At 45.1% G+C, this 138,915-nt stretch overlaps 1 protein-coding gene across 1 annotated transcript; it reads right to left on the reverse strand.

Annotated features, from left to right (window-relative positions):
* Positions 1–9,317: 9,317 nt before the first annotated feature.
* Positions 9,318–89,672, reverse strand: CAPN13 (calpain 13). The gene is made up of 23 exons (XM_047747148.1): positions 89,497–89,672; positions 70,105–70,337; positions 59,922–60,000; positions 59,277–59,392; positions 54,333–54,469; positions 50,331–50,502; positions 49,389–49,463; positions 44,593–44,678; positions 40,878–40,952; positions 39,548–39,693; positions 37,731–37,870; positions 33,976–33,987; positions 31,600–31,799; positions 30,537–30,573; positions 30,116–30,172; positions 26,795–26,852; positions 26,632–26,690; positions 25,046–25,114; positions 23,370–23,445; positions 21,346–21,474; positions 20,292–20,347; positions 19,673–19,730; positions 9,318–9,761 (listed from the first exon to the last, which is right to left on the reverse strand). The coding sequence occupies exons 2-22, from the start codon at positions 70,300–70,302 to the stop codon at positions 19,704–19,706; spliced, it is 2,004 nt and encodes a 667-aa protein (XP_047603104.1). The 5' UTR covers positions 70,303–70,337; positions 89,497–89,672; the 3' UTR covers positions 9,318–9,761; positions 19,673–19,703.
* Positions 89,673–138,915: the final 49,243 nt, after the last annotated feature.

Raw genomic sequence — 138,915 nt, forward strand, 5'->3', positions numbered from 1 at the left:
CCCAGCCAGGCATAAGGACCAGAGATGGAGGTGCAGAGGGTCTGGCACACGGCAGGTGCTCCGAAGCAGGTGGTCCTATTCCCGAGCCCGAGGGGATTACCTCTGGCCTGAAACACCTCCCATCTAGACAAAGGGGCCAAGGGGGGCCTGGAGCCCAGCCTTCACTCATCCAGCTGACGAACGAATCCGCTCTATCTGGGTTACAGCGTTGACAACTGCGTCACCCAGGCCACAGATCCAGGCTCCCTATTTGATTTTCATTTCAGAAACCAGCTATCAATAGTGACCTCTTCCCGGGGTGTGGGGGCTGCAAGGAGCTTGTTGGCACGAAGGCCCCCTCCCCCATTAGAGGCCGGGCGGCTCCTCCTTGCCCGGTCTCGCCAGGCAGAGGCGGCGCTCCTCTCTCAGACCGCATCCGACCTCCGGGGAGTTTGTTGGAGGTAGAGCCCAGCGTCCCCCAGTCTATTAAATTGGAAAGTGCAGAGGTAGGTCTGGGAGGCTCCACCCTCACCAGCCCTCCCCGTGTCTCTAGTCTGGGGTTCTCTGCTTTGGAGCGTCCACTGGGCACCTGCCTCGCTAGGGAGACAGTCCAAGAAGCAATGGCTGTGGTGTGAGCTCATGGAGGAGGAGAACAGGACCTTACGGTCCGTTATCCCTTACAGGAAGAGGCCCTGTTTGTGTGGGAGAAACACAGACTCCAGAGACCCCCCCCCACACACACCCTCCCCCCACACATCAGGTTAAACCCCAGCTCCCACCCGAGGCTAGCGGCTTAGCCTCCTCAGATAACTCCTAGCTCTTAGTGCCTTCTCAACATTAAAATAGGAGAGCTAATATCTATTTCAAGGAACTATGCTTGAGAGTCTATGAAATTCCCGAGGGCCTGGCACAGAGCAGGTGCTGAACTCCTTATCTTGGCCCTGCTTGGTAACTGGATTCTGTAAAGGTGTCTCCTTGGTCACCTGGTGCAATGCCAGGCGTGGCCAGAAGAGGGTGGTAGAGGGACACTGCAAGACATACGGAGCAAGAGCTCCCCCTACTGACCCCTCTCCCTCCAGGGTGACTGCAGGTGGCATCTGGGCTCCCAGACCCAGGAGGGGCTTAGAGTCTTGCTCAAAACTCTCCATGGAACTTTCCTGGCACCCAGCAGGGGGCCCCCTGCGCTCCACATAGCCCCGGCTAGTGCCCCAGTGAACTTCTCCACCACCCATTGGGCTGCACTCTCTCCAACGTGGTCTGAATCTCATCCAACTGCTACGTTCCTTCTTTGGGTACTGTCCCTGTGCCCTGGAGGGGCACCTGTCTTCCTTAGAGTCCTCTGTGGTCCCTGTTAGTAGTGGTTAACTACTAGCTACTAATTCTCTGTATTAAGTTGTCTCTGTTCAAACAGCTGGTGTGATTCTTGTCTCCTGACGGGATCCTGACTAGTCCAGTGGTAGGTGTTGTACACTGACGTTCACCAACTCTCCATCTCCAACAAAGCGTTTTCACGGGACAAGGGAAAATTACCACACACCACCAGAAGCCGTGACATCCCAAGAAATTGCATCACCCACGTGAACAAAAGACATCCTTCTTCTAAGGACGGCAGAGTGTTACCACGTTATACTTCCTGGGGATGGCATGGGGGAAGCTACGAGGAGTAAAGGGTCAGCATCGTCTAGCATTCTTTTGCAGTTTGCATATCAGAAGAAAAACCAAAGTCTTCCTTGGAAATCATGCATCACTTGAAGATTATACTTTGAGAGAAACGAATAAACCAAGGACCAAAAGTGGATGATAAGGGCCATGACTCAGGAGGCAGGGAACCTATCTCTTCCAGGACCAAAATGTTGTGGGACTCAGGAAAGACCCAACGAGCTCAGTGTCGTTGTCCTCAGCCATGCCCCTATGGGATGACCTGTGGGGTGTGTCTGCACACAACCTGCTTCCCACTCTTTGTGGTTTGTGGACTCAGTGTAGGAAGGAAGGTGTTAAAAAGAACCCATTTGTATCATTCTTTGGGGACACATGACCCCTACGGACCCCACCAATAGGGCCAGATTTTGGCACCCAAAGTGGGCAAAGCCAGCTGAACTCCCCCAGCAGAAAGTTAGCTCAACAAAGCTTCCCTTCTGGCTGGTTCTGTTACTTTCCCCCACCTCGGCAGCTGGCCGTCAGGAAGGTGCTGTCCTCAGCACGGAGCTTCTGCAGGCTGGTTGTGCCATCCTGTCTCGTGGCTGGGTGGAGGTGGGTGTGTGGCAGGACTGGGCATGACCACATGGGTGGAGCCCCCCGGTTCCAGTGGTGAACTCTGGGCTGTGCCCTCCCAATGGGGATGTCCTGCCCTTTGCGGGGGAGCCTGGGATCCCTGCCTAGAAGCCATAAACCATGGGGTCTCAGGATCTCAGAGGACGAGGCACTTGGAAGAAGGACGTAAAGGCCAAACTCCTGACTGAAGTCAGATGGAGAGACAGTTCCAGAACACTGCTCTACTCACGCTGGGAGTCACTACTGCCCATTTAGAGGTGGGGAGTAGAGGACTTGGCATGTGCAGAACGCAGGCCAGGGCTGTGATTCCTGGAGATGGCCACTAGGTGTCACCATCCCACCGCCCTCCCCTGGGGCGATAGGAAAGCCAATGGCCAATGCAGGGTGAGTGAAGGGGCTTTGGAATGTCCACGCTCACAAAGTTGTCAGAGGAGCAGCGACTCTCAGGCCGACGGAGGAGAGCACTGTTGGGTTTGTTTCTCCAGAGAGTGGATCTCAGGAAGAGCTGCTACTGCCGGGGCCTTTCTCCTGGTTACGTGCTGCCCTTGAATGATGATGGCGGATTGGAATCCTTAGGACCCGGCTCCTTGAGTCTGTGGTGTGGAAGGGACCTTAGAGACCTCCAGCTTCAGCCCCTTCATTTTAGAGAAGGGGGCCCAGAAAGAGAAGGCTGTTCCTTGAAGCACACACATGCACACACACACACACACACACGCACACACACACACAGCTGGCTGGAGGCCGAACAGATAGTCTTACACTCTGGAGTCCTTGTCCAGGGCTCTGTCCCCTCTGCCACGCTCCCTGTCTCTACATAGGCTCACTCTCTTTAGCATTTGCTGAGCACTTACTAGATGCTGTTTTCTCTTTCTTCCATCCACCCTTCCTTCCTCTTTCCCTCCTTCCTTTTCTTTCTTTTTCTCTCTCTCTCTCTTTCTTTCTTTCTCCCTTCTTGTGGCTGAACAGAATTGGATACCCTTAAAGAGGTAAGATGACCTGACATGTCAGTGACAAAACCAGGGTGTCCCAGCAGGGGTTCTGTTTCCTTCCCCTTGGTCCAGACTGTTTGCCAACATCATCTACTCCTGATGCAAAACAGGCCTAAAGGAGACCGGGATTCAGACAACGATGGAGCCGGACGGATGATGGGACAATGCCACAGAGGTGGCAGCTCACTCAGGTGAGGCCTGCTCCAGCCGGGCTGGCTGGTGGGAAAGAAAGAGCCTTTGGAAGGTGGATGCTTCTGCACTGCAGCACCCCTGTGACGGCCAGGGGGCAGTGTTTCATCACCTCCTGGGCGGTCAGAGCCTCTTTTCCCAGTACGGAAGAAAGGGAAGAAAGTAAGTCTTTTAGGGGAATAGAGAGGGGTGTTTACAGCAAAAGTCTAAGTGTGGAAAGGAGAAAGATATATCGTCTGGGCATGAAATGATCTCTCGAAGGCAGTGATTTCATCGTTCTGCCTGTCTCTGCTCTCAGCAGCGGCTGTGTACTTGACACCGATCTAAAGCTGGAGAATTACGTCTCCGGGTCCAGCCCCCTTCCCACTGGCTCTTCTATGTGGTCCAGAATTGTTCACAACCTGAGGCACTCTCTGGGGGCATTTGAAAGGATGGCATGGAACCTTGTTTGAGATGTCCCAGCCTGTGGGGCGTCAGGCCAGTCCCCCTGCCTCTCCTGTGAGCTTCTCCAGGCTGCAAAGTCCGGCCCAAGGACCCACCTGCCTCTGTCTTCTCAGATACATCCCTTGGCTGCTCGGCTGCCGCCCAGGGCTGCTGTGCCGTTATGGCCCGTCCCGCTGGGAAATGAAGCACTTCTGGCTTGGCTGGGGGATGGTTAATCAACAGCCTTGTCAGAGTGATGGATTCTTCTAGGATTATTGCTTAATTAGCTTGTTTGGAGGCAAAAATAACCCGGGACATCAGTTCTCTGGGAGTGGGGAGGAACGGGAGGAGGCAGCCGGGAGCGGGCAGGAAGGACTCCAGGAGGTGCCCGGGGTGCAGAGTGTGGCGGGGGTGGGTATGCAGGTGGGGCTTTGAAGCTGGGATTTATGAGGAGTCTTAGGGCTACCGCGGTGGCTGGGGCCAAGAGCACGCACCATTCCGTAGAGTCACAAAAGCGGTGACATCTGAGATGTTTCCCAAGGACTACAGGCATCGTTCGAGGAGCTTTCAATAAAAGCAGATTCCCAGGCCTAGCCCCAGACTTCCTGGATCAGAATCTCTGACGCTTTAAAAAAAAAAGTCAGGGGCGCCTGGGTGGCTCAGTGGGTTAAGCCGCTGCCTTCGGCTCAGGTCATGATCTCAGGGTCCTGGGATCGAGTTCCGCATCGGGCTCTCTGCTTGGCAGGGAGCCTGCTTCCCTTCCTCTCTCTCTGCCTGCCTCTCTACCTACTTGTGATCTCTGTCTGTCAAATAAATAAATAAAATCTTTAAAAAAAAAAAAAGTCATTCCAGGTGAGGCGTCTGGGTGGCACAGTCGGTTAAGTGTCCGGTTAAGTGATCTCGGGGTCGTGGGATCAAGCCCTGCGTCGGGCTCTGTGCTCAGGGTAGAGTCTGCTTGAGATCCTTCCTCTCCCCCTGCCCCTACCCTTGTTTGCACTCTCTCTCTCCCTCTCTCTCAGATAAATCTTTTTGGGACGCTTGGGTGACTCACTCAGTTAAGCATCTGCCTTCTATTCAGGTCACGATCTCAGGGTCCTGGGATGGAGCCCCGTGTCCTCTTCCTCTGCCTGCTACTCCCCTTACTTGTGCTCTCTCTCTCTGTCAAATAAATAAATAAAATATATTTTTTTAAATAATCTTTTTAAAAAAAGTTACTCCAGGTGATTTTTTATGCACACTAAAGTTTGAGAGTTAACAGGCCTAACCCTGATCCGTGTGGGGCAAGTCCTTTCCGCCAGCAGTGGGCTTCCAACGATTGGGCTCCATCGCCAACACACCAGTCCACACCCATGGACCCCAGTGGTCGTCCTTCTGTTCTGATCTCCTGAATTAGGTCTTGTCCTCTGCGTCTCCCATCTTATCCCTCTGTCTCTGTTGCTCCCGGCCAAGCCCCGTCAGCCCCACTCCTGGTATCTTCCTTCTCTGGGCTCTCCATATCCATTTCTTTTCTCCTTCCATTTCTCTCTTCTGTTGGCACCTGGCCCTCCTTACACCCACTTCTGTATCCTCTCCTGTCTGGAAGGGGCTGGAAGGGGCTGAGAGTTCCCGAGACACTTTCAGTCCCCCCAATGAGTTGCACTTATGTGACATTGGGAAGGCAGAGGAGGGGCTGAAGCCTTATTCCTCTGCATCCGGTAGGGCAGGCAGGTACGCAGGCTTCGGGAATTGTGAGCACCGTAGGGCTGCGGTTCCCTGCAGTGTCTGGCTAGGGGAGGGGCAGCAGCCCCTCGTGGTGCCCTGAAAGTTCGTGATAAACCTGGCAGTCACTGGCCACCTTCTCTGGCCTTTGCTTCTCCTGGTCCCTGTGTTAAATCCTGTTAAAACAGAACAGAGTGGTTCCTGTTTTCCTGCCTGACGCCGCCTGTTACGCTCTGTTCTTCCCATGTAACCTCCGTATTCCAGGCCCCCCTTTCTTATTCCTTCTCCTCTGCCCAACCGGCTGTTCTATGGAATGGAAAGTTTAAAATGCTTAGTTCTAGTGAAGTTATATTATCTCCATTCTTTTTTTTTTTTAAGATTTTATTTATTCATGAGAAACCGAGAGAGAGGGAGGAGGGAGAAACAGGCCCCCTGCTTGCCAGATGCTGGGATCATGCCTCGAGCCGAAGGCAGATGCTTAACCCACTGAGTCACCCAGGCGCCCCTATTATCTCCATTCTTTTTTTTTTTTTTAATTTTATTTTTTATAAACATATATTTTTATCCCCAGGGGTACAGGTCTGTGAATTGCCAGGTTTACACACTTCACAGCACTCACCTTAGCACATACCCTCCCCAATGTCCATAACCCCACCCCCCTCCCAGCCCCCCTCCCCCCACCAACCCTCAGTTTGTTTTGTGAGATTAAGAGTCACTTATGGTTTGTCTCCCTCCCAATCCCATCTTGTTTCATTTACTCTTCTCCTACCCCCTTAACCCCCCATGTTGCATCTTCTCTCCCTCATATCAGGGAGATTATATGATAGTTGTTTTTCTCCGATTGACTTATTTCGCTCATTTCCTTACACCACACATGAAAATAGACTCAAAATGGATGAAGGACCTCAATGTGAGAAAGGAATCCATCAAAATCCTTGAGGAGAACACAGGCAGCAACCTCTTCGACCTCAGTTGCAGCAACATCTTCCTAGGAACATCGCCAAAGGAAAGGGAAGCAAGGGCAAAAATGAACTATTGGGATTTTATCAAGATTAAAAGCTTTTGCACAGCAAAGGAAAGAGTTAACAAAACCAAAAGACAACTGACAGAATGGGAGAAGATATTTGCAAATGACATATCAGATAAAGGGCTAGTGTCCAAAACCTATAAAGAACTTAACAAACTCAACACCCAAAGAACAAATAATCCAATCAAGAAATGGGCAGAAGACATGAACAGACATTTCTGCAAAGAAGACATCCAGATGGCCAACAGACACATGAAAAAGTGCTCCATATCACTTGGCATCAGGGAAATACAAATCAAAACCACAATGAGAATCACCTCACACCAGTCAGAATGGCTAAAATTAACAAGTCAGGAAATGACAGATGCTGGCGAGGATGCGGAGAAAGGGGAACCCTCTTACACTGTTGGTGGGAATGCAAGCTGGTGCAACCACTCTGGAAAACAGCATGGAGGTTCCTCAAAATGTTGAAAATAGAACTACCCTATGACCCAGCAATTGCACTGCTGGGTATTTACCCTAAAGATACAAACGTAGTGATCCGAAGGGGCACGTGCACCCGAATGTTTATAGCAGCAATGTCTACAATAGCCAAACTATGGAAAGAACCTAGATGTCCATCAACAGACGAATGGATAAAGAATATGTGGTATATATACACACAATGGAATACTATGCAGCCATCAAAAGAAATGAAATCTTGCCATTTGCGATGACGTAGATGGAACTAGAGGGTATCATGCTTAGCAAAATCTCCATTCTTAATATTGAACATAGGTGAGTTGACCATTCAAGGTCAAGAACTCCCCACTGAACTGAGCTGCCTCTATGTGAGCTTCTCCAAGGATTCTATCGGAGGAGCTCAGGGCCCTTGAGGGAGCAAAGGGGAAGGAGCAGGCTGGTGAGGAGGGAGATCATGGGCCTGACGAGTCCCCTGGGAGTTCCCACCGTAAATCCTGCCTCTGTTCCCCTGGGGCCTGGAGGTGGCAAGAAGCAAGTCGGCAAAGGGCCCGTTTCTGCTCTAGATGGAAGCAAGGCTGACATCGCCCCCACGCGGGTGTGTGTGTGTGTGCGTGTGTGCATGCACATGTTCATGCACCCCGTGTCAGAGCTTCCCCCTCACCAGGCTGAGCCCCAGTGCCAAGGAGCAGGCCTGTGCTCTCCCACAGCCCAGGCCCCACAGCCACGGAGTGCAGGGACGAGGGTTCAAGTCTAGCATCTGCCACCTGTAATGGGGTGGCTACCTCTTCTTGGGGCTTCGAGGGTCTCAGTTTTGGAATGGCGAGGACAGCCTGGCCACCCTGTGTCCCCTGAGGAGTGGCTGCAGCTGTGCAGGCCCTGGGAGTTGGAGGCCATCCCACTGGCTCCGTGATGGCTCCCGCCCCTCCCTGTCCCTCCGTCTCGTACCAGCTGAGCTCTGTGCCCACTGCCACATTTCCAGAATGTCTTCAGCCCTCTTTTGGGGGGGTCTTTCTTGACCTTGGCTGAAGGATCTGGGGAGCCCTGAGAAGGTGCAGCCTGGGGACAAGCTAACTGGTCAGCTCTGTGCCAGCGTTAAGGATCCAGACCCTTCCCCTCTACTGGGGAGATGGGGACAAAGCTCCCTCTCCCCACAGCTCTGTGCAGACCCCCAGGGCCATGCAAGCCCTCTAGCCCTGGTGTGGCCACAAGAGTCAGCTTTCCAATTAATCAATTGAGTAAATTCTCCCCTTCTATCCTGTTAGTTTAAAGAGAAAACTAAAGACTGGTTCTTGAGCTGAACCCCGTGAGGGAGGAAACAGCTCTGCGTCCTGGGGACACCGCTCTGGTGGTGTCTGGTGCTGAGGGGGCATGGTCGCCCCTGGGCTGCTGGCCGCCAAGCCTCCGTCTGCAATTTCCTTCCATAAGAAGTCCAGGGTGACTCACAGTTGGGGCAGGAAAGCACGCAGGTCTGTTGGGTTTTCCACCTGGACGTCCCAGTGAAGTCCTGCCAGAGGGGGCTCATTCATTCCTTTGGGCACCAGTTCCCCCCACCCCACTTTTTTTTTTTTTTTAACAGAGTCGTGTTTATCTGTTGGCACCAGGGTTTTGCATGCAGAAAATCTTACGTGAGGGACCAGGCTGACTGCCCAGGACTCGAGTCCTCAGGCATTAGCTCTGTCTGCTTCCTAAGTCCATGCTGAGCACCATGGCTGGCCATCCTGGGTCACTAAGCAGAGGGCCTGGAGGCCAAATGACCTGGCCCAAGCTTTGCCATGTTTCTGTCCCTGTTGGAGTCACTGAACTGATCATAAACCCTTTGCAGCAGTCCCCTGGGACACAGTTTAGTGGGCTGCCTTTATTCTTTGTGCCAGGATGTGTCCACTTTCCAAATGCTGACCTCGACCCTGAGCGTGGGAGTCTGCAATGGCATACCCCTGCCCAATCCTGTCCACCTTCTGATGGGGTCTTCTCAGAAAGTCTCCACTCTCCTGTCCCCCTGACACACGTATATTTTTAAGGATCCCCCCACTGGGGAACGGTTCTGGAATGCGTTCTCAAACCACAGAGTCTCCTGAGTGGGGTCTGGCTTGGTTACTCACTGGGAACTCTTCTACGCTGGAGGGGGCCATGCTCTTCTGGAGAGACCTTTATGGATAAAGAGGGAGGGAGATGCCTGCCTTGCTGGCTGGATTTCTCCTTCCCCAAACTTTTTTTTTTTTTTTTTTTTAAATTCAGAATTATGATCCTACTTGTCACAGAGTCCAAGACCTTTATGGGAACTGGGTTTTATTTTGCCATTTGGCTGTGAAACAGTCAGGATACAGACAGGGAGAAGTAGGATTACTTGGCGGCATCCAACAGACGGCTCCCCGATCACCCCCAGCACCCTGTGGGTGGGCAGACGGCCTCATTCTGGCTTTTCCTAGAAATGAATTGGACTGGAGGGAGGGGGTCATGAGGAAGCTTCTCCCCTTCTTTCCCACCGTCAAACATCTCCTGCTTCATCTTCCAGGGCATCCCAGGCTGGTGTCCTGAAGTGGTCAGAGGACCTGCTCTGAGACTTCAGGCTGACTACAGCCTGACTCGGCTGAGGACCGGGCCCAGGTTCCTCGAAGACAGCCTTGACTACGTTTCAAGGGCAGGTTTCAATGTATCACACGCATGGGAGTTCACCACCTGTTGCAAGGAGAGCCAGATTCTTGAGAGATCACTGGGAGCTGGTCCTAGAGAAAGGCACAGATGTTCAAATGCAGAAGGCCAGGGGAGAGTAAAGAAGCTTTTCCCTTCTTGGAGTGACCACAGAGGCCTGGACCTATTCCCATAGATGCTGTCTGGGACCAGCAGATAACAGACGGAGCACAGGGACCTCGTGCTGGTGAAGGTGGACCTGTTCCAACATACCCAAGGCCACCCAGTGGACAGGAATATCTCCACCGCCTTCTCCAAAATTCCTTGGAGGCATCTATGCACTTACTCCGCCCTTAGTTCAAGATGGCAGCCCCCTGAGCACCTGAGTGCCTGTGGCAGAGTGGTGGGTAAGTTTGGGAGATCTTCTTCTGACCCCCTGAGCAGGCTGGAAGGACTGAGACCAGGAGAAGCTGGAATGACAACAGCTCTAGTCTCTGTTCCAGCAGAGGGCTGGTCTGCTGGCTGTGGATTCCTATTGAAGAATGGCTTTTCTCAAGTGCACATCTCTTGGACTAAAGCAATGTTCTTGTATGGACATTTTTTCTACAACTATAATCACTCAACTTTCCCGGCCACGTGAGAAAGACTTGATTCTTCTTCTCTATCCCCTTCTCTTTTCTTGGGTCTTAAACGCCTGTCTCAGTCTATTTACTAGTTTTGCTTATTTATTTTCATAAAAGTCCAGCCTCCTATATATAATTTTAAAACTCCAGTAGTATAACAAGACAGGAAGAAAAAACAGCAGTCACCTGTCCCATTTGTGCCCTAAATTCTGCTCTCCAGACTCTTTTTTTTGATGCGTACCTCCATATTTCTAAGGATAGGCCTGCAGGTTTCTCCCCAGACTTGTCAATGTCAAATGCCTGACTACTTATACTGGAAGGTTGGGCTGGTGTGCTCCTAACCTATTCCATACCTACACTTCTCCCCTCCTTTCTCCAATATATTTATGTCATTTCTTCTGGTTAAATCAATATTCAATTCTTATTTTATTACAATTACATATGTACTCTTCACTGCTGAGTGAAAAAATACTCTAGGATCACTTATCCATTTTTCTTCTATAAGTCTTTGTTCTTCTAGGAGTTAATAATTATCTCATTTAAAAAATCTGCTTATGGGGCACGGTGGCTCAGTGGGTTAAGCCTCTGACTTTGGCTCAGGTCATGATCTCAAGGTCCTGGGACTGGGCCCTGCATTGGGCTCTCTGCTCAGCAGGGAGTCTGCTTCCTCCTCTCTCTCTCTGCCTGCCTCTCTGCCTACTTGTGATCTCTCTCTCTCTGTCAAATAAATAAATAAAATCTTACAAAAAAATCTGCTTAGTCTATGTCATTATCCTAATAATTCTTCCAAAACTCTCCAGCAAAATTTTAAAAATCCTTCTGAGCACATTTTACCCATGATGAAGCAATCAGATAAACTACTGGGCCCATTTTCCCCAAAGACCTCTCTTCCTGCTCCCGTTGGTCTTCCTTTCTCTTTTTACGGGGCTTCCCTAGCTAGTGAAGGGTCCAGTGCTAGATCTTGTTTCCTGGATATCAACCCTTCCTCCTTCTTGGTTTATGCCCTTGGAGTATCCAAGTCATTTTTTCTAGCTGGATACCATTCTCTTCCAAAGCCAGATCTGGAAGGCTGGACACCCTCGGTTCTACAGTAATCACCACGTGTATGTTGGCCAAAGCAGGTAGGGAGTTTCACCTCTCTAGAGGCAAACCCAGAATCCTAACTCTCAAAAAGGATGTCTCTGGTCTGCAGGATGGGGGAGGTAATTTACTTGGATAGGAGAAAACTGTTATCGGTAGATCAGAAAGATCAGGACCACTGCTACTCATACGTCACCTTCATGCAGAGTGGGAGAATGTGGCCCATTCCTCAAGATAGTTCACATCCATATTAGGGGCAAATTGCTATAAATAATAACTTTGTTAGAGTAAGGCACTTTATTACAACACTGACAGTAGATCAACGTGAATGTAGATGACATTAGCTAGAAAAACTCTCAGCAGAGTGTGACTTACAGTACATTAAACCTCAAGACTTGGGGCGCCTGGGTGGCTCAGTGGGTTAAGCCTCTGCTTTTGGCTCAGGTCATGATCCCAGGGTCCTGGGATCGAGCCCTGCATTGGGCTCTCTGCTCAGTGGGGAGCCTGCTTCCTCCTCTCTCTCTGCCTGCCTCTCTGTCTACTTGTGATCTCTGTCTGTCAAATAAATAAATAAATAAATAATATCTTTAAAGAAAAAAAAGGAAAAAGCCTTCTAGACTTGAAATCAATTAAGATCAACATAGCCTTAATTCTCCAAGCACAATATACCAATTCATTGAGCATTAGCATTTTTTGAAGTATGAACTTGATATTTAAAACAATTTTAATATAAACATGGCCAGCAATATGACAATGGGGGTGCATGCTTCCTTCAAAATGAATAGGTACAATGGGAGGGGAGAAAGAGGAGTTCTCTGGTTGCATACTTCTATATCCTACTTCACTAAGTGAGAGCAGAACAGATGGGTTGAAGATGAGAGAGAGAGGAACAGAAGTGTTCTACAAATGGGAGTACATGCCAACTTGCCTGGTGGATCCAAGCTGACTGATGAGGGGGCTTTAGCAACCCCAAACTCTGGGGAGAAGCTCACTTAGCTCATCTGACAAGGCCTTCACTTGTTCCAGTGACAGCTTCATTGCCCAGAGGGCCAGATGAACAAGGAGAGGGAATTTCCCTCTGGGTTGGATATTGGCCAATAGTGAGAGTCTCTTTGCTAACGTGGGAGTGATGGAAATCCTGGAAGAATGTAGCTTTGACTTTGTAGTAGCAAAATAAGGGAATGTTGGGTGGCATTGAAATGTGCCCTGGGGGATGCCTGGGTGGCTCAGTTGGTCAATCATCTGCCTTCAGCTCAGGTCATGATCCCAGGGTCCTGGGATCAAGCTCTGCATTGGGCTCCCCTGCTCAGCCACAAGTCTGCTTCTCCCTCTCCCTCCACCTCCCACCCCTGCGTGCTCTCTTTCTCTTGCTTTCTTATTCTCCCTCTCTCAAATAAATAAATAAAATCGTAGAAAAAAAAAAAAAAGGGAAAAAGAAGTGTGCCCTGGACTCAAGAAAGCAGATTTCAAAAGGGTGAGAGGATCAACAGGTCAAACAATAAGCCTTTTATAAAAAAAAAAAAATAGGTCATGATGTACTAGAGATTTTAACAAGATAATGTTAATTATCTGCTTTCCAGTAATCCTGATGGGCAAGAAACTGCATACATAGTCGATAGCAGGAAGAACCGGGTTGAAGACAACATTTATAAAAATTAGGACAAGAACAAACAAAGGAAGACACAAACCGGGAAGGGCAATTTCTCTCAGTCATTTGGAAAACTGTTATTGAGTGGTTCCTCTATGCAAGGCTTTTTGCTACATGCTAAGGAGATAGTAACCAAAGACATACCTAAGCTTACAGTCCAGCAGGGAATATAGACATCAAGCAGGTAATTAAAAGTGTGTTGAATCAGCAAACTACAAATAGAGGGGAACTTCCTCAGCTTGACAAATAATATCTATGAAAATCCCACAGCTAACATCATACTTATTGGTAAAAGACCGTTTTCTCCCAAGATCGGGAACACCAAGCAGACAGGGGTATCTGCTTCCTTCACCTTTAGTCGGCATTGTCCTAGAAGTTCTAGCCAAGAAAAGGAGATAAGAAAAATAAAAAAGGCATCCAGATTGGAATGGAAGAAATAAAACTACTTGCAGTTCCACAGATGACATGACTTTGTACTTATAAAATCCTAAGGAACCCCCCAAAACCATTAGAACTAATGAATGAGTTCAGCATGGTGGCAGAATGTGCGATCCATGTATGAAAATCAGTTTTCTTTCTATACATTAGCAATGAAAAATCTAAAAATAAAATTATTTATAGTAACATCAAAAATACGATACGTAGGAATAAATTTAACAAAGAAAGTACAGGACTTCTACATTGAAAACAATAAAACATTGCTGAAAGAAATTAAAGAAGATCTAAAACAATGGAGAGAAATCTCATGTTCATGGATCAAAAAGCTTTAGATTGTGAAGTTGGCAATATTCCCCAAATGGATCTACAGATTTACGTAATTTCTATCAAAATCCCAGCTACCCTTTTTTTCCCCTGCAGAATTTGTAAACCTGTCCTAAAATTCATGTGTAAATGCAGGGAACCCAGAATTACCAAAGCAGTCTTTTTTTTTTAAGATTTATTTATTTATTTATTTGACAGAGAGAGAGAGAGAGAGATCACAAGTAGGTAGAGAAGCAGGCAGAGAGAGGGGGGGAAGCAGGCTCCCTGCTGAGCAGAGAGCCTGATGTGGGGCTCGATCCCAGGACCCTGAGATCATGACCTGAGCTAAAGTCAGAGGCTTAACCCACTGAGCCACCCCAAAGCCGTCTTGAAAAAGAAGACCACTCTGGAAGACTCATACTTTCTGATTTCAAGACTTACTACAAAACTTTATTAATCAGCACAGTGTGGTACTGAAACAAGGACAGACATATAGATCACTGGAACAGAATGGAAAATTCAGAAATAAATCCTTACATCATGCTAAATGAACTTTTGAAAAGGGTGGTAAGACAATAAAATGGGGCAAAGATTAGCCTTTTCAACAAGTGGTGCTGGGATAACTGGATATATACTTTCAAAAGAATGAAGCTGGACTCCTATGTCACACCACATACAAAAATTCCCTCAGAAAGGATCGAAGACCTAAGTGGAAAAGCTAAAGTATAAAACTCTTAGGAGAAAACCACAAGAGAATTATTCATGATCTTGGATGAGGCAATGATTTCTTGTATATAACACTAAAAGTATAAGTGACACAAGAAAAAATAGGTAAATTGGGCTTCAACAAAATTAAAAATTTGTGTTCTATAAATGATATAAGCAAGAAACTTAACAAACAACCTGTAGAATGGAAGAAAATGTTTGCAAATCACATAGGTGAAAAGGAACTTATAACTACAATGAATATTATATACATATATATATATATATTTACAAATATATAAAGAACTCTTTTTTTTTTAAGATTTTATTTATTTATTTGACAGAGAGATCACAAGTAGATGGAGAGGCAGGCAGAGAGAGAGAGAGAGAGAGAGAGAGGGAAGCAGGCTCCCCGCCAAGCAGAGAGCCCAATGCGGGACTCGATCCCAGGACCCTGAGATCATGACCTGAGCCGAAGGCAGCGGCTTAACCCACTGAGCCACCCAGGCGCCCCTATATAAAGAACTCTTACAAGTAGGTAACAAAAAAGTTAAATGAACCAATTTAAAAATATAAAAAGTTAAATAAACCAATTTAAAAATGAACAAAGAACCAGAATAGACATTTCTCCAAAGAAGATAAACAAATGGCCAGTAAGGACTGAAAAGATGTTCACCATCATGAGCAGGGAACTGCAAACCAAACCACAATGAGGTATCAACTTCACACTCTCTAGGATGGCTCTAATAAAAATGTCAGACAATAGTAAGTGTTGACAAGGTTGTGGACAAGTTGGAACTCTCATTCACTGCTGGTGGAAATGCAAAATGGTGCAGGGGCTCTGGAAAACAGTCCCTGAGAATGTTAACATAGAGTTACCAAACGACCCAACAATTCCACTCTTAGGTACACACACAAGTGAAATGAAAACACACATCCATGCAAAAGCCTGTATGCAAACATTCATTGCAGAATTATCCCCAAAAGGCAGGAAGCAGGAACAACCTAAATGAGTGTCCATCAATGGATGAACAGATGAATAAAAGATGGTACATTTACAAAATGAAATGTCATTTGGCACTAAAAAGAAATGAAGTCTTGATTCATACTACCACAGATGAAAGAAACTGGTTACAAAAGACTGAATATTGCATGAGTCCAATTATGTAACCTGTCCGGAATCGGCTGATTTATGGATTCAGAAAGTCGATTAGTGGCTTCCCAGGACTAGAGGGATGGGGCTAACATAGGAAGTGACTACTATTGGGCATGGGTTTCTTTGTGTGGTGACAAAAAATGTCCTAAATTATATTGTGGTGATGGTTGCACAAGCTGTGTGACAATACTGAAAACCACTGAACTCTGTATCTCAAATGGGTAACTCATTATGATGGGTGAATTACATTTCATAAGACCTTAAGAAAATGTAAGGAGTGGGCAACAATAACAATAAAGAATTCTGAATGTTATGATCCGGCCAGTGTGACAGTGAGTAAGTAATATGAGAACCCAATGAGGTTAAGACACAAAGGATCAGGACTTAAGTAACTAACCCCAGGACTGAGCAGACAGTAGGGGCAAAGACCCAAGGTTGGGGAAAGAATGAAACATTGGAGGGAATAAAGGAAATGCTGGTGTGGTGGGAATAGAGGACAGGAAGGAGGAGAGATACGAGGTATGGTTAGGTAAGTGGGCAGTAGGCAGATGGTACATGCCATATTCATGACTTTAGACTTTTCCCAAATAGCAACAGGAAGACATTGAAGGGTTTTAACCTAGGGAGGGCAATGATTGGATGTGAATTTTATTTTATTTTATTTTATTTATTTATTTGACAGATAGAGATCACAAGTAGGCAGAGAGGCAGGCAGAGAGAGAGGAGGAAGCAGGCTCCCCACTGAGCAGAGAGCCCGATGCGGGGCTCGATCCCAGGACTCTGGGATCATGACCTGAGCCAAAGGCAGAGGCTTTAACCCACTGAGTCACCCAGGCACCCCGGATGTGAATTTTAAAAAAGTGTGCTTAGACTGCAGGAAATTGACTTGAGTCAAGTGGGTGGATATAGGAAAATCAGATAGGGAGCCAGTGCAAAGTCAGGGAGAGAGACGGTGTCTGAAAAATCTAAATTGAAGTAGTTTGAAGGGAATGTGGGAGGTGAGGATGTGGAGACAATGAGCTCTTTTATGAAGTTTGGCTGTAAAGGGAGAAGATGGCGTTGTGGCTGGAAGGGAATAGGAGATGGAAGAAATTTAAGAGATAAGCATGTTTCAGTGGGAATTGGATGACACCAGGAATGAGAGAGAGAGAGAGAGAGAGAGAGAGAGAGATTGATTTAATATTGAACACAGAGGAGAGAATTCATTCTATTGGGTCCTTGTGAAGGGGGGAGGTAATGAGATCCAGAACATCCTCAGAGACATATGCCCTCTAGCATAACAGGAGGAAGGTGGGAGATGGTTATAGATGAAAGAGAGTTTGTAGATTTGGAGGCAGAACTTCTTCACCCTCCTGTCTCCAGTTCTGCACAGCAACCCATCTGCCAAGAGTGACTAGATCTACTTTAAGAGTATGATGTCAGAGGACCATGATTAATGAGGAAGACAAGGGAACACTCTTAAGGATGATGATAGACATTAGTGAAAGAGACTGAAGCACACATAACCATACATCTTATATTATACTTTCTTCTTACATAATGTTCAGAACAGGAAGTACAGAAAGATTGGTTAAGAGGGACTTGGGACCCCGTGTAGGTGGAAGGATAATGAGAAAAAGTCCAGTTATTTCAAAAGTTCAAACTTTAGGTCCTGCATGTTGAATTAGCTCGAAGATACAATTGAAGAATCATTCCTGACATTAGAAATCATGCAGATTAGAATAGGAGTTAGGCAGACCGAAAATGGGAAATATTCACATGCCCTATTTTTAGAAAGAAATGAAAGGGGAATTCATGAAAATACAGGTAAGTCTAAGTAACTCTGATCTCTGCCGGGTATGTTAACTTGTGTTCATTAAGAAGCATCAAGGAAATATTTATGCTAAAATATTTCTTTATGGAGAGATTGTCTCTTGATTTCAAGGTACAGAGTTGGGAGATTAAAGAAATGCTGTTTATAAAAATTATAGGGTCCCCAAATATGTTGATCACAGGACAGCTGCCTAGGAGAACTATGTATTTCAAAGGGACATTGGCATATAGACATGGTCACCAGTAGGTTTCAGATGAGAATCATCAGGAATAAGTAAAAAGAGAGGCCTCAGTGAGGCAGCAGAGCTATCTGCAAGGATGTGAAGGTATGGCTTGTCCAGTCTTTTTTCTGCAGTGGTCCAGAGTAGAGCTTGATGCATGGGTGGAAAGTTTGAGGGAAGTAGATTGTTGCCTCTTGATAAAATAATACCTAACACCCAGAAATGTCCAACCATGAGGAGCACAAAATATTGAGCATCCCAGTCCTGGACGATTCCAGCAGACTGTTGGGGCTTCTGCTACAGTAGCATGGGGTATGGGCTATGTATCTCTGGGGTCTATTCCCTGAAAATAAGCATGTAGAAGAAATGCAACATGGGCATTAACTTTTCAGCACACTCACGCTAGATTTACAGATGCTGACGGCTACAGATGTGTGCACAGCTGCAGAGTGAGGCAAGGGAGAGCCGAGGCTGGACCCAGCTCTCCTCTCCCCAGGCTCTGGTCATTTCTGTTGTTCCACACATTAGCCTTTCCTGTGATGAGTGATTGCCTTTCCTCTTTGGAATTTCAAATAAAAAATTCTAGAATGAAACTGGCCTACTCTTTTACACCATATACAAAAATCAACTACAAAAGGATTCAAGACTTGAATGTAAGACCTGAAACCATAAAACTCTTAGAAGAAAACTTTAGGGGTAAGCTCCTTGACATGGATCGTGGCTTGACATGGATAGTGGCAATGATTTTTGGATTTGACACCAAAAGCAAAAGTGACAAAAGAAAAATAATCAACTAAAACTGATAGGCATTTTTTCCGAAGAATGCACACAAATGGCTCACAGGTATATGAAAAGGTGCGGAACATCATTAGTCATCAGGGAAGTACAAATCCAAGCCACAATGAGATACCACCTCACACCTGTTAGAATGGCCATTTTAGAAAAGACAAGAGATAGCATGTGTTGGTGAGGAGGTGAAGAAAAGGGACCCTTTGTGCACTGTTGGTGGGAATGTAAATTGGTGCAGCCACTCTGGAAAGTAATATGGAGTTTCCTCAAAATATTAACAGTAGAACTATCATATGATCCAGAAACTACTTCTGGGTATTTATTGAAAGAAACAAAAGCACTGACTCAAAAAGATATGTGCATCCCATGTTCATTACTTACAACAGCCAAGGCAAGGAAAGAACCTAAGTGTCCATCAGTAAACGGATGGATAATGAGAATGTATTTTATATATGAAGGAATATTACTAAGCCATAGAAAAGGACATCCTTGCCATTTGTGACAACATGGAGGGCCCCTGAGGGCATTATGTAAAGTGAAGTAAATCAGAGAAAGAAAAATACTGTATGATCTTACTTATATGTGGGATCTAAAAACAAAACAAAACTCAGAGATACAGAGAACAGATTGATGGTTGCTGGGAGTGGAGTGTGGGGTGGTAGGCCAAATGGGGGAAGATGGTCCAAAGGTACAAACTTCCAGTTATAAGATAATTAAGTCCTGGGGATAGAATAGACTGCACTATGGCTATAGTTAACAATACTGGATTGTATGTGTATTTGAAAGTTACTGAGAGAGTAAATTACAAAAGTTCTCATCACAAAGGGAAAAAATGTGTCACTGTGTGTGATGGATGTTTCCAAGGCCTTTTGTGGTAATCATCCCATCATTATATTGTACACCTAAAATGAATATATTATTAAATGTCAATCATAGATTAATTAAAAAAATAAATGAATTAATAAATAAGAGTTCAAAATCCCTCACTCATGACTTTCAGGCCACACTCTTTCATCAGTGTCCCCTGGTCATTCCACCCATGGTTTGGATGAAGCCTGCACCATTGGCCTTGAAATTCAGGGGCTCTGGGCAGTTGAGCCTTGGCTTGCACAGATAAGGGCTCTGTAATCTCTAGGCAGGCCCCTCCCAAGGCAAGAGTCTTGTGTGCAGTTCCTAGAGGAGACAAGGAGTTGTGCTAGAAGGAAACGATTCTAGAGCTGCCATGTCTTACCTAGACTCTGGGGTCTTCTCTACTCCTCGCTTCAGTTGTACATGACCAGGTTCATCCACTGAGAAATAAACATCATCATTTTGACATAGCTTAAAACTTGTTTGCTTAATACAGAGCAGGGCAAATGGTACCCCCTTCCTTGAAAGACCTCAGTCTAGTCTCATCAAAACTTTCCAGCTAATTCCAACCCAGCAGGGGGTCTGAAGCCCTCATCGCAACCTATCTTTTGCTACTCCCCGAGGAGCTAGGCAGTGAGAGGGATAGCTGAGGTTGACCAGCTGGCTAGGCCAGGAGGCTCTCTTTAAAGCTCACGGGGAGTAAGTTTAATGCACAGTGAGCTAGCAGGTGTTTCTCAGTTCCCTCTTGGATTTATGACGCCCACATAATCCTCTGCTTTATTAAGCTATTGGAAAAAAATAAAATCTGTCTGCCAAGATCCTAAAGCAGCCTTGGCAGCCCGTAATATATAAAGGTAGTAATTGGAGGCAGCCAGGCCAGCAGCTTGGCTGGCCTTTGACAGACCAGCCAATATCCTCAGGGAGAAAAATGTCCCCTGGAATCAGGAGAAGAGAGGTGGCCTGGGACTGTGCCCCGAGTCTGGGAAGGGAAGGCACCTCACCTCCATTTCTGTCAGGTACAGTCCTTTCCCATCCTTGGAGAGGTTCTGGAAAGTCTCTAAAGAGGAGGAGAGGAATCAGGATAGGTCAAGGGAGATAAAAGCAAATATGGCGACTCTATGTAAAGCACTTTCTCTCTCTCCTTCCTTGTCTCTTCCCAGCCAACTCCACCCCTGAGGGACAGCTCTCTGTGACCGCTCCAGCCCACACACGCCTCTCCCTCTTCTCATGCCCTTGCACTCTTCACCCTTCCACACATGGCTGAGGGGATGTGTGGGCCTGTCTTATAAAGTATTCTATGGGCACCCTTTGGAGAACCTCCCTTGTCCAACAGAGAATTCTCTGGAGGTTTATGCCTCACCCTTCTCTCTTATGCTCCCAGGGCTCTGGTCTCTCAGTCTTCCTTAACTGCCTGGCTCAGAGCTGTGGGATTTACAGTGGTGCGCCATGCCAGTGATGGGATAAAGATCAGGATGAGGCCAGATGCCACTTCTACCCCAAACACAACTCTTGAGCTATATTATGGCTTGGGGTTTCACATAGGATTTTCTTGAAAAATAAAGGGCGGGGTGGCTCTAAGAAGTGTCCAAATATCTGACCTACATAGTACAATTTCTGGAGCTTTGGGGAAGCCCCCCCCCCCCAATCTATCACTTGTACGTTAATCCCTTCAGCAGAGACCGCATTCATTGCAAGACTATAGTGTAGGTTTAAGCTATAAACAACATGGAGAGGGGACACAGTGAATTAAATGAACCTTGTTCCTGAAATAGGCACTAAATAGGGTGGTGAGGAAATGAGAGCCTGGGATAGGGGACTATCCTGGACAGAAAGAGTACAGAAGGGACGCAGGGGACGCAGACGGGGTCTACCATTACGCAGGCTAATGTTGGCTCTGCGTCATGGAGCAAGGGCTCCTCATGCAAGACTCCAGCCCATGCAAGACTCTGTTACGGAGGCCTGGCCTAGGCCTGGGGCAAGAGTGCATTCCTGATCCTCTACAATGTTTCTTGGTCACTATGATGGTCTCCAGGATGTCGCCCAGGTGACACTTACTTGCCATGGCTTCCAGCCGCAACAGGAGGCAGACCAGGCTAGGAAAGCTGACCCTGCCACTGTTGTCACCATACCGGAGGGTCATGAGGTCCAGCAGCTCGTTGCTGACGGAGATCCCTGCAAGGAAGCCTGGACCGCGGGGTGGGTTAGTGAGTGGGAGGAGGCTGGAGCAGGTCCCGTCCTCTCACATGCAAAGTCTAAGAAGCCACCCGGGGTGGTGACCTTCCACCACTGTTTCCTATTCTGTCTGGCTCAGAGGCCAGTTCACTTCAGTTCGTGTTTTTGCTAATTCTCCAGTTGCCCCCTTCTTGGCTGCTGGGCCCTGGTGACATTATTCTGGAGTTTGGCCAGAGACCAATTCCAGAGACTCAAAGCAGGAGTTTGCTCCCAGCCCTGCCTCCATCAGGCCTCTCTCTTGATCGGTGACCTTGTGAAACCACCTTGTTCCCTGACCCCATGACTGCCTGTGGGTCTCAGGTGTGAACACTCCTAGTGTGAGCAAATGTGGTCCCTAGAAGTGGGAGATTCCGTCCTAAGTTGGTGGAGCAGGAAAGAGGCTGGTCCTTTGGGAGGAGACCACAGTCAGAAGGTGGCCACAGGTGGGCAAGACACAGGCACCTTGCTCTTTTTGGGCCTGGTTGTCTTGTATGTCTAATTATGAGCTCCGGGAGGCACCAACCCCATAGCAGACAGCAGCAAACTGGCAAACGGCTGTGCCTATAAGCTTTTGGGGGGCAGGAGAACCTTGCAAGCCAAACCATCCATCAATGGGGTGAGCCTGGCGGCCCGTTCTCCAGCATTAATAAAATAGGAATTCAAATGCCATTAGACCTTTTGCTCCCCAGCTCGCCATATGCAGAAATCACCCTCTTTTCTTACGGTACCTCCACTGCCCCATTCAGTTATCTGCTTGGTCCCTGAAGATGTTTTAGTTGGATCCCAGCCATTTCTATCTGTCTGCCTTTTCTTATTCTGGTGTCACCAGTGTGGTCTCTTATAAAATTTCATTTTTTTCTGTAGCTATCCAGGCGTTCTCTAAGTGCGGTCCCCAGACGAAGAGCTTCGGCCCTACGTAGAAACCTCTTAGAACTACAGATTCTTGAGCTCTACCCAAGCCCTCCTGGATCAGAAGTTTTGGATGAGGGATGAGGTGTTTTCACAAGCTGTGCTTGAACAAACTTCCAGGGAATTCCAGTGCCCACTCAAGTTTGAGAACCACTGCTCTCAGGCAGGAAGAATTAAGGGGAGGACAGGTGCTAAGGACAGGTGCTAAGGACAGATGCTTCTCCCTGCTCTCCAGGCTAGGGCCCCAAGGGAGGGAGAGCATTTACCTGGGGGAAACTGAGCTTACATTTTCTCAAGGAAGGCGGCAATTTTCTGACTTAACCTTTTTGTGATCCATTTCCCCCACTGGGACAGGGCAGATCACGACTCCTGATCACAGGGCAGTGGAGACAATCAAGTGAGAAGACAGGAGTGCAAGTTCTCCCTGAACCCCGAAGCTCTTAGGCAGCCTATGGTGTATCCTTGTCATCATCCGAGGATTGAAAGCTCGGACTGAAAGCTCTGGCCTTCTTGAAGCAGACAGATTTCACTTAACTCCAACCTCTGGGAGGAAGTGCATCTACCTGCTTATAGGGCTTTAACCCCGACAGCCCAGAGGTTGAGATGGAAGAGTCTCGAAGGCCAGCTCGAGCTCTGGAAGGGGTCAATTATGTGGGGTCATCAATTATGTGGGGTCATTTTAGCACAGTTAGAGCTGTTTGGAGACAAAATGCAATTGGGAAAATTGACCGGCACATGAGAACTCAGGTTGGGGAGGATAAAGGTTGAGTCGTGAGCCCGGAGGCCCGCAGAGGCTGGTGTAAGCCAAGGGAGGCCACAGGAACTCTGTTCTCTCCTGACCCTCAGCCCCCCTGCAGCAGTCTTGCATATGGCATGCAAGGGGTGTGCTCTCTCTCTCACACACACTCCGCCATCACCACAGCCCCAATCATGACAGCTCTGAGGGGCCCCTGATTTACCTGCATCCCTTACAGCCTTCCACAAATCCGAACTCAGGAAAACTCCGGAGTGATTCTGGATGTTCTGGAAAACTCTCTGATTCAAGAAAGGAAGTAAGAAGTCCAAATGAGTGCTCTCACCCACCTTAAAGAGGACATCCTGGGGAGAGATCCTGGAAATCCCTTTCCCATCCCCGGAGACTGTTTCAATAAACTTTGAGGGGACCCAGCTCAAAGCAGCTCATCTAAGGACCAGGGGAGGTAGTAGTGGGTGCTGCCTGGTAAGGCCGACCACACTGGCTGCCCTCTCTGGAGCTGTGGGGCTGTGGGCCTCTCTCCCAACCCCCTTTCTGTCCTTCCCCATCCCCCAGACTGGGCTCCTGACACGTGGCCGCTTGCTGTGTCTGGGAGGTGTAGAACTCTCTCAAGACTTTGTATATGGTGGTGGTTAAAAGCACAGAATTTGCAACCAAAACGGTGGGTTTAAATAAGCATTGACTATCAGCTGTGCAACCGTGGGCAAGTGACTTCGTGCACCCTGGACTTTCCGACCTCTCCCTGCTTCTCACCCAAGCCCTGATCGGCCCTGCCCTTCCGGGGCGAGAAACAGAAGCTCGGGCAGGTGACTTGTGGGGAGGAAGCGTGCAGCTGCCCCACGACTGCACTCGGGCTCCCTGTCTGGGTCTCTGCTCAGCCACCCCACAGGAGCTGTTTCAAGGCAAAATACCCCCAGCAGGAGTGCGACCCAGGCCCGTGGAGGCAGCGATTACTGTGAAATAGCAGCCCAAGATTGTTTTCTGGCCTGATTTGGCTTTTGGTGAGTATATGGAAAGACCTCAATTGGGAATCACTCACTCATTAGTAATTCATTAGTTTGGTCATTCGTTGGACATTTTTGAGTGCCTGCTGTGTACGAGGCACTAAGAAAGGCACTGGGGGAAGCAGAGGAACACGAGGGTGTCCCTGTTCTGCAGTCTAATGCGGGGGGGACATATCAGCCATTATAGAGCCCTGTGTGTCCCCCAAGTCAGGGACTAGGGGATAATTCCTGAAATGCCCCACAAGAACACCTTATTATTGTGGGTTCAGGGGGATGTAACCGGGCTTGGGGGCAGGTGAGCCTCCCCATGAAGAGATTCCTGAGGCTGGACAGTCAAGGGGGTCGGTCCTGGCCAGACTCTGAGCCTCCCAGTTGGGGTGGAAGGAGTGAGTGGAAGGAGTCCAAGGGCGCCTCCTGGACCCCAAGGCAGGGTCCCAACTCCAGGGACAGCTCTGATGAGCTTAGACCTTGTCCTGAGAACAATAGGGAAGCCACACTGAAGCCACAGGCCACATGTGTGATCTTATTGTGTCTGGCCGGTGGACAGGAAGGGAATGAGACGAACGGGTGCACTGGGAGAATGTCTCGGGGACAGGGAGCTGGGAGCAGGGGACTGGGGGAGGGAATTTTGGTGGGCAGTCTTAGCTGCCACCCATGGTGACCCTCTCTCCTTCCACCTCCTAGAGCACCCTTCACCCTGCCACTTGCTCAGGCATCGCCTCGTGTCTTCTAGTGAGGCGTGCAGTCTCCCCGAACAAAATGCGAGGCCTCCTGAGGGCAGGGCTGGGTAGCTCTTCTTTCGCACCCCCCAACCCTCTGCAGGTCGGGCACCCCGTACATATTTGCCAAACGGGACACAAAGAGAACATGCCGGTACCTGGCAGTGGATGAGCCGGCCCCACAGCCTTGCAAACTCCTCTTGCTCAAGCCGCCCGTTCACTTTCAGCTGGTGGGGAGTTAAGAGTGGACGTGCATATCGTGAGTGCACAGCGGTGAGCAGGGCCCCGCCCACGGCACCAGGAGACGTCCTGCCATCAGCTAGTAGCACCGTCAGGTCAGCCATCAGCCCGCTGTCACCTGGGTGTGGCCCCACCCCAGCGGGCCCTCACTGTGTCTGCACGGGCCCGGCTTAGCTTCATTTTGCAGAGGACAAATTGGAAGAAGAAAGAAGCCCTGAGAAAAGGAGGCCAGCATCACATGCACCAAGGGAAGGGAGACCCTGGAACACAGCCTGCACTGGCTGGAGGGGGCCCCAGGCAGGGGGGAATGTGGAGGAGCATATGGGGGTCCCTGCAACCCCTGAAGCAGCACGAGGGTGCAGATGAGTGGCGGGAACCCGTTAGAGCCAGCCCTGGTCACCCGTTAGCAGGGGGATGGGTTTATACGGAGCTAATGCCAGGAAAAGCATCTCTCTCTAAGTTGCTGGGGGGGAGCAGTGGGTGGGCAGAGGGTGAGCAGAGCAGACCTGTCTGCTTTGCAGGGCTCTGGCAGACACCATGGCCCCCAGGGTGAGCTGCCCTGGGCTGTGCAGGGCCGCAGGGCCCTTCTGCTTCATTTGTGGGGGAGAGGCAGTGTCTCCAGGTGACTCCAAACCAGGGCCAGCAGACACAGGGCTTGATTTAGGATTTCAGCAAGAAGGCTCTTATTCAACAACCGCAGCCCCCCATTCCCGATCGGGTCTTGTTAAGAGTGAAGGAGCCGGGATCCGACTCACTCCAGGGAGGCCGAGTAGGCCCACTGAGGGGAAGGTCCCCGGGTGCAGCTGGGAGCCAGGCTCTTGGGGGCAGCCAGGGGACAAATAGCTCCTGGGAGGCGGCCATCGGGACCCGAGTCAGGAGCCCTGGGTTTAATCCCCAGCCCAGTTCCTGGTGCCCAAGGACAGCTGTGACTGTAGCCATGGCACGGCAGCACTAACGGGGTACTGTGTAGACCAAGGCGTTTTCTCCAAGTTCTGGGGCTTGTTCTCTTTACTGAACTGAGGCTCATTGAACAAGGGATTTTAGGAAGACTCCCTCAGGGTAAGGGGAGGAGTGGAAGGAAATCGGCCCCCAATGGTGCTGCTGGGAAGCCCTGCGGAATGAGGTTAGAACACAGATTGGGAGGCTGTAAACTCTTCAAAACCAGGCACAACTTCGGGCAGGCTGTGGGATTACTAAACAGGCTGCGTAGGCTCTCCAAACTCCTCTCTCTCTCCCCATGTGATGGATCTAGTCTTGGTATGCCACGACGCTTGATAAGTGCTAACCATTGACATTGTTGCTGTGGTTGTTTGGGAGAGGCAGTGAGTTAGCATAGAATCGGCAGGAACCCAGGCTCTTCTGCCAGCCAAGCCCTTAGAACTGAAGAAGAGAAAACACTGCAAAGCGAAAAGCATTCCTAACGTCCTAATGAGACCCTCCAGGGCAGCCCAAAGAGCAGACGGACGGACCCTTAGAGCAGGGGAGGGGGCACAACAAAGGATACATCCATCAGAGCCACGATGCTCCGGCACTCATCTAGAGAGAACGTATGCCCTGGAGTTCCTGGGGAACAGGAAGGATGGAAATGTTGGGGGCGGGGGTGACACTGGACTGGTTCAGCAGTGGGAGGAGGGTGGGGACAGTGGGCTTGTGGGGTCTGACCTTACCTGTCAGGAGCTCCTGGTTGAGAAGGCTCTGAAGCTGGGCGGCATCCAGGTTCAGTCCCTGATCCAAACGAGAGAGGAAGACCGGAACCCCCTCAGTGCCCAGGAGCTGAGCGGCACACCTGCCTTATGCTAGAGAAGCGCTCAGACCTCCAAGCCCTCGATTCCCACTCCGTGCCCATCAAGCCTGCCATGAAGCCTTTCCCAGTTGCTCTGGGTCATGAATGTCTGCAGTGCTCATTGCTCCTGACATTTGATACCACCTGTGGGTCGCCTCGCCTTTCTCTCTTCCTTCATTATTGGACTGAAAGCAGCAGTTGCCTCCTCCCCACCACACCTGGCACTTGGGAACCCCTCAGGACAAGGGTTGTTGAAGGAATTCATTCATCCCCGCAGGCGTGTTTTCCCGTCTGCTTCCAGGAAGGGATGGAGAGAAAATAGTACTCAGTGTGTGAGTGTGAGCAAGGCATGTGCGTACGTGCGTGCGCAGAGGAGATGAAAGTGCCAGCAATCTCAGGGCAGAGGAGCTGCTCTGAGAACATTACTTCTCATGAGCCTTCCTAGCCACTAGGCAAAGAGGAAGACAAGGGTCTCCTTGGATTAGAAACAGGAAGTAGGGGCGCCTGGGTGGCTCAGTGGGTTAAAGCCTCTGCCTTCGGCTCAGGTCATGATCCCAGGGTTCTGGGATCGAGCCCCGCATCAGGCTTTCTGCTCGGTAAGGAGCCTGCTTCCTTCTCTCTCTCTGCCTACCTGCCTCTCTGCCTCCTTATGATCTCTGTCTGTCAAATAAATAAATAAAATCTTTAAAAAAAAAAAAAAAGAAAGAAAGAAACAGGAAGCAATGGAGGCTGAGGGGAGAGAAACTTTTCCCAGCCTGATCTTCTGAAGTGGTGAACTGCATTCAGTTTTCTCCTAGGGACACTGAGCAGTCTGGTGGGGAAGCACCTTCCACGAAGATCCCACAGAGAAGCCGAGCTGTGCAGCGCGCAGCCATTTCTCCCACACAGGCTGGTGAGAGCTGAAGGGGCGATGTGCCATCTGCACTCCAGGAGGGCTCCCCGTGGGAGAAGGAGCCAGAGTGAGGTCCCTCAGCAGGTGGCTTAGCAGAACGGGGCTGGGTCAGGTGGAAGAAGGGGTCGTGTTGGTTCTTCTGAGAACACACATTGCAGAGACCCACAGACACGCTGTCCCCAGGGTTGGCCTCACCACCTCACTGAAAGCAAAAGCAGTCCCTCAGCCTGTCCTCTGGGAAGGACCCCTTTGAACGTCCCTGAGAAGAACATGTGGCCAGTGTTTGAAATCCGCCCTCAGGTCATCCCTCTAACATCCCACTGGCTGGGTTATGTCAGGAAAGCCAGCATTGTGTGTCCACTATTGACAGAGTTTTTTCCTCAAAAGAATCATGGCACCCAACCTGCAGAGCAGTTGGCAAGAAACTCTAACTTATGTGGAGTCACCTCCTAGAATACAAGTAGCTTTGGGACATAGACCATGTCTCCTTCCTTCTACATGTCTCTCCATCCTAGGACACTCCCTGACTTGGACCAAAATGTCTGAGGAGATGAGAATAGGAATGGAGATGAAGACTGCCTTAAGCAACTACCCAAAGAATTGCACATCTCTCTCCACCATGTTAACATAAGATCCCTGAGGACTGACGCTTTGTGTTCCCAAAGCTTAGCATGGAACTGGGAACATCTAGGTATTTGGTACGTTTGCCATTTGGAAAAATGGATAGGCAGACATGACTCAGCTCAGAGGCTGAACATGTCCTTCCTTTCTCCCAGGCAAACCCTGGGTTATAGGACCATCACTGCTGTCATGGCTGATGAAGGTAACTGACGGCAGTGGTAGCACCTCATTGCATTCCCTTAAGGCTAAACAGATACAAGAGATCGGGAGACAGGACTGAGTGGGTGCATACACCAGCATTTGCTTTCAACTTTCCTTTGAGGATACCACCCCTGAGGGTAGTTCACAGATTGTGTGGAACGATGCCAGCTGGGCCCTGTTCAAGGGTGCTCAGCCAGGGGGTGAAAAGGGGGTGCGGTCCAGTCTATTCCAATTCTGAGCTGTGCACCTTGGCGCAAAGCTGCCTGTGTCTTTTATTTTAATTCCTACAAAGGCCCCAACTGGGCTACCAGTTACCCTCTACGAGGAGACATTTGGTAGTTGTTTGGAAAAACCCTGATTAGAGGGAATCTGGACCATTTGTCATATGACAAATTATATTATTTATTTCAGATGTGCAGGTGCCTAAAACATGCCAAGGACTTTGCCATCTGCCCCTGAAGGAAGCCTGGTCTCAGGTATCCTAATTAGGTCCTGCTGATTGCCTTGGGCAGTAAACTTAGTTTGGACATCTGCTCTGGGGAAGCTAATCTGTCTTAATTCAACACAGATTGACTGAGCACCTTCTCTGGGCCAAGGACAATGACAGATATTGGGGACAAGGAATGCATATGATGCCATCCCACCTTTGGGAGCTCACAGACTGGAGATGATCATCTGGGCAGACCTTGTCTTGCATCAAGTGAAGTGTCTTCTGAATCAGCCCAGATGTGGACCTGAATCCTGGGCCCATACTGATGTCAAGGAGGTCCATATTGAGCAGTTCCTTGAAACATATTCCCCTCACAACAGGCACATTCTTCATTTCTCCTTGTTTTTCCCTCTGGGCTCAGGCGTCCTGAATGATTCCCTTTTAAGCTGACTCCTAGTTACCCCATTAGCCCTCTGAATGACTGGCATCCTTCCTGTCCTTGGCCTCTGCCTGGCACAAGGCTGGCAACATACACATGGCCACATCTATCTATCACTTTGCTCTTCCCAAACCAACATGACTATTAATGGCAAAAGGCCCATCGTGCAGAGCCCTTGGCAGCCACTTTTATCCTGGCACGTCAAGGAGTTCTTTATAACAGTTTATTAAACCATTAAGAAAATCCTCCGTGCACATAGGTGGCTTGGCAGGAAAAACACCGTTGGTGCTTTCTGGAGCTGGCTAGCTCCTGGGAGGAATGTTGCCAAGGAAGGTGGCAGAGCAGAAGGAAAGATTTCAGGGGGTATTGACAATTACTTGTTTAAAGATTTCAAAATACCACCACCCCCGGCATGAGCCCCACCCTCACCAAGGTCTGCTTTCCAGCCTGGATGTCACCCAGCTAGGGTGCCACTTCTCTCCAGTGTTTGGAAGCCAGATCAGTTCTGGAGACATGCAGGGAGAGAGGCTGATAAAATGACCCACCAAGTCACTTTTCTTCTCTGTATCCTGATAAAGGCCTGGGGTCCCTCCATCACTCGTCCCCGTGCTAGGTACTGTACCTGTTGAGCGTATTTGTGGAAGATGCTTTCCTGGGAGCTATTTTTCAGAAGACTCCCCTGGATCAAAGGAAAAATAGTCAATATCAAATTTATGGGGAAAGAAGCTATCTGTCTGGTGCAACGAAGGCATGAGAACCATTCCCTACACCTGGATCTGAGACAGACGCTTCCTCCAGCAATCAGATAAAACTTGTAGGGGAATGAGAACACCTAAACTTGTGGAAAGAAGATGACTGTGGAAAGAAGTTTCCAGCTTGACCTTGGAGGCTCGGTCTTTTCTACTCTGCCCTGCCCCTTGGAGCCTCATTAGCTCATTATGGTGTCTCTATTTTCATCGGTCAGTGAGGTAAGAAGGAGACAGAAGTTCTTGGGGATAGGATGCAGCCAATGAAGCCTTCCAGCCAAACCTTCACATACCCACCTTTAGTGCCGTAAGGTTGAAATTATTGTCCAGGTTCCTAGAAAAGCAGGGAACAGTGGGACAAGGATGAATGACTCACTATTTAAAGGAAGACTGCAGTGGAGGACAACCTAGGGTGGCATTGGACATTTACACCAAGGATCTGAGAGAAGGGCCCTCAGCACAGAGGGATGTGAAGGGGGCAGCCATGACAGCAGATAGCTCATCACCATCACCATGTGTCCAGTCTTTTGACCGGCCATCATCGGGTCTACAAACCGTTTAGCAAACGGTTCTTTGCACAACGGGATACACACGGACAGTGACCCCCACTGCCGAGACGGCAGATAAGCTTGGTCTTATGTTCCAACTTTGGTGGAGCAGTGGCTACCTGGCAGACTGAACTGAGGCACCGTCCCAGCTCAGTTGAAAAGATGGCTGTGACTACAGCAATGTCTGCCTCATGCCCAACAGGGGCTAAGGTGCCCAGCAGGATGTGTACTTGCTGACCCCAGTCTTGACCATTGACTTAGCACTAAAGACTCTCCACCACTGGACTCTGTCTTTCAGGCCCATATTTCACTGTCTCCTGGATGCACCCCACCCCCGCTCTGGTCACATTTCAGACAACCGCCATGACGGCCACGGACAACCTTCCTGTGCATGTGGCTAATGTTGCCTATACTTCAACAGGTCCTGGGATCACCCCCGTTCCTGCTTCTGCTCATGCTTTTTTTCTTCTACCTGCACTACCTTTTTCTTTAAACATCAGACTACGTTTTCTATCAAGGACTAGCTCAAATGCCATTGTCTCCAAGAGGTGTTCCTCAATTCCTCTTGCCTGAGGCGGGTCCCTCTCCTCTGTCCTTCCATGTAACTCTGCACTTTGGCCGAGCAATGGCCCCATCCTGTTCATGGTCTCCTTATTGGGTCAGATTCTCTCGCCACCCTTCGTGGTGAGCTTCTTGCAAACAAGGCCCATGCCATGTCTCCTGCTGACACAGTACCTGCTTCCCAAGATGATGCCATGGGTTTTTATAAAATTAAGAGAAATCAAACATTTAGAAGCCCAGAGTTTCTGTACCTGTCACCATCTGGCATTTTCAGGAAGATTCGGAGCAAAAAGTCAACGGCTTCACTGTGGGCAGAAGTGACCGCCACGTAGGTCCCAGGGCTCAGACTGTAGCGCTTAGTGAGGCTGCCCCTGGTTTTGGAAACTATGCCCTCGATAGCATTTCTGAATTTAGAAAAGAAGGTGGGTGGCAACTTCTGGTAGTGCTGGAACTGGAGGAAAACATGAAGATGGTTAGAAAGCCCCATGGGTTTTATGGACCCAGACCCCAAGAGATACCCACCACCTTCCAGACCTCTCTCCATTCACCAAAACTGCATTACAGGCCTTGAAAAGGGAGACACTGCTTACCTGGATTTTCAGAATGCCACAAAATTCAGGCTAGTATTTAATATAGATGGTAACACCACAATGAATGCAGAAAAAAATACGGTACATGGTTTTATCTCATTAAATCCCACAGAATCCTGGGCTTGGGGGTTTCTCTTTCTGCTTATAAAGACTTCCGTGGAAACCAAGGAAATTGTCCCAAAACTGAATTACTTCTGGAGCCCCTGACGTCCCTTCTCTCCTGAACCTTCTACAGGACCCTTTGGACTGTGTAGCTCTGCAGAGCTGGACTCCTTCATTCTCTCCATTTTGTCTTCCCAGCAGAGCCCTGGAATTCCTTCTCGTTGGAAAATAATAGGCTCTGATCATTTTCCTTTTCTTTCAATATTTTCTTAGAGACAAAACAATAAATATAATGCAGTTCCCATTACCAGATGTCACATACATATTACATAATAAAAACCCCTTACTAAATAAATTTTCCCCAATACAATGGAGCACGGGGATTCCATTTAGAGTGGTTACGCAGCGTGAAATGATTATTTGTGAGCTCTGCCTTGGGGAGCAACAGGGAGAAAGGGGGAGTTTCTTTTCAGGGGGTGGGAGCAGGACTGGTCTACAAGAAGAGACAGGAGACCCGTCACTGTCCCACGTAGGCAGCAAGGGCTGGGTGCAGCCTCCAAGGTGATTTTGCTGATGCTAACAGTGACCCCAGCAGGTTTGGAGTCTGAGTTGTATGAGCCCTTCTGGCAAAAGCAGTGATGGGAATGATTCTTCTCCAGAAAGCCAGCACTGTCCTGTGGCTCTGGGTATGTGTGTGTGTAAGCACATGCATGTGCACGTGGGGAGGTACTATGTACAGAAGAGTGTGGGCCTCCTACAACCCAGAATTCCCCTGCTTCTCTGCTCTCCTGCCCTCCTCTCTCCATTGGACTTCCGTAGCCTTGTGCGGGCTCCCTATCCCCCAGAGCAGGCTTGCTCAGGGGCAGGCAAAAGTGTGAGTATGTGACACGATGGGAGGCTCTTGGTCTAGTGCACAGAGACCCAGCATCCAATTACTGCAGGCCTATTTGCACACCGACTTGACCCTGTAGTTCTAGGGATGGGGCTTGTGCCTTTTCCTGGGTCAAATTCCCACTCCTCCCTCTAGCTCTGGAGATTTGTTCCTTGCACCTGGGTGCCTCCCTCAAAGCTCTTCCAGAAGTTCTACTCCCATGACCCGGGTGCTGGAAATAAAGATCAGATCCTGAACCCAGCTCTGTGGCAGGGCCACTGGTGTCAGTGGCTGCCTTGCTACCCAGTTTCTTCCTGGGCTTCTGAATTCCTGCTTAGAGAACCCCTGTCCTGGCCTCTGTCTTCCTGTTGGGGCACCCCTGGAAAGGCCTAAAGGAGCTTCCCTGGACCAGAAGCATGCTATGGGTACCACCTGTTGGCTGCGGCTACATCCTTGGTCCCCAGGCACACACACTTCACCTGGCAGCCATAGCCCTGCAGAGCCTACATCCACTTAACTGGTCTGTGTGCCTGGAACTACATCTGTCCTTCATCCTAACTCTTAAATCGCCCTGTACCAATGTCGAGAATACCAGCTCAGGAGAGGTGGCAATTTGGTTGGAAGAGAAGCTAGCTATGGCCTGCAGGTACATTTGCAGAGGACTCCCCCTGTTTGTGGTGGATTCGGGGGCTCACCAAGAATAGGAGGCTAACGTCCCCCCCAAGATGCCATTAACTCTGTTTCTTAAAGAGGAAACAACTGCCTGCATCCGTCTTATCTATCAGAGGCCAAATTCTCGAGGATGGTTTCTTGGTTGCAGCCCCTCTTAGATCTCAAACCAAAGAACAGCTCGAGGGGTCAAACTTTTTGACCAGGACAGCAAAAATATGTTCCGCATGGTTGATCTGTTTGGAGATTCTAAGTCTGTATCGGTTACAGACAGACCAAGACTAAATTTGCAGCCACGGAATAGCAAGAAATGTGCTGAAGATACTGGTGTTGGAAGGGGTGTGGCGGTTTACCAACACACAGGAACACAGGCTCGAGAAGGCGCTGAGTCATACCTGGGGGTCGACCTGCAGGGGAGAAAAAGAAAGGCAGGTTCAGGAGCCTAAACCAAAACACAAAGGTAAGCGGATTCCAGCAGCCCGGCTCCGGGCCCTGCATTCCTTCTTCCTACCATCAGCCTGTTCCCTGCACACCCCACGGAATGGGAGCATTACTCATTCCCTGTGCAGAGATGTGAAGACCTAACCTGTTGTAGGCTGTAGGGAGCTCGAGGGGGAAGGAAATGGAGGGGAAGAGTCTCCCTTTGTCGGCTCAGTCACGTGTGGCTACTCTTTATAGCAACAGTGATAAAATCAAGGGAAGAGTGAGATGTCGATAGGGTGGGGGTAAGACAGACACAAGATCAGATGTCAGTTTCCCAGCATCAGGAGCGCCAATGCGAGGAAACTTCTTTTATTCCACCATGGCCCCTGTAAAACATGGTGGGAATTTGTTCTAGGCCTCCTGGAGTTTGTAGGGAATGTACGTGTGTGTCTGAGTAGGGAAATACCTACATTCTGTCTTTCCATGTGGCAGAAGGAAATACTGAGATGCAGGCCCATTTTTAAGCCACCCTGCCACGCGTAAGGTGCTTCCCTGTAACCCTGAAAGCAGACCCTGGGACCCCGTTTTAGGGTTGTGGAAACATTCCCAGCAGCGTAATGAGCGGAGGTGGGAAGAAAGCAAGCTGCTTTGCTTCCGTGGTGACTAAGACCCACCGCCCAATGCTGTCATCCACTGTTGGTGTGGGTTTCGGTTCATTTCCCCTAATGATCCTACCCCCCAGCCCCCCACAACCATGTGCACAGACCACTTGATCTGCCCAGGCAGACTTCTCTGGAGACTAAGAGTGAGCCAGAAGGGAGGTGGAAAGTTCCAGCCTTGGAAGGGGGAGGTTTGGGGTGAAGATGAAATGGCTTGTCTACCCTTGCCTTTTTTCCCCACCTATTGGTACACCACCCGTGTTGGTTATGATGAAAGGAGAATGGTGCTGCCATAGGAGTTGGGAGTCATGGGACCACGCCAGGACCAGAGCGCTGTACGTAGCAATCATACAAGCAGCACGTACCCACAAACACCAGCAGAGCCCTGCAGACTTCTGCAGGCGAGTCTGGTGGCTGGCATGCACAGAGCGTGTTTCTCAGCTAAACTGTGAACGAAACCCAAGTGTCTCTTGAGTTGCTATGGTCTGGACAGTTCTTTTGTGTTTAACTCAATCAGGATCCTGAAAGCTCCCCTGGGACCTCCAGGGAGCCTGAGGAGACCACAGGTCTGAGTGCCTTTTTAGCAAAGAGCACAGCTGAGAAATGCATCTCAGGCTGAATGCATCAAGTACAAATGGGCTTGGCAGCATTTAAAAATAGGTAGGATTACAATTGCGCCAGGTTCCTGAACTCTAAAGATTTCAGGAAAATCAGGTAACATAAGCCTGTTGTGATGCCCAGCTCTGGGGCACCAGACTCATAGATGGCAATGGGACCAGCATCCCTAGTTGTGCACTGAGGCAGTCATCTTTCCCTCTCTGGGCTTCTGTCTCTCATCAGAAGAGGGCAGTGGTCCTCATCAGGAGAGAGCAGCAGGACTACCCTCTCCTGCTACTCTCTCATCATGAGAGAGAGAACTATTCAGTCTTGGCTGGGTAGACCAGATGGCTCAATTCCTCCCCTTCCCCTTTCTTTTGTTCTTCTCAGAAGAGACTCTGAGAATGAGAGTCCTCTCAGAATGCACCTGAATCACTTGGGATTCTTGGCTGGAAGCAAAGGAAACCAACCAGGATGGGATGAGCAAAAGTCATTTATGAGAAGTCTAGAGAATGCAGCTGGGAAAGTGGGTGGGAAGCAGGGTGGACAGCTATGCCCAGGATCTCCCTGCATGGATGCTGCTGGGCCCCAAGATTTGCTGTGGATAATCCTTTGGCTGGTCCCACCTCAAGAGTCCAAACCCAGAATGACCAAGATTCTGGGGATGGGGGAAGTGGGCATGAGAGGAGCACCTAATTGGACAAGCCTGGCTCGCATATCTACCCCTTTGCAATCCAGGGTCTGGGGAGAGAAACTATTTGTCCTCTTTGGTTGCTGTGGTGGGAAATGAGGCCCTGCCTTCCACCACCTTCCACCAAGCCTTCCACCAAGTGGAAGAGTGTTCAGGTGCCTGGTGGTGAGGACAATGACAACCGTCCACTGCTGCATCTTTCAATGTTCTTTGGTGGCCTCAGCAGGTTTTAGACACCTCAGAAGTACTGTGCCAAACCCGAACCATTTCTTTCCCATTCATTTCACGAAACTGGGAAGTGGGAACATGGTTAGAACAGAACCCAAAGAGCTCTCCTCCTTCGAGAGCTGGAATCATTGTTTTCCTTCAAGCTGTGAGCATCATGAGGAAAGCAAGCGTCTGAGCCCCGCTGAGAGGCCAGAACCTGGGACCAGGAGTTACGGTATCAAGTACTTTCCTATCACCTCCTCGCTGTATCTTGGGCGGGTTGCTTACGCTCTCTCAGCTTTGACTTCCACATCTATAAAAATGATTTTTGAGGCAATGAATGTGAACACACGTCAAACTCTGAAACACGGTATCACTGTGAAGCCTTCTCACTGGCGTGAACTACAGCCAGGACTCAAGACTGCTCCAGCGTGAGCAGAGCACCCAGGAGCCCTGCCCGGCACACATGGGCTGACCTGGGGTTCTGACTGTTGCTTTCAGCTCAGTGAACAGGAATGGAGATTATCCCCAGAGATGCTAAATTCAGAGCCCCAGCCACAGAGGTGATGGCTATGTTTGACTGGAGGCTTGGGGGCAGCTGGTGCCCAATCCCCAGCTCTGCCATTAACTGAGACCTTGTTCCTCTACTTGCTAAGCCTCAGTTCCTTCAGTCCCACCATAAAGACAGGGAAACCCAGCATTTGATGGTTGTGGGATCTTAGTTACCTTACTCCAGAGAGGGTGCGGACTGTATGATTTAAGAACCATTCACTTTATCTTTGGGATGCATTAAATTAGCTGGTAAAGGAGGTAGGAGCAGAGGTATCAGATTCTCTTTTGCAACACTTTTAAGTAATATTTTATAAAACGAACTCCCTGATGACCTCCTCACAGGGTGTGTGTGAAGACTTGTGGGTGGAAGGATGGTCCCCCAAGAACTGTGAAGCTTGTTGGAAGTGGCATGGGGGGAGGGGAGGCCAGGCGGGGAGGAAAAACCTGACCTTGGATGAATGGCCAAGCAGATGCTTGCAAGCCAACCACCAAGCAATGACTGGATTCTGGATTTTGGTTTAAATACAAGAGAAAAACATGCCTCTGGTTTTAGGGCCAAGATTCGTTTTTTTTTGCTTAAACTCCTCCCAAAGTTTAGTCAATGACTGTCAAACTTTCCTGCACATAAACAGCACCCAGGGAACTTGTTACAAGGTGGATTTTCAGACTCTGTTCAGATTCAGAAGGTTTGGGATGGTCCCAGGAATCTGCATTGTTACAACAGCTGGTCTTGGACCGGACTACTTTTTGGCTGACAAGCGTCTGAGCCTGCAGCATACCAGGAAATGCTAAGTGACACTGGAAGGAGGCGTGTCCCACTGTAAGCCTGGTCAAGACTGATCTCCTGTTAGGCCCAGGTTTTCCTGTAATTTTAGAGTTGAATCAGGCGAATTCTAGGGCCCTTTGGGTTTGATCTCTGAGGTAGTTCAGTGAAATCTCCCAGACTGGTCAGCTGCTCTCTCTGTCCAAGGAATGCACAACTGTCTGAAAGGTAAGCACTGTCTGGAGCAGGCCGCCTTACCTTGAACACATTGAGGCTTAGTGGAAATTTGTCTTTTGCCTTTAAATTTTTCAAGATGACGTTGATGGACATGATGGCATTGTTGCTTTCCATGCCTTCTGGCACAGAGAAGATGTACTGTGTGTCCCTCGGAAGTCCTTCTGCATGAGAAAGAGCTGTCACTGGAGCTCAGTTTGGCTTCTTTAAGACTCCTAGACCAGGGCCATGCTGATTCAGAAAGCTCTTGTGGCTTGTGTTAGGAAATCTGGATTTGGAGCCCTAAGGCTTTGGGTCCCAGTCCCCACAGTTACCAGTTGTTGCACAAGCTTCTTCATTTTGTGAGCCTCTGTCTCCTCCTCTTAACAGCAAGGAGGGGAAGTATGTTCCCCACTTGGTGAAAATATTTCCTTAACTGTAAAGTTGAGGGCTATTTTTGTCATAAGTGGAATGTCAGAATTCTCAGGTATGTATGAGCTTGTGCATTGGTGATAACCACCAGATCCCCGAAATGCTAATCCCCAAGCACCAATGGAGACAGAAACAAAGAGGCAGAGGGATGGCCACTCACAGTACTCTACTACCCAGGTGTGCTCATCAGAGCCAGAGCAAGAGACAGAAGTAAGGTGACTAATTAAGGTAGATTCAAATACATGGAAGAATGAAGACAAGTCAAGATAGAGAGGAATGAATGCACATCAGCAGGGTCACAGGTTGGGAAGCTCTGAGAGGGGAATGGGGAAGCACAGAGGCTCCTCCTTGTGAAGGCTGAACAAGATGATGCATTCAAGGGTACCTAGCAGTGCCCAGTGGGTATTTGCTTGCTGGCTCCCTTCCCTCTTTTCCATGCAAAGGATATCTAAGAATAGCCCCAGTGTATCATTTTGCGTAGTTCATTGATATGTGCTATATCCAGGGAAGGGAACTTTGGCCCCAAAGTTAGTTGAAGCTCTAGAAGGTCAGTCAGTTGCCCAAGTGTGACTGGGAAGTTCCTTAGAGTCCATCCATGGCCTCCTGGTGCCAAGGTTCTCTAACCAGCAGGGTGAAGATCCTGGAGTTGAAAAGAGGGGCACCTGGGGGTCATTCAAGCTAGCCATTCTCAACAGGCAGGTGCCAAGGAGAGGGAATGGTCATGTCTAGGTGCAAACACATGCATACTCTCTCTCTCTCTCTCTCTCTCACACACACACACACACACACACACACACACAAACTTGTTTGCATAGCTTCCCCTCTCAAGGATGTGTAAGAATACTCAGGTTCACGTTCACGGGAGCTAGTTCATTCATCTGTGTGGCAAATGGGGAGCAGGAGGTGCGGGGAGAACATGTGACCCTCCCAAGGTCACACTCAATAAAATTCATCTCAGGGGAACCCAAGTCCAGGCTCTGAGGTGCCCACCTCTGGGATCTCAGGGTGTGGTGGCAGGATACACCCACCAACATGGGGCAGGAACATTCTCTTATGTCTGGATGGTGCTTTATGGGGCAAAGTGATGGTTTAACACAAGTCCTGACTTTTGTCTAGTGTTCTTTCCATAGCTCCCCAGTCCTGTGTAATTACTGAAGAGCAGTGAGCCTGTCCTCCTCCTGGGAGGCAGGTGTAGGCGAGTAGGATGGTGGGAGGGCATGACAGGGAAGGGGAGGCCCACGTGAGATTCTCCCACCCAGCCCACCAGCAACTGTTTCCCTTGGACAACAACTACTGTCCCTTTAGACTGGAAGATTTCTCTCAAATTCAGGCTGATGGTCTAGAACCAAAGGCCACTGAGACTTGAAGCCAGGGCAGGGCTAGGGCTGACTGCTTCCATCTGTCAGAAGAATTGCCAACATCATAACTACCTGCGGTATTACCTGGAGTTTCACTGTTCTTGAACATCATCTGGGACCATCTTCCATGAGGCACGTTTCCTTGGTTTAGACTGACTGGAAATTGGTTACATATATGCAGGCAGGAGAAGTTGTCTCGGAAATCTTGACATGACATCCTGTTATAAGCAGATTATAAACATCATTTTACTGGTTTCGTCCCTGGGGTGGGGGGTGCCCTTCTCTCCAGTCCACCTTTGTCTGTCAGTTCCAGTATTCGTAGACTTACCCCATCTTACCCAAAGACCAGAGCCTCAGCCTGCCTCACTCACTGTCAAGGATACTTCTCCCTCCTGTGGTCGGGAGGACAGGACTGAATAAAATTCCGAGTTCTGCAAGTCCCTCTCATGGCTGTGAAGGATGGCTGCTGTCTCTCTCTGCTCTGCGTCCCATGTGGTGCCAGGAAAACTACTGTTTCCTCTGACCCTCCACCAAATTCATTGTTGAGATCCTTATCAGAATAAAATGGTCTCAACATCTAAAATCCCACCATGTATTGGCACCCAGTGCTCATCCCGTTATCCGCAACTGACAAATTGTTGGGCAGTACACCTGAAACTAGTGATGTGCTTTATTAGCTAATTGAATTTAAATTTTAAAAAAGGGCAAAAAAATAGGAAAAAAATAACCCCCCCTTCTACTGTGATCAAAGTAGAGATATTGGCAATATTTTTCCTTTCTAATTTACATTTGTCTCTCTGCTTCTTGATTCTGTAGACCCAGTCTCCTTTTCACACATGCTAAATCCATTTGAATATGTTACTAAGTAAACAATGTAACCTCTCAGGGAAATGTCCTTATTATCTTTTAAGATGTGAGCACATGGCTGAGAATGTGTTTTTTAAAAAATCTGGTCCTCCATAGCTGCTGGGCGAGGACACGGATGTCTCACCCAGAGCTCTAGAGTCAGGGCTGGGAGATTAAGACCGAATAGCTCTTTTAGAAGACTGTGGAGCTCCAGGGGGACATTGTGGGTCCTAACACACAGATGTGATAATCAGGCATCCTGGTTTCAGGGAAACTATTGATTTCAAATCTTGGGGGCCAATATTCCCTTTACCATTCACATTTCCTGGAAGTTCCAATATTTCAGAAATGAAATCCCTTTCACACAGAGAGAAAGCACACAAATAATTTCCCATCCAATGCTTGTGTGTCTTGGTGGAAAAAAAGAAATAGTCTCCTTCTACCTAGGTCTCTGCAAAGCTAATCCCTACTCCCACCAAGGTTTAGGAAAAGGGGTAGGGATTGAGGGTGTGGGCAATAGGTAAAGCTTTAAAATATAGTCTTAAAAGAAAAATACCAAAACTCGCCATCTTCCTTATTCTCATACAGCTGTCTTCTTTGTTGGTCCGGGATTTTCTGCCATTCCAGAGACCTGAGCGTGGAGACACAGAACACAGGGTTGAGAGCTCCCGAAGGACTGCATCTCTGCAAAACGTGCCCCAGCAGGAGACTTGTCCTCCACGAGTTCTCGGGGTGCGGGTGGAGGGTGTCATTCTACCTAGTGACAGAATCTGTCATTGTCTGTATGCTGGTGGCTTCCAAATGGTCTCCAGCCAGATTCTCTTTCCTAAGCATTAGATGGATACATGCTATGGGCCAAGCCACGTCTCCACCAGAGCGCATAGTGACCTGGAAACCAGCCTATCCCAAACTGCCCTCTGCCTTCTCCCAGTGCCGGAGTGGGACTGCGAGAAGCCACTCCTCCCTTCAACCCACCACAGGCAAGCAACCGCCAAGTCGTGGTGATTTACAATTCCACCTCTAAAACCCCTCTCAAAGCCATCGGCTTACTTCCAACCCTCCGGCTACTCTCCCGGTTCACAAACCCTCATCCCCTTTTTGGACTTCCCACTAGTCTCCCACTATGCAGTCCTGCCCATTTCCCTATCTGCTCTCCACATGGCCATCCAAATGATCTTTCTAGAACAGAAATCAGTTTCTGACATCTCCCTGCTTAAAACACATCAGGGGTTCCCTTGTCCTCTCAGGATGAAGTTCAAGCTCCCGAAACAGAACCTTGGCCTCTGCCTCCCTCTCCAGCTTTCCCCGAGGAACTCCCCACTTCCCCACACATCCCACACTGAAATTCTGCACTCAGAACACGAACGTCTTCATCTCCTTGGAAATACCTGTCCTGGTCTGCCCTGGCCTTCGCGGTGAGGCTCCCTCTGCCTGGGATGTTCTTCCTCCGTTCAGCCCTGTAACCTGAGGATGTCACTCAGCTTTCCTCCTAAAAGCCATCTCTGTTGCAAACCCTGCTCGTCCCCCCATGGTACTCCCAAACCACCTTGAGAGTCCTTGCCCTTCCTTAGAACGCACATGGCAGCCATACCACTCCTGCCTCAGAAACACTTGGAACCCCGTGTTTCTGGTGCTTCTTTATTTCTCGCCATCCCTCCCCGGACTCTGAGCTTCATGAGCTCAATGACGCGCTCTCACCATTACGTCATCACAGGAGTGAACCCACTGCCTTAACACTCAGACATGCAATAGTTCTCAGCATGCCTAATGAATAAAGTTGCCCAGTTCACTAGGGTAATGTATTCCAGAAGCTAGTCCTAGGGTGTGTGGTAGAGGAGGAGGCCCTCACAGGCAGAAGCGAGCAGCTGTCCCTTCTTCAACCTGCTCCCCATAGCAGAGACAGGCTCATAAGCAACAGCCCCCAGAGGTACAATGTGTCACTGATCTCTCTCTAGAAGTGGCTTGTGTCTTTCTTGGAGGACCTGGGTCAGCTCTGTGCGGGGAGAGCAAGGAAGGCACCACCACCCACGCTTTGGGCTGTAGGCTGAGCCAGTCAGATGTGTTATTGTAAAATGGCAATTTTATAATTAAGTGATAATTACATTTTCTGCAGTGTGTAAGGGAAAATAAATGTAGTGTAAATCAATATGCCATTGATTCATGCAAGTTTGCCTTTAAGTGTGTGCGTCTGAAATTTCAATTTGGCTGAGATTAGACCATCCAGCTATCTCCATCCCTCTCCATTCCTTGGAAAGCAGGGAGATGGTGATCATCTGATCACCTGTTACTTTCTAATGGCTCTGCTTCTGGGGCGACCTGGTGAACCCAAGCACAGCCAGGTATGTGACCCTCAGAGCTAGCATGGCCTGGCCCACCTCCCCATTCCCTGCTCTGCATGGGTCTCGCCCTCTTGAAGGGCCTTCAGAAATCCCAAGCTCATGGGGTAGAAACCCAACTTCCCAAGCTGCCGTTGGGGTCTCTGGTCCCAGCTCCCAGCACTTCTCTCCTGGGTTCCTCTGTTGGCCCTGAACATACCGTAAGCCTTCCTGGCTCAGTGCAGTGGTCTGTACATCCCTGCCCACCTGGTGATACTTTTCTTTTTCCTGCTTGAACTCAAGTTCGACTCTACCTGTGAAGCTTGCCCTGAACATGTCAGCCCATGGGAAACTTTTCCCTAATGCCTGGTGCCCTGCTGCCTTCACCAGTCACGAGATATTTAACACAGGAGGCGAGGTTGAATCTGTTGCCTCATCTCCCACCCCAGGCAAACGTGTCATTGACATTCGCCCTTCCAGCCTCCAACCCCAGCAGCCAGCCCTGAGTCAGGGATTCTGTTAATCACATCGCCCCCTGGGCCATATTGGCAGCTAGGGGTGGTGACTGAGAAAGAGAACTGGCAAAGGCCAGAAGTTGCTAAGATTTACTTTGGAAGAGGCAAAGGAAGGAAGGAGGCATAGAGGCAAGATAAAAGGAGAAGGGGGAACAGTGAGTGAAAATGCAACACTGTTCATGGTTCATGGTGTTGTAATTTCATTCCCCTTCTGGGGAGGAGGTTCAGCTGCTCTGTTCTCCATGGTGCATCTGAGGTCCCACCAGGTTCATTCTATGAATTCATGTTGCTTGCCCCCCCTCTTCTGCCTGCTCCCCCTTTCTACCCCCAGCTTCAATGTATGTTCATGTTCCATTTGACGAGTGTCCACGTTGAGCAGGCACACGCCAGCTGTTGGGGCTCAAAGACGATCAGAGTGGGCCCTGCCATAGCCTGACTTGTGGCATCAGGTCAGCTTCTGGGCAGCCTGAAAGTAGGGCAGGGTCACTGGCCAACTCTGCATTTGTCTTCTAGAACTTGCTTCTCCCTGTATTGACTTTCACTGCTGTTGGGTGTCGCTCACCTGTCTGTTTGAATGCTCGGCATTTTTTTTCAAGTCTTATTCTCTTTCCACCATTGCCTCTACCTGCCCTGCTGGCTGCCTGAGGAGCAGGTAACCTGTCCCCAGCTGGCCCTCTAGGGATAGCCATCTCATCCTTAGCAAAGGATGGGGACCAAGGATCAGTTTTCTTGGCAGCTGGGAAATGTTAGCCTGGCTCCAGGGAACCACTGACCACACAGCTGTGTCCCCACTAGCCAGCTGGGGCAGAGCACAGCCGTGTGGCACATGGCCAAGGGGCCTCTGACACTCACTCAGCTCCGTTCACTCCTCCTATGCAAGCAAGGTGTGAGTCCAGACACTGGTTATACATCAGAGTCCAGATTAGTAGGGAAGACGGACAACCCAGGTGGCCAGAACTTTGCCTCAGTTCCCCAACTCCCCCGAGAATGAAGTCTTTTCCTGATGGTGTCATCAGATAAAAATCCCATGGGATCCCTTATGGGATGAGGCTCCTTCTCTCCATCTCTCTCTGCCAAGTAGGACTTAACATATGACCTACTCCTTCCTCAACCCTTTAAAAAAACAAGTAATTCTGGGTACGTAGGTTCACAGGGGTTAAACTGTAACCTTCTGGGGGCTAGACACCAGGTCTCATCATCTGTACGTATCCCACAGCACCCCTAACACAGTATACTTAGTGCAGGGAGCCCACAGTAGGGGTCTAATAGATGCCTGTGCGAATGGCATCATGGGAATGGGAGGAGGACTGACAGCCACACATAGGTATGAAATGGACAGTGAGATCCGCAGCAGGTGAGACAGAGACCGCCCTCCTGGGGCAGGGGCTCTTGGCACACCAGGCCCTTGGGAAGGCTGGAGAGAGGTTTTCGGAAGCCATACTTATCACTCCAGCGTCCTCTCCATTCAGTGTGGCCCCAGGGGTTCCACAGGCGGATAAGATCTTCCCAGCTCCTCCAGGTCTGAATCTGCAAAGAACAGAAAAAGAATCTGTCAACGCTCTCCAGCAAAAGTCAGCAGAAAAAGGGGATATGAATACAGCTGCTTTTTACCTCCAAGGACTAATTTAACTTCTGACCTCATTTGGCTGCAGCCAGAAAAAAAATTGAAAGGGAAAAAAAAAATCAATGTCTCTGTGCTGCCTGCACGGAGTTGGAATGAAGGAGGAGAAAACGGCCCCTCCTTCTGCTCAGCACCTCGAAGGGCAGACACAGCTTCATCATTCCGGACAAGACCTCCTGGAACGTGGGTGGGCTGAGATGTAATAGCAGATATATAGCACAGGACGTTGCTGCGGGCTGCAGAGGGGAGATCTTGATGGGTCCCCAACCTCCTGCAGGCTTTGTTTCCTGCCCCCCTCCCCCACCAGCATCTCTGTTCCACAGATGCAGCTGCTCTCCTGCCCACTGGGAGCTGTGCCGGGGTCTCCCACCTCGTGGTCCTGAGCGAGGATACGGAGGAGGCTGATTCAAGACAGCCGACGTTAGCCCTTCCACACCTGCACCCTGGCACTGCCCCAGGCCTCCTGTCACCCTGCCACTATTGGCAGGCAGGCACCTTGATGACCTGAAGTTTCCTTCCTTCCCCAGGCACCATCAGCATCAGTCCCCCAATATGGAGGCTGGCTCCTTCAGACCATAGAGGCCAAAGTCCAGGACCGTTGCTAAGTTACAACAAAATGAACTCAACCCTTTGAACCCACATTCCCAGATCCAGGAGCCCTCAGCCTGGTGAGAGGAATTAAAGCATGGTTGTGTATTGTAGCTGGACGCTGATGGTTGCTGAGGTCATCCGTGGAGGCCGAGTCCTTATAGGGGCCAGGGAAGGGGCCCACTTGCTCCGTGGTTCCAGGCCAGAGGCAGCAGAGACAGCCCCGAGGGCAGTCTCACCACATGGAGGAGAACCCCACATATGGAGGTGGGGCTCGGAGCCCAGTGTCGCTGGAGCACCTTCTGTCCTTCAAACTGCCAGTGGATGTTTATAGAACCCTTGTCTTGCACAGGAGGAAACTGAGCACCAGAGAGGTTAAGCAACCTTCCCGAGGCCACAGTGTAAGTGGCAGAAGAAGAGGTCTCATCCCGTGCCGGGCTCTGAATTTGGAGATGGGAGCAGATAAAGGTTACAGCGGCTCCAGGGCCCGGACCACTCTCGGGTGTGGCCACAACCCTGACTTCTGCATCTGACCCCTGTGCCGTGTTGTCACCAGTAGGGCAATACCATGTAGGAACAACTCGGTCAGACAGGCCAAGAGAATTTGGTTTGGATAAGGTTCTCTTCCATCCACTTCCATCTGGCTGGCCCTATAGGGAAGGTGCTTTGGCTCTTAAAGCTGCATGGGATTGGGGGGGGCTCCTGGCACAGACCTGGGTTCCCCACCCCCAGGCACTCCAGGTCTCGCGCCCAGTGTATTTATTAACTGTCAGTGCCTGGTGGAGCCCACGGAGCAGGGATGTGAGAAATGGTTGCCCAGTGGCCCAAAAAGCTTAATGAGGCACCCTCAGTGCCCACCATAGTCGGGGCTGAGATGGGCATAGGGGAGAAGAACGGCCAGCAAGTGAAGGAGCTGAAAACAGGGCTCAATGAGGCATGCAGATAAACACTCACCCCCTTGCCCAGGGGAGTCACCGCCCGCGCTAGGTGCATAATAAAATATGCCAATTTCATTTATCTTCCTGTCTGTGTCCTGCCCAGAGGAGGATGAGCAGATTAAGAAACACACTGCATTTATGGGCTGGTTTAATCTTAGCACTTGAGGTCAGTTGTGACCTCCTCGTTTTGGAGGAGAAATCTTCAACCAAGTCGAGTTCCTGGGCCTTGGCAGAGAGGTTCAGGGGTCACACTCAAGGCCAAGGTCATGACTACTTCTGAGAACTCACTCTTGCTTCACCTCTCCTGGCCACTCACTGTACCCCTGGCCCTGGCCATGCTCTCAGAAAGGGTCCCCCCCCAGGGAAGAGTTGATGCAGGTTATCTAGTTCAGGATGATTATTTCCTCCGATGTATTCCCTTAAACACTAGTCCCGCAGGTTGTGAACGATTAGTCCTAGGAGAAGTGGTTTCAGGGCTCATGGCAGATTAAAACCAAGGGCTGTCTCATTATAGAAAGGGCCTTTCCCAGGAAGGGCGGAGACATCACACTGGTGCCACAGCTCCTTTGTTCCAGCACAGATCACACATCGATCACAGCTCTTTCCCCAAATCTGGAAGCAGTGCCAGAGTCTCATCGACACCGTCATCCGAGCAGCAGTGTCAATGGATCAAGGCTGACACACAAGGAAACCAATCTGTCATTCCTAGCCTGGACTTTGCACATCTGGGATGGGAGTCGTGGGAAGCGGCGTGTCCCCGTGTGGCCTGGTGCGATGATGACACTGGCTGCCCCCATGGAGAATTCTGAGACGGGCTTGGGAGCATTTGGAGGAGGAGAATCTGGGGCCACTGTGACTGGGGTCTTCCCTGCTTAATCAGGGTGATCTCTTCCTTGCTCGCGGGAAATGTGTTCTGAGCGCCTCCCATCCATTCTGTGATGGACGCAGAGGTTCAGTGACGTCATCTTCATAGGCCAGAGGGACACGTTTACCCACTCACGCAAGCGCACTCATCCATAATCTCATGAGCATTGATTAGGTGCCTACTGTCTCCCAGGTACTGTGCAGAGGAAAGCATTTTGTGATGCATTTCCTTAAGGAGAAAAACAGGAGACAGAAGATAGTGTCTGTATTTTGTGGAATACTTACCAAGACACAAAACGACAGAGCAAGTGGCCTGGGGTCACTGGACAGGAGACAGACTGATACAGAGAGAAGGAAGGCAAAGATGAGAACCCATGCCAGAAACAGTGCCCAATGCTCAGCGTTCTATGGTCATAAACACCTGTGGAAAGCGTACCCTGGAGCTTGGGATGGCCTCTCAGGGCCTCAAGGACATGATTAGGCCTAAAGAGTGGTGGGAAATAGAGACAGGGAACCTGTGTGGGATATTGTCTCAAGGCCAGAAAGCACAGTTACCACACAGGTGGTGTCCCAGCCCAGTGTTTTTTTGTTTTGTTTTGTTTTGTTTTTTTTTTTTTTTTAGCTTTAATTTTTATTTTTTCAGCATAACAGTATTCATTATTTTTGCACCACACCCAGTGCTCCATGCAATCTGTGCCCTCCACAATACCCACCACCTGGTGCCCCCAACCTCCCACCCCCGACCCCTTCAAAATTCCCAGATCGTTTTTCAGAGTCCATAGTCTCTCATGGTTCACCTCCCCTTCCAATTTCCCTCAACTCCCCTCTCCTCTCCATCTCCCCTTGTCCTCCATGCTATTTGTTATGCTCCACAAATAAGTGAAACCATATGATAATTGACTCTCTCTGCTTGACTTATTTCACTCAGCATAATCTCTTCCAGTCCCGTCCATGTTGCTACAAAACTTGGGTATTCATCCTTTCTTTCTTTCTTTTTTTTTTTTTTTACAGCTTTATAAACATATATTTTTATCCCCAGGGGTACAGGTCTGCGAATCGCCAGGTTTACACACTTCACAACACTCACCATAGCACATACCCTCCCCAATATCCATAACCCCACCCCCTCTCCCAACCCCCTCCCCCATCAACCCTCAGTTTGTTTTGTGAGATTAAGAGTCACTTATGGTTTGTCTCCCTCCCAATCCCATCTTGTTTCATTTACTCTTCTCCTACCCCCTCAACCCCCCATGTTGCATCTCCTCTCCCTCATATCAGGGAGATCATATGATAGTTGTCTTTCTCCGATTGACTTATTTCGCTAAGCATGATACCCTCTAGTTCCATCCACGTCGTCGCAAATGGCAAGATTTCATTTCTTTTGATCCAGCCCAGTGTTTTTAAGTAGCTGTGTTGACCCTGACCTTCCCCTCTCAGGCTTCAGCTTCTCGCTTAGGAAAGGAGGAGGCTGGACCTCAGTCATGTTTTCAGGACCAAATGATACTGCACACAGTAATCACATACGCTTTTGTCTACCCCAGGTCCATGTCTGCATCAAGGGGGTACATAGTCCTCCAACAGCTGTCCTCCCCCGTTCCATGGGAATAAAGTCTAGACAGGATGTTTCCCAGACTCCCTTGGGCCTCCGTGTGGCACGTGACTAAGTTCGGAGCAACGGGTTCTGAGAGGACACGGTGTATGTGTTTTCTGATGGGTGCCTTCTATATGAATATATAAGCATCCCCTCGCTTCTTTTCCTTTCCCTGGATGGAAGATGGCCGTCCTCGGAGCAGCTGCCCTGGGCTCACAGGGAGAACCCATGTTGCCAATGGTGGAGTCACCTATCAGGTATCAGCTCTGGGTTTACCTGCTTCCTTGAGATAGGAATGAACTTTATCTTATTTAAGCCCCTGTTTTTTGGAGGGCCTCTGAGGTAGCAGTTTAGCTGGTAGATAAACCCTTCCAGGGCTTGCCCTAGTCGTCTGGGTGGTTCTTTCTTCTTTCTTTCTGGGCTAACCCCACAGTCTAGCGGGACAGTCAGCCCATCTGTGATCAGCGCAAGGACCGCAAGAGCTCTGATGGGTCCCTGGGGGAGGAAGATGCTGGGCACCAGAATTTCTGGATGAATGGAAGGAATGAGGCCGGGTGGAGGCTTGTTGAGGACATGGGATGCTGACTCCTGTTTTAAGGAATAAGAAAGCCAGACACTCCCCACAGGCGACTTACCCGCTCGGCTCCAGTCACGGTGTACGCGTGCTGACTCACCAGGCCATTCTTCAGGCTCCTGGCCACACCTGTCGGCTTCAGAGGAGGAAAGGAGACCAAGCATTACACATTCACAGCTTCCTCAGAGGAACAGAGAAGCACAGTTCAATCAGCAGCTAAACTGTGGCACTGGAAAGGCATAGGCTCCTGGAAGTCTTTCCTACAGGGACTGAGTTTGCAGGCTGTTGGGTGGTTGAGGCCCCAGGAGTGTCATACCTCTGGAGACTACCCCGTTTCTGACAGAACCCCAGAGTCCCAGGCCAACGTGGACTGCTTCCTCCTCCAGTCCCTCGTCAATGACAGGCGGCACAAAACACATCGGCTGGGTGTCTTGTAGGAGCCCGGAACACCCAGCACCCCTACACTGTGAGCAACTAAAGTACATGCTAGTTTTTAGGGGGTGTTTCAGATAGGGGGGCATGACCCAAAGCCCACATGTTTAGAGAGCACAGGAAATATTCTCATGGATAGGGAGATGGCTGTCTCAGAATAGACTCCAAAATAATTTGGAGGGTCGTCCTAGCTTTTCAGGACAGGACATACTGACCTTGAGATGCCGCCCTTGGAGCCAGTGAGAATCAAAGGGCTGCCCAGTCCCTCCGGACCCCATTATGCCTGGTCACACGGCTGTGCTAGGCAAAGGCTGCAGGGTCAGGCCATAAGCGTTTGAACCCAGCTCAGCCACTTACTGGCTGTGTGAGGCTGAGAGTTTTCCTCAGCCTCTCTGAGCCCATCTCCTCTTCTGTAAGTGAATTCTGCAGCCCGTGTCTCAGAGGGAGGGCTGCTGTGAGGATGACATCAGGCACAGTGCCAGCGCCCCATGGCGCCCGCTTGGCCATGCCCCTTACTAGCTGAACTGGCTGGTGGTTAGATACTCCTGGGTGAGGAGTCGAGTCTGCTCACCTCGGCCAGGGTGGCGCAGGTAATCAGGGAGCCTGCCTTGGCTGCTGTCTTCACCATCGTCACCAGGTCAGAAGGAAAGGTCAGGTCGATGTTAGTGACCACTCCTCCCGTGAGGTCCACCAGGGCATCAGGAAGGAAGCCGTAGTGCAGGTTGGCATAGGACCCATGGAACCTAGAAGAGAGAAGTCACGTCAGCCCCTCTAAGGCCTTTGGTGAGATGCTCCAGGAAGGGAGCTTGCACACCTGACCGCTGCGTATCGCCCAGTGAAGGATCGCCCAGTCTAGCCCCGGACCATGGCCACCTGCCATCTATTTGCCTGGATGAAGGTTCTGCCGCTGTCCCTCCCCTGGTCTCCTGGGGCTGGGCTCTGCCTTTGGCTCGGGTCATGATCCCAGGGTCTTGGGATCGAGCCCCACATTGGGCTCTCTGCTCAGCAGGGAGACTGCTTCCTCCTCTCTCTCTCTCTCTCTGCCTGATTCTCTGCCTACTTGTGATCTCTGTCAAATAAAAAATAAATAAAAATCTTTAGGGTGCCTGGGTGGCTCAGTGGGTTAGGCCGCTGCCTTCGGCTCGGGTCATGATCTCAGGGTCCTGGGATCGAGTCCTGCGTCGGGCTCTCTGCTCAGCGGGGAGCCTGCTTCTCTCTCTCTCTCTGCCTGCCTCTCTGTCTACTTGTGATCTCTCTCTATAAAATAAATGAATAAAATCTTAAAAAAAAAAAAACTGGTTCTAAATCTTATCTTCCTGTCTTTCCCTCTCCCTGACCCAGTGTTACGCCCTGACTGACTCTTATCTCTGGGGTATTTACTTAGTCAAAGACAAAGCCTGCTTTTGATAATGGTCATGCCCAATTGGGTCTGAACATCTGACTCCTGATTTCCCACAGGTTATTCTGGCTCTGGTCCTAGAGTAGGAGTGGCATTGCTGAGGGTCCTGGAAGTTCACAAAGACTGGGGTTCTGGAACCCATTCTGGAGCCCACCAGCATGACCTCCCCAACTGTAAGAGCCCCTTCTTGTTGAGGCACTCAGGGGCCCTCCCTAGATTTCAAGAGGGCGGCCCTGGAGCCATTCCATAAAAGAGCCAGGACCTGGCTCGGCAACTTCAGGCCCACTGCTTCAGTGTCTGGGGGCCCCGTCTGAGGTCTTGGATTCACAGCACCCACAGTTGCCACAGAGAGACCCAATGCATGGGGAAAGCCAGCAGCCTCTCTCTTGCCATCTCTCCACGATGCCCACAAACCTGTTTCAGCAGCAGCTGGGTTTTTGACAAGGAGCTATCTCTCTGCTTCACAAACATGAGCTCACAAATCCTGCTGATGCTTCAGGAACATGGCAACTATTCTTAGCCCCCTTTGCTGACAGGAAACAGAAAGGGAAGGAAAGATAGAGACAACTGTGTTCACCACACCTGTCACTATACCTTGTCACCTGGGCCCAGGAATTTGGAGAGTGCCTTGTTCTCATCTCTGGGCTGCAGCCTCATTTGGGGGAAGTATCTATCTGCCCAGCTATGCGAGGAAAGAGGGAAGAATTCAGACATCTACCTCAGAATCCGAAAGGACGCTAAAAAGCTGGGATTCTTAATTGCCCAGATTCTATGCAGGGTGATACGCAACCTGACAGATGTTGTCCTGCGATTTCCTATGTTACAACCTCTGGAGGGGGTGTGTGTGAAAACCTGCCGATGTAGATCTGATAGACTCAACCAATGCATTTCCAGACTTCCCAGTTGCCAGGAGAGTTGAAAGTTTGGGATGTGTGTGTTCATTGGCCTACATTCGTGGGTGGGGAGGATGGTCATCTCCATGGGGATGGATGGGTTCTCCATGTTTGTGCCTGCCTCTGAGTTCCAAAGAAGCAAAAACACAAATCTTTTAACATAAAACTGACAGCATTAAAGGATGATGGTCAAACCTGGGATAAGGAGAACAGTTCTCATCCCAGCTTGGTCTCAAACACCATGTGACCTTGGGTTGCTCTGCATATCAGTTTCTTTATCTTTCAAAGGAGGAGGCAGGAGGACTTGAGGCTGACAGAGCCCCCTTCCAGCCCTGAGAGCTCTCATTCCATTGCACTCACTCCTTCATTCTATGGTTCCCTTCTTCGGATAGAGGGGAAAGCTTTTAAACAGCTTACTAGTTTGAAACATTTTATCCTCCACTAGATTTCTTTAGGCGGTGGAATGTGGATTCCGGGTCCAGTTTCCCATTTTCTTTTCAAGCTGAATGATGGCTTTAGGTCGACTGTTAACAAAATGGGGTCAAAGTCATCATTTCATTCCACGAGGTTTCTAATTCTCCAAGTGAACTGGCACGCTCCCCTTTTCACAGAAGGAAAAAAAAAAATGAAGCCCTGAAGTAGTGAGAGCTGAATCCACACTGGAAAGAAATGGCAGTGTTTGGGTAAGTAGCTTAGAAGCATATTAACCTCCCCGAACATATGGATCGGTTCAACAACCTTGGCGGTTAGCTAGGGTTCCTTCTCAAATGCTAATGAAGAGCTCTTCTTGACACTGGAAATGAGCAATAGCTTTAGTTTTCTACAAATAGGCTCAACAGACAGAATGCAAAAAAAAAAAAAAAAAAAGAGCTCTCGAGATACATGGCTGTTCAGATCATGACCTTTAGAAAGACAGGTCTTTGGGGTTTTTAACATCCTTCGGGCCCAGAACTGGACCCAGCAGGGTCTTCAGTCTTACTAAGTAATGTCCCTGGGCAAATCACTGAAAACCAGAGCAGATTCAGGCTAGCGATTACCATCACATGACTACTGAAAGTCTTGGCTTCCCATCCTGTAAAATTTGGTTGGTGATGATGATCTTTAGACAACCTGATTTGGTGATACTCCACTAATTCATTTTCTCCTGAAAGGGATGGTCCCTTTGTCTCTTAGCATTGATTTCTAGCTCTGATGTGTCCCGCACAGTTCTCTGTGACATTGACCATTTCCACTTAACACATACTCTTGCTCATACCTACTTAAGCCAGTCTCAGAATCTTTGTCCCCGTGCCAAGCACAATGCCTGGCCTGTGGTTAAATGCTCAGTACACATCTTCTGAATACATGTAACTCAAAGAGTCTAAAAAAAACATATGAATTGGGGTGAACTTGAGCCTGTTAACACTAGAAGGTAGTCCTTGCATCATGACACTTGGACCATAGAATAACCAGTGACACCTGCACTGCCTACCCCACCCCCCAGCACAGATACCATCTCATAGTAGTCATACCGGGCCCCCAACTGCCCGACCTCACTTTGAGCTGTCTTGCCCCTAGGTCTTTGTTTGAATCAATACCATGGTTGGGAAGAACTCTCCAACACATCCCCTTTCTTCTTACTGAAATTCTATCCAAACTTCAAGGCCTCACTCAATGCCCCGTCCTCTATACAACCTCAGCCTGACTCTCTGTGAATCAGAAAGTCAAGAATGTTTTCTCTCTCTGTCCTTCCCTCAGACTTTGACCATCGGCGATGCTATTATATTTTTTTTTTAAGATTTTATTTATTTATTTGACAGAGAGAGATTACAAGTAGACAGAGAGGCAGGCAGAGAGAGAGGGAAGCAGGCTCCCTGCTGAGCAGAGAGCCCGATGCGGGACTCGATCCCAGGACCCTGAGATCATGACCTGAGCCGAAGGCAGTGGCTTAACCCACTGAGCCACCCAGGCGCCCCGATGCTATTATATTTTACCTGGGCTCTTATCCCAGCCCTTGCAATAACAGTATTATTAGTACAGACCTCTGTTCAGTCCTGCCCTGCCCACCCCTTGTTATGTGTCTCTGGGTTCCTCCCTTGGCCCCAACACAGCCTTGCAGGCAGTGATTTTTTTATGGGGGATGCCCAGCCTGGTGGCAATGGCTCTGATGCTCCCAGGGCATCACATGCATGCAGAGCTGTCAAAAATCCTAGGGTGAGCTGCTATGCAGCATCCATCAGGGCCAGCAGTGGGCAGGCAAGGCAGCGCTGAGGCCCTGGTCAGAGGGGTGGGCTACCCTTACTTGGCATAAGCTTTCTCCAGCAGGCAGGGCCAGAACTCTTGGTTGTTGCTACAAGGACGCACAAAGAGGTACTCCTTTTTCAGGACAGGCAGGCGATCATCAACCACCACTTCCACCCACTGGCCACACTGCCAGAACTGGAAGAGAGATGAAATATATGCCTTAGTGGAACCGGGGCAGAAGGGAGCGTCTGGACCCCCAACCCACGCCAAATAATAACCACTGTCATGACATGACCTCATCAGTGTCACAACAAACTCTATCCAAAACAAAATCCTGGGCCAGGTCAGTGGGCAGGGGCCAGGCATGTCAACTGCATTGGACAGATGAGTCACAGATCAAGTGAGTCAAGGAAAATACAGGCTGCGTGGAGAGAGACTTGGGTTTTAGTTAGGCTTTGCTGCTAACTCTGGCCTCACTTTGGCAAATCCTCTAGGAGCTTCAGACACTTGAAGCTTGGGCACAAAATGGCAATAGACGGAACAGATGCTGAATAATGAGGAGACTGGTAGATACAGAGTGTTATCACAGGGGAGAGGAGAGCCTATTGGGAGCCAAAGCCTCGAAGGAGGAGGCAGGACTGAAACAGGTGGCAAGGAGGTAGGAAAGGCATCCTAGATGGCAGGGACAGTGTGGGCAAAGGCCTGAAGGCTGGATGATGAGGACTGCTCAGGAGGACTGAGCAGTGACAGGCTCGCTCTGGCCCTCTTCAGCTCATGTGAAGCTGGCCCTACCATCAGAGCAGCAGAAATGAGACTGAGTGGCACGGCTACCGCTAAGAGTGCAAATGAACCAGATGTTCCTCTCCAAAACAGACCGCTTTAATCTTCAGTGTTCAACTCTTAATGGTTCACCGGGGGACATCACCAAATGAGGAAAATTCCTAACAAAGCCAGCCAGTCTTTTGGAGTTTCTTCATTGGTCTCCCGTGTGCCGGGTAAGCAGCTGGTCTTCTAGCTTCAGGCCTGAGCCTTGATGAAGGCAAGTCTCTGACAGGTGGGCTCAGAGTAAAGCTAGGTGGATGTGATCTCTCATCTGTTTGGCAGTGACGGGAAGCCATCCACATGGCCTTTTCCACAGCTGGATATCCCAGATGCTGGGCCACTGTATCCAGCTGAGGATGCACTTTCCAAGTAGAGTTGGAGACAGAGACAGAGATGTCAGTGGAGACAAAGCAAAGATGTTTTTGTGGTCATTAATGAGCTCAGTATGCTGCAGCTGGTTCTGGCACAGCTGTGATTTGGGTCCCTAATGCAGTCAATTGTGTAGAGAGGTGAGGTTAAGAGCCAACAGGGGTGTTACAAGGAGGGAGACCAGGAAACATGTTTGAGATGCCAAGGAAAACTAGAAGTGGGGTACTGGAAAAACAGTGTGATCTGGATGGCAATTTGTAGGAGACAGTGGCCAGTCACTGGAACTGTGCTTGAGTCCTGGTTTTCCCTTTAGTTATCTGAACAACAGATATTGCGTAAGACACTGAATTCTCTGAGTCTCAGTTTCTCTGTGTTCTCAGTTTCTCATCTGTCAAATGGTGATAAAGAACCTCCTCATAGGGCCGTGACTGGGGTCAGATGAGATGGTGAACATGAGATCCAGCTTTGAACGGAGAAACTATTTTTCCATAGCTTCTTTGTTCAGCACCTAGGATAGTGCCTGGTGCAGAGCAGACTATCAGGAATGAGTGAGTTCTGACTTGAATGAGCTCCTCTGGTTGGTTTTCAATGAGAAGTCCCCTCCATCCCAGTATTCCCACATGAGTAATGCTGACCAAACTTGCTATCCTTATACAAAGGGAGCACCAGATAAGATCTTGTTCCCAGGGGCACCTGGGTGGCTCAGTGGGTTAAAGCCTCTGCCTTCGGCTCAGGTCATGATCTCAGGGTCCTGGGATCGAGCCCCTCATCGGGCTCTCTGCTCAGTGGAGAGCCTGCTTTCTCCTCTCTCTCTCTCTCTCTCTCTCTCTCTGCCTGCATGTGATCTCTGTCTGTCAAATAAATAAATAAAATCTTTAAAAAAAAAAAAAAAGATCTTGTTCCCAGAATGGGTCGAGAATGAGGCCACCGATGTGCATTCCTGGTTCACCCCATTAGGTGAGGAGGGCTGGCATATGAATAGTGTCTGGACCCTCAAAGAGGCATGCTGGTGCCATTTTGTCAGCACCCACATGTCTGAGGGACGCCAGAAGTGTTTTGGGCAAAGCAGCCATGCTGCCTGGGCATTGGATTCTTTTTTTTTTTTTAAGTTAATTTAATTTTAATTTTTATTTTTATCTTTTGGGGGGGCATTGGATTCTTTCCAGAGTGTAGAGCCCAAGCTCAGAGTGATGAGAACGGATGTATAGAAGTCAACACCTCAGCTTTTTCTGGAGAACTGTGGAAATTTCTTACCATTCAGAAGGGCAGAGAGAGTTCTGTCTGGGCCTCAGTTTCTCCTAACCATGTGTTACTACCAATACTTGCAGGCTGAAGTAAGCTCAGATAGTAAACCTTGTATCTTCTAGCTTACTTCTTGTTCAGTTCCTTGGACCACCAGGATCAGCATCCCCCGGGAACTTGTTAGGAGCTCTAGTAAGCAAATAGTTGAACTTCAGGAAGAGAGATCAAAATAAAGGAGGACACCCAGAGATAATGAAGGGATGTTTAGTTGAGCAGGAAAAGGAGGTAGGTCTTCAGAATGAGAGGGCTCACTGAATTCCAGACAAGATTAATTTAAAAAAGGCAGGTATGGAGACAAATTCCAGAGAAATTTCTGAACACCAAGGAGACAGAGTACCTCTCCTAAACTCACAGTTTGAAAAAGCATGTTGCAAACAAAGCCAAGAGCGTAGATTAGCACTGGATTTTTCTTTTGCAACATTGGAAGTAGGAGACAAAGGAATAGTTTACAGATATTTGAGGAAAGGGAATGGGATCCAAGAATCCCAAACCCAACTGGCATATTATTCATAAGTAAGAGCAAACAAACAAAAAAAAAGTGACTGGAAGAAATCATTCAAGGAACTACTTACTTAACGAGGATGAAATTAGAACAAAAATCTTAAGAGGGAATGAAGGGTGAAAGCAACGATGGTGGGCAGTGAGGTTTAAATATGCTTTGTATAAGAAACATGGTGACAGTGAAACTGAGGACGAACAATGATGTAACAGGAAAACATAAATGACAGGAAGCTGAAGTAGCAATGCGGATATCAGATAAAAAGGAATTCAAAGCCCAATACATTAAATACAAAAAAGAGGGATAGCGTGTGAACTTTATTCCAACCACAAGATATTAAGAACATAAACCTTTAAGCATCACAGAATAGAACAGGAAAAGTTTAAAGCCTAAACATCCAAAAACATAAGAGGAACCCTCCAAGGTATAGCTTTGGGGAAGAACTTCAATTCACCTCTTTTAGGACTTGATTAAATCAAGCAGACAAAAAAAAATAAGCCAAGATAAAAAAAAAAAAGTTAATTGCAGAAACAACAGTCTGCAAATTGGAAAGCTTGAGTCCACATGTAAAACTTTTGCCCACCAGATATTCTCATATGTCCATGAAGCATTTGCAAAAACTGTTGTAGAATTGACATAAATAAAACCTTAATAAATCCCCCAAATGTTTTATGAATATATTCTGATCATAATTTAAATAATCTAAAACTCTACAACCAAAACTTAACCAAAACCAAAAGTATATTATCTTACAATTAATACAGGTAGTTCCAGATGATTTAACTATTGTCTGTTTTACTTTGAAAGAATAGATAAGCAATGATTAACAACCAATTGTTCAAATTATTTCAGATCAAGGTATGTAAAAGTCAATGGACACAGTGTAAAAAGCCAACATAACTCCAACATAGTCAAAATAACTAGAAAACAATTCTATATATGATATTGATGCAAAAATTCTAATAAAAATTTTATCAAATTGAATCCCACAGTGCATCAAAAAAAATGGCACAGCAGGAGAGTACATCACTAAAATCAGGAGAACATAGGACTTTGCTCTTGTCATTCTTATTTAAGATTGTGACCCTTTAATTAATACAACAGAGCAAAAAGAGTTCTAGAAATATTAAAAATAGAGACAATTATCTTTACTTGCAGAGAATATCAGTTAATTAAAAAAACACACACAAAAAATGAAACTAATCAAGAAACTTGGTAAGGTGGTTAGATATAATTTAATATATAATAAGGAGTAGCTTTCCTCTTGTCAGCAACATCTAGTTAGAAATGAAGGGGGAAAATCTCATTCATACTAGTTACAAAATTGTAAAATATTTGGGTATATATTTAATGAGAAGGCTGTCACACCAATATGGAAACATAACTATAACATTTTATTCAAGGGCTTAAAAACATTTTATTGAGATTCTGAATAGATAGAAAGATAGACCACATTTCTGGGAAGGAATAATTAAAATAATAAAAATGTGATGCTTCCAAATTAATACATAAATTTAATGCTGCTCCACTCTGCATCACAGTGGCATCTCTTTTTAATTAGACACAATGATTTTAATATTCTCATGGAAAAATAAATGTGCAAGAATTACCAAGATATTTTTGAGGAAAGAATAATGAAGGAAAACTTATTCTACCAGATGTTGCATCTGATTCTAAAGCTCCTGTAATCCAAATAGCAAAATATGGCACAGGGACCAACAGAGACAAAGGCTCAATGATGTACAGGGTTCTTGATTAATGATTTTTTTTTTTTGCTAATTGTTTCTGCCATTTCTTTTTATTTACATGAAAACATTTATTTTTCCTCTCATGCTTCCTATGTGCTGCCAGATGTTGAGCTCAAGTCCTTTAATAGAGAGAGACAAGTAATTAACACATAGGTGACTCTTCCATCTTAAGCTAGCAGACCACAAGGGTGTTTAAGATGCTCGCCTCCCTGTGCTTTCAGAGAACCCATCCACGCAAGGAGTGTCCCAGCAGTGCACATACCCGGAAACGGAAGATCCCTGCATACTGGTGTGAAAAGCTTTGGTCCATCAGGATCTTCTGCAGATGCTGCTGGTTCAGAGTCAAGGAGCCCAGCGCTGCCAGGAACCAGCAATCTCCTGCAAGGGAATGTAAGCCATGAGAGTTCTACTGAACACATCTCGAAGCCCCACCCCACACATTTCACAGGTCTCCATATGCCTCCTTCTGAATAATGCTTTTTTTTTTTTTTTTTCCCTATCCGAGTGGTCAGAACTGGGGAAGGTCTCACTAGGGCCAGTTCCAAACAAGATAGAGAAGGAGCTGGTGGTGATGGGGGTTAGTGGTGTGGGGATGATGGGGGTTGGCATGGCTGGAATGAAGGTAAAGGGGGTTCGAGGGATGGTAATGACGATGATGAGGGAAGTGAAGAGAGACTCAGCCAGGCTTCTGCAGGGCTGGTGGGCCAACCTGCCTCTGATTCTCATTTTGCCAGAGATGCCCAGAGCTGAAGTTCTAGGAAATGTTGTTGCCAGAGTGAACAGTCCATCCACAGCAGCACCAAGGATGATGATCTTGCCTCCTCAGAAGCTGGGGTAGAACTCTGGGGTCTGGGTGGGCACCACGCTTTGTCTTTCCCTACCTGGAGAAAAGATGCTGAGTCCTTACCAGCTTCTCCTTGTTGGATGTCAAATCTGCTTGCACCTTCCAGGATGAAGTAAGGCTCTGATTTCCCGTTTAATATATCCTTAGGCAAGAGGGAGAAAAGCCATGAGCATCATTCATTCCTCTGTGTCTCCAGGTGGTACCTAAGACATCACTCACTTTGTCTTTGAGGGGTAGAGGTTAATTCTTAAATAGGTGCCTAAAATCTGAGTTAGGAAAGTTCCCCTCATTCTTCTGGTTTGATTGCTATCAGGAAGGCAGGTGTCAAAGGGGTGGCGTATGTAACTGACTAGACAGGCAAGACATGCATAAGCAAAATGCATGAGGAGATGAACGTAAATAAGGACTCGGGGTCCTTACATCAAATAGCCCTCCCGGTTCCAACAAGCAGTGTTTTAGTAACAGGTTATAAATAGCCCCCCCCCAAAGAGATATATTTATTACAGGACACTTTTATAAGCATAATAAAGCTTTCCTTGTGGAATGCCCCCTCTCGGAAGTCAGTATAGGCTTTCTGGGATCCAGGTGCTCTACAGGATAGATACAAGACGTGTTACTCATACCCTCGCCTACTCTCTGGCGAACTCAGAGACTGATTCTGGAAGAGCCCGGATCCCTTGTCTTGGATGCTGTTACACCACGCCTGGTCGTGTCCTGAATTCTGACACTCGGAGCCCCTGGCAGCCATAGAAAGGGGTTTGCCAGAGGGATCTGCAGGGCTACCATGTCTGGGGAGAATCTGCGGGAACTCTCAGCAGACACAAGGACTGTGAGAGCTCCTGAAGGGGCTCGCTTGGGCCCAGGGTCCCCAGGCACTCCCCAGCTTTCCCCTACTGGAAGTCTGCAGGATTACCTTCAGCGCCCTCTCTGTGCCTGGGGCTCTTCTTGCATTTCCACTGCATAAATTTGTATTTGCATACTCTGGTAATTGTTCCTGTATCATTTCTTCTCACATTGACAAATAAGTCCCCAGAGAACAGGGCCACAAAGTGGAAATGGATTTATTTCCTCAACAGCCATGAATGTGCAGAGCCCTGTGCCTTGAGACACCTGCCAGCCCTTTTTAAACTGCCGGTTTCCTGGTGGGGACGCCAAAAGGCAAACAAAGGTGTGCGTGTCTGGAAACTCCTCAGCCCAGCTTGCCCCACCCTAAACATGCTCCCACTGCCTTCTGTACAAAGAGCTGGCTTCTTGGGGGAGCCAGGAGAGACGCACGCATGCCCAGACCCTCCCCAGGTGGAGATGCCTAGGTGCTCACCAGGTACCTACATCTGGGCTCCAAGCCCTCCTCCGAAGAATACCCATGCCTGGGCAGACGCGGGGACTCCCCCAAGTAGTGAGCGGGGCACACTACTGCAAGGCCAGAGAGGGAGCAACTTGTCCAGTTTCAAACAATTTGGGGCACTTCTACTAGCTGTCCCCACCCTTTCTCCTGCAAAAAGGAAGTGAAGGTCTCTCTGGGGTTTGCTGTCAGGGAGCAGATGCTTAAGGTTCTCCACTGGTGGGAATTAGAGAGAGCAGAGGCCACTGGGCTTGGGACTGGGAGCAAAGACAGCTTTGCTCAGCTTTCCTGACCTGCCCACAGTCCCTTCTCTCCTCTGCTATTTGCTCCTGGTTTCCCGGCAGCGACTGCAGAGGGGGAATGGGTGTGCTGAGAGGCATTCACACAGACCTGGTGTGGCATCCTGCCGCTCATTCTCCCTGAGTGACCTTGAACAACTCCCTTGACTTTGCTGAGACTCAGTTTCCTCATGTGCAAAATGGAGACGTGAGGGGTAAAGCGATCGAGGCACTGGTTGCCTTGCTGGGGTCCAGGGGCTTTATACACCCACCGTCTCCCATTAGCCTTGCAAAGCAGGAGTCTTTCTATTTTACAAATGAGGAAGGATGTGAATACTTAGCAGAACATCAGACAAGGTACACGGTCAATAAATATTGATTCCCTTCTTCTGTAATATTTGCAAAATTAAAAAGGCCATACTCAGAGGCAAACCCAGAGCCGCAAATGCATTCATTATTAAACGTGATAGAATAAAAACATGAATTAAACAGTCAATTCATAGATGTTAGAAAGATGAAAAGGGACTCAAATATAGGCAGAAAAAAATGATAAAAGAGACAATTAGCAAATTCTAATATAGAAAAACAGCAAGATTAAGAAAGCAAATAACTCATTCCATTTGGGGGAGAAGGTTTACATAGACTCCACCTTTGGCAAAGATGGTAAAGAAACCCTACTAAAATTAGAAATACAAATGAGGTTTTAGCAATATAAAAGCATGATGTAAAATTCTATATGAATGAATTTAAAAATAATGATGATTTTCTGACTAAAAGGAACACGATCAAAAATGAGTCAAGTTCGTAAATAAACTGAAAAAATAATCAATAATCTTGTGATGATATTTCCAGATGATAAAGAATATACCCCTAACAGCTCTGTAAAGGCTTCTAAAGGTGCATGATTTCCTACAGAATTCTCTCAAACTCTCAGGGAATAGACAATTCCTATGTCACTTAAATCTTCAATATAAGAAAGAAGGCAAAAAGGAAGTAATTGCCACCATTTATTTTAAGAAGCCAGCATAGCCCGAGACAGCGAAAGCACAACACACCTACACACACACACTACTGATTTAGGATACCAGGATGGTTTCATATCAGGATATATATATATATATATATATATATATATATATATTTTTTTTTTTTTTTTTTTAAGATTTTATTTATTTATTTGACAGAGAGAGATCACAAGTAGATGGAGAGGCAGGCAGAGAGAGAGAGAGGAGGAAGCAGGCTCCCCGCTGAGCAGAGAGCCCGACGCGGGCCTCGATCCCAGGACCCTGAGATCATGACCTGAGCCGAAGGCAGCGGCTTAACCCACTGAGCCACCCAGGTGCCCTCAGGATATATATTAAAATAAAGTAGCATTTACACGGGCTAAAGGAGAAATAATTTATATCCTTCTAAGAAATGCACAACTTTCTCTGACTCAGTAAAATGATAAAAAGTTAAATTAAAAAAGTGTAACTAATCAGGGGCAAAAAGACCTCCTAATGCTGTGAAAATGAAGTGGCAATTATTGCAAATCAATATTCAATAGCAAGTCTAGGGGCAAACCCTGGAATCGTCTGCATCAAAGTTGGGCACAAGATCTTCATTTGTGTCTCTTGTCCTCTGAGGGAACTGTTTCTTCCCCAGCCTGGGCTTTAGAGGGGTGTTGGGTGATCTAACAAGAGCTCAGTGTGCAAAATGGAGACTCGAGGTGGCTCAGTGGGTTGAGCATCTGACTTTGGCTCAGGTCGTGATCTCGGGAGCTTGTATGGAGCCCCTCATCAGGCTCCCTGCTCAGTGAGGGGTCTATTTGTCTCTCTCCCTCTGCCCTGTCCCCTGCTCATGCTCTCTTTTTCTCTCTCAAATGAATACAACCTTTTTTTTTTTTTTTTTTTTTTTTAAAGAGAAGTAAGGGGGCACGTGGGTGGCTCAGTTAGTTAAGTGTCTGCCTTTGGCTCAGGTTATGATCTCAGGATCCTGTGATTGAGCCCCACATCGAGCTCCCTGCTCAGTGGGAAGCCTGCTTCTCCCTCTCCCTCTCCCCCTGCTTATATTCCCTCTCTTGCTCACTCTCTCTCTCTATCAAATAAATAACTAAAATCCTAAAAAAAAAATAAAAAGAAAAGTAGGGGGGCACCTTGGTGGCTCAGTGGGTTAAGCCTCTGCCTTCAGCTCAGGTCATGGTCTCAGGGTCCTGGGATCGAGCCCTGCATTGGGCTTTCTGCTCAGTGGGGAGCCTGTTTCCTCCTTTCTCTCTCTGCCTGCCTCTCTGCCTACTTGTGATCTCTCTTTCTCTGTCAAATAAATAAATAAAATCTTAAAAAAAGAGAAGTAGAAAGAGATGGAAATTATACCCAGAAGCATTTTCATCTCTGGGCTGACTTGCTGAGAGAATAGGTAAAGATGAAAGGATAGAGATGTGAGAGAGATGTATATATCTCACAATATTACTCAGCCATCAAAAAGAATGAAATCCTGCCATCTGCAGAAACAGGGATGGAGCTGGAGAATATTATGCTAAGCAAAATAAGTCAGAGGGAAAAAAGGGGAGGAAAAAAAAAGAGAGAGAGAGAGAGAAAGGCGAACCAAGAAACAGACTCTTAACTATCGAGAACAAACGGATAGTCACCGGGGGAGGGGATGGAGCGATGGGTGAAGCAGGTAATGGTGATGCAGGAGGGCACCTGCTGTGAGGACCGCCACAGGATGTGGTCTAGAAGTGTTGAGTCATTAAATCGTACACCCAAAGCTAATATCACATCAGGTTAACTAGCTGGAATTTAAATTCAAACCTAAAAAAATAGAGAGAGAGATGGCCGTGCTCTGTGGGTGTCACCAGGGGGGACGAACACACCAGGGCAGTGAAGTGTGACAAGATCGGCAAGAAGCAGTGTCCACCCTGAGCGTGACTCAGTCTCCTGGGACCTTCACAGACAGGCGGACTGCTGGGTGCTGCCTCCCACAGCCAGGATTCAGTGGGTCGGCGGGGGTTGGGTTCAGGTCGTATACAGCAACACCAAGGACTCAGAGGCCCCACCAAGGGCGGGGGACAGGTTCAGGGAAGCTGAGCACTTTGTTCCAGAAGCCACAGGAATGGGCTGTGAAGCAGGCAATGGGGCTCCACAGTGCCTAGCTCTTCCTCACCAGCAGACAGGGCTTCTCCCTGTCAGGGTTTTCCAATTCTGTGAGATGGGCTCTTTGGGGGCTCTGAGACATCACTTGTATGGAAAGCAGTCACGATGGTTACTTTTATGACCTGACTGGATCATGGGGTACCCAGATACTCAGCTAAACATAGTTTCTAAGTGTGTCTGTGTTTCCAGATGAGATTAGCATTTATTTGAATCAGAATTAAGGAAAGCAGGTTGTGATCCCCAGTGCCCATGAGCACCGCCCAATTCGCTGAGGACCCCAATAAAATGAAAGGGAGAGGAAGGGAGCATTTGCCCCTTCTCTGCCTGACTGCAAGATGGGACATTAGTCTTCTCCTGCTCTTGGACTGGGAATGACACCATCAGCCCCCAGTCAGACTAAACTATACCTCTGGCTTGACTGGCTCTCCAGGTTGCGCAAGGCAGACCTGTGGGAATTCTCAGCCCCCATAACCACGTGGGTCAGTTCCTCACAGTAAAAACATCTATGGGCTAAGTCTAGGTATTTCTTATATAGTAGATGGATACACACACACACACACACACACACACGCACAAATCTTATTATTACTATTTCCTTTGGAGAACCTTGATTAATACAGAAGCCACCAGAAACAGTCATACAAGTAATCTTAGCAACTTCTGCATTGAGAAGTTCTTTCTCAAGGCAAACTTTTTGGGGCAGTCTGTGTTATATCAGGTATATCAGAAGCACATGTAAGGCAAGAATGCCTAGAATCTTAGAAAATACTCTCTTAGGTGGTACCAGACCAGGCAGTCTCCTGTGATCGCTTCTGGACATGTCTTTTCCAACACAACCTCCTTTGGTATACTTTGGAGCGATTCTTACATTCATCAGAGGCTGCTAATGCATGGTCCCAGAGGGTGTGCTGCCTTCTGGATGAGGGAACACCAGGTTTATCATCTTGGCATTCAGAAACAGGCTAAATGTGTCTTTCAGAGGGTGGCCAGAATTCAGGCTGGGCAGTATTACTCCCTTTCTACTTTTGCTAGAGAGTTTTGTTTTATTGGTGTCAAAGTTCTTTGGCTCAATGACATTTGGTTCGGGCATGATCACTTTGTCACTTTTGGTTACCTGCTGCCTTTGTAACTACACTCATATGCCCATTTTGTTAATCTCTTCCTTTTCTGAAGAACTCATTTTGGTCCCAAGGTCAATCATTTCTAGTGAATGATCCTTTTAGAAACTCCACTCTGGCTACTTAAAAGATGAAAAGTTGTTACCTGGGTAGGCGATACTTCATTCTGGGGTGGCCATGAGCCAGAATCCACAATGGGGTTGGGTTTGGAGCTCTTAGCACCCATCAGAGAATGTGTTTTGGGCCCATAGATCCTTCTTCAGTTGAGAAGTGAAATGTTTGTCATAAAAGAATGGGGGCAAAAATGAAACTGCAGCCTCTCAGTCTGATATGTGTTGGTGACTCTGCTGTGAAGATCTTTATCTATAATTCTGTGCTGTCCAATATGGTAGCCACAAGTCATATGTGACTACTTTAAATTCAATTTAATCTTCAATCCCTTAGTTACACTAGCCACATTCTAAGTAGCCAATAGCTACATATAACTAGTGGTTACTGTATTGAATGGCATCGAAAGATTCCGCCATCATGGAAGTTCTACTGGACAGTGATCATCTATTGAATAAGGATAATAATATTAGCTACCTTACACTACTATGACAGTAATTAAATGAAATGTCATATGTAAGGTGCTTAGATCAATACTTAATGCATGTGTATACTTGATAAATGGGATTTGTTATTATTTATGAAATTAAAATTCTAAAAGGAAGTCACTCTAACGTCAACTTTCATTCAGGGAAATTAACAAATAGATACCCCATGTACAAGTCTAATTCTCAGCATTGTCTCTTGCTGACACGGGGGGTTACAGGCAGTGCTGAGGCTGATGAGGAGTTGGGTCTTATCAGTGCCATTGGCTCAGCGCAGGGTCACAGGCTGTTCCAGAACCTGATCGCCTGCCAGTGGAGACAGTGTGAGGGGTGGGTTGGAAATTTCTTAAAGAGAAGCTGAATGAAGCAGGATATGAAGGAACTTCTATTTCAAAATTCCAGCAGCAAAATGGATTAGGTTGACTCTTGGAGGGAGGGAAGGATGGAAGGAAGGACAGAGTCAGAGACAGAGAGAAAAAGAGAGGGAGAGAACATTATGGGACATCAAACAACTTTTTTTGTACAAGGCATAAAAAACTGAGTCTAGTTTTATGCCCCTGACTGTTGGGCTATTAGTGAATCTACCAAGCCCAAGTGAGTACTCAATTTCAATGATATCCATGATGGCTTAACAATTGCCTAGCGGATGGAAGGTCCCCATTGTCTGGAAAAGCGAAGGATGTGAAGATGGCCTCAGAAGCCTTGGTACCATCTCAGTCATTACATTGTTGAACTTGAAGGAGTGCCAGGCAGACCTCTGGACAGTGACTGGGCAAACTCTAGATTGGGAGGCAACCTTCTGAAAGTAGTGAGAGTTAGCAGAACACGAGAAGAAAGTCATTCTCCACACTCCCTGCCAGGCTCCCCTAGGCTCTCAAATGGTTTCATCTGACCTACATTTCTCCCCTTAAAGTGTTTGTTGAAACTATTTGAGGGCTGAAGCTGACTGTAGTGTGAAAACCCAAGAGAGCCAAAAGGACAGTTCCCGAGGCTGCTTCCCTATGCCATCCTTCCCAAATTATTTGTAGTAACAATAGCTAGTGTTTGTTAAGTGTTTACAATGTGCTAGACACTCTTCTGAGTATTGTCTTCATTCCTTAAAATAATCATGTGAGGTGCACATACAACATTTCATTTTTACCCACATTCTTTTTCACCTAAAAAATGGAAAGTAGGACATGACATGGACATTGATTCTTGGTTACCAGACAAGCGAGGAGTCTACTGATGCACAAAATATTTGTGGCACACAGGAGCCCAGAACATAACATGAGCTTATGATGAGACCTGATGGAAAACAGGAGAGTGTGGTGATAGAAGGACAAGTCTTGGAGACAGAGCCCAGGGTTCAAATCCCAGCTATACCACTTTGGGCACGTCACTTAAGTCTGTTTCTATTTCACATCCATAAAATGGGGTTAATAATTGTACCTCCTTATAACATCACTGTGAGGGTTCAATGAGTCAAGTCCCCTAAAGCCAGGCCTACCATATAGTCAGCAGTGTGTAAGTACTGGCTTTTACAACTAGGATTGAGCCACACTGGCCATGGCTCTTCTTCCAAGGCTCCTTCCAGGAACAACTATAAGTTTTGGCAGTTGAGGATGTCACCATCTTGAAAGGGTGAGTTCACTGGCCTTCTCGTCTATCATCCTACTTGTTAAACAAGTCAACCTACGGATTCTCAATTGCACATATGGAGCTTGAAACCCACGTCAAGGACCTGTAGATAGAGTCATTCCTTCATCCATTCACACACTTATTCATTCATGCAGATCCTAACAGAGTCCTATTGGGCACACAATCCCCTGTGAAGAAAAGTGCACCATGTGGAATGAAGAATTTTTTTTTAAAAGATTTTATGTATTTATTTGACAGACAGAGATCACAAGTAGGCAGAGAGACAGGCAGAGAGAGAGAGAGAGGAGGAAGCAGGCTCCCTGCCGAGCAAAAAGCCCGATGTGGGGCTCGATCCCAGAACTCTGGGATCATGACCTGAGCTGAAGGCAGAGGCTTTAACCCACTGAGCCACCCAGGTGCCCCTGGAATGAAGAATCTTAATTTAAATCCCAGGTCCTTCCCTCACTAACTGCCATCTTATGCAAGTTGCATCACCTGTCTAAATCTGTGTTCTTCTTAATGTAACGGAGAAAGAACAAAAGATAAAAAGCAAGAGAAGACACATGGAAAACTCAGGGAAATAGAAATGTAAATGTTGTGATGAGGGACAGGAAGGCATTTGTCTCAGCTTTCAGCTGAGAAGAAGAATGGAAGTAAGACATAGCTGCCTCTGTATGCCCCTGTTTCAGGTCCCTGGCAGGATTCTCAGGAAGTCAACTCACTTACGTTTGCCTCAATTTCTCCTTGCCCCCAAAATACAAAATTTGAGATGCTGCTAGAATCAGATAATAAGAAACTCCCAACTCTTCCTCTGAAACCCTTCCATTTCAACATAGAAATGTTATAAATTCTTTAACACTATAAATATGATCTCACATCTATTACTCAGCACCTTGGGGGAAAAAAAAAAACACTTTCTAAAAGAATCTCAGCTCCTAAAAATAACAAAGGGAAAAAATATAACCCTTCCAAACTTTAAATAGAGTTCTCTGTTCAGCTCTCTGTAGGAGGGGAAGGCCAGAAGAAGAGAATTGTTGCTGGGAACTTCATGCCTCTTCTGGTGAGATAGATCCTGGAAGCCTGATGTACCACCATTTAATGCTGAGCCCTACCTGATCCCCACATACCCTCCCCTCCCCGAAACTCAAATCTGTCTCAGGTTAGGGCAAGACTTGACAACTCCAGAGTTCAATGTCTTATTGTATGTCATCAGAAAATGCCCTTTCTGTATAACCTAACCTGGGTTTACTGAAAGTAGAGTGCTTGGAATTTAATCAGTGCTTTGTAGCACTTGCTGATATTGTAATTATTAGCTTACTGGACATTATATTATTTTCTCTTGTTCTACATTCTACTGGCTGCTTTTGGAAGCAAGAACAGCAGAGTTGGGCATTAAGGCCCCCAGAGTGGTCCTCACCTGGGTCCTTTGCATCAACAGTAGCCCCTGATGAGATTATAAGAATGTTAAGTGGGTTGAGAAATTTTTCTTGGGGATTCATGCCCTGAAATGAATATTGTTTAGAAAAACCCAGAGGGCTCATCTTACTACAGAGCTGAGTTAGCAGCCATCTGCTGGACTAGGGGAAGAGGGGGTTTTGAATGTTGCCCTGAAATATCTCCCTAATTGTATAGCTGATATCTGAAATCTTTTATAAGTGATCAAGCCTTTGCAAGATTGAAAATACAAATTTAAATGAGAGAGGTGAGGCAATTATTTAAATTTATCCTATTGTACAAGTGATGGATGTGATATCTTGCCTTTAAGTTCCAACAGGGAAAAAGAAAAAAATAAGGACATTGATAAGGAAGAGAATAAGGAGTGATAGAGACAGACGGGCTCAATTATGGAGATGAGACCAATTATTACAATCTTCCTACCCATGGTTTCCCATTTTACAGATGAGAACATGAGGCATGCAATCCAGTGATGTGCTCAGTGATAGAAATGGGTTAGAATGCAGGGGTCTTGGTTTCTGGTACAGGGTCCTTCCGTCCCCCTGAGGATACAATACTGTAGCTGAGGGACCCGATAAATCTCATTCTCCTTCCCATTTGGTTTGGGCCATCCTTGAAAATCAGGTCACAGGCCCATCCTTCTTTCAGTGAGAGGTACCATGAGACGCAGCTCGGTGGTGCTGAATGTGTTCCAGAGGGGCTCACTCACCTTTGGCCGCATCCACCTCAGGCTGGAGAGGTCTTTTCCCTGGAGCAGCTGCAGACCTATGGAAGAAGGCTCTGCAGGGAATGTCTCATCCTCAAATGGTAGGCCTCTGCTTAGGCAACTATCCCACAGGGAGGTGAAGTCCTGGCCATTGAATTTGATGACAGGGGTCTTGGCTAGAGGCTCTTGGTTCTGTGCCATGACTCTCCTTAGAAGACAGGTAAGGCCTTTTCCTTCTGGCAAGAGAGAGAGATATTTTTAGGAATAAACTCTCAAGTCCTTTGCATCATGAGATGTGAGCCTTGGAAGGGCACTCAGATGTCTCCCACCCCCTTTTACAAGTGACAGTACTGAGACCCAAAACACTTCTGTCCCCAGTGACAGAGCCAGTTGGTGGGTGAGCCCAGACTAGAATTCAAGCATTCTTTCTCCCAGTCCAATTCTCAATCTGCTGTACCAGAGAGCTGCTCAGTATGCTGTTATGTGCATGAGAGACTATGGGGGGTATTTGTACATTAATGAACATTTATTGAGTGCTGACCTTGTGACAGGCACTTTTCTGAATGCTGGCAATCCAAAGATAAATACGACATGATCTTTATCCCTAAGGGGTTCATCATCAAGTGGGAAAGATGGCTAAGACATATGGACAATTTGCTATCATTCAGCAGAAACTGTCTAATTAAAAATGTGTACAAAGTCCTGTGGATATAAAGGGGAGGAACTATGAACTGCCAGGGAAAGTCTGGGATGACTCTCCCACAGGCAGTGACATTTGAAGGGGGCCTTGAAGGAAGAAGACTATGCCAGGTGGAGAAGTGGTGGGTGTATATGTATAAATTATTATAAATCTGTCCAGGTTCCCTAAGTAGCAACTGCGTGGAGGCCCAGGAATTGGATTGGAAAGGTCATGGGTGTTAGAGAGAATGAGGGGGGCAATCTGGAGGGGTCAGTGAGGTAGAAGCTGGGGATAAGCAATGTTGGCAGAAATGGCCAGGAAAGTAGGTTGGAAAGCTGGACTGTGACATGTTTTATGCCCTGCAAGCACTACAGGGACATTGAAGAGGTCAGTCATGATCAGATTTGTGTAAAAGATTGTGGAGCAAGTCAGAGGCCACATGAAGAGAATAGGTAGGGACTGAGACAGGGAGAAGATTAGGATGCTGCTACATGTGTTCATGGTAGAGATAGTGTTAGACCATTAGTAGTTGAAAATTTTGGAAAACAGATTCTAGTGTCATTTTACAGGTAGAACTAATAGGATTCCATGACGAATCAAATATGGGGGCAGGGGAAGGAGATGTGGGATGGGAAAAAGAAAAGGCAGTATGGTGAACAAATAAGTTTTAAAGTTTGCCTTCTGCTCTCACCACCTTCCTACTGGTCCATAATACGGAGTAGTATTCAAGCCTGTGAACCTACTTCTCCATCTGTACAGATTAATGGTACCAACCTCACAGGGTCTGTTGTGGTATTAAATGAGAAGAATGGCTGGCATACAATGGGCACTCAATAAAAGTCAGCATCCTAATTTCCCTAAAGAGATGTCAGGGAAGTCTGGGATTTCTTGTTCAGGAAGCCATAAGTGTGTAACTGATGCCATTCACAAAAATGTATATCACATCCTCCATCTGTGAGGGAAGCTGACTTGCATCTGAATCCTTATTGACTGTTGGACTTAAAAAGCTTCCTTAGCCCTTAAAGTAGTACATGTCAAGCTTCTCAGACTATTGCACAGAAGACCCTGAAGTCTATAGGTCCTATCCATTCCCACTGCACTGGGAAAAAGGAATGAGGTGATGACAAAGAACTAAAGAGGGACATAAATGAACAACTCATGAAGAAAGAATATGAACTTCCAATCAAGATCTTGGATCATACCAAAAAACATGCAAACTTAAAATGACTTAGCAATGTTTTTACAGTTAACATATAGTAACAGTATGTTGTGAATTATTTAGATAATACAGATTCATAGAATATCATCTATAAAGTGTCACTGTACACACATATTGGAGGGAATCACACACACAAATGTCTAATGAATGAGGTAAAAATAATTTATATTTGAATTTGAATAATTTGAAATTTGAATAATTCATTTTAGGTTGGACCATATGAGACTGTCATCTTTTAGGTCAAAAATTATTGAATATAGTCTATTTCATATGGCTTTGCCTAAAGTAAAAATGTTTGAATGTAGGCCATTTCATTTGGTTTAGCCCAATATGTTGTATGCATTTCTTTAATCTAGCTCTTGGAAAATAACAGTGAAAATATGTCAATGTACCTTACCACTCACTATAGGGTTAAGAGGAGAGCCCACAACAAATTATATAGAAAGCCAAAATAACAGTAAGGTATCATTCAAGAGCAAAAAACAGTAATAGACATTGATTGCCAATTCAAGAAAAAGGCAATGACACCTGATAATGGAGAGTTGTGAAAATTATGGGTCTCCCAATTCCACATATGCTCAAGGACAGTGGAACCAATACAGCATTGCCGAGCCACCTACCTTTCAGTAAGATATTGAATTAGAGTGTATGATAAATTCCAGCAATGAGCTAATTTTAGTTTAGGAAAACCAAATAGTAGTTACTCTTAATAACACAATTGTGGGATATAAGAGGGAGTCTGCATATACAAGTGAGTGTGAAGAATTTGGCTTGACCTCTTCTTCAGGATCTTGCAAAGATCTTTACTTACCTTTGGGAGTCAGTTCCCAGGACATCTGTAGGGCCCTCACTGCTCATCATTGGGTAGTGGACAGTTAAGAGTCCCCATATAATATCCGCTTTCCTCATTTGTGAAATGATGACAATAATGTGCATGTTGTAGAACTCTTTTTAGACTCAGATGAAACCATGCTTGTCAAGTACTTAGCACAGTGACTAGTACACAGAGAGTGTCACTAAGTAATGGTTATTAGCAATATTATCATTTTGATTATGAAAGGACTATGCAGAACGCCCTACGTCTTCTAAGATGAGGGCTTGTTCTTAGGAATGACAGCTAGTCTCAGATGGGCCTACAGGGGTGAGGGCCAGGGATGAGACATCACATCCATGTCCTCAGCTCTGCTACTGCTCTGTACTCGCTAACTGACAGCCTGGGAAGGAAAGTAAAGACTCTGGGGACAGATGGCAGGTCTGTGTGTCTTTTGGTGGAGGAGGTGGTCCACTGCTCTGAGAGAGAAGAGAATCTTGATGGGGAAAAGAGAAGGTAGACAGGAAGGGGAGGGAGCCTCCCCACTCCACACACTGACCTCACACCAACCATGTTCACCCTGTTGCCCCTTGAATTGCTTATGGCTTTGCCAGGAAACAGCCTGTAGACTCACTTTCTCAGGCAGGAAGTGTCTACAGAACTTGACATTTAACTTTTGTGTGCAGCAGAAAAGGCCAACCAACTCTCATGTCTGTCATTTTAGGGAGGGCTTTTTGGCTTATTTCTTTTTCTATCTTGCTTCAGTGTGAAAGGTAAACAAAGGCAAGAGAAGACTCAACTGCTTAGGTTAAAAAGAGAGAGAGAGAGAGAGAGAGAAGACCTTCCTGATATTTAGGCTATAAAGCTGTCTTACTACTGGGGTATGTCTTGAATCTGGCAAGAAAAATGGCAAAAGAGGAGCTAAAAAATGGCAAAAGGGTTTATGTAAACTTTTTGTGAAGTTTTTTTGTAAAGTTTTTTATGTAACTTTTGTAAAGTTTTGTAAAGGGACTTATGTAAAGTCCCTAATGTGAGAGATGGTGTGAGCTGATGCATCAAGCCTCAGAACTAGGATGAGAAGGAGGCAAGAGATACACTTGGTTGTGAAACCTGTCCTGTTCCCCACAATGTCTATAAAGTGAGTTTGATTCAGTCCTTCCTCATGTCCTCTGCTGAGCTGGGTGACTGTCTTAGACTGTTTAGCCCACAACAAAACACCACAGAGTGGGGGCTTAGGCAACAGACATGTATCTCCTCATCGTTTTGGGGGCTGAAAGTCCAAGATCGGGAGGCCAGCATGGCCAGGTTCTGGGGAGGACTCTCTTTCTGCCTTACAGTTTTGATGTGTCCTCCCATGGAAGAGAGAGAGAAAGAAAGAGAGAGAGGGAAGGAGGAAGAGGGAGAGAGATATCTCTCTCTCCTTATAAGGCCACAGTCTTGTTGCTGGATTTGGACTTTACCTTATGACCTTATTTAACCTTAATCACCTCCTTTCTGAGCCTCTCTCCTGAAAGAGTCACAGTGGGGATTAGGGCTTCAAAATATTAATTTGGTGGGGGGAACACAGTTCAGTCCATAGTAATGACTAACCCCTGGCTGTTCCAATAACTCCCCTAGCACTGGGTGCATATTTTAGGCAGCGTGCAATCAAATAGAAGTGGTTAACTAATGAATCATTGACTACTACAACAAAAACTTATGATGTATACTATATGCTGGCTAACCGAACATAATAAAAAAAATTAAAAAATAATGAAAATGTGGATAAAAACCTTAAAAAAAAAAAAGGAATGGGGGCATATCAATAAGGACCTCAGGAAGAAGGCAAAGGATGTCAGTAAACACAAATGAAAATGACCCAACAGCGCTGAGTATGTAAACATTATTGAAATTCATGGAAAGATGATGAGGGCTCCCGAATGCCAGAAAGGTCCTGGGTACTTAGACGATAATATCTTTGGTCTGGTAGCACCTAGTGCCAGGCCCGGCATGTAGTAGGTATTCTATAAAATTCTTACAAGTGTTGGTGGGATGAATGCTGCAAATCAGCTATTTTCAAGTATGTTCTGTGGAGCAGAAGCCTCCATAAATAACAGATTATGAGGTCAAATGGTTTGGAAAATATTTCACCTCAAATAGTCTTTATGGAGATTCACAAAAGCTTCCAAGAAGGCCTCAAAAAAAAAAAAAAAAGTTTGCTTTCAGGGTTTCACACACATATATAACCAGCAAGTCCTTTAATGAAAAATTCTTATTAACATATGGGAAAGATGCACAGAAGTTAAATGACTCTAGGGAAAAGAAGGAAAGAAAGAAAGAAAGAAAGAAAGAAAGAAAGAAAGAAAGAAAGAAAGAAAGACCCCAATGTTAAATGGCTTTAGAAGATCCCAACTCAAGTCCTCATTCTGCCTCTTAGCCACATGATGCTGAGAAAATTTTCTAAGCACTTAGCACCTTACAGAAGGTGTACTTGAATGCATAGTCTGAACTTAATCATAATGATTCCTGTTTTTTTTTTAAATCAATGTTTTCCAGAGTATTATACTAGAACACAGATTCTACGTAACACTCACTTTGCCCAGGATAGAATCATAAACTACTCAAAATTAAAGAACTGTGACACAACGATCTATTCTCAGGAGAAAACACAATTGACAGGTGCCGGCTTTGCAATGATCTAGATGTAGAAATTATCTGAAAAAAATTTTTCAGGAAGCTATTATAAAATAAAGGAAACACACTTGAAATGAATGAGAGGATAGTCTCAATGGAGAGATGGGAGTTATAAAAAAGAAACAAATGGGAACTTTAGAGTTGCAAAATACAAAACTTAAAACAAAAATTCACTGGATGGGCCTAAGAGCAGAGTGAAGATAACAGAGGAAAGAATAAGTGAAAAAAGAGGAAAGAATAAGAAAGGATCCAAAAGAAAAGAAAAGAGCCATAGGTGGACACGTGATATAATACTAAAAGGTGTGACTTACATGTAGTTGCAGAACAAGGAAGATGAGGATCAAGACATTAAAGCAGAAAAAGTATTTTAGAAATGGCCAATTACTTCCCAAATTTGGTGACAAATTTATGAAGTCAAGAAGCTTGAAAAGTCAAGAAAACCATGACACATCATAATCAAGATGTTGAAAAACCAAAGATAAGGAAAAAAATCTTGAAGAAGCTAGAGAAAAATGACATGTGAAATCAAAGGGAATAATGATGTGAAGGACTACAGATTTGTCACCAGAAGACATGGAGGACAGAAAGCAGTGGAAAAACTTTAAAATTGCTGAAAGTAGGGCCTCTGGGCGGCTCAGTTGGTTGGGTATCCAACTCTTGACTTCAGCTCAGGTCATGATCTCAGGGCACATGATCGAGCTTTGGGTTCAGCGGGGAATCTACTTAAGGATCCTCTCTCTCCCTCTCTCTCTAAAATAAATAAACCCTTAAAAATAATAAAATTGTAGAAAGAAAGACATGCCAAACCAGAATTCTGTATCCAGTGGAAATATATTTCAGGAATAATAGTGAAATGAAGACATTTCAGATGAACAAAATCTAACAGAATTCATCATCCAAAGACATGCTTCAGAAGAAATGATAAAGGAAGTTCTTCAATTTGGAGGGCAAGAATAACAGGGAAAACTGAATTTGCAGGAATGGTATACAGTAAATGTATGAGAAATACACAAGACTGGTTTTTTCCCTCTTAAATTCTTTAAAACACATATGTGTGTTTAAAGCAAAAATTATAACATTGTCTGGAGAGATTTCAAAGTACGCAGATATAATTCATATGACAGCTATAACATAAGGAAGAGTAGCAGGGAATTAAAGGAAGCTATATGGCTGCAACTGTTCTGTATTTTACATCAAGTGGTACAATAGAATTAGGAAGATTGAGTATGTGTATTATAATCCCTAGACAACTACTAACAAAATAATAAAAAGTGATATAGCCCCAAAGACAATAGAGAAGTTAAAATGGGATACTAAAACATATTCACGTAATCAAGAGAAGTCAATAAAGGGGGAACAGTGGATAAATATACAAGAAATAGACATAACTCTATATCAATAATTACACATTAAATTCAATTAAAAGGCAGAGATTTACAAAGGAGATAAAATAGTGAAACTCAACTATATGCTGTCTATAAGAGACACTCTAAATAAAGGCAGAGATAACTTGACAATAATGACAATAAATGGATGAAAAGAAATATGCCATACAAGCAGTAAGCATAAGCAGGCTGGGGTGAATATTAATAGACTGATCAAATAAACCTCATGGGTCACCTGGGTGACTCAGTGGGTTAAACCTCTACCTTCGGCTCAGGTCATGATCTCAGGGTCCTGGGATCGAGCCCAACGTGGGGCTCTCTGCTCAGCCTGCTTCCCTGCCCTCTCTCTCTGCCTGCCTCTCTGCCTACTTATGATCTGTCAAATAAATAAATAAAATCTTTAAAAAATAGACTTCATCGCTAACAGTATTGCCAGGCACAAAGTGGGTCATTTAATATTGATAAAAGTTTATCAGAAAACAAAATCATTATTGTGTAAGCACCTAAAAAAAAGAAAAAGTATGTGAACCAAAACTTAACAGAATTAAAGTGAGAGAGAAACAATTCCACAATTATAGTAGGAGAGTTTAGCACACATGTTTCAGCAATTTGCAGGCCAATGAGACAAAAATTTTAAAAATCAGCGAAAACGTAAAATATCTGAATGATACTGTCAATCACTTTGATGTAATTGGTACATATACTGTGCTATATCTAAAAACTACAGCTTATACATTCTTTTCAGATGTATGAGATATAGTCACCCAGACAGACAATACAGAGGGCCATAAAACCATTTATTTCCAAAGACTGAATCACACAGAATATTCTCTAACCACAACAAAACAAAGATTAGAAGTTAATATTCCTAATAGGATAGTTAGGAAATCCCCAAATACTTAGAATTAAACACATTTTTAAATAATTCCTGAGTCCAAGATGATCTAATGGGAAATAAGAAAACCCAACACACGTAGGAGGAAGTAAATAATACAGACAAAAGAAGACAATCATAACAGAGAAAACGGTAAAGTAGCAAAGCAAAAACTGCTCCTTTGAGAAGATCAACAAAATGGACAAATCCAGAATTGAGTTAAGTCGAGGACAAAAGGGTGTGAACACAAATCATCAATATCATCATTAATGAAGGTTTATCACCATAAATCTTATAAATATTAAAGTGTTCATAAGAGGCTACTGTGAAGAAACTAATGTCAAAAAAAATTGCTGTAGATGGGATCAGGAGGGAGACAAACCATAAGAGACTCTTAATCTCACAAAACAAACTGAGGGTTGCTGGGGGGAGGGGGTTGGGAGAGGGTGGTGGGGTTATGGACATTGGGGAGGGTATGTGCTATGGTGAGTGCTGTGAAGTGTGTAAACCTGGCGATTCACAGACCTGTACCCCTGGTGCTAAAAATACATTATACGTTTATAAAAAAATTAAAATAAAAAATTTAAAAATTAAAAAAAAATTTGCTGTGACATGAAATGGATGAATTTCCTGAAAAATACCATGTAACAAAGTTGACACAAGAAGCAGTAGAAAATCTGAATAACTCTGTATCTAATCAAGGAATTGAATTTGTTAGTAAAAGCTCTCCCCAAAAGAAACCCCCAGGCCCTTGGGGTTTCACTGGCAAAGTCTCTTATTCTTTCCAGGTCAAAAGAGCACCAGTCTTGCACAAACTTCTTCAGAAATTGGAGGAGAAGGGAAGCACTGCTGAACTTATTTCATCAATTCAACATAACATTAACAACAAAGTCTCATGAAAGAATCCACACCACAGAAAAAAAATTTATGGATCACTATCCCTCATGAATAGAGACAGCAAAGATCCTTCACAAAATTTCAGCAAATCAAATCCAACAATGTAATAAAGAAAAGAAAGAACAGCAACATCAAGGTTAAGTGGGGTTTATTTTAGGAATGTAAGTTTGGTTTAACATGAAAAAAATCATCAGTGTAATTAACCATATTAAAAAGATTTTTTACAAAGCCAATAATTAAACTTATTTGGACAAGATTCAACATTTATGGTTAAAAATTGTCAAAGGAGAATTACATAGAAAAAGTAAACAACATTCCCAAACTAATGAAAGGCATTTATAAAAAAAAAAATCTACAGCTAAAATAATTCTTAGTGATAGAAAAGTATTTTTTCCCACTTATAATCATATTTATGGCACGAACACCCATTGTCACTTTTTTGTGTGTCTTCACTTTTATTTAACATTGTACTGGAGGTCCTAGACAGCTCAATAAGAAAATAATTCTAGAATTATTTTATAAGTTTATATCTAGAAAGATACAAGATTAATATAAGAAAATCACTTATAATATTATATACTAGCAGCAAACAATAGGAAAACAATAGCATTCTATTACAAATACTTGGGGGAAAATGTCTAATCAAAAACATCCATGCTCTCTACGTCAAAAACTACAAGTCTTTGCTGAGAAAGGCTAAAGATCTAAATTAATTGTAATTTTCAGTATTACCAAGATGGCAATTGTTTCCAAATGTATCTACAGATTCAATACCATTGCACCTAAAATTGTAGAATGCCTTTTTGTTGTTAAAGAAATTGACAAACTTATTCTACAATTTATACTTAAGTACAAGGGACCTAGAATAACTGAAGAATTTTTTTTTTTTTTAAGAAAATGTTGGGGCTCCTGGGTGCCTCAGTTGGTTAAATGTCTGACTCCTAATCTTGGCTCAGATCTTGATCTCAGAGTCATGGATACAGGCCCTGCAATGGGCTCCACTCTGGGTGTGGAGTCTACTTAAAAAAAAAAAAAAAAAAAAAAAGAAAAGAAAAAGTTAGAGGACCTAGCCAACCTGACTTCTATTGGTAAAAAGATATACAATTAGATCAATAGTGCACAGTGGAGAATCCAGAAACGGACCGCAACATAAATGGTCAATAGATTTTTGACAAACTTTCCAAGGTGATTCAATGGAGATAGAAACACCTTTCAAAAAATAATGCCGATCAATTCCATATGGAAAAAGGTACAAAACAAAACAAAAAATGGACTCTCACTTCATACCATACACAGAAATCAAGACAAAATGATCACAAATCTAAAAATAAAACTTAAAATTATAACACTTTTAGAAGAAAAGAGAAGAAAATACTTGCATAGAGGAAAACAGGAAAAAAATGCAAAGTTAGGGGTAAGAAAATGTATCTTTTACAGAATGCAAAAATATGAGCCTTACAAGGAAAAAAATAAGGGGATCAATTAGACTTCACCCAAAACAGGAAAGACACCATTAAGAAAACAAAAATGCAAATCATAGACCAGGAGAAAATACATGTAACACAAAGATCAGGGAAATGACTTGTATCCAGAATACATAAAGAACTCTTTCAAATCAATAAGAGAAAAAGAACTCATTAAAAATGGTCAAAAGATATGAACACTTTACTGGAAAACAAAAACAGGCAATTACCAACATGAAAAAATGCTTTACATGTTAAGTCACCAGTAAAATGCAAATTGTTACTGCAATGAGATAATCACCATGCACCCATTAGAAAGGCTAAAATTTTAAATGCTGACCATACTAAGTGTTGGTAGGGAGATGGAACGATTGAAACATTTATAGGTATTGGTGTGTATGTGAGGTGGTAGGACCACTGAGTGGAATTTCTGGGTTTAGTCCATGCATATGTTCAACTTCACTAAATATGCCAAATTATTTTCCAACATTGTACCAATTTATAATCTCACCTGCAATGTAAGAGTTCCCATCTCTCTATCTCCGCATTAGGACTTGGTATCGGCCAGCATCTTATTTGTACCCACATGGTGGGAGTAAAATGCCAACTCCTTGCAGCCACAATTTATGTTTCCCTGATTACTGGTAAGATTAAGCATCTTTCGATATGTTTACTTGTCGTTTGTTGTCCCTCTTGTGTGAGATGAATATCCATATCTTATGCCCATTTATCTGCTGCGTTGTCTTTTTCTTATTTGTGGGAATTCTTTATTTACTGTGGATAGTCATCTTTTGTTGGTCCTATGTGTTGCACATATCTTCTCCTAGTTGGTGGCTTACCTTTTGACTTCCTTGACAGTGTCTTCGGATAAACACAGATATTCCTTACTTTATACAGATAGAAATGTGTTATGACTGTTTGCTTGGAAGTCTAAATTTTATAAATTGAGCCAAATGTTAATTCTTTTGGGAACTTAAACTTCAAAAGAGATGCTCTTTTTAAAAAAGTTTATTTGTAATTAACACAGTCATTTCCCTGAATTATTGCTTTAAAAATCGTTTATAGCTCTATAATAAGATTTTTAAGAAGTAGGATTCTGAAATGGACTTGCAAAGAAACACTTTGAACTCTGAACACTTAGGAAATAATGCTTGGGTTTCCAGAAGCAAATATAGCCTTATCAAAACCAATTACTTCACTTTCCTTCTCTTTTTCTTTTTTCCCTTCCAGAAAAATGTTCTGACTTTAGAGGAACAGAAGAATCCCACATCTATGTGGTCATATGTATTGAGATATGTATAGAACATTCCTTGATTTTTAAAAAAGTATTTGATAAAATTTACCTTTATTCTCTATATATAAGATGGCGAAACAGGATGAGACTGCAAGACTGGGTAGGTTGTATCCTATGTTATGGTATGATAGAAATCTAGTGTTGTATATAGTACAGAAAGAGTATACAGAATTCAGAGTCTGAGCCAGACATTGTGGATGAATAATTTTGGATTATCTCAAAATCACTGTGCTGTAATAGCCACAGAACTACGGCCCTTGTCCTGTCCCGTTTAACATTTTTATCTTGATCCTGGATGAAGACGTTGAAATGAAAATGAAGCTACTTCTTAACTTTTTCATAATTTTTAATGATATAAAGGAAGAACAATTATCCAAGCAGATGGCAGAATTAAAATTCTAAAGGACCTCAAAACCGAGAGGATGGAAGTTACCCAAGGAAACTGCGAATCTGTCTTCTCATTTAAAAGTTAACCATGCAAGTAAACAGTGAGTGGGATTTGCCTTGGCTCAGTTTCATTTTGAAAAGATTTTGTACGGCTTACTTGGCTTCCTGTTGTAAAGGGACAACGTGGTGAGATGTCTCCGCTCTGAGCTGCTGTCCCTCCAGAAAGGTGCTCTTGTACAGACCACTGTAGCTGCCTGCCGCCTCCCCCACTCCCTCATAAAGCTGCTCCTGAGCCCTGCTGGACATCCAGTCCACTAGTGTTCAGTTCCGGGGCTACGTTGCAAGCAGCACATCAGTGGTAGCCAAAGCAGGGTGTTAGGGTAGCCCGGGGCACCTGGCCAGAACAGTGCCCTTTGCGTGTAAGTAAGGTTTCCTGGTGGGTGGTTTTATCTGCTGGGAAAAAGTGGGGATTTTTTTTTCAGTGGCACAAAAATGCCATCAGCTAAACATAGAAGGAACCTAGAGATCACTTTCTGGGAAACTGGAAATCTAAAAATGTTTCCTGGGAGAAAGACAGACCAACGGACTTAATAGTGACTGTCAGACCCAGCCCAGAAGTCCTATTTCCAGCCCTCCAGAGAAAGCAGGGATTTAACCATCCTGGTCCCATGATCAGGATCCCACCTGCTGCTTCTCTGACTTCCCAGGGTTATGTTCCTGTTCAGAAAACTGGGCTCTGCCTTGTCCCTTTAAAAATTAAAAAAAAAAAAAAGAAAAAAAGAAAAAGACATCATAGGATGGTGGTCAAGAGCATGGAGAATCAGCTTGAAACTATAAACTTAAGCTTGACATCAGATGCTGCTTTGGGGTTGAGTGATCTTTAGCGATGCTCTTACTATCGGAGCCTCCTTTCCCTACAAATAAAATGGGCTGGAGGTGGTAATGAACCAGCCTCAGAGCACGAGGTGGGTATCAAGCATGATTCTTATAAAAGGCTTGGATGGGACATAAGCAAAGCTATGTGGTAGGTCTCTTGATGATCAGCCTGTCAGGATCTCCCACTGCCCTAGTCCCGAACCTGAGCCCCGGGGGCCAGTGCCCTGTAACCAGGGACGGGCATGCCAGTCACTGGTCAGTTGCCTCCTGGACTTCCCGTGGGTCTCTCCTGATCTGCAGAGTGGTTCCCAAGAGCTTAGCACACGTGGCTATTGAGCACTGGAAATACACGGTGAGTGCAACTAAGGAACTGAATTTTAAATTTCATCTTATTTTAATTAATTTACATTTAAGCATGGGTATCTACACACGCCAGTGGTTGCCTCACTGGATAGTGCCAAAGAAAAGATCCGACGGTGGCTTGAATGGCCATGGGCACTCTTCAGTGGCGATGGTCAAGTTGAGGTTGAATGCTCTTAAAGGGGGTGGGGTGCAGAAGAATCCTTGCATTGGGTGGATCCTTTCAACTTTGACCTGCTGGGCTTCTCTCCACCGCTTTTCCTCCACATCCAAGCTTTGCCACTAAACCACGCTGTCACCTGTCACCGGCCAGCGGCTCACAGGCTTCACAGTGACAGGTGCAGGGCCTGCGCTGGGTGTCTGTGCCTCCAGGAGGAGCTTAGCAAGTCCCAGCAACAAAGGCCGATGCTGTTTGCATTTTGTTTTCAATCAGCTAGGAAACAGGAAGCCCGAGTTCAATTGTTCCCTGCCCGGGAGTGATGCACGCAGCTCTCTCCTGGCTGGTGTTTTTCAGAACAATGGAAATAAATCTGGTGTAATGTAGCAGAACATGACAAGGGATGGTTTTCCTCTTAACAAATACTCATTTGAAATGGTGCCCAAACCCTGCACGAGGAGCGATCTATTTCCCACAACAGTGTTCCAGCAAAACCCATTACTAATTCCACAACTCAAATTAAAACTAACAGAGCTTGAAGGCGGGGGCTGACACTCTCTCTGCTGACAAGGAGCAAGGAAGGGGGGTGGGGGAAGGGGCCCGGCGCACTCGCGTGTGTATGTGTTTAATTACACTGTTTAACACATTGAGAATAATTTAGCCACCCGAGTGGAGAAAATAAGCCACTTAACTGCTCTCCGGCGGAAAAGAGCTCCATGCCAACCACTTTCAGCTATCTGACACCTAGGCACACCTCAGGGCTTTGCAGAGGGAGAAGGGGGAAAGGAGGGAGAGGTAGACAGAGTACGGAGAGACAGAGGGGGAGGAAGGAGGAGAGAGGAGGAGGAGGGGGAAAGGGGAGACGTAAATGGAAAAAGAGGAAAAGCGAATTTTGAACGTACACAAATTGACTATGAGTTGGGAAGGCATATGATTATTTCTCAAGGAGATAGTATGAGGTGGCGTAAAGGTCAACACAGACATGGATTTTAGGGTTTAGAAAAGAATCTAACATCTAGGCCCATGCCTCCCCGACTTCAGAATCAGCTCAGTGAGTTTCCGGCCTTTGTGGCCTGAAAGCCATGAGTGGGGTGGTATATGGCCCCTAGAAAGGCAGGCCTCAGAGGAAGACTCTGTGGGCTCACTATGCAGAAGGAGAAACTGAGGCTTATGGTTAGAGAAGTCTGACCAGCCCTTGGCTGAGACTCCTGTACAGCCCCCAGCTTCATGGCACATGGTCTGGCCTACAGGCCAAGCAGGTCACTGTCCCTGCCCAGGAGCATCTTCTTTTCTTTTTTTTTTTTTTTTAAAGATTTTATTTATTTGACAGAGAGAGAGAGATCACAAGTAGGCAGAGAGGCAGGCAGAGAGAGAGAGAGAGGGAAGCAGGCTCCCTGCTGAGCAGAGAGCCCGATGTGGGGCTCGATCCCAGGACCCTGAGATCATGACCTGAGCTGAAGGCAGAGGCTTTAACCCACTGAGCCACCCAGGCACCCCGAGCATCTTCTTTTCTGTGTCATTAGGGCTGAGAGGGGTCAGAGGTCACCCCTCTCTCACCCACCAAGGGCCATGGAAGCCAGAGAAATGGAAGAAGGTTCTAGCATGGCTTCAGATTTGGAAAGCCCCCAGACCTGGAACCAGCAGCAGAGAAGTAAGTATGCAGAACAAAACCACGCCTTGTCTTCCAGGGACTCTCGGTTCAGCCCCAGGGCTGACAGCCTGAGAGAGATGCAGGTGCCTGGTGTGGGAGAGGCAGGAAGCCAAAACCACCCCTCCTGGCCCAGAGACAGTGCAGCCCCATCCTTCTCACTCCCTGGTGCTCGCACCAAGTGGACCCAGCTTCTCCTGGGACCTCGGGTCTCAGGGAGCTCGGAGACCTCAGCTGATGGGTCCCTTGCAGAAGCCTCCGTGGGGTAACGAACAATCCTTGCCAGGCTGGGGGAGTCAGTGCCACTCCACTGAGGTTGTGAACCGCAGACACGCCACCCCCCTCCCCTTACTCTTTGGAACTCTGGGAAGGCTGGACTTTCTAGTAGCTGTAAAGTTATGTAATGTTCTGTTTCTGGAACAGAGAATGTGGGTTGTGTACCCTAACAGATATTGCTGGGCAGAAAATGAAATAGCAGCCTACTGAATATATTATTCCTTTCAGTTAAATTGGGTTCATTGTGTGCAAACATAAGAAAAAAAAATGGACTTTGCCTTTGTACGGAAAGCATATACTTCCCATCCCCAAAGTTCTCCAGTAGGTGTCATTTAATCACAGAGGAAGCCTGGAAAGTTCCTGTGTAGACTGGTGATGTGTTCTGAGGACAAGATGGAATGTTCTTTCTGGGTTCCAGATCATTTGGTATGATCTTGGATTTTGGGGCACGGGTTTTTTTTTTTTTTTTCCCCCACCCATCAAGAGAAAATATACTTTCTAGGGGCGCCTGGGTGGCTCAGTGGGTTAAAGCCGCTGCCTTTGGCTCAGGTCATGATCCCAGGGTCCTGGGATCGAGCCCCGCATCGCGCTCTCTGCTCAGCAGGGCGCCTGCTTCCCTTCCTCTCTCTCTCTCTGCCTGCCTCTCTGCCTACTTGTGATCTCTGTCAAATAAATAAATAAAATCTTAAAAATTATAAAATATATATATGTATATATGTATATATGTGTGTATATATATACTTTCTACTTAGCTAATTCCAGCTCCTTCTTAAGCAAATTAGGGGGCTTTAGGACACTGGAGCCTGTTATCTATAATCCGGGACTTACTAGCTGCTATTTCTGACCCATTCTCCCTGGATAGCCCAGGCTCCAGACCGCTCACCTCCCAGAGGCAGGAACCAGAGAGGGTGTAGGCAGGCCCTGTGGGTTTTAGGGCCTTTTCTCTTTTTTAAGATTCTTTGGAAGTTGTTACCACATTTAGATAATCAATTCCTTCGAAAACAGAGGAGATAGAGACAGGGAAGGGACAGAGCACCCTGATGGAGAGAGGCAGGGAGACAGAATACAGACAGCCGGTGGGTCAGTGGAGATGGAGATCCTGAGGAAGAACAGGAGAGCAGGAAGGCCAAAACCTGCTAGGGAAAGTCATTCTCATGCAAGCCCAGCATCTTGTGGTATTGAATCAGAGCCCGAACATCTCTGGCTCTCTTACCTCTCAGATATGAGCACTCAGGTGTCCAATGGCAGAGACAACCTTCCTGTCCCAGGGACCGCTCTGAAATCCCCTCCTATGACAACTGGTCCATAGGGTGAGATCCAGGGCATGGCTCCGACCACAGCCCAGGGGTGCCAGCAGTTGGAGCTTGGGCATCCCCATGTGCACCTGGCATTTCTGGGCATCTCAGGCCTGGGGAGGCCACAGAGGTGACAGGGCTGAGTGTGGGACTGGGAGCCTGGTGCTGGCTCTGCCAGTGGCTGCTCCCCGCCGTGGTGTGGGGATGGCAGGGGAGGAGAGAGCGTCAGTAGCACCAGCAGCCCAGCACTCTGAGGGAGAGACTCCTTTGGCCAAGCCAGCTCCAGGACTTAGGACAATGGTGTCACCCAAGAAGGCCCAGGCCAAGTTGCTTGCTCAGAGCCTTTTCTGAAATCAAGTGGATTTCAGACCCAGTTAGACAGGGTCATGCTTATGGGGACAGGGACAAGGCAAGGGGTCAGTGGGAAACGAAAGTCTTTTGAGAGGATCTTCTGGATTAAGTATGTCGAAGAGCACCATGAAAGAAAATGCATGTGTGTGTGAGGTGAGTGAGGCAGAGAGAAGCAGGCTGAGTGGGGTTTAGGCCTCTGAGATTTCCCATGCCCCTTCCTTCATTCGTTCTCGTTCTACCCTTAAAAAAAACCAAGAAGTCTGGAGCATGTGAGGAGGGCTTCGATAAGCAGAGGAGACTGGAGAAAGGGGAGCAGAGGGTCTAGGAGCCTGCCTGCGAGGGGTATGAAAAGGCCCTGGTGGGAAGGGGAAGGGCAGGCCAGGAGGGAGAAGGACAGTGCCTGCAGACCCTCAGCTTGAGCCAGGAGGAAATGCCACCCCAGGAAGCCTCCACCTGCCCCTGGGCTAGGTGTCAGAACAGGCGAGGCCCCAAGGGAGTTGGGGCGGGGTTGGGGGGGCAGGGGGGCAGGCCTGTGCCCATCTGGAGAAAGTGACTTGGTTCCAGGAAGAATGCAGTGTTTGCAGACAGTGTCAGAGGCAGACAGCAGGGCTCAGAATGGTTTCCGAGTTGAAGGGATGTACCCGCGGTGGCCGGCAATCCAGAGTCCTGGGAGCCAGCCCATCCTGAAGGCCTCTGCCCAGAGTTTCTTCCCAAGGTAAGACCATCTAAAAGTTTCTTTAGTATTTAAGAGGATGCTGGGCATTTCGGAGATGGAACATAACAATGTAGCTTACTGGTTGGAAGCCTCTTCTGGGTAAGGATTAGACTGGGAACAAGACGTGATGTTTGGTGAGGAGAACCAAGGAAACGGTCCTAGGACCTCCCCTGTGCCCAGCAGTGATCCAGATGGGGGTCACTGGCCATGTCTCCTGAAGCAGGTGTGTGGTCACTCCTGATGGAGACGGCCCTCAGGGGGTCCTGCTCCAATCTTGGAGCTGTGGGAGATCCTGGTCAGGCCTGATTGACAGCTATGGGAGGCCGGCCAGCAGGGCTGACCCAGCTGGGGATCAGAGGCAGAGTATCGCCCAAGGGACCATCGTTTCAGAGAGAAATGAACCAAAGGTCCTGGCCCTTGTGGCTATTGAGCAGAGTGAGAATGTGAATCCCAGAGCGCAGGGGCCGAGAGGCAGCCCCTCCCGCGACACTCCACACTCGGTACAGGACATGGAGCATCCTCCTTACGACTCCGGCGGAGGCAGCTGCCACGGAACCAGCGTTCACTGCCACACTCCTATACCAGCTCTTAAAAACTGGCATTTGTTTATCAGCTAATTAGATGGCCTCTGAGCAGGACCAGACGACCCTCAGCTGCCTTTCAGCAGGAAGGGCTCTGCTCCCAAGGAGCTGGAAGACCCCCTTCAGGATCACCTTGTTCAACTAACTTAATTATTAAAATGACGAAATCAGGTCTGCCATACTCTCCTGGTTGCTTATTGGGGGAACCAGCTTTGCAGCCTGGTGGGCACGCACAGCCTTTCCATTAGATCACAGAATTCTTTCTTCAAAATGGTCTGTAAGCAAAAAGCAGTGCATGGTAGAGAAGAGTCCCCTGAGAATTCGAGGACCAAGACAGAAGCCAGATGGAACCCAGGATAGTTAGGGCCCAAAGCCTCGCTCCCAGCCAGGCGTTGGGGACGGGAAGCGCTGGCCTGCTCAGTTTGACCAGTTTCTCTGTTTTGGCCCTTTTCAGAGCCTCCCTAGGAGAATCTGCATCGGAGGGAGGGGACTGTAGGAGGCACAAACACCTGTTGGGGGTTAGACTCTCATCTGCTGAATATGGAGTCCTCCTGAAGCTATCACCCAGCAAAAATAGAAAAGAAAAAAAAGAAAGAAAATGGAGAAAAGGAAGAAAAGAAAGAAAGGGTTTCCTTCTAGCCGGGGCAGGTGGGTGGGACAGGTGGAACCATTCAAGAAGATCGGCTGAATCACTCTGTTTATGCCACCTGGGGGTCAGCGAAGTTTGATTTCTATCCCAGGACAGTTCATAACCCCACTGTAACCACAGAGGGAAAATGTCTGCACTTACTCTAGTTTGGTTAGCTTGGGTTCAAGCCAAACAGGGAGCGCTATCTCCCTAAGCAAAGAATCGCATCTTCAGGAGGACCCGGCCTGAGCAGCCCCAGAGGCACAGGCATCGACTGTTCACAGCTCTAGGGTCAGTGGAGCAGCCTTGATCTCTGATGCAGTGATCAGTGTTGTGGTTAACCCAGATTTCTCAACTTTGTTCCTGTAATTTGAAGCTAGATCATTTGAAAACAAAAGGTAAGCCCTGAGCCCCTTTCCTTCCTTCAGCAAATATGAAACATGTACTACGTGTCAGAAATTGAACATGGGTGAACAAGGAGACAGGATTCCTCCCATCGGGGTGTCCCTTATGGTCAGCGTAGCCCTTGAGGTTGGGACTTGGAGCACAAAAGCTAAGGTGAATTGCTGTGAGGGGATATAGGCCAAGCGTGAATGATCTTCTCTTATCGAGGCATCTCCTCCTTTGCTCTAGCTTTCCTTCAAGCCTAACCTTGGACCCTTTGGGCCAGAAGTCCTGGGTTTTTGGAGCTTCCGCAGACACCTCTCTGGTGGGGAGACATAGAATCTACATAATTAAGATGCTCTTTGGGGGAACTCGTTTGCTCACTGAAGTTTGGGCCACTACCTTGGTCCAAACCCCAGGGAGGTCACCGCGCACATCCTACCTGCTTCCTAACGGGTGTATCTGATGTCAGTGGTATTCCCACGGGAGCCAGGGGACGGCTGGCCAGGTACCCCACACTCAGCAGCAGCAGCAGCTTTGTGGGAGGGAAAGTGGCCGTGGTAGATGAGGGTCGCGTCTCTAGGGAACACACGACCGGCAATGTTGGTAGAGTCCGGAGTCCGGGTTTCTTCCCGCAGTAAGCTCCTCCTTATATGTGTTCATTGGGGAGTGCCCCACCTTGTTTAAACAATGACTCTTGGACTAGACCTTGGGGCCTCCAGAGGGAGGGTACTTTGTTCCACTGCAACCGTCTTCCAGTCAGTCCCCTCCTAGTCTCAGCTCACTTCCTGGAGCCCCTAGCGGAGTGGCTGATGTCTTGGTTGCCTGGGCTGTGGTTTTTTCATTGTTTCCAAATGTTTACATTGGGAATCAGGAACAGGGAATGTGTGCTTCTACAGATGCCTTCTCGGTCAGGGAAGGGCGGTGGCCAGGTGTTGCGTATCAAGAGGAGCCCCTCCAAGTAAGTCATATCACATGGGTCTTCTGCTGGAGAGAACATCTACTTTCAGCAAACAGGTCGAGGAACACATTAACCCCTGGGCTTGGTGAGCCCCCCTGTCGGGGGGCAAGGTCCACATCCTCGCCCCACTTAAAGGATCTGGGAGAAAGAGAGGAGAACACCGCTCCCCTGCCCCAACGTCCCCCCCACAACAGCAGGGCTCACCCTGTGTTCCAGGTGAGAATGATAAAATAGGGAAAGCAAGAAGAAAAATGTGGAAATCACCAGGAACTGATGTGACTGGATCCATCCTCGCTGGGATAGCGGGGAAAAGATGGATCTGGAACTCGGAAGGAAGAATTGCAGCGCGTGCCAGGTGTGGCTGAGACGGCGCCCCATGGAGGCTGCCAGGTGGAGAGGAGGGGTCCCTCAGCCATTGGAAGGGGACTCTTATTCCTCTTCCCCAGTTCCTCGCTGTCTGACTTGGGCCAGTCCCTTTGCCTCCGAGTCGTGGTTGACTGTGTGATAGGAGGGTTATGAGGCTTGCCTGGTCTTCTCTCCTATTTATTTACTGGAACTCCTGCACACCAGGGGACACATGCTGCTAGAACTTTCACTGTAAATACAGTCAGCAATAAACACACTGTTGTGTGAATATAATTAATGAATAAATAGACCTCTCTTGGTGGTGTGTGATTCTACTAATAAGGCAGGCAATCCAAAACATTCGAAAGCCAGAGTTTCAGAAAAACATGGTGTGAAAATGCTTTAGAAGGTCCTACCCACGTCCCTGTGTCTTGAGAGTCCCTAAAGAAAACTCACTGGGAGTTTTTCTGCTTACTGATGATGATTTTGTCTTCTCCTATGTCATCAATTTTTTTTTTTCTCCTTAGAGCAGGAACTGTTGCTCCAGAGCAAGATTTGGGGATACTGAGTTAAAAGGGGGAAATTTTATTACTGAGGTAAAAGGGGGAACTGTCTCAGGATGCCTGGGTTGGTTAAGCGTCTGCCTTTGGCTCAGGTCATGATCTGAGGGTCCTGGGATGGAGCCCCACATCCGGCTCCCTGTTCATCGGGGAGCCTTCTTCTTCTCCTCCTGCTTATGCTCTCTCTCTCTGACAAATAAATAAAAATCTTTTAAAAAGTCGGAGGGACTGTCTCCCAAAGGTGTGTTCTTGGTGCCTAGGAGTCACACAAGTCACTGTGGATGAAGTGGGGGCCTCTGGAAAGACTCGTTTCCAATCCAAGGGTCTGTTTTCTTTTGGGGGTTCACTGGGTCTTTGGTGTTCTCTCTCCTCATTCATATGTGCTCTATAGAAGCCAACTCTCAGGGGTATGTGTGTTCCAGAGAAATCCAGCCTGGGGCTGTAAACTGGGGGACCTCTCTCCTAATTTTCTGGCTGGTCTTCTCCAGGTCAGAAGGGGCAGTGTGGCATGCCCCGAGCCTGGGCAGTTCGCATCTGCCCCGAGATGCAGGCCTCTGGTCCTCAAATAGGACCCTCCTCTTCCACCAAGTCAGGCCTGCCTTCGGGGCGTGTGATGGCCCACCCAGGCCTCCGCCATCATGTCCAATGTTCAGACCCCGCTGTGGCCACTCATGCCCCGCCTGCGGTCGCCCACCCCTCCTCGGCCAGCGTCACGGCCATCCCTGAGGCTGCCGTCTGCACCCCCCGTAGCTGACACCCCCAGCTCACACACTGACACACCCCAGTAATCCTGCAGACTTGGCGGATTACTCTAGTGTGTCACCTCCTCTGAGCCCAGAGAAGCCCCGAGCCAGGCTGGACTCGGGGTCTCCACCCTCCCTTTGTGAACCCAGGCTGCAGTCCCTGAGCCGGTCTCACCCCCGCTGAGTCTGCCTTCGGGGTGACTTCTTCTGCAGGCGGGTCTTCATCTGTTCATCCGTTCAAGTACACACTCCCGAGGGCTCTCCCTTGCCCACCTCTAGCCACGCCCCAAGACACCAGATCCTTGGGAGACACAGCTCTTTCCCTCCCTGCTGCTGCTTCTTTGTCTCACTTTCTTCCCTCCGCCCCTCTTTTCTAGCTCTCTGCCTGCTTCCCTCCCTCCCCCGCCATCATTCCTTTACAGATTCCTTCATGACAACCACTTGTGCCAGGCCCCGGGAGACACAGCAAGGCCCGGCTACCTGGAGTCTAGCAAGAGAGACACACAGGAAGCCAGCTGCGACAGAAGCAGCTGGAGGATTTTACTTGTGATCAGAGCTTGTGGGGGGAGGTGTAGGGTGGGGGGTATGCACGTCTATGAGCACCTAAAGCAGGGACACCTCATCTTGACTGAGGAGTCACAGGAGGCCCTTAAGGAGGGACAGATGGACGAGAACCTTGCCAAGAGAGGAGAGTGGTGGAGGTGGTCCGGGTAGGGGTCAGAGTGGTGAGAAAGTGCAAACCCCAGGGGACGGCTTGATGACTGTTTCATGCCATGAAATCCAGGTTCCCAGGACCTGGATGAAGAGACGGGTCACTACCAGTACCCCAAAGCCCCCTTTGCACCCCTTTCCCATAACCATCCTCCAGGATGTCCCCAAGGTAAACTGTCCCCAGTGTTGATTCAGGGGATTAAATCAAATGTCCCTGCAAAATAGGACAGGGGACTGTTATGACAAGGCAGACAGGTACTCAGAGTGCTTGCCATATAGTTAAAAGATTATCTGACGGATTTCATTGTTTTTACATTCCTCTATGTGTGGAAAAAACTGAGTCAACAAAGTGAGTTGAGTTTTTTTGAAGGTTTATTTAGTTATTTTTCTTTGAGAAAGAGAGAGAGAGTGAGAACATGATAAGGGGTAGTGTCAGAGGGAGAAGCAGACTCCCCACCAAACAGGAAGCCTGCCTAGGGACTCGATCCTGGACTCCGGAATCATGACCCGAGACGAAGGCAGTCGCTTACCAACTGAGCCACCCAGCCACCCCGAGAGTTGGTTTTTGTTAGTGCCAAAAAGTATGCAGGGGCCAGAGGCTCACCTAGCTCGGGTTTGCTGGACTATGGACTGTATTCTGGATGGATTATGACCTGCCCTAGTCACTTTCTCAGGCTCTGAGCAGTAGGTGACAAATCCAGCATTACCTTCAAGAGAAGCATCATACACACTCAAGCTTCCAAATCGTAATGTCTGGGCCCAACCACTTACTTATGGTGGAATTTTGGACAAGCTACTTAACCCCAAGTCTGTTTCTGGTTACAGCAATAGACTCTAACTCTGCAGCCATCATGAGCACGGAAAAAAGCAAAGGTCATTCAGTTGCTTCATGCGAAGCTTGGTACCCAGGAACAACTCAGTAAGTGGCAGCTACAGGTTAGTGAAACCAGACATAGTATGTTGCTGGCGGACATTGAGGAAAGCCAGTTGAGAAGAGAGCTGGGGCTTCTCGGCTGGAAACCACAGACACGTGTGGGCAGGACAAAGGTGTTAACCCAGGCCAAAGAGGGAAATCCAGCTCGGACAAAGAGAAGGTCCAGAGAGGGAAAAGGAAGTCATTCTCATGTGTTTGGTCAAGTTCTGTCTTAACAGCAAGTCAACCTGCCTGCGTACTCTAAGTATTGCCTGAAGAGAACAACAGAGACTGGCAGGATACGTGTGTGTGGCCGCATGTTGCCGAACAGAAAGAGACAGATGCATTTGGCCAAGGAGAGCCGAGCTCTGCCGCCGATGGAGAATCCTTACTCATGGGCGCACTGGAAAAAACCACCCCCTCTCTTGCCTTCTGCTGTGCTGCAGAGGGCCTGGGGAGACCCAAGCTCTGCTTGTGCTGAAGGAGCAGGACGGCAACACCCTGGGAGATGGGCCTCTGCTTCATTGCTGGGCGCTTGCTCTGCCCCTTTCAATGTCCTAGCATCCCTCGGGGTGAGCTCCTTGGGTGGACACCCAGGGCTGGGAAAGCACAGTCCGAGGGTGGTCACTGTCACTGCAGCCCGAGGAGGAGGCACAGAGCAGGACAGTCCTGGGACAACACGTAGCGAGGGGACAGGAGATAGGTCATGGCTGCTTCCTTCTTTGATTGCACCTCCAGTAAACAAGTTCTCAGGGATTTGAGGCAAGAAGGCTTAGGCAAGCCAATGCATGTGGGGGAGCGAGGGAGGGTTGGAATAAGCCGTATTGCTTACTTTCATTCTTTAGCTAAGCTGAGGTCCTGCGGAAAACCCATCCTTCTTCCCAAAAGGAAATTAAAATGATATGGAGTGGGGACAAGTGCAAATAATGCGTGCAAAGTTAATGCAGAATGGCTTGAAGACAGGGGAAGGGCATTTGGTAAATGGGTGGGGAAATCTTCCCCTTGTCCAGGAAAGTCTGTGACTGCTCTCTGGGGTGACAAACCTTGAGAAGAAGAGTAGGTATGCCCAGAACAAAGGACCTACCAGTAAGTTCTTTCAGGGACCGAGACTCAACCGGATCTAAATCACCAACTTCCCATCGGGCTCTTTGTTTTGAGTCAGTTGCCTTGAAAAGGGGTCACCTGTCCCTCTCGATGGGAGAGACCCTGGGACCCTCAAGAAAATATTCTTGGAGAACCAGTTAAACCATTAGAGCTTCTTCCTGTGGATTTCTGGGCTTCTCCATCTGTCCCCCAAGATAGTGACAAGAAACTAATTAAGCTCAGTTGGGGAGACCAAAAGAAGGGGATGTCCCAAAGAGACTGTCTCCATCTAGGCCAGTCTTGGGTGTGACAAAAATACTACAACAGGGCAGATAAATGAATCCCCAGAAGGAAAGAGGAAATTAGGCAGGGGCCTTAGAGAAAGGAGGAAGGGGGGAAATCCTGGGGCCTGAAGCTGCCCAGGATCCTCGTGGAGTCCTTGACGGGGCTGCTAACTACCCACTGACACACTATCTATGAAAGATAATCAAAATAATTTCATTAATATGGATGCTAGCACCATTGCAAAGTAATGAAATGAGGAAGTTAAAACCGCCAAGCACTCCCGCAGATGAGGAATCAAGACATGCCAGTTACGATCACGGAATGCCAAGACAGAAGGTCAGAGAAATAGTCATGCCTCCTTGATAAGGTGATGCGGCTGGGAGGTTGTGTACAAGCCTATTAATATCTATTTTTATCCATTCTAGAGCCATACTTCCATCTAGAGAGGACAATCATTGGACAATGGATGGAGCATGAAGATATGTACAAATTCTTATTGTTGCAAATTCTGCGTCTGAACAATCAAGCTTCATTCATTTCTTGTTTGCTCATCATGTTAACCTTTTATTATGCAAAACTGTCAATTCAATTGCACAATGTAAAAAAAAATATTTGGGACGACTCACAAGCAATGTAGTGATGTTTACCATTGGTGCTAAAAGGAAAAAAAAAAAACTAACCAGAAAGAATCTGGGAAAGAGGATTCTCCCACTCTGCTCCTTGATCGGCTCGGCTCACTGGGGGAACTTGAACTGACTCCCACCCAAGCGTGCGCTGGGAAGGAGTTGGGAGGCTTCCTTATCTGCACGGAAAACAAAATTTCGCACCGTGAACTGGGATATGAAATTTGAGAGAAGGCTCTCTTGGGCAGGGAGCTCTCAGCAACGGTTCTCAAACTTAGATACAGAAGATTCACTGGGGGAGGGGGTTGTTACAGAATGGAGAGATTTCCACTGGGAAGTTTGGGGTGGGACGTGAGAATCCGCAGATTAACAGGCATCCCAGAAACTGCTTTGAGGACGGATCTCTGTCGTAGCCCTGGTTGCCGCTGGCCCACTGCTTAGAAAAGGCAGCCCCCATCCCGTGTGGATGCTGGTGCTGTCAGAGGGTCGTCGGGCCATCACAGGGTCAGGAGGTAGGGCTGCCTTCTGTTAGAGTCAACTTGTAGATTTCAGAGGCCACCGTTGCCCACCTCTGTTCGCCAGATGAGTCTCAATCCTGGCTGTGCATGAGAAGCACCTGCGGAGATTTTTTTAAAAAATACCTTCTCCCAGAGCAATCAAGTCAGACACTTGGGGCGGAGTGAGGGCGTTCCTGGTAAGAATATATCTAAAAAGATCCTTGAGCAGTTGGGATGTGTAGTCTAATGGAGAATCATGAGTTTAATCTCTTTCTCACAGGCTGGGTCCCTCTCTCCTGCCTCCTTCATGGGTGGGGTCATTTCCAATTGTTCAGTGCTCGCACCCCGTCCTCCGTCTGCCGAAAGGCTCCAGCTCAGCCACCCCACCCAGCCTGCTGTATCTCAGAGGGCTCCATCCCCCTATCCCAGCCCTCTCTTGCAGAGAAGACCCTCTTCCCTCAGTGTATTAGGGGAGTAAGTTAGTTTTCAGGAGCTGTGGAAGGAAACTGTATTTCTGTATCCCCTTCATTCATAACATGCAAATGATTAGTGCTCTAAAGTCTTAGGGCAAGTTCCCTGTGAAACAGACTCTGAGAAGAAGATTCATGTGCAGAAGCTTTACTGGGGAGTGTTGCTGGATCAGTGCCTGTAGGGCAACGAAGGAAGAGGGAGGTGCTAGGCAGAAGGACCCAGATATTGGCTGTTGCAATAAAGGTCTCAGTGGACCCCCATGGCTGGTCTAGACTCTGTGTGGACCTTCAGAATTGTTCCATTTTAAGGGATGAAGGCAAGCCTTTTATATCCCCCACATGGACTAGTAACTGGATGCAGGCTCTCTTGGGGGAGGCGGCATGCCCTTGGATGGGGTGACTCTTCTTCAGTCAAGGACAGTTCAGGACAATGCCTGGAGTCTCCCTACTTGGCAGAACCACCAGCTCTCAGCGTGCCAGCAGGCGGCTGTCAGTGGAATCGGGACACAGCCTATCCCAGTCCCAAGCCAGGATCTACCTGTCACACCACTTCACCCACTATACCAACCATACTTGGGGTCTTTATTTTCTGAGAGAAGATTTTCAGTAGAAATGAATATCTTGTTAGTGTGTGTGAGGAAGGGAGCCTTCTCAGTGGCCTCAAGAGGCAACAATGGTTGTGGTGTAAAAACCTCCAGATTGGGATTAGAATCCCAGCTTGACCCCTTACTTAATTTAGGCAAGTCATTAACATATCTAGGCCTCCATTAAATGGTCCTTGCAATGGGGCTGATCAAGAAGGACCTTGCAGAGTCATAAGCACTAAATACAATGGATGGGTAGCAGCTGGGGCAGTGAAGTTTGTGTGAGCTGGTCCTTGCCCACCTGAGCTGCCTCTCGCCATCCATGACCCCACAGGACACTTAGGACAAGGCTTGTCCCCAATTCATGCTGGTAGCTAAGATACTGAGAAAACTCTGGTGCTGTTCCTGACAGGGGGATGGGGGTGGTTGCCCATACTTGGACCCAGACTTGCTCAATTCTCCAACCCCCCTTTTTCTCATTGAAGTACCAACAAATGCCTTGCCCAGTTTTTTCTTTAATCGCTGGCCTGGCAGGAGGGCTTGCCATCTGCAGGGAGGGTTGTAATGGTAAACAAGACCCTCCCTCCCCCCGCCCAGGAAGAAATCTTAAAGTCAATGTGAAAGACAACACCAATGGGGCCGAAGAACTTACTGAATTTCTGCTTCATCAGTGGGGCTGCCAATCTCCCAAGTGATATTCATTATGAAGCTGACTAATAACCAATGTTAGCAAAATGCTGTGAGACTATCAAATGAATAAAAACTGGGACTTAATACGCTTTATATGATTTCAACTATGTTTTACAATGGTTCAAAAATGGAAGCAAAAACGTCAAGATATCACAATATCTCTGTATGGTAAGACTGTGGCGGATTATGTTCATGCCTTCTTTACATATTTCTAAAGTTTATATTTTTTTTTCCCTTGAGGAGCTGTGGGTGGAGAAAGAAAAGGAAAAAGAAAATGGATCGTGTGCTCCCACCAGGGGGAAGGCACATGCCAGTGTTTCCCACCAGCTTTTCCCACAGGCCACCATGGGTCCTGTCCATCTCACTTCCCCAGGGCTCAAGATGTCTGTGTGAGGAGAGTTAGCAAAGCAGACACTGGTGCTAATAAGCACTTGTGAGCTTAGCTCCTGGGTGTTTTGGGGGAGACTTGTCAGCTGCAGGCTGCCTGCTGTGTGGGTGTGTTTCCCTGATGTCACTGGATAATTCTGTCACCAAAGACAGTATTTGTAGTTCTGCATGAGCAGCTCTCCTGGTGAGACTGAAGGGGCTGTTGTGACTTGGGTACCAGGGCTGAGGTGAAAGGCTGGTATTACAGTTGTGTGAGGAGATGGGAAGCTTGAGTAGCCCTGAGGGGTATGTGGAGTCCCAAGATGATGGAAATGGGGCTTGGATGGGTCCTGGTAGGTCCCATCTGTCCTCAGAATATACCTGCCTTCTGATGGCCCACTGCCAGGATACCTGGAGGCCAGCAAAGAGGAAGTCATGGCCGGCTATTGGGGAAGTTAGAAGCCTATTCTGGCAGCCCACAAACACAAAGACACGGGATGCCAGATCAAACCAGACAGGCCCAAGATGGTGGGTGCCATGACAGGAAACCCTTGACCAAATAAGGAAGAAAAGGCATGAAATCCTGCTTCCAAGAAATCCCTACAGCAAGCAATGAATATTCCACCCTCTTGTGAACAGATGTCAATACTTTATAGAGACCAGATAGAACCCTGAACCCTGGTGCACATAGCATCCTCCCGCCCCCTTTCTGTCTCTCTCCCCAACCCCCTCATCCACTCTCGCATCTCAAGAGCGTACTTTCACTGAGATCAACTTTCTGGCTTCTACTTCTCACTCACTATGCTATGTCTGTTTTTGAATTCTTTCTCAAAATGAAACTAAGAGCCTTTGATGACATCCTTGAGACAGGCTGGATTGAGGCTTCAGGGCCTGAGGTCTCCCCAGTTCACTTGGCAACACTGTGAGCCTGGGACCTTTGGGGGAGATGTCATTTCACTGGTTTCAAGTGTTTTTCAAATGTTTAACCCATTATTGAGAGAATCCTTAGTAGAGAGCAAGGCATCTGGGGAATGGACACCAAATAGGTAGGTATTGATGAACGGGAAGAGAGATTTTAGACCCGGAAGATGATCTCAAGATCATCTTGTCTTGCCCATTGCAGGGGAGAAGTTGAGCCCCAGAGAGGTTAATAATGAGCCTGGAGTGACCTCCGTCTGAACCAAGACCAACATTCTGCTATAGCTTTTGGAATGTGTTGTGAGTTGAATTATCTGCCCCAGAATAACATATGTTGGAGTCTTTACCCCCAGTACCTCAGAACGTGACCTTCTTTGGAGAGATGGTCTTTACAGAAGTGTGTATGGCAAAGCACAACTCTGAAAGTTGACATATGAACCCACCTGAAGAGTCCTGGCCTGTGCAAGGGAAGATGGAATAGATTAGTCATTCTGAATATACTTTTTCTTCAAAAAAATTGGAATTGTTTCTTCAAATTTTAATTGGAAGCCCAAATAAATAAAAGTCAATAATTTTTTTTAAAAAATGAATTGCTCTGTTTAAAAAGTAGGCAAAAGACTTGAATAGCTATTTCTCCAAAGAAGATATATTAATGGCTAATAAGCATAAGAAAAGATACTCAACATCATTAGTCTTCAGGGAAATGGAAATCAAAACCACAACAAGATACCACTTCACACGCATTCCAGTTACTATTATATATAAAAAAGGAACACAAGATGCACTGGCAATGGTTTGGAAAAATCAGAAGCCTCATACACTGATGGTGGGAATGGAAAATGGTGCAGCCACCATGGAAAACAGTACAGAAGACACTGTAGAAAGCCGTTCCTCAAAAAATTAAATACAGAATTATCACATGATCTAGGGATTCTACTTCTGGGTGGAGATCCAAAAGAAGTGAAGCCAAGGACTCAGATGGATATTTGTTCACAGCAGCTTATCCACTGGAGCCAAAGAAGGAAATAACACAAATGTCCAATAATGAATGAATGGATCTTAAAAATGTGGTATATACACACAACATAGTATTCTTTAGTCTTCAAAAGGAAGGAAATTCTGACATAGGCTACAACATAGATGAACCTTTTAGAGACATTATGCTAAATGAAATAAGCCAGTCATAAAACAACAAATATAGGGGTACCTGGGTGGCTTAGTCATTAGGCATCTGCCTTTAGCTCAGGTCATGGTCCCAGGTCCAGCGGTCCTGAGATTGAAGCCTGTATCGGGCTCTCTGCTCTGAGGAAAGCCTGTTTCTCCCTCTCCCACTCCCCCTGCTTGTGCTCCCTCTCTTGCTGTGTCTCTCTCTGTCAAATAAATAAATAAAATGTTTAAAAACAAATAAACAAATACAATATGATTTCACTTGTATGAGGTACGCAGAGTAGTCACTTTTAACACACACACACACACACACACACACACACGCACACACACACAGGTTGTTCTCATGGAACTGTAGAATTTATGTATTTGGGCTTCCAAATAAGTTTTACCCTTTGTACGAGGCCCCTGAAGCACCTCAGAAGGGTCTGAAGGGAATATATCTGAGAAACCCTGGCCTCCAGGATCCAGAAGCTCTTTCCAGTTTTGACCTCACAGGATTTCATGACCTCTGCCAACGTTTCCCCTACAGGGGCATTTTTGCCTCTGGGATATGTCATCAAATACTATAACCTGGACCTTCCCTTCTCTACCCTGTTCACCACGTCCTCATTTCTTGTTAATAGGTACAGAGCTTCTGTTTTCCAAGCTACAAGTCCAGACAAAGAATTACAAGTAAATAAAACACCTTTTCTCAAGAAATTCACTATCAAAAGTGAAATGTGTCAAGAGATTAAGTTTAATATGCAAACAAGATCATGAAAACAGATGCACCTTACTTCTGAGAAATACTTATGTAAACAGTTAAAGATGTATTTATTTTTTTAATCTCTTTTTTTAAATTTATTTTCAGCATAACAGTATTCATTGTTTTTGTACCACACCCAGTGCTCCATGCAGTCTGTGCCCTCTCTAATACCCACCACCTGGTTCCCCCAACCTCCCACCCCCCCACCTCTTCAAACCCTTCAGATTGTTTTTCAGAGTCCATAGTCTCTCATTGTTCACCTCTCCTTCCAATTTCCCCCAACAGCCTTCTCCTAACTCCCCATATCCTCCATGCTATTTGTTATGCTCCACAAATAAGTGAAACCATATGATAATTGACTGTCTCTGCTTGACTTATTTCACTCAGCATAATTTCTTCCAGTCCCGTCCATATTGCTACAAAAGTTGGGTATTCATCCTTTCTGATGGAGGCATAATACTCCATAGTGTATATGGACCACATCTTCCTTATCCATTCGTCCGTTGAAGGGCATCTTGGTTCTTTCCACAGTTTGGCAACCATGGCCATTGTTGCTATAAACATTAGGGTACAGATGGCCCTTCTTTTCACTACATCTGTATCTTTGGGGTAAATACCCAGTAGTGCAATTGCAGGGTCATAGGGAAGCTCTATTTTTAATTTCTTGAGGAATCGCCACACTGTTCTCCAAAGAGGCTGCTTATTTTTGAGGCTGATTTACCATTTAGGTAAAAAAAATCCCACCTCAATTAATCAGATTGATCACAGCACGACCTTCAAACAGTTTGATCTTGACCACTCAGGGACCTGTATAATTTACAGGTGTGGTTTTCCTGGTTGGTACTGGGATAAAATTTGCTATGGACTATAAGATGAAAGGAATTTCTCTTGGATTCAAAATTTTATGTGAGAATGAAGTTTCTTGAAGGTTTCATATCAAGGATTTTTTCTGTTAAAAAAAAAGAGTGAGGAACTGAGTGTAAGCATGACAGCTCAAAAAGCTGTGATCTATTGATTTAAACTTTTTGGAGAGAAACTATACTTTTAAATTTTTAATCATTTCTTTTTTATTTGATAATATTTGGTTTTATCTCATTTTATAAGATATGGTAAAATATTGCTAGACTGAATTTGGGTGCTGGTTGGAAGCTTGCAGATTTCCCAATGTGCAATGTTTAATTTCTGTACATTGTCTAAAAAAATGTGTTTTTTAATCTACTTGGGACAGAAATATGTAGATACTTAAGATATAGCACTGGTTAACTTGTAGGTAATCTCTTTCCAACTGTTAGATTATCTTCTTTGTGATGATCCCAGGTGTTTGGGTTGTTCATATGTGTATAATCCCTTAAGTGGAAAGTCTGTGAAAGAGAACATTGTTTTGCATCATGGTAGAATAGATGTCTCTCATTTTTGTCCCCCCTCCAGACAAAAATAATTCAGCATTCATCCAGGGACAAAGATAGTCTTGTGGGAGCTATGAGACCCAGCACATACACAATAAATCTAGGAAGAGTCTTGCCCACAGGTGCATTATACATTAGGTAATATGCATGCAGATATTGGTACTGGCTGTGATACATTCAGTGGACCATGAACTGGCTCCAGTCCCTCTCAGCTGCTGTCTGGGAACTCCTGAAAACCTGGTAAACACTCTCTCAGATAATCATCCACTGACAAGACAGTCTGTGGGAGTCCAAGTTTCCAGAAGACAAGCTCCAGGACACTACTGGAGAAAGGAAAGGAGAAGAGAGGAGAGGAAAGGAGAGGAGAGGAAGAAAGAAAGAGAGAAAGAAGGGAGAGAGGAAGAGAGGGAGGGAGGGAGGAAGGGAGGGAAGAAAGAAAGAAAGAGAGAAAGAAAATGTTTAGATGTACTGGAGAGCACAGTTAGTGAAGACTGGAGGAAGTGAAAACTACTTCAAATGTGAAGGCAGCAATGCAAAATTTCAAGGAACATTAAAACTCAAGGATATGTGATTCTACCAAAAGATCAAAATAATATTTCAGTAACCTAGCTTAAGACATAGAGATTTGTGATTTAACTGATAAAGAATTCAAAAGAGCTAATTTAAAGAAACTCAATGATCTATAAGAAACAAAGAAAGACAATTCAACAATATCAGGAAAACAATAAACAAACAAAATGAGAAGTTTAGCAAAGAGATGGAAATCACAGAAGAGGACCAAACAGAAATTCTGGAGCAAAAGAATACAATGGATGCTGTGAAAGTACGATAGAGAGCACCAACAGAAGAATGGATCAAGCCTAATAAAGAATCTGTGAGCTGAAGGCAAGGACTTTGCAATTATCCAGTTCAAGGGGAACCAAGGAAAAAGAATGAAAAAGAGTAATATAAGTCTCTATGATATGTAGGACACCTTCAGATGAACCAATTTGCAAATTGTTGAAGTTCTATAAAAAGAAGAGAGGGAGGAAGAGACAGAAAGCTTATTTATAGAAATGATGGCTGAAAACTTTCCAAATCTGGGGAGAGATTTGGATATCCAAATTTACGAAGTCACCAAACAAAATCAACTTAAAGAGATCCTCTCCAAGCCACTTTATAATAAAACCACCAAAAATCAAGGACAAAGAGAGAATCTTAGAGCAAGAAGAGGAAAAAAAAAAAGCTTGCAACTTCCAAAGGAAGTCCCATTAGGCTATCAGTGGATTTCTCACTAGGAGTCATACAGACTAGGAAAGAGTGGGATAATATATTCAAAGTTCTGAGAGAAAAACAAAAACCAAAAAACACCTGCCAACCAAAAAATTCTATCTGGCAAAGTTATCCTTAGGAATGAAGGAGAATTAAGGCTTGCCAAGACAGCAATGACAACAACAACAACAACAACAAGAACAACAAAAGAATGGAATTCATCACCACTAAATCTGCTACAAGAAATGCTGAAAAGAGTTCTTCAAGCCAAAATGAAAAGAACACTAATCAGTCACAGGAAAACTTATGAAAATATAAAACACACCAATAAAGCAGAGTACATAGTCAAATTCAGAATACCCTAATACTGTAACAACAGTGCTGTATTTACTGCTTAACTCTGGCATAAAGGTTAAAGGATAGGAGTACTAAAAATATCTATATCTACAACAATTTGTTAATGGATACACAGCATAAAAAGAGGTAAATTATGACATCAAAAATGTAGTGTTTTTAATGGGGTTGAGGTAAAGTCATTATCAATGTAACCAGACTGTTGTGTCTATAAGGTGTTTTATGTAAGCTCATGGTAACCGCAAAACAAAAAACATAATATTCACCAAAGATTAAAAAGAAGCGAATCAAAGCATACTACTATGGAAAATCATCAACTCATAAAAGAAAGCAGCAACAGAGGAAGAAAGGAACAAGGGAACTATAAAAAATGAGAAAACAATAAGATAGCATTATTAAATCCTTATCAATCAATAATTAATCTAAATGTAAATGGGTTAAATTCTCCAATAAAAAGGCAGAGCAGCTGAATGGATTAAAAAACAAAAAGATTAAATATATGCTGTCCACAAGGGACTCACTTTAGCTTTAAGGACACACATAGGCTCAAAGTGGGAGGATAGAAATAGACATTCCATTCAAATGGAAATCAGAAGAGAGTAAGTGTAGCTAGCTATATTTTTATCAGACAAAATAGACATTAAGCCAAAAATGATAACAGGAGATAAAGAAAGTCATTATGTAATGATGGAGGGGTCAATTCATCAAGACAATATTACATAAAATAAACCACCTAACTTTACACCTCAAAGAATTAGAACAAGAACAAACTAAGCCCAAGGTTAGCAGAAGGAAGAAAATAACAAAGATTAGAGCAGGAAAAAAAAAAAAAAAAAGAAAGAAAGAAAGAACGAAAGAAAGAAAGAAAGAAAGAAAGAAAGAAAAAGAAAAGAAATGAAAGAAAAGAAAAGAAATAGAAACAAGAAAAAAAAAAAAGAAAAGACCAACTAAACTAAAAGTTAGTTTAAAAAAAAATAAGCAAAGTTGACACAGGTTTAGCTAGACTACAAAAAAAAAAAAGAGGAAGCTCACATAAATAAAATAAAAAACGAAAGAAGAGACATTATAACTGATACCACAAAAATACAAAGGATCATAAGAGATTATTATGAACAATTATATATCCATATATTGGATAACATAAAGAAATGGGTACACTCCCAGAAGCATACAATCTACCAAGAGGGAACCATGAAGAAGTAGAAAATCTGTACAGACCAATAATGACTAAGGAGAGATAAGCAGTAATTAAAAACCTCTCGACAGAGAAAAGCCCAGGACTAGATTATTTCACTGGTGTATTCTACCAAACATTAAGAAGAATTATTGCCAGTCCTTCTCTAACTTTCAAAAAACTGAAGAGGAAGGGAAACTTCAAACTAATTTCACAAGGCCAGCATCAGCTTGATATCAAAGCCAGACACATTACGACATACAAAAGGCGGGCGGGGGGGGGGAGAAAAGAAAAGAACAGAAAAAAAAAAAAAAAGAACTACAGGAAAATATCCCCCATGAATATAAATGTGAAAATTCTCAACAAAATATTAGCAAACTGAATTTAACAGCACATTAAGAGTATCAGATATCATGATAAAGTAGAATTTATCCCTGGGATACAAGGATGTTTCAACATATGTAAATCAATAAATGTGATACACCACATTAAGAGAATAAGTGATAAAAATCACATGATAATATCCATAGATGCAGAAAAAGCATTTGGCAACTACAACATCATTTCATGTTAAAAACTCTTCCCTCGGGCGCCTGGGTGGCTCAGTGGGTTAAGCCGCTGCCTTCGGCTCAGGTCATGATCTCAGAGTCCTGGGATCGAGTCCCGCATCGGGCTCTCTGCTCAGCAGGGAGCCTGCTTCCTCCTATCTCTCTGCCTGCCTCTCTGCCTGCTTGTGATCTCTCTCTGTCAAATAAATAAATAAAATCTTTAAAAAAAAAAAAAACTCTTCCCTCACAAACTGAGTGTAGAAGGAACATATCTCAAAATAATAAAGGCTGTATATGATAACCCCACAGCTAACATCATACTCAATGGCAAAATGTTGAAAGCTTTTCATCTAAGGTGATGAGCAAGACAAGGGTGCACACTCACCACTCCTATTCAACATAACACTGAAATCCCAGGCAGAGCAATCAGGCAAGAAAAAGAAATAAAATACATCCAACCAGAAAATATATAAAATTATCTTTGCAGGGGATAGGATCTTATGTAGAAAATTCTAAAGACTGCACCCAAAAAGTATTAGAATAAATGAATTCACTAAAATTGCAGGATACAAAATCAACATATAGAAATCAGTTAAATTTTTATACTAACAACAAAATATCTAAAAAAGAAATAAAAAATTCCAATGTCATTCTCACACAATAGCATCAAAAAACAACAAAATACTTAAGAATAAATTTAAACAAGGAGGTGAGATATGTATACTGAAAACTGTTAGGACTTTGATGAAAGAAATTGGGGAAGAAGAAAGTAAATGGAAAGATATCCTACATTTATGGCTTAGAAGAGTTAATATTGTTAAAATGTTCATACTATCCAAAACCATCTATATATTCAATGCAGTCCCTGCCAAAATTCCACTGACATTTTTCATAGAAATAGAAAATAGAAAAAATAGAAAAAAATAGAAAAAAATAATCCTGAAATTTGTAGGGAACCAGAAGGCACCTAATTACCAAAGAAATCCTAAGAAAGAAGACCAAAGATGGAGACATCACACTTCCTGATTTCAAACCATATTACAGAGCTATAGAAATCAAAACAGTATGGTCCTGGTATAAAATTAGACACATAGACCAATGGAACCCAGAGCCCAGAAATAAAACCATGGAAAATATCATCAACTAATATTTGACAAGGGAACCAAGAATGTTTAATGGGGAAAGGATAGTCTCTTCAATAAATGGTGTTGGGAAAATTGAATAACTACATGCAGAATGAAATTGGTAACCCCATTCACAAAAACTAGAAATGGAATTAAAGATTTAAGCATGAGAATTGGTACCATAAAACTCCTAGCAGAAAATATAGGGGGAAAGATCCTTGACATTGGACTTAGCAACGATTTTTTTGGATGTGACTATGACACCAAAAATGCAAACAACAAAAGCAAAAAATTAATAAATGGAACTATATCAAACTAAAAGCTCCTATGCAGCAAAAGAAACAATAAGATAAAAAGGCAGCCTTCCAAATAGGAAAAGATACTTACTTGCAAATCATATATCCGATAAGGGTTAATATCCAAAATATATAAAGAACTTCTACAACTCAATAGTAAAAAACTAAACAATCCAATTTAAAAAGGGGCAGACGTACTGAGCAGACATTTTTCCAAAGAAAATATCTTACAGGTACATAAAAAGATGTACTATATCACTAATCATCAGGGAAAGAAAATCCAAACCACAATGGGATATCCTGTCACACGTGTTAGAATGACTATCATTAAAAACACAAGAGATAAGTGTTGGTGAGGATGTGGGAAATGTGTGCCATTGGTGAGAATGTAAATTGGTTCAGCCACTATGGAAAAGAGTATGGAGGTTCCTTGAAAAGTTATAAAAAGAATTACCATATGATCCAGAGGTCCCATTTCTGGATATAGATCCAAAAGAAATGAAATCAAGATCTTGAAGAGTTATCTGCTTTCCCATATTCACTGCCTCATTATTCACAGTAGCCAAGATATTGAAACATCCCAAATTCCTATTAATGGATAAAAGGATAAAGATGATGTTAAATATATGCATATATATATATGTATATATACACACACGTATATAAAATAGAATGTTACTTTACCATGGGAAAAAGAAAATCCCACCATTTGTGACAAAATGGATGGAACTTGAGGCCATTAAGGAGAATGAAATAAGTCAATGAAGGACAAATGTGGACTCTAAAAAAGCTGAACTCCTTGAAAAAGAGACTATAATGGTTGCTATCAAGGGCTGGGGGCTGGAAGAAATGGAGAAATATTGGTCAAAGGGTACAAAGTGTCAATTATAAAGTTATAAGCCAAATAAGTTTTGGGGACCTAATATACAGCATGGTGATTATAGTTAACAATTCTGTATTATACACTTGAAAGTTCCTAGGAGGGTAGATCTTAAATACTCACCACAAAAATGAAATGATAATTATGGGAGTTGATTAAAGTGTTAACTAATGCTACAGTGGTAATTATTTCACAATAGATAAGTGTATCATTTCAACACTATATAAATCTTAAACTTTCACAATCTTATATGTCAATTATAACTTAATAAAGCTAAAAATTTTATACAAGAATAAATTTTAATAGATGCTTTTATTGATCTAATTTAGCTATACCCTATAAATAATGGAACATTAATATGATGGAATATTGTACAACCATTCACACATATTCACACACACACACACATGCACGTATGTACAACAACATCTAACAACACTGGTAAATGCTTACAATATAGTGTGGAGTAAAAGAAAAAGTTATCATTGCATAGATAGTGCTAAGTAATTCTGTTTGAGAAACACAAATCAAATCAGTAAGCCCATGAGCGTAAAGTTACAGAGAACAAAGATTAGACAGAATTATTTCAAAATGTATGTATTGCTCATCTCTGAATGGTGATATTATGAGTAACTTCTATTTTCTTTTATAGTAATTTCTATATTTTGTAAATTGTTCATAAAAATGTATATTATCAAAAAAATGTATATTATCCTTAAAACTGATGAAAAGATATTTAAAAAATATTTTTGGCCACTATAGAAAAAGCAGTATGGCATTTCCTAAAAAAATTAAATATAAAATTACCATATGATCCAGTAATCCCATTCCGGGCATATATCTGAAAGAATTAAAAGCAGGGTCTCAAACAGCTATTTGTTTTGTTTTGTTTTTAAGATTTTATTTATTTATTTGAGAGAAAGAGAGCAGAGCAACAGAGAAAGTATAAGCAGGGGAAGGGCAGAGAAAAAGGGAGAAGCAGGCTCCCCACTGAGCAGGGAGTCCGAAGCAGGGCTTGATCTTAGGACCCCAGGATCACAACCCAAGCCAAAGGCAGACGCTTAACCGGCTGAGCTACCCAGGCATCCCTCAAACAGATATTTGTACACCCATGTTTATAGCAGCATCAGGCACAATAGTAAAAAAATGGAAGCAACCCAACTGTCTGTCAGTGTATAAGTAAAAATACAAAATGTGTTCTATATGTAAAATGAAATGCTCTTCAGCCTTTCAAAGGAAGGAAGTTCTGACTCATATTACATGAATGAGCCTTAGACATTATGCTACGTGAAATGTTCCAGTCACAAAAGGGCAAATACTATATTCTTCCACTGATAGGAAGCACCTGGAGTAGTCAAATTCATAAAGACAGAAAGAAGAATGGCAGTTACTGGGGCTTGGAGGAGGGGGGCAGTCAATGTTTGGGGATGGGGAGTTTCAGTTTTGCAAGATGAACAGAGTTCTGGAAAGGAGGGTAGTAAACATTGTACAACCATATGAATGTACTTAATGTCACTGAACTGTACACCTAAGAAATTATTAAAATGGCATATTTTGTTATATATGTTTGTGCCACAATTTTAAAAATTACTTTTATTGGATTTGAATTTAAATGCAGATAATACTAGGGTCCCAGTTAAAGTGATGGAGTTGGTGATTAAGTCAGAAGGAAGGGGATCAAATTATGGAAGGTCTTGGCAGCCCTGCTGAGCTGTATTGTAGGAGGAACCATGGGGGGGCAGGGAGAGGGGAGGGTGGCGCTGCCAGGGAGCCAGCCTGGCAGTCATGCCTGGGATGAACCGTGCTAGGGTAGAAGGAGAAGCAAAGGAAGTCAACAGTTACCAAAGCCTCATATCCTAGATGCTCTAGGTAAGCCTCCATTAACTAAATGACATGCGAAGAGATAAAAGCCAAGAGAAGTGACTTGCCCAGGGTCCCAGGCTGCAGATGGCTGCACCCTATCTTGAGTTCAGATGTTTCTGAGCCCACCTCTCTGCTCTTTCCTTCATGCCACACTACCTTCAGCTAGTATGCATGAAAGGAAGGAGGAGGGGTGGTGGAAGAGAGAATGGGAAAAAGAGGGAGTGGGGAAAATGGAGAGAAAGAGAAGGTTAAGAGCCAGGAAGATGAGATTCAAAACTGCAAACAGGAACAAACTTTTAAATAAGGCCCTGAGTCTGCATTGAACTTTTGACAATTATGGTTTGTCAGCATGGTAACTGATTCGTAATTATTTTATGGGAGTTTAGCAACTCTGTATGTAACGGGCTCAGAGCAGTTGCAGAGCTGTTAATCCTGAATGTTTATTACCCATGATTCAATAAATAGCTTAATAAATCTAAAGAAGTCCAATTTATGGGGATGGTTATGGCAAGCTATTCAAATTTCAAGCAATTACAATAAAACCATGTCTATTGAGGGTAATGTAGGTTTTCTTTTTTTTTTTTAAATTTGACACCCCTTTGAGCTATTCCTTGCTGTCTGTCTAGGTCATAGATGGAAGGGCAGAGGTCAGAGGCTGCCATTTTACTGTCTGCCAGACTGATGGAGTAGATGGACACAGGTTTGTCATCTTCCATGCTGTTTGGGGCTCTAAGTTCCTTGTGACAGTGACATTATAAAACTGTTTGGTTTCTTGTTCAAGGTTTACCTTTGACCTTGGGGTGGTACAGCATGGCAGAGCGGATGTTGGGTAAATTTTGGGCATCTTCTAGAAGGTGAGTAATTTGGGAAGTCAGGAGTGATGACTTCTTTCCTCACAGCTCCTGTCAAGATCAGGGACTTCTCTGCTCACTTCTCCGAGCTCAGTGCCACTACACAGCGGGCTGAGGGTAAATTAAAAAGGTGATAAGAAACATATACACACACATACACACTTCATGCCATTACTTACCCTTGGCCTGTGTATTGCCTCTCATTCCCTGATGCTTTGCCTTGTCTCCCATTAGGGAGGCAACTGGTTGGAAGTGATGGAAAGTGGGAAAGATACTAGCTTAAAAGAGAGCCGATCTGATCCTGGCCTTGGCTCTCACCTTTATTTTGTGACCTTGGACAGGTCACTTCAACGCTGGGGCCTCAGGTTCCCCTTCCAGTTCTGACACTGTGGTTTGATGCTTCAGTGAAAGAGAACAGTACATGAACAAGAGAGACAGTCAGAAGAGATGCTCCACGGAGGAGGATCCCTGTGTGAACTGGGGACAAGACTACATCGTCCAAAGGCAGAAGTCTGAATCCATCTTCTTTCAGCTCAAACATTTATTGAATACTTATCTATTCAATGTGCAGGTCGATGTTCCAAAATGCACATGAGTGAGACTCATTGCCCTCCCCACTCAGAGTTCAAATCTAGTGAAACAGGAGACACAGACTTAAATAATACTAAACTGGCATTTTGGAGAAAGTAATTTAGGAGTGAGCATAGGGAAGGAAAGTCATTCATTTTGAGTTGGGCACAGATGCATGCAGGCTGGGCTTGATGGAGACATTGGTATTTGAACTAGACCTTGAAGATAGGTGAAGAGACATTCACCACTGAGAAAATGAGGGGAGGGAAGGTAAAGGGAACAGCAAAGGTAGAGAAGTGCGGGTGTGTTCATTCACCTCCAACATACCAGAAATGGTTTGGGGAACTGAGAGGATCAATAGTAAATAAGATGGCCTCTGATTTCATGGAGCTTACAAAAAAGTGGGTAGGGACAGGTATTAAATAGTAAAATATATCAGTGGATAAGGTTGTCTTAAGAAGTGGACAATCCCATGTGCATGAAGTGTGGGGTGTGTAGTGAAGAAAAACTGGACATGAACTTGATAAGATACAAACTTACACTGTAGAGGGTCTAATGTGCAGTGCCTAGGAGCTTGTCATTCGTCCTTTAGGTAGTAGGGAACTAACCAAGATTTTTTTTTTTTTTTAGTAGAGAAACATAACCAGATTTATGTTTTAGAACTAAAACAAGAACTAAAACCAAGCAAAGAATACATTAGCGTGAACGAGGCTGGCTGCTGAGAAAGCAATTAGAATGTTATTACTGTAGTCTAAGAAAAAGATGATGAGAATGGACGTAGGGCCATAGCTGTGGTAATGAAGACAAGGAGACAGATTTGAAAGGCATTTCAGAGGCACGAACAAGATCTGGTGACATGAGCAGTGAATGAGAACAAGACAGAGATGGTACCGTTTACAGACTGAGTGACTTGGGAACTCTTTATACAATTCTCAAAGAGAATACAGAAGGAAAATCATGCAGTTGGATTGGAGATGCCTATGGGACAGCTATTAAGTTCTTAATTAGCAGTGCTAGCTTTGGTCTCAGATGATCCAGGCTAGGGCTAGTGTGAAGAATTATCAATCCCAGGGCATAAACTGAGGTCATGAGAATGCATGGGTCCACTAGAAAAGAATGAAGAAGACTAAGCCACCTTGATGAAATTCATGCAGAAGATGAGTGAAGAAATTCAGACTGAGCACTCAGGGAGAAAAATGTCCTAGAATCAAAGAAAGAAACATATATATGAAATATTTACATGAAAAAAATATATACACACACTCAAATATACACACATGCATATATCTATATATCTATATAGATATCTATATCTCTTTATATATGTGTGGGGTATAGAAAGGAGATGTAGATTGAAGAAAAATTTAGTCCTTCTGGTGGAGAAGTCAAGGAAACTTCCTGCAGAGGTGCCGTAAAGCTGAGTTTTGAAAGACGGAAAGGCCAGGTGGACGAAGATGGGACATTCATTCCAGAGACTGAATGGTATGTGCAATAAAATGAAGGCAAGAATGTCATGTATTTTAGGAACTACAAGCAATGTGGTATTGTTGGAGCATGAAGTGTGTTGGGGAGCGCCAAAGGATGGTGCTAAAAGGCAAACAGGGAGCAAATCGTAAATGGCTTTAGGTGCCATGCTTTAGGCTAAGAAGTTGGTCTTCACCTTGTAGATGGAGATAAAATAAATAATCAAGGAAGACTTGGGATTTTGAAAAATCTCTTTGATTTTTAACTTTTTGGTTTATTGGTTCTTTTTTCCTGATTGGCTTATTTCATGGTTCTTCTAGTTTAAGATGAGTGCTTGCTTTCATTTTATTTTTTAGTGTCCTTGAATAATTAAGTGCTGCTTGTATAGGGTCTTGTATTGTTTTTGTATGGAGTGTTACATTTTTCATTGGTATGTTGGCAGTAAGTCATTTTTTTTTAATTTCCTCTGTGAAATTGATGAAATGGAAATTTTAAAAATAGAAAGAATAAATAAATCCAAAATCTGTTTTTTTAAGAAAACCAATAAAACAAATACACCTCTTTCAAGCTTATTAAGGGAGAAAAGAAGAGAGTGTAAAAATAGACAAGATTAAAAGTGAAAACAAGACACATGCCATGATCACATGCTTGAATCGTATACTAACAAAACTGAAAATTTGAGTCAATGCATTAATTCCAGGTAAAACATATCATATTAAAATTGATTTAAAATAAAATGGAAATCTCGACTTCTCTCAATTACGAGAGAAGAAATAAACTGATGAGTGAGTTTCCATTGGAAAGGTCACCTGGCCTAGAAATGGGGATTTTATATAACTTAAGGATAGGTAATACCTATTTAACTATTTCAGACACTAGAAAGAATTTTGACAACAAAGAAGGAACACCATATTCTAATATCACTTAATTCTTAAGCCTTAATTAGGAGCAAAATTCTTAATAACTTAATTAAGTACAGATTCTAAGTGAAATATTAGCAAACAGGATTTGGCAAGGACCTAAAGAATGATATATTATAATTAAGCAGATTTAATAGTAAGGGTGGTTTAATTTGAAAGAACCTATCAAAACAACCCATTATATCATCAAAGAGTAACTAAAAGAGCTATTACAGCTATACTAATCATATATATTGTTATATCCATAAATTTAATATATATGTGTATGTATGTGTATCTGTACAAATATGATATATATTGTTTGTATCATATATATATTTATACACATACATGTATATAGTATATCTGGTATTAATATACCTGGTATTTAACTATATCTATAAATATTAACCTAAGAGACTGCATTCTAAGATTGAAGAGACTCTACTAATGAAAGTGGACACCTAGAATTAACAAAATATGGCATAGACATATTTGATTATGTACAAATTAAAGTAAGCTTTTATATGAAAATACAAATTAAAATTAACTTTACATGAAAACAAGGATATAACAGAGATATCAGTGAAAATGGTAGAGTAAGGACCTCTAAAACTCTCTCCTCCCATAAAGGCAATAACAGCACTAGCAAATGTCCAGAATCAACTTTTTCAGAGCTCTGAAAATTAACCAAAGACTTGCAGAAATTCAATGGGCAATTATATTAGAAAAATGGCTAACATTTAGTAAGAACAGCGAACATTTTAACTTGTCCTATTCTCATCTCCCTCTCCCCATGCAGTATTCATGAAAACCAACAGCTCACTATCACAGTGGAAACCAGCAGCCTGGCAGCCACCAGGGTCACGACTTTGGAAATAACTACAAAATATATAGTAAAATATGTGACAAAGAAATTAAGGTATACCAGAAGATATCTGTTTAATACAAAAGGACATAGATGAAGGAACAGACTAACCAAAGGGCTTAGATGTGTACAAAAAAATAGCACAGTGGCAGATGTAAATGCAGAAAAGATTTTTAAAAACCCACTATATGTTGCCTACAAGAGACACACTTTGCTTTTTTAAGTTTCTTAATTTATTTAAGTAATCTCTACACCCCACATGGGGCTTGAACTCACAACCTTGAGATCAAGAATCACATGCTCTTCTAAGTGAGCGAGCCAGGCACCCCAAGGGACACACTTTAGATTCAAAGATATAAATAGGTTGAAAGTATAAGGATGGAAAAGTATCTTATGCAAAGAGTAACTAAAAGAGCTATTACGGCTATACTAATAGCAGAAAACGGACTCCGATCAGACTTCAGAACAAAAATTGTTATTATAGATAAGGATAGCTTACTAAGACAAATATAAACACATATGCATCTAACAACAGACTCACTCCCCAAATACCTGAAGCAAATACAGACAAATTGAAGGGAAAAATAGATAACAATAATAGTTGGTCCCTCAATATCTCACTTTTAATGTTCATAGCAGCAATGTCCACAATAGCCAAAATGTGGAAAGAGCCAAGATGCCCTTCAATGGATGAATGGATAAAGAAGAAAATGGAATATTACTCAGGCATTGGAAAAGATACATACCCAACTTTTGCATCAACCTGGATGGAACTGGAGGAGATTATGCTAGGTGAAGTAAGTCAGACAGAGAAAGTCAATTATCATATGGCTTCACTTATTTGTGGAACATAAGGAATACCATGGAGGACATTAGGAGAAGGGAAAATGAAGGGGCAGAAATCAGAGTGGGAGATGAACCATAATAAACTATGGACCCCAGGAAACAAATGGAGAGTTTTAGAAGGGAGGGGGTTGGGGGATGGGTGAGCCTGGTGATGGGAATTAAGGAAGGCACATATTGCATGGAGCACTGGGTGTTATATGCAAACAATGAATCATGGAACACTACATTAAAAACTAATGATGTACTGTATGGTGACTAACATAACACAATAAAAAAGAAATAAAAATGGATAGAACAACTAAACAGAAGAAGGATAAGGAAACAGAAGACTTCTATATATCGAACAACACTATAAGGCAACCAGATCTAACAGACATCTATAGAACATTACACCTAACAGAACAGAATAGACATTCTCAAGTGCACTGGAACTATCCTCCAGAAAAGGCTGTATGTTAGGCCATAAGACAAGCCTCAATAAGTTTAAAAGAATTAAAATCGCACAAAGCATGTTCTCCATCTACAATGGAAGGAATTAAAAATCAAAACCAGAAGGAAATTTGAGAAATTCACTAACAGCGGACATTAAACAACACCCCTAATAACTAATTAGTCAAAGAAGAAATCAAGAAAAATTAGAAATTAGAAATAGTTTGAGAAAAATGAAAATGAAGACGTAATTTTCTAAAGCTTATGGGATGCAACAACACGGTGGTTAGAGGAAAACTTACATCTGTAAAGTACAAAAGAAAAAAAGAAAAAGAAAGAAAAAAGAGTTCAAAACAAAAACCTAATCTACTTTAAGTAAGAAACTAGAAAAATCAAGTAAACAAAAATGTAAAATGATCAGAGGAGGGAAATAATAAAGATGAGAATGGAAATAAATGAAATAGAAAATAGGAAAAACAATAATAAATAAATAAATAAAAGCACAAGTTGGTTCTTTGGTTTAAAAAAATCAATAAAATTGATTAATTTTTAACCACATTGATTAAAAAAAAGAAAGAAGACTCAAATTACTAAAATTAGGAATGCAAAAGGGAACATTACTATTGACCTTATAATAAATAGGATTAGAAGGGAATACTATGATCAATTATAGGCTAACAAACTAAATGATCCATGTAAAATGGACATAATTCTAGAAAAATTCATGCTGACTCAAGAAGAAATTTAAAAATTTGAATAGACCTATAACAAGTAAACAGATTGAATTAGTAATTAAAAAAAATTCTCCCCAAGATAAGCCCGGACCAAGGGCTTCATTGGTGAATTCCACCGAAGTTATAGAGAAGAATTAACATTAATCCCTCTACAAATGTTTTCTAAAAATTAGAATAGGGAAAAAATTGGAACCCTCATACATTACTGGGGGAATGTAAAATGATGCAGCTTCTTTGGAAAACAACTAGCGTGGCAGTTTCTCAGAAGTTAAATATAGAGTTAGCATATGACCCAGCAGTCACACCCCTAAGTATTTATCTAGGAGAAATGAAAACACACATTTGTGCAAATACTTGTATATGAGGTTCCTAACAAGATATATCCACATAGTATATATTCACAATAGCCCATAGGTGGAAGTAACTTAAATGTCCATCAGTTGATGAATAAGTAAAATACAGGAGATCCATACAATGCACTATTGAACCATAAAAAAGAAAGGAAGTTTTGACACATTCTGTGTGAATGGACCCTAAAAACATTATGCTAAGTAAATGAAACAGACACAAAAGGCCACATATTGCAGGATTCCGTTTATATAAAATGGGAAGAATAGGCAAATCCACAGACACAGCCAGCAGATTTGTGATTGTCAGCATCTGGGGGAAAGAAGGAAATGGGGAGTGACTGTTCATGGGTCCAGGTTTCTCTAAGGTGATGGATAGGTTCTGGGATTAGGTAATGGTGACGGATGCACAACCTTGTGAATACACTAAAAACTGATGACTTGTACATTCAAAGATGTACATTTTATGGTGGGCAAATTATACCTCAGCAAAAAATTTCAGTTGTGCATTTTGATAAAAATAAAGTAATAAGACATGTGGTAGATCCATAAAAATGTTTGTAATTCAGATGGTAGATATGGGGTTAATTCCTCTACTTGCAGAGAGAAATTATAAGTTGACAAAAAGAATAAATCACAATAAATAGAATAAAATGATACCAAAATATAATTCAGAGAAGGCCATATGCAAATGGCACCAAATATACTCAATTCACTGATAGTCACAGAAGTCTAAATTAAAATAACAATGAGGTATCTTTTTGTACCCATCAGACTGGCACAAATTAAAAAGCACTCTCCTATCTATTGCTGGCAGGGATGTGGGGAACAGAGGGTTCTCTGCACTGCTAGTTGGGATAGTGATATAGTTATAGCTATCTATGCTGGAAGCTAGCAAGCAACAATTATTAAGATTCAAAGTACATATATTGACCTAGCAATCTCATTTCTGTAAATCCATCCTATGAAAATGAAAATAATATTTTCTAAAGGCACAGACACAGAGATATACATATACATACTTGTACTTAAGGCCAATTCATAATTCATATGAATGAGATATCTTTTCTCATCATTTGATGAAGTTATCTTTTTCAATACCAATATCTTTCTATTATGAATTCATAATTCACATGAATTGGCCATATGTACAAGTATATATATGTATATATATGTGTATATATGTATATATATGTACATTCAGCAAATATATATATATATTTATATTTATATATGGCTGAATTGGCCATTGATGTCTATAGTGGGCCCTAGAATAGACTGTAGTGTACTATACTGTGGAATATTATATATCCACCAAAAAGTATGAATTGGAAAACTGCCAGCTGACTTGGAATTCAATGGGTTTTATCGGAAGAGAAGAGATACAGAAGGGTATGTATAATATAATCTGTATCCTTTTAATAAAATAACTAAAATGGGTAGTATAGTATATATGCATATATTGACTATATAAATCCATACAGGATTATACTTTTAATATACCTATAAAAACAGAGCAGGGAAAAAGATCACTCTGGTGGTAGTGATTGGGAAGATACTTCACAGGAAGCAAAAATGGGAGGTACAGAGACTGGTTGGGAGACTCCGGCTGTAGTCCAGGAAAGACATGGTTAAGACCTTGACTACATCAACATCAGAGCCCAGGGGAATGAGCATCTCTCAAAAGTTCTGCTGGGATATCCTCTCTGGGGCTCTCTTTTGGAGGTCAGAGTTCCTGCTTACCTTTTCTCCTGTAGACTGGATCACAGGCCTGCTGGTTTTCTGCTCCACGGCCAACATCCATTCCTCCATCCCGGATTCTCTCTTTCCCACAAGGCCAGGGCGTAATGAAAGCATTTTCACGGTTTCTCCCTGCCCCCAGGCTTGCCCTAGACATGGTCCTGAGCATGCCCTCATATCCTGCTGACATTCTCTATGAGTTTGGACCATGGAATCCCAAAAAACAGACCAGGTCAATGAGACATCTAAAATAATATCTTACCGGCCTTTTCCTATATTTATCTGTGGTCTATATGAATAATAAAGACATCCAGCTATGGTCTTCCTTTACCTCTGCATGTTTTCGGTCTTCATCCTTCTTCTGGGACTCAACCCCACTCTGTCTCCATCTGAACTTTTGGGTTCTCTCAGAACTGCATATACTTCTCCATCCGAACCAAACACTCTTTTCTTCAGACCTAGACTAGTGATTCTCACATTGGGGTGGGTTAGCATATCAGAATCCTCTGGGAGAGAGATTTTCAAAATACACATGCCTGCTCTTCTCCCCAATGTATCATAGGTTCTGGAAAGATGAGCTTTCCTTTTCTTTTTTTCCCCGCCAATGATAGCATTAAGATGATACCATTTACTATCTCTGTTTTACAGACTAGGAAACTAAGGGTCAATTAAATTCAGTGATACTCCTAGGACCTTCTGACTCTAGAGCACATGCTCTTTCCTCTGTATGCCCAGCTTTTTAGGAGAATTCACCAAAGGCTCTGAGGAGGTGCCTTTACTTTTTAGAGGAACCCCTAGGGGTCTACTACCCAACAGCCCATTGTACTTTTCCCTTTTCTGCAAGGAAGCACTGAGCTTGTAATATGTGCCAGGGATTATGGTAGTGCTTAGAGCTGGGGGTGAGCAAGTTGAAGGACAGATGTGGAAATACGAACATAAACAAAACAGGGAATCTATTTCTGATGATCACGTGGCTAGTGGGTGAGGACATCAGTGAAAAGAGGCACTTGCAATCCATGTGACTGGTACCTTTACAGACCGAAGGAATTGGGGATTTATCTTACCTGTGAGCGAGTGTGAAGGCTCCCAGTGATCAGGCATTTAAGATCCACATACTGGGGGTCCCTGGGTGGCTTAGTTGGTCGAACATTTGACTCCTGATTTCAGCTTATGTCATGATCTCAGGGTTGTGAGACTGAGCCCCATGTTGGGCTCCATGCTGGGTGTGGAGCCCGTTTAGTATTCTCTCTCTCTCTTCTGTTCCCACAAGACCCACATAACATAAATGGGTCTATTTAGAATTACCTGTTTCTGAAAGAGAGTAGTCCTGCCCCTCCCTCTGAATATGTAAAGCTTACCGTCTTGGGGACCATCATATTTAACCTTGGGGGCAACTCAAAGTAGAACAAAGTCTACGATATCTTGTGATTTCTCAGGGCTCTGCATGGACTTGGCTGCCATGAGGTTTTGGCAGTAGGACCTGCTAATGCTTCACAGCATCAGGCAGATAAAACAAAAGCACCAACAAACACATAAGTGAGTAAGTGTTTAAAGAAGTGAGTGTGATTTCCTAAGAATAGAGGTTCAGCAAGAGAAGAAAAAGGAGGAGAAGATAATGTAGAACAGATCAGGGAGTATAAGCAGAGGCATGAGTTCAAAACACTGCCTTAGTCATAGGTCACAGCCTGTGGAGCTAGCCTGCCTGGGTTCGAAGACCAGCTCGGCCACTCCCTCAATGCGTAGTCTTGGGCCGCTTGTCCAAAAAGAGCAGGATATTTCTGATTCTGGAACAGAGAAATTTGGGGAGGGAAGTGGGAGGCAGCAGTGACATTTAAATTATAGGTTGGTTCCAGATTGTAAAGGATCTTGCGTGATTTTAGGCCTGAGTTGGGGGAAACTGGGAGCAAGATATTTAAGGTGAGTGTGGCAAGGTCAAAAAAATTATTTTAAATCACTTCTCCATAACTCACCGGTGGTTTCCCTACCTGGCGGGGATTCCCATGAAGCATTTGCAGAATGCCCATGAATGGAACCAGCCACAGAGAGGTGACAAGAGAAACACACAGCTGCTGTGGATGTGTCGTCGTGTATCTCTTCAAAGCAGAGTAGAACCCGGGGAAGGAGGGAGGTGTCCCAGGGTGAGAGTGGGAGGGGGCCCACAGAGCCAAATACGTCTGCAGCTTCCGACTTTTGGGCCCAAGGACTTCTGAAACATCTGCTCTCCCTCTGCGCTTTCAACCTATAAAAGCTGCCTCTTTGATCTAAAAGAAAAAAATGGATTCAGCCTCTAGGTTAATGCTGTTGGTTAAGTATTTCAGAGAGGCTGCCTGATTTGGCCTGAGCCAAGAACCAGGCATCAGAAGCAACTGTGGAAATAAAGCCAATCCACTTAACCTGTATGAATCACAGTGTTCTCGTTTAGAAAGTGGGTGAGGTAAGCATTCCATCATCCCAAGGAGAAGACACAGGATGTCAATACAAAAAGCAAGTCTCTTCATCAGATGGGCGCTGCTACAATCGTGACCTTTAACGACACCCTCAAAACCACAGTGGCTTACAATAGGAAACACTGAACTAGCTCACAAGTCTGTGGGGTCCAGTGGATCTGGACTGAGCTGCTCCCGGCTGTGATTCCTCAAGTGCCCGTGGGCAGCCAGAGATCCCCTGATCGACTCTGTGGATTGGGACTGGGCTCTCTCGTATGACTCAGAGTTGGCTAGCTATTTCTTATCTAGGATGGCCTTGGGACGACTTGAATCCTTAGCTCTATTCCGTGGGTGCATCCTTCTAGTAGAGATGGCGCAGGGAATGAACACGGGGAAACACACAGGTGCTTTTCAACCCTCTGCCTACATCACGTCTTCTACAAGCCCATTAGCTAAAGCAAATCCCATGGTTAAGCCTGGCATCAGAATGGGAGGACGCTGCAAAGTTACAGGGGCATAAAGTGAGGAGGATGCAGGGAGGGGCTGCAGAATTAGGACCATTTCTGCCACCTACCATGGCCTCTATAAACTGTTAGCTATGCAAATAAATGTAAGGTGATATTACCATCCAAAGGCAATTTAATCAGTGTATGCTTGTTGAATTGATTTACATGAGCACTGGCCTGTCTTGGACCTGATTACTTTCACAAGTTTTTCCAATTGTCCCATGGTTTTTTCAGAGCTAAAATAAAACTCCATTTAAAAACAATCTATAAATTTTTCTTGGACAGCTGAAGCTCTCCGATTTCTCTCCGTCTGATACAATACTGTGTGTGGGGGTGGGGGTGGGGGCCGTTAGTGGTGATTTTCTGTTTCCATTTAGCTTAAGTCATCAGCGATAACTTTAACTTGGCAGTTTCATCAGGGCTCTTTCTAAATGTGCTGACATTTCAATTAAATGTCAGTGGCATCATTCTGTTTACCAGCTGGAAGATTTGTAATGGGGAATATTGGTAGTGCCAGAGACTAGAGATTTCCATTTGGTGAAATGCCAGCCAATGCCTTTTGTCTCAGCTACCCCCTGAAGGTTCTCTGCACGTGTGTTTTGACAGACTGATCATCCCTTCAATATGTCCCTGGGGCTCTAGGTCAGGAATTTTCAAACTGTTCCCTGAATCCTAATGGGGGTGCTTCTGGGGGTTAGGTCATTTATTTAGTTTTGGTTAAGACATGGAATAAAACTGTTTCTACCCTCCTGGTTTAATTAAAGAATAGCCCAATTTTGCAGGGCAGGCAAGACAAACCATAAGAGACTCTTATCTCAGAAAACAAACTGAGGGTTTCTGGAGGAGTGGGGGGTGCGAGGGATGGGGTGGCTGGGTGATGGACACTGGGGTGGGTTTGAGTTGTGGGGAGTGCTATAAATTATTTAAGGCTGATGATTCACAGACCGGTACCCCTGAAACAAAAAATACATTATATGTTAATAAAAAGTTATCATTTCTAACTATATATTTATATATACAGTTGACCCTTGAACAACACGGGCTTGAACTGCACAAGTCCATTTATAATCGGATTATTTTTTTCAATACAGTGTGGTATGGCAAAAGTATTTTTCTTCAGATTTTCTTAGTATTTTCTTTTCTCTAGCTTAATTTATAGTAAGAATCCAGAATATAACGCATATAACATACAAAACATGTGTTAATCAATGTTTATATTCTCGGTAAGGCTTCTGGTCAATAGTAGGCTACTAGTAGTTAACTTTTTGGGGAATCAAAGGTTACATGCGGATTTTTGAGTGTGCCTGGAGGTCGGCACTCCTAACCCCCGCCACTGTTCAAGGGTCGACTCTATTAGGCTTTTCACTGGGAGCCACAAGAAAATAGTTATTCTAATGACAGGCAATGGAGCTAGCCTGCCTGGATTTGAACCCCAACACTGGCCACTCCCTAGCTGTGTGATCTTGGGCCACTTCTCCAGGTCTCTGGGCCTCCGCTTCCTCAAATGAGCATGAGAAAATCATCTATTAGAGTTCTGAGTGTCATAAGTTAAAATGTTTGAAGCACTCAGAGCCGTGCTGACGTATTAGTTATTAGGTATAATTAATATGCTACAAGCAAAATAAAATACAGATATAAATCAGAAGCTGGAGCTGTATAAAAAATGCAACTGTCATCCCTGGTTCCTGATCTCATCTTATTTTTTAATCAAAACAACTTCATTATTGTCACTGATTGACTATAAAAAAAAGGTAAATATTAATTAGAAATTACAAAATAAACACAAACATTTCAGATGATATTTTGTTTGAGGGAAAATGTGTTTTGCCGCTTCAAACATTTAAAAGCCACGGCTCTTAGCCATCTCATAGATTCTGATTTAGGGACTAAAAATCAGATCCAGTAGGGATCCAGGTCCCAAGCTCTGTGGCCCAGGAGGGCAGCTTCTAGACTGAGGGTTCTCAACTTGTGAGAATGTTAGGTGACAGTCACCTTCCGTGGAGATGGTAATTGCCTTGTGCACTGACGGGGGTGCTGGAAGTGGCTCTCTGAATGCTTGCTACTGCACGAGGCACCGGAGGTATGTGTGGCGGACCTGGGCCATCCTTGCAGTTAGGACCCCCTTCTAATATTGTGGTTCAGCAGAATCCACAGATACACCAGGACTCCAGCGGGGGGCCGGGGCCTGTCCCTGCCTCTCCACTCCTGCCACCCCGTGGACAGACAGCTGCAAATCAATTTGATTCAAGTCAAGGAAGAGCCTGGGGGTCCAGCAAGTCCAAAGGGAACAGTGGCTGGCCCCATCTTCTGCTGGGGCACTATGATGTAGTGCCTCTGGATCTCCCGGGGCTTGGAGGAAGCACAGAATGGGGTTGCTCACTCACCGAAGGGGTGGCAGGGGGCCCCACGAGTGGGAGTGTTCCTGGCTGCCAGCTGTGCTCAATGCAGCTGCCCACAGTGGATAGCATCCTCCCCATTTTACAGATGTGCACACTGAAGTCTCAGTGACCCTGCTGGGCCTTGAACTAATGGTTTCAGACTCCAAGTCCATTGTGATATTTCGTCTCCCACCTACCCCCAAGGGACTGCTTCAAGGAGGAGCTGGCAAGTGCTGGAGACTTGAGCTTATAAAATAATGCAAAGTTGATTAACCTACATTATGGCTATTTTTATTGATATTATTATTATGGGGCCCAAGTCAGCCACTTCTGGCTTTGCTCAATGCCGTATATGCCCAGGTCTCAGAGACATCCGGTCTATTCTCCCTCAGCTGTGTGGGCAGCCAAAGGCTCCCTCATCATGGGCTCCTACTTCCACTGTAGTGGCTTTATATTAATCTACAAAATAGAATTACCCTATTCTTAACATTTCTGTTGTGGTTGACCATGTACACTGTTTTTCCTTTGCACTTTTCACTGTAATGCATATATTGCTGTAATAAAAATCTTTAGGTTTAATGCCAAAACACCTCTCTCAGTATACAGGTATGTAATTTGTTTTTAAATGTTTTTTTTTTTTAAATGATGGCAAGAAAAAAAGCTCAGTTCTGAAAGTGTTGAAGGAGCATAAACATCGGGTTTGCTCAGACACCTCCCTTGGCTGAATGGGGATGGGGGCTACTGCAGGGGAGGGTGGGACCAAATTGTGGAGGGCCTTGAATGGCACCTGAAGGTATTTGGACCCTTTTTCTTGGCAAAACGGTATTGCCAAAGAGAATGCCAAAGAGAAATGGAGTGCAGAATGTGCAAACTGGGTGTGGGGCTCTGTATGGGAGGTCGAAGGAGAGAACTGAATGGAGCACAGGGACAGGAGGTCAGGCCCCTACTGCTGTGTGATTATAGCTCTCCCGGTGTCTGTGTCCCTATCCATGGGATGATTGGAAAGGTTAGAGTACAGAGGAAGGGTCCCAGCCCTGGAGCTAGCCAGACCTCCAGGTAAATTCTCACATGGCTACTTATCTACCTGTAAAATGGGAGAGAATTTTTACAGACCCCAGAGGATCATGGTGATGACTACAATGACGGTGTAGGGAATGTGGTCCAAAGCTTGGATAAGCAGTAACTGTTCCATCCTCATTAATTTTACAGCCTGGAGATTGCCTGAACTGTCTTCTAGCTCAGTTGTGCCGTGCTTCTATTATGGGATGCGATAACAATTTAGAAGAATGAGGGCTCAGAAATTAAATCAGTGGTTAATGGATTCATGGTTTAATCTATCTAGAAAAAAAAAAAATCCCCTCCTGGGATGAGCCCAACAGAAAATAGCAATAAAGACTCAAACGTTTTGCAGAGAAAAAGTGATGTTGACCCGAGGGGTTTCCTTTAAAGTGTGTTTAATTCACATGACTTGGCACTGCCCAGGCCTTCCGGGTCAGTTTCTCCCAGCTCCCGGGTGAGGAATGGAATGACATGAGGAATACACCTTGAAATTCTTGGATGATAAAAAGGATTAAAAATCAATAGCCTTTCTGCTTCAACTCTCCCAATTTTGTTTTCATCTCCCTTCTGTAGATAGAAGCACAGCTACTGAAGAATGACTAGTGCATCTGGAGGGGAGGGGCTGGTGTGTTTTGCCAAGGGGTATGGGGAAGTTTCTCTAAGTGTCAGTGCCAACTGCAAACTTCCACTGCATCAATGTCTGGCAGAGGCTCGGGTGCTGGGCCTTGGGGAAGGGAAAATGTTAGCACTGTGCCCTCCCACATGGTAGTCACTGGCCACAAGAAGGAAAAACTCAGCTCCTCATTCCAAGCCACATGGGACCAGTGGCTAGTGTACTGGCATGGCCACAGAGCATTTCTCTCACTGCAGAAAGAGCTCTACTGCACAGCACTGGTCTAGAGATGAATTTGCTTAGTCCCCAAATATTAGAGAGCACCAAGAGATATTAGAGATGGTCTAGTCTTGTTCCAAACCAAACCAGGAGGCAGAAGACCTAGTTCCCATCCTAGCACTGCCAAAACTCCCACGTTGCCTTGGCCTATCAACTAAGGATCACACGCCTTGGTTTTCTCATCTATAAAATGGGTTTAATCACTCATTCAGTCTGTTAGCTAAGTATTTTTTTAAGAGATTTTTATTTATTTATTTACGTTAGAGAGCAAGAGTATGCATGAACTGGGGGGAAGGGGCAGAGGGAAAAGGACCAGCAGACTCTGCGCTGAGCAGAGAACCTGACATGGGGCTTGATCTCACAACCTTGAGATCATGATCTGAGCCGAAATCAAGAATCAGATGCTCAACTGACTGAGCCACCCAGGCGCCCCTCAGCTAATTACTTTTTCATGCCTACTAAGGTGAGGAACTGTGCTATAGACTTAACATGAAGACAAGGTTCCACTGAATTTCTAGCAGTACCCCTCAAGTCTGATTGAAAGCAGTGTCATGGCACTGCCAGCAAGAAACTCCCAGATAATGTGCATTGAGTGCCTTCCCCTGGGCTTACCACCCAGGAGGGGCTCAAGATGGTAACTGTGTTATCAGAAGTCACTGAGGACAAAGAGCTCCTTCCAGAGAACTTCTTTCTGGATTTCCTTTCACACTTTTCTGGTCTTTACACATTTTTGCAAGAGGACAATGGCTTAGAGAAAAACAGAGCAGGGATATAGACGTTCTGTGTCTGGGCAAGGTCTACCCTCCCACCCTGCTCAGATGAACTTGGAATACCTGCTCTGGGGGGAGAAGATGGAGGGATTGCCTCCACATCACATCTTGGGCCTCAGGCGTCTTAGCCATAAAAGCATCTCCTATTCACAGGGCATAAGTGAGGATGTGGATGGAGGAAGTGAAACCCAGACAGAATAGAAAACCCATCATACTCGCGGTTGTTGGTACTCAGCCTCCTGAGGAAGACAGCATGGGTCATGAGGACCACACTTCAAGTGCTGAGGCCCATCTGGCCCTTTCTGCCTACATCAGCATGGGTCTGCTTCTGTCACGTGTAGACCAAATGAGGACCCCTCAGCTCCATAGCTGATGTTTCCAGATAAGTGTTCTGGGCTAGAGGAGATGAGATCCAAGGTCCCATTTCAGCCCTACCATTCACTTAGCTGAATGATTTTGGACAAGGCAACCAATCTCTCAGGTTTGTGTATTAGTTGCCTACAAATTAAGCCTCAGGCAAAGATATTGGTATTTTGTGACTAGGAAGGGTACTCTGGAGAAAAATTGCCAATGCCTGTTCTACTATCCTATACAAGAAAACATAGGATACGTCCTGAAGCTTCAGGACCATGGAGAGAGAGCCAAAGGCTAGGACAAGACCCTCAAATCTTTCCTCTACTACAAATCTGAAACCTGCTTGAATGCCCCAGCTTCCTTCCCTATCTCTAACCATGGAATCTTCGGGATAGTTGGGCTCCAACCTTTACCTGTGATCGAATCCCCATGGCAACCTCTCTGCACACAGGTCACATAGCCTGGGCTAAGACAGCACCAGTGACCAAGAGCTCACAACCTCCTATGCTGGCCCATTCCATCTTTAGGCTGGCCTAGCTAGTAGAACTGATTTTGAGAGCTGTCCCTAATTTATTGTTAGTGACTGCCTAGAGGACAAGTTAAGGTGGATGCAGAGGCCATCCAGGTTCAGCAGTAGAGGATAGATTAATGAACTATGTTTGTCACTGATACCGAAGGGGGCAGTTGTGGAATGGATGCAGTGTATCTGCACGCCCCCACCGCACCCTCGCCCATGCTAGAAGCTCTTCTTTCTATGAGTCATCTGCTTCTAATTATCAGTCCATGTTTTTCCCTGCAGCAGCTCCAGATTGGGACACGATCATCGGGCCAATCAAAATAATCCCACCTCCCATACTACAACGGTTAATTTAGAAATGAGGGTGTGATCCCATTCCAGCCAGTGAGATGATCAGCGATGTTTGCGGAGAGCTTCTATGAGCTTTCCTCATTTTTTTTGGGGAATTATGGGAGGTCAGTTCTTGCTTTTCTACTGATAGTGAACAAGAGAGCATGTTGCTTTTACTGTTACTGGTGGCCCCACAAGCCACTGTGGATAGCAGAGAGGAGGAATGAAAGAGTCTGAGACCTAGATTATATCATTGAGCCCCTGAATCAACCAGACCTGAAGCCCATCTTCCTCTGGTCCTCCAAGCTATGTCAACTAGTAAATGTTCCAGTTATTTAAAACTATTAGAGCAGGGTGTTCTGTTATCTGCACTAATTCTTCTGGGGCCATGCAGATGTAATGAGTCTAATTTATGTTGGAATGTCTAAAGATAGTGCCCCCTACTCTTGTGTCTTCTTTTCTCCAGGTTCAACTTCTTTGGTTGCTTCACCTATTTCTTATATAGATTGGCTAGGAGTAATTAAGTATTTTGCAGGCTCTCTTCTGAGTATATTCGAATTGTTTTAAGTAACTCTATAATACCTGATAATAGCTTCTATTTTCCATCTCAGCATCTGGTGAGGTCTGTAGAAAAGTGAACGCCAACTGTGTACTCTGCCACCCAGCCTCCTGACATTGCTTCTGGAATCCATATGCTGCTAATGGTCACATGGGGTTTCTCTTTCCCCAGTGTGCCCAAGGCTGCCAAGTTCTTCCTGGCTTCTGGGTAAATAACTCATGTTCTCGTCACTGCGCGTCACAGATAGAGAGTTTTCAGTGGGATTCAATGTAATTGCCACCATCTATCACTTTAATAGCCTAATGAAGGTGAGATGTAATTAGAAAAGGTGTCACTGGAATATGGAGTTTGTTTTACAATTATCTATACAGCCAGGGGGACCATCAGCACAGAACATTGCCTTTTAAAAGCCCAAGAAACATGTGGCATAAATGTTCATCTTTGAATGACTAAAAGGGACCAGTGGTCAAATTCCACTGGGTTTTCTTGTAGCTCCTTTGAATACTGATGATGCAGGTTGTCTGTGTTGGACAATAGTTGGGCTCTGAAGAAAATCTCACAAAAACAGAGTTTTCGTAAATCAAATGCTTATTTCCTACTGACTTACGTTGACACTGCTGAGCTATTTCTCATTCTCTTGTCACCTCTTGAATGTTCTTGGCTGCTCCTCCTTTGATGAACAGTTAATGATTTCCAAACAAACGTTATAATCATCCTGGACTCGCTAGAGAATAGAACTCTGGGAGCAAAACATTCCTCTTCTTCAACTGAAGAATTTCTCCCTGAGGGCTTTTTTTATTGTCATAAAATACACATAACATGATATTTACCATTTTAGCCATTTCAAGTGTACAAGTCAACGACAATAAGTGTATTCATAATGTTGTGCAACCATCACAGTTACCCATTTCCGGAACTTTCTCATCATCTCAAATAGCAACTCTTTCCCTGTTAAACAATAACCCCCACTGCTCCCCTCCCCTCAGTCCAGGGAACCTCCCTTCTACTTTTTCTCTCTGTGAATATGACGAGTAGGTACTTCAAATAAGTGGAATCATAGAGCATTTGTCTTTTGTGTCTGGCTTATTTCACTTAGCACAATGTCCTCAAGGTTGCTGCAGCATGGGTCCAAATCTGCTTCCTTTCTAAGGCTGAATAATATTCCATTGTATGGCTATACCACATTTTGTTGGTCTACTCATCCATTAATGGACACTTAGGTTGCTTCTGTGTTTTGGCTATTATGAATGATACTACGGTAAACATGGGTATATAATTATATGCTTCAATTCCCTTTTAATGCTTTAGGTTATATCCAGAAGTGGAATTACAGGATCATGGCATAATTCTATGTTTAACTTTTTGGAAACTTATGGCAAACCGCTATACCATTTTCCACAGTGTTTGCACCATTTTACCTTCCTGCCAGCAATGAATAGGAGTTTTAATTCTTTCACATGCTTCCTTGCACTTGTTATTTTCTGCTTTAAAACAAAACAAAACAAAACAAAACAAAACAAAACAAAACAATAACCATGCTAATGGATGTGAAATGGTGTCTCATTTTGGTTTTGATTTGCATTTATCTCTGGGGTTTTAAATATCCACATCCCTCCAGAGGAGATTGCTAGTCCTGCTATGCTATGGTAGCAAGGCCTCCAAAGATGGGGCAGGATCCATCTGTAAGAGCCTCCCAGAGTCTCAACTGTCTGGAATGTAAGCCACAAATTTTTGCTTCTCCTTAGAGATGGATCAAAGCACAAGGTTATAATCTAGTTGTGTTGGGGGAGAGAATTCTGGACTTGGGAAAAAAACAGATATGGCCCTCAACACTATCTTGTCATTGGGCTATCTTGAATGGATCACTTGGCCTCTCCAAATTTCAAGTTTTGCATCTGTAAAATGAGGGCACTCTGTACTCTAAATAGAACGTAAAATAATATGATGATATGGAAGTACCGGGCACTGTTTAGCACATGTCAGGCCCTCATTAATAGGATCCAACTATAGAGATATTCATAATTGTACCTTGGCTTCTACTGGGCTCAATTTGTCCAAATGTGAACCTTATAAATCCCATGAAGGCACACAGACTAAATCATGTTTCTTTGGAATCCCTGTAGCCTAGTTCAGCCTGGGCTCTCTATTAGTTGATGGACTTAGTATTTGGACAGTGGCTTTCAATCAAAGACCATAAGAGGTGGAACAACAGAAAGAAGGCTAGTCTCTAAGTCAGCAAGACTCGGCGCAGGGGGGCGGGGTGCAGTACAGAGCCAAACACTTCAACAACATCAGTGAACAACATCGCTAGACCTAAACCAAACATCTGTAGCTTACATGTAGAGTATCCTATGGTCAACACAGCATTTCTTATGTATTATTAATCTCTTCTAATCCTCACAACAGCCCTGTGAGAAAGGGTCATTCCCATTCTCATTAGTCAGATGAGCAAATCAAGGCTCTGAGAAATTTGGGTTCAGGATCCAGGAATTGGTGCGGTCTGGACTTAAGTCTTCTTCTTCTTCTCCTTCTTTTTCTTCAAGATTTTATTTATTTATTCGAGAGAGAGAGTGAGAGAGAGCACAAGCAGGGGGGAGGGCAGAGGCAGAGGGAAAAGCAGATTTCCCACTCAGCAGGGAGCTGGATGCGGGACTTATCCCAGGACCCTGGGATCATGACCTGAGCCAAAGGCAGACGCTTAACTGACTGAGCCACCCCGGTGCCCTGGACTTAGGTCTTCTGATGCCAAGTACACAGCTCATCTGATGACAGTTCTTGCTGAGCTATGTGACTCAACCCCATGCCAGATTCTGGTTTGATGACAGGAAGAAAAGCGACAGAGATCAAAAGCCATAAGAGCCTTTTCTTGCACCTTCCTTACACCCAGAACTTCACCATCCATGTAACCTACCAGGCACTCTGTCACATTCATGTATGAACATTTGCTGAAGTGGAAATGAGGATTCTCCCTAGTATTATCTTCCATCTTCTCTGAAACATTCGTTCAACAAATATTTGTCAGAATCCAAAAGCCTAGAACAGTTTCTTTGGCTCAGCTATGGAAGGACCTCCTTCCCTGACTGCCTTCTTCTCTCTTCCTCCTCTCCAGCCCCAGGGCCCCCACTGCCGTGGTTTGAATGTGGCTTATTCCACAGGAAGAAATCAGCAGCAGACAGACCGCTGGATTGCTGACCCTTATTTAGAAGATACTGTCAGTGGGAAGAACATTACCACCAGATAACGATCACTTGCTGCTAGATAAATGCCAGGGCTTGTCTCCTGATGGATGTTGTACAAGGAAATAACAATTATTCACCGTAGCTTTGCTGGATTGCTGTGGTGCTCACCCTTGCCAAGGGGCACTGGCACCCTTTGGGGAACTGAGCCACGGGGGACAGAGCACAGCCTACGTTTAACACCCGGTGTCTAGACCAGGGTCTAGAGGCAGGAGATGCTAAACCGACAAGGGAGAGGGAGAGAGGAGGTTGCATCTCCAGTCTGTTATGTGACTTTGGGGTGCTTTCCTGATTTAACAATGCCTCTGTTTCTCTACCTAAACTGTAATGGTTTCACTTGCCACCCAGGGCTGGGAAACACTGAACAACTAACATGACGATGTCAAATGGCATTGCTCATACTGGTGAAATGTCCATATCAGCTACATTTTCATAGACAGGTTGTGTGGGGGCTGGAGAGTTGGAAGGAGAGAGTAGGGAGTGAGAGAGGGGCATGAAATAGGGTGGAGGCAAGGGCTCCCCAAGTATGAGGACACTGGCAGTGAAGGAAAGCTCACAATACTCCTGAATCTGCATTCCCTTCTAGACGAAAGAACACTGGATTTGGAATCAGGTTGTTCTGGATTCAAATCCCAGAGCAGCCGCTTAGTAGCTGTGCAATAATGAGCCAGACAAGGGCTTGAGGAGTTTCAATTCCCTGATTTTAAAGTGGGAACATGACAATATGACTCTGTCTGAGCCTGAATTATTGCAATAGCCCCCTGACCTCCTGCTTTTCCCTTTACCCCTCTTCAGAGCTGGAGTGAGCCTTTTGAAACATGGTCAGATCATGACACTCTTGTATTTCACCCCTCAATGACTTCCATTTCCCTGAGAAAGTCCATCTTTAGGATGGCCTAAAAGTCCTCCCAGGTTCCTGTTCCTTCTCTGACCTCATCTCCCACTCTCTTTGTTCTACTCAGTCTCCTTGGCCCTTCCCACTGGCTCAGTGCCTTTGCACTGGCTGTTCCCTTGGCCCAGATACTTGCCTGACTTACTCCTTCAACTCCCTCAAGTGCTTTTTAAATTAGTTTTTATTCAAGTATAATTAATACATTTTTATATTAGTTTCAGCTGTACAATATAATGATAAGACAGTTCTGTGCATTTCTCAGTGGTCAAGGTAAGTGTAATCCCCTTTATCTATTTACCCATCGCACCCACCTCCCCTCTGGCAACCACCATTTTGTTTTCTGTATTTAAGTTTGTTTTTAGTTTGCCTCTTTTCTCCTTTGTTTACTATGTTTCTTGAATTTCACATATGAGCGAAATCATATGGTATTTGTCTTTCTCTAACTGACTTACTTCACTTAGCATTACACCCTCTAGATCTATCCATGTCATTGTGAACGGCAAGATTTCATTCTTTTTCATGGCTGAATAATATTCTTTTGTATATAAATATCACATCTTCTTTACCCATTCTTCTATCAATAGACACTTGGGTGCTTCCATATCTTGGCTAATGTGAATAATGCTGCAATAATCCTTCTTAAGGAAACCTACCCTCCCCATCCTTTTGAAAATTGCAATTTCAGCTCCCTCTAATCTTCCCAATTTGCCTTATCTCACTCTGTTTCTCTCTGTTAGCATATACTACCCTCAACCATACTAGATACTGACATTATCAGTCATTACATTTATTGCTTGTCTGTCCTCATGAGAATGTTTGACTACTGATGGCCAGGGATTTTTGTTATTTTTACTCAGTGCTCTATCCCCAGCACCTAGAAAAGTGCTTGGCACATAGTAGATGATCACTAAATAAGTATTAAATAAAATGGATGTTGAATTACACCTGTCTTTCAGAGCTTTGTGGAGGATTCGAAATAATAGATGTAAAGCATCCCCAATAGGACTCCATTTCTGGCAGGTGTTCAAACGTCATTAGTACATGAGCACATGAGGGGTGTGGTGTGTTGGAGGCCACAGGCTCTGCCAGCTTCACTGATGGACATACAAGACTTTCTGGGACCCACATGGGAATATGGATATCAGCATGGAGAGACTTGCATATGTCTACAATTACACTTTGCAGAATGTACTATTATCTTAATTGTCACTGGAGATGAGGTAAAAAGCCTCAGAAAAATTAAGTATCTTGCTCAAAGTCACACAGGTGGGCTTCTAATGGAATCACCCCCTCCCTCCCAGTAAGGGAAATAATTGCACTCATTTTGCACAACTGGTGGCTCGCATCTTAAAAAATGTTTCTTGTAAGAGTGTAAAGAAAATTGAAATCACCTATAATATCATCACCCAAAGTGAAGTATGATCAGAATTTTGGTATGCATCCTTTCAGGCTTTTATTTTGTGCATAGATTATAAAGAGTATTATTTAAGAAAAGTGGGCTTGCACTATAAATATTATATATCAATTTACTTTTTTTTAAATAAAAAACTATATTATGAAAAAAATCCCCCAAATTAAAAAAAAACTAAATTATGGACATTTTTTCATGTCTTTGAATTTATTTGTTTTAATGGCTATAGAGTATTGCATAGTAAGAGAGAAAATTCTATTGATGGAATTTAATTTTTCTCTAGTTTTTCCCCCCATTACAGATAATGCTACAGTGATCATCCTCGTACATATTCCTGTCTCTGTGGGCTAGAAACCTAGAAGTGGATATTCTAGACATGAGCATTTTAAATTTTGGTTAAGCTGTCTCATTGTTCATAGTAGTTTTTGGAGCAATGTTTCTGCCCAAACTCATTGTTCATGTGGAATTTTTCCATACTATATCTGTCTCTTCAGTTTGAAGAAGAGACAAACATTTCAGCTTAAGAACATGAATTTAGAACATTTCCCCCTGCAGTCTTAAATAATCAACCAATGACTGACCCATGGCTCACGGGGTTCTACTGGAAAGCTCCCTGCAGAAACCATAGACTCTGTCTCCTAAATATCCAACGTTTACCATTAAGTATAATGTAAACCACACAATTTTTGTCCATGTGTTTTATTCAACTGAAGAAGTTCCTTTCCCTAATTTTCAAGTATCTTAATCACGAATGGGTGCTGAATTTTGTTAAGTTCTTTTTCTGAATCTATTGAGATGATCAGATTATTTTTCTTCTTTGTTCTATTTAAATGGTGAAATACATTGATTTTCAAATGTTGGAACAACCTTGTGTTCCTGGGACAAACTCCACTTAGTCACGATGGATTCTCCTTCTTGCTGGATTCTACTTGCTATAGACTGCTTACGATTTTAATATCTGTATTCATGAGGACTATTCATCTGTAATTCTCTTTTCTGTAAAGGCTTTGTCTGATTTCTGTAGGTGGCCTATGTGACTTCATACGATGTAATGGGGGATGTTATCTTATCCTCTATTCTCTGAGAGCATTTGTAGAAGATGGACATTTCAAGTTCCTTAATTTTGATAGATATTTTTCAAGAGTGAAAGCATCTGGATTTAGAGTTTTCTTGGTGGGAAGGCTTTAATAGCTAGGGCTATTCAGATTTTCTATTTCGTTGTGTCAGTTTTGGTAAATTTTGTTTTTGAAGGAATTTGGCCATCTCAAGTTATCAAATTTATTGGCATAAACTTGTTTATAATATGTCCTTATGACTATTTGAATGTTTGTGGGATCTGTAGTGGTAACAGATCCTCAGTATAGGTTATTTGTGTTTTCATGATTTAGTAACTTGTTTTCTCTCTTTTTTTTTCTTGACCAGTATTGCCAGGGATTTTATTGTTTTTATTAATCTTTACATAGTAACAATTTTTGGTTTTGTTAGTTTTCTTTATGGCTTGTTTTATATTTTATTTATTTCTGCTCAAATCTTTATTATTTTCTCTCTTCTCAGTACTTAGGGTTTAATTTGCTCATTTTTCTCATGGTAGAAACTCAGATCATTAATTTTAAATCTTTCTTCTCTTCTAATAGAGACACTACATCAGTGAATTTCCCTCCAGTGCTGTCTTAGATGTGTCATACAAGTTTTGATATGTTATATTTTCATTACTATTTAGTATGAAATATTTTCTCATTTTCCCATGGTTTCTTCATTGGCCTGTTACTTATTTAGAAGTGTTAACTTCTAAATATTTAAGGCTGTTGTACGTATCTTATATTGGATTCCTAATTAATGCTGTCATCATTAGAGAACATAATCTGAAAGACTTCAGTCTTAGGAAACGTATTGAGACTTACTTTGTAGGCCAGCATATGCTCAGTTCTTCTAACTTTCCAGCTGGACTTTTTGGAGACCCATGAACAATTCAGGGGTCCATTAAGAATTTGGGCAGAGGGGCGCCTGGGTGGCTTAGTGGGTTGGGCCACTGCCTTCGGCTCAGGTCATGATCTCAGAGTCCTGGGATTGAGCCCCGCATTGGGCTCTCTGCTCGGCGGGGAGCCTGCTTCCTCCTCTCTCTGCCTGCCTCTCTGCCTGCTTATGATCTCTCTGTCAAATAAATAAATAAAATCTTAAAAAAAAAAAAGAATTTAGGCAGAATTTATAGGAATATTTTGTGTCTCCTCACTTTGTGGCTCTCTCCTTTCCATGATTCCCTCTTCACTTCCTAAGTGCTCTGGCAGCCCTGAAATCACTCTTTTGGCTCCTTACGCTTGTGAGTCAGTGGCTTCCTGGTTGAGCTGTAGCCTCGCTCGGATGTGTGTCCTGACCTGAGAGTATAGGGGAGGAGCCAGCAGGTGAAAATTTGTATACATGCGAATCTCACTATCACATATCTTTTCTTGCAAGGGTTAATCCTTCTCCAGTTTCTGCCTCCCTTTAATCATTTTCCAGGGCCTTCCACTGGCTTTTTGGTTGTTCGTCTGGAGTTTATAAGTCTACCTGGAGGACAGTTAGTCTAAGACAAGACACCCTACCATTACCAAAACCAAACACCGGTCGTATCTGTGTGTGCAAATTGCTTGTTTTACATCTTCCACCCTTTTGTTATTGACATATTTATGTTTTCTTACTCATTTATAAAGTCTTCCTTCTGAGCTCATTTCCACATCTGTTCTGTTCACGACCTATTTGAGCTGGCTGGTAGAACGGCTACTGTTTCACACTCTTGTAACAGGACGTAAAGGATAGCAAGAGAAATTTACAACTGGATCAAGAACAAACATAAATATGGAATTAGAAATCACTTCAAGGTGGGATCCACCTTCGCACCGCGACCTCGCTGCTGGCTACACGCTATGCCTGTCCCCAGACCAATTCGCTTAGGCTCTTTTTCCCATTGTGATATTCTACACATGATGTGAATGCAGACTTCCTCACCACGGTGTCTAGAGAGCAAACATCACTGAGCACCGGGTCAAGAGACCTGGAGTGGGATCGCGCTCATCATGGTCAACCTATGTCATATCACACCATAGTCAGTTTATAAGAAACTGTTTCTCCACCTGAAAACTGTCACAATGAAAAGGGATTGTGCCGTGGATAGAATGAGGTGGGCGAAAATACCAGCTAGCAAGACGTGGGGCACACAGGAAATCTCCCTGAAAGAGGAACTTGAGTTCTTTCTCGAGCTCTCACCTGTCTAACAATGGAGAAGAGAGGCCAAGGCTCTTGGCTATGGGTGCTACAGATTCCACTGTGGGGCTGGTGTGCATGTGGGTGGGGGTAGCAGCCCCATGTGGCTACGGGAGAGAAGAGAGAGGGTGGGTGGCTGGGACCAGACTCCTCTATGCACTCGCTCACTGGAGCAAGATCAAGTAACTTCTGTTCTAACCCATTACAGGTCAGACTATCTATTGGGCGGAATTACTGTGGGAAAAAGCAAGCAAATACAGGAGCCTTGAACCCAGCTAGTATGGGGAAGTTTGGATTCAATTTCCGGCCTCTCTCACCCATGACGCCAAGCTTTTGCACACACGTGGATCTGCCGGACAGTGTCCCTGGTTTAGAGGAGGCACTCAGTGAATCCTAAGATCTGAGTCTGAATCTGACCTGCCTTGCCAGTAACTTCTACTGAGCCACACGGAACTGAACCTGAGGACCCCGGACAATCTCCATCACAAAGCTGCCATGCTCCTCTGCACCCAGTGAGCTGATTGCTGCCCTGGGTGGGAATGGTGGCTGGGTACTGGGAAAGAAACTCGCTTAGGTGGAGATCTAGCGTCCTGGCTCTTGTCTGCCTCTACCTTCCCCAGCTGTCTGGCCCATAAGGCATGGGGGACAATGCAGGCTGGTGTCCCCGTTGGCTTGAGCTGTCAGAACAGAACCCTACAGACAATGGCTTAAACAACAGAAACTTTGTTTCTCACAGTTCTGGAGACTGGAAGTCCAAGCTCAAGGGGCCATCAGGGTTGGTTTCTGGTGAGGCTCCTCTTCCTGGCTTAGAGGGTCCCACCTTCTCACTGGGTCCTCACATGGCTTTTCTTCTGCATGAGCACGGACAGAAAAGAGCGAGCTCTGGGTTTTTGTCCTCTTCTCAGGTGGCTACGCTCTTATTGGAGTAAGACCCCATCTTTATGATCTCATTTAACCCTTACTTCCTCCTATAAGCTCTATCTCCAAATATAGTCATATTGGGGGGGGGTGGGTTTGAACATATGAATTTTGGGAGGGGGCATAATTCAATCCACAAGAGATGGGAAAATCAGAGCCATGAAATGAGGGCGCCTGGGTGGCTCAGTGGGTTAAGGCCTCTGCCTTCGGCTCAGGTCATGGTCCCAGGGTCCTGGGATCGAGGCCCGCATCGGGCTCTCTACTCAGCAGGAGCCTGCTTCCTCCTCTCTCTCTGACTGCCTCTCTGCCTACTTGTGATCTCTCTCTCTCTCTGTCAAATAAATAAATAAAATCTTAAAAAAAAAAAGAAGAAAGAAAGAAATGAAGAGGAGAGGGCCCAAGGGGGCCAGAAAGCAACAGAAAGACCAGAGCAAACCTTGGGCTCTGTGAACTCAGGTGCCTGATGGGGGCCCAGCTCTCCTGGCACTGGGCCAGTCAGCTCAGAAACTGTAGGTATTTGGTTTGTTCCAAGATGCCCACTCTTTGTGCTGAGTGGAGATCAAAGCAGGCCTCTTGGTAGACAAGAGGGTGCCCATAACCTTGTGTGTATGCGTTTTTTAAAAGATTTTATTTATTATTTATTTGACAGAGATCACAAGTAGGCAGAGAGGCAGGCAGAGAGAGAGGAAGGGAAGCAGGCCCCCCGCTGAGCACAGAGCCCGCTGTGGAGCTCGATCCCAGGACACTGGGACCATGACCCAAGCCGAAGGCAGAGGCTTTAACCCACTGAGCCACCCAGGCGCCCCAAGATTGTGTTTTTAAGGCAAGGAAAAAAACTACATTTCAGATCATCGTACAGATACTCTCAAATACACAAATGGGGGTAATGACCAAGTTCCGTGGGGTCTGACAATAAACTGAGGACGCACCTGAAAGCTTTGGAGAATATGTACTGGGACAGGACAAACCTCATCTAGCTTCCCAAAATCCAGAATTAAAAATGAAAAGATAATCAAGGGGGTGATTCTCTCTCTCTCTCCAGTCAGACTCTCCATAGGGTTCCCTCAG

This window comes from Lutra lutra, chromosome 9 (assembly GCF_902655055.1).
Source record: "Lutra lutra chromosome 9, mLutLut1.2, whole genome shotgun sequence".
Classification (NCBI taxonomy): domain Eukaryota; kingdom Metazoa; phylum Chordata; class Mammalia; order Carnivora; family Mustelidae; genus Lutra; species Lutra lutra.

Coding starts and splice junctions, on each gene's coding strand:
- CAPN13 (XM_047747148.1), bottom strand. CDS start 70,302: ATGGCACAGAACCAAGAGCCTCTAGCCAAGACCCCTGTCATCAAATTC. Junction 54,470..59,276: donor CAGGGATCTTCCGTTTCCGG/GTATGTGCACTG, acceptor TCTCTCTTCCAG/TTCTGGCAGTGTGGCCAGTG. Junction 30,173..30,536: donor TCAACCTTACGGCACTAAAG/GTGGGTATGTGA, acceptor CCTTTGATCCAG/GGGAGTCTTCTGAAAAATAG.